Genomic DNA, 139,651 nt, shown 5'->3' with positions numbered 1-139,651 from the left:
GTAATAAAATAGGTAAAAATATAACATGCCACTAGGGAATGATTAGAACATATCTTCTGCCATATAAAACAATTAAATTGTTTAATTGTTGTGATCATATGTAATACTATAAATGAAAGCGTGATGGGTGACCAAATCTGGAAATAATATCTTATTAGAATTCGAAATCTGAAAATGACATTTGATTAGGATAATTTGTTTCCAAAATCGTGATGTACTATTTTATTGAAATAACTTTCTTTCAAAAATCAGAAAAATAACATCACTATAGTCCGTCCCATAATTCTATTAAAATGTTGTTGGGTTTTTTGTAAATAATTTCTGTTTGGTTTGATGTAAAAAAAAAAGTGTTTGGAAATAAAGAAATACAATTTGTGTGTGCAATTTACAAATCAATCGGCTCGGAAATAAATACGTGTAGTAAATGACATAGTATGAAAAAAATGCGATCCCTGTAGGACGGACTATAGATATATATTTGTTTCTCCTAAAACAAAATGAAATCTGTTTAAAATTAATAAAAAGGTTTTTTTTAAAATTGTAAGATGATGTCTGTTGTGAGAGGCACGAATCTCAAAATTATAAATTGCTATTTTTTCGATGATCATTTATTTTCATACATCTGTTCATTTAAATCTATATTCCCCGACCCATTTTTTTTCTTTATTATTTTTTTATTTATTCTGAATCGGCCCTTGTTCTCCATTAAAGGAACTGAACTAAAACACCCTTTATATTCTGTTGACTATTTCGTATCGTTAAAGTCATTTAGCATCCTCACGTTGCTCACTAAAACGTGTGTAGTGAAAGAAAGAACGAAAGAAAGGGTAAATGCTATGGGTGAATCATTATGTGCGCGACTGTAGTCCCGTGAGTCCGTAATGCGTGCGTTTGCGCAGACGATCGTTATTTGATCCTCGTGGTCCGTGAACCACACGTGTACCGATCTCCCTGCGTGTTTGCACAGGCTTGTATGTGGGGACTCGGTTTACGTCCACCATTTGGTGTGTGTGTCGTACACGCTGTTTACAAACAAGATTGGCGAGCGCCGTATAAAAACGTACAACGTCGTCCATTGTAACTATCACGTAGATATGTGTAAATACTGCTTCCCTCCGGCGTAATTGATCGCGCGCAAGAGTCGGCAGTGTGTGTTCGCGCAGGTAAAACAAATTGAACGATTTGGCTCGTATTCAACTCCATTCACAAAACGGCCATAACAGAGGAAATGGGAGGCCACTCTATTTTGTGAAAGAGCTATGTGAGTTTGGTGAAAGAGAGAGCGAGAGAAAGAAAAAAAAAGAAAAATTAAAATGGAACCTAGTTACTCGCACCAAAAAAAACAAGAAGAAAAACAAAAAAGCTGAACATGATTGCATTCCCAGATTCGTACTGACATTGTAACCAAAACCAAGTTATGTTTCTTCTTCGATTTTTTTTTCTTCTGTTTCATTGATGTAAAAAAGAAAAGAAAAGAAAAAAAGCGCGACTTAATAATAACCGATAACATTACTTTGGCAGAAATAGTTAACTGTCCTCGGTTATCTGGGCGTTGTCAAGAGGAAGTAATTAAAGAAACTTTGATAAGATTTACGAGTCTGGGGCGAGGGAACATTTTCAACTATATACCAAAAAATGACATTCAAGCTTTTTCATAACCGGCAATAAAATATAAAACTGGATTATTTGAAACTGCAATAGCCTGCCATTTTTAAGAAAAAAAACGTTTCCTCCCTAAATGTTTATTATTCCCATAAATATTATTAAAGTGTTTATTATTAATAGCAGATTCTGTTTAGGATAATATTTCCGACTTCAGTCTGTTAGTTAAAAAAAATGAAATAAGCTAACATATATTAATATACTTTGTTAATTTGAAGCAGAAAATCTCTTCGTTTATTTGGTTAAAATTCCTGATAGAGATACAAGACTTTGTTTAGTTATAAATAAACAAAATATAATTAGTGTGTGGTATGGTGTAGTGTAGTGTAGTGTAGTGCAGTGCAGTGTAGTGCAGTCTAGTCTAGTCTAGTCTATAACCCTGCCAATTAAGAAATATGGAAAAATAGTCTCCACGGCATTTACGACGGCAGTTTTGCGATTACGGTGTAAGAGACAAGTTTATTTGTTCAGTATTATAAAAATAAATAATTAACTAAGAAAAGTGATATAGGAAACACAAAGTTCTACGGTAAAATAAATGCCGCGGAAAAATGAAAACACCTCGGTAATTTCCACAGCATTGTCGATTGCCGTGGTTATTTTGTCAGGGTTGAGTTTATTAACTACAATCTAGATGAGCGCACTTTACGCTAAATTCGTTTCACGCCAATACTATATCCCCCCCCCCCCAAAAAAAAAAAAAAAAAAAAAAACGTTTGTTGTTTAACGAAACCACTAGAGCACATTCATTTATTAATCTATTAATCATCGGCTATTGGATGTCAAACATTTGGTAATTTTGACATATAATCTTAGAGAGGAATTTTCCATTAGTAGCAAGGGATCTTTTATATGCACCATCCCACAGACATGATAGCACATACCACAGTCTTTGATATACCAGTCGTGGTGCACTGGCTGGAACGAGAAATAGCCCAAAGTGTGCACCGACAGGGATCGATCCCAAACCGACCGCGCATCAAGCGAGTATAACAAACAAAGCACGCGAATAACGTTCGTGTTAGGCCTGTGTTTCATGTCATTCACTTTCCTCAGTTTGTTACAAGTCATTTACATATGGTTTAGTTCTTAATTAGGAAACCCGACAAAATGGCTTTACATTCTTTCAGAAGGAGCTGTGGTCAAATGTCACCCGATAACAATGCCGTGTCTAGTCTGAGTGTGTTTGCGCAAGCTCTCGACTCGGACTGTATAGAAACACTCGAAAATGACAAATAGAGAGAGGACACTCTAGTAATAGTAGTTTATTTTCCTGTCGCTGTATACTCTTTGAAAGGAAACGACTGTCTTTAACAGACCTCGACGAGTTTTAAACTGCGGCTACTTGTGTTATTTTGAGATGGGTGAATGTGAAAAGAGAGAGAGAGAGAGAGAGAGAGAGAGAGAGAGAGAGAGAGAGAGAGAGAGAGAGAGAGAGAGAGAGAGAGAGAAGGAAAGAGAGATAGAGAAGGAAAGAGAGAGGGAGAGAAGGAAAGAGAGAGGGAGAAAAATGGATTTATAGAGAGAGCGAGAGAAAGAGAGAGGGAGGGAGAGAGTGCGACAGAGACAGAATTCAGATAGACAGAACTCTATGTAATAGCATCTTTTATTGTCTTTTTTGTTTTATTTTGTTGTTTGTTTGTTTTCAGTTTGTTTGCAATAATCATGTTAGTTACCAAAAGGCAGTAGGTGTTTTTTTTTTGGGGGGGGGGGTGGTATTTGGGGGGGGGGGTGTTCGTTATTAAACAAGCATTTCTTCCCTTTTTCCAATGGTAAATTAAAGGTTTTGGTGTTATATCTGTGAAAAAGAGGTTTTGAAAGACCTTGCTAATAAACAAAAAGAGTATTCTGTGGCCAAAGCGGGTTTCTTATGTTCCTCTATACCACGTGTTATAATTTTCATTTGTTAGCCACCTAGAAATAATCACTGATTAAACAATGTGTTGGTGCCCTTCTGCCCTAAACAAAACTCCTGTCCATTGCCACAAGCCGGGCCCGAGGGTCGGAGACATCCCGAACTTTAACAGATATGTGCATGATGAACTTGTAAGTCTGGAATGGGAAATGGAATGTATTGGTTCTGCCCCGGATACAGTCACTAGCGATGTCAATTAAAGTTTGTTTTGTTTAACGACACCACTAAAGCACATTGATTTATTAATTATCGGCTATTGGATGTCAACCATTTGGTAATTTTGACATATAGTCTTAGAGAGGAATCCCGCTACATTTTTCCATTAGCAGCAAGGGATATTTTATATGCACCATCCCACAGACAGGATAGCTATGTCAGAGGTTGTTCCAAGTGTGGACATACCTAAACCTCGATTGGATATGGGCATGGTCTGGTTTAATGTGTCGATTATCATTTTAAAAAAGTCTTCCATATTTTAATAAAACAGTGAAGGCTGCATGGTAGCGCCTTGCCACACTCACTGTTTCTAACCGTCACTGTAACGCTAAATATAAAGCGTAGCCTGCTATTTTTCTTTCCTGTATTCACGTCACTGATATTGGGACACGCTACAGTTCACCATATTCGCTGTCATTACTGGGGCTTTAGCGCCATCTCCTCGTGTATTATAAAAACCTTATTTAAACCAACAAAGAAGGAGCAAAGTTAATGTAGTAGAAGCTAGTTGCTTTTAAAAAATGAACTCGCTATAATTGTCGTTTCCCGCGCGAGGACAAAGCAGTGAGCGCGAGAACTCTCCGCGCTATTCACGCACGTCCTTCTGTATCAAATTGTGGTAATTGGTTAACACCGAAAACGGGAGGAACTCGAGTGGGATCTGACAAAAATTTACATATATAAAAAAATAATAATAACAATAACTCGCTCACTTGCTTATTTCTAAATAGAAATAATGATAGTAAATCATGTATATTGTCTACGCATAAATATTAAGAAAAGTAAAGCTGTCCTTTTCCTCTCTCTCTCTCTCTCTCTCTCTCTCTCTCTCTCTCTCTCTCTCTCTCTCTCTCTCTCTCTCTCTCTCTCTCTCTCTCTCTTCTCCTTCGTTTTATATATTTCTTTGCCTAATCGACTCCCTAATTCAGTTGACTAACTTTGTTTAGGTATAATTATATTATTATTCGGCTGTTTATTTTTCTCCTATCTCAATGGACGCACTGACACTCCTTCACCATATTGTCACTATTATAATTTGTATGTACATATATTGTATATTATCCATATCTATAAGCCGTAAAGCTTACGATAATAAAGAATTGAATTCCAGGTCCATTCACTAGACCTACTTCATTTGTGGAATATCAAAAGCAATTATTTGTGCTGTGCTGTGCTGTGCTGTGCTGTGTGTAAACGTAAAAGTTAATACCCCCAAAAATCATGTTTTGTTAAATGGTGTTTAATTTTAATTTCTGTACACACTTGTTTGTAACTGATCACATTAGACGCAACACGTTCGTGTTTCAGTCACTGCATTTGTTTAACTTTTACTGAGATAAGATAATTTACTTTTCAAATATTGTAGATTAAACATTGAACAGATACGCTTAGGCTCTCTCTCTCTCTCTCTCTCTCTCTCTCTCTCTCTCTCTCTCTCTCTCTCTCTCTCTCTCTCTCTCTCTCTCTCTCTCTCTCTCTCTCTCTCTCTCTCTCTCTCTCTCCGTGCTTATATTTAGGTTTCAAGCTAGTGAGTCTATATATATATATATATATGTTATAAGTTATAGACTCGACATTTCACGGAATAATAATAATGATAAAGGGGAGACCCGCCACTTCTATCAGAATTTTTTATGCCGATAGAATACCATATGCCACGGATTTTGATCAATTGTACATTGGACTTGTTGTCGTTGTTGATCACTTATATGAATTCTAATCATTAAGCTTAGCGGGAATGAAGATAGGAACCCAGAACCTTGTACCCCTTAAACGGACGACATAACCATTGCGTCACCGAAACCGGTTGCCAGAGTATTTATTTTAAACTGGACTTTTTTTTTAAACACTACAACCCAGCCCATTAAAATGTGTTATATATTGCGTCCCACCTCGTCTATTCACACCCCGGTCCCAGGCCACTCCCCATGTCGTTTTGCACCGCCGCTGGAAGCTGTCTGTAATGACAGCCTGTCACGGTTCGAATTCCTGCTTCCCTTCAAGCGGGGCCGAGCGTATTGAATGGCGACTGGCCACCTACGGGGTGCAGGCTTCAGAGCTAAATGATCAGCAATTTTCTCAGCGGAGACGAATCTTCAAAAGAAAGCCTATCAAGTTCCCAAATCCATTCAAAGACAGTGTTTTGCTTTCGGGACTCGCAGCGTTCATTATATTTTTGAAGTCATTACATTGTTAGCGGCGTTGTATTGGGTTGGTCTCTGTGCTGTGCGGAGTTTCGGGGTTTCGAATCTATTGGAGGGACAACCTGCGCAATAATTATGCAAATGTGGCGCTAAGGCTGCCCCGCAGAAGGTAGGGGATTCCACGGAGAGTTCATACAATTTGCAGGCGATAATGACACCCTGACGGATCCCGCTTTCTGGCAGAACTGACAAATTGCCGGGTGATTATCTCTCGTGGGTTCTGGGCTGGTGAAACATAAACACAGTTGACAGTCTATCGTTCTGTCTGTACTCAGGGCTGGCTACCCCGCACTACGTGTAGTTATTAGTAGTGCACAGGACGCTGACTCGTTTAGTTGTGTTTCACTCGTCTCTTCGATTCCCTTGAAATGTCCGGTGTGCATTCGAGGTTTGTTGTTGGGGTTTTTTTGGTGATGTTGTTTTGGTGGTGGTGGTGGTGGTGGTGGTGGTGGTGGGTAATAGTTAGAAACAAACGATAATAACCATACGTAAAAAAACCCACCCAGAAACGTTCCTATGTCCATGTTTAGACTAGGTTTATTTAAGGCTAGCAGATATAGCTCTGAGTGAGCAAATTATTCGCCAAATTATCTAGTAAACTTAAAAAAATTGAAGGAAACCAGGTGCTTTTTTTTAAGGAAATACCAAATATTACATGAAACTATTTAACTTAAAGATGGTAATTGACGAATTTGGCAAGTAACCGAGTAATCGTTGGGCAGGGTGGAACTTGTTGGTGTTGCTACAGAGCTAGATCTGGCACTCGCTAATTGGCGAATTATAATTTAACATGGCAAACTAGTTCCATGTAAACATTGATATTTTCTTTGGAAGTAACTGTGGATTACTGCAATTTTTGAAGCTTAATTGTTAATAGATAATTTAGCGAAATGTCCTCATTCAGAGCCAGCCCTTCGGTAGTGTTTATTTTAAAAACATATTTCGTGTACATTTATTTGAATTTAAGTTAAATGCATTATGTTTTTGAAGGACTAGGTTCTTGGCTCACACCAACACAGTCTGGCTATTGTTTTGTCTAAATACATATTGAAAGAACTAAAATGTCATATAATATTTGTTGTTCATGATTATTCTCCAAATATATGCATGTATATATGTTTTTGTTATTTTGTTTTGTATATAGAAATGGGGCACGTATTGCAGAGTGATATGTCTTACTTCTAAGATAGGATGTCTAATGCATGGTTAATTTATTTTTCAAACTTTTATATTTGTAAGTTTTCGATAAATGAAAATTCAAATATCTTCTTTTTTTTCTTTTTTTAAATCATAACTATGTACTAATAAACATTAAAGTAAAATAAATTCATTAAAACTTATGTACGATACGTTTTGATCACACGGCTTTACGACTTTAAAATACAAAACATATTTGGCTATTTGGGTTATTTCTATTTCTGTTGTGAAGTGACGTAGAGAAAGAAACCTCTCATTGTCGACCGCAGTATTTTGTAGCAGACGACAGAACATCATTGGGCTCGCGCGCTGTCGAGTAGCCGATACGCGTTTCACACGGCGTGGAGTCAGTAGTGGCCGCTAGACTTTCCTGTCGATGGAGATGTTAAAGTTTTTAAACTCTTGGCCAACGTTATAGAGATATTTACAGCTGATTTCATGTATTCATATTTTCTTGCAGGGGACACACTTTTGGCCTTAGAAGCTTGAGCAAGCCCGACCTATGTTTAGTGAACTGAAAGACGCAACACAGAGGTTTCGGTGAAGCGGAAGAGATATAGTATATCAGTCGGCTTGGCTCGGCTGTACGGCATAGCTGAACCAACATTACTCCGGAGTACCAGAGATATTCTTCGCTCCGTTGTTTTCTGCGATTTGTTTTTTGTTTTATATTTTTTTATTAACAACATACATGAAGGATTCAGCTATGAAATGCTAGTCATGGGAGTTTATTCGTTCTGTGAGTCAGTGCACGTTCTTCCCATGGGCTGATTATTTATTATTGTTGTTATATACTGGAATGGATTCATTAATCGTTCGTACGAGCAGTCCTGTGATGGAGCCGGTGTTTCAAGGAACCGTGCACACCGCGTCGTTGGCGGTGTGTACAGTGTTGGTGCTGTTCGTCGTCATTCTTGGATCGTTCGGTAACGGAATAGTGATCCTGTCGGCTGTCAAGTGCAAGAGAATGAGATCCAACTTCGATCTGCTGATAGTGAACCTAGCCGGCACTGACTTCATCTTGTGTACCTGTCTCTCGCCCGTGTTCCTCTATTTATTGTTCACAGACCCTCCTACGCCAAAGTTATTCTGTGGAAGTTTCCTGTTCCTGGGTACGGCGTGTGGAATGCTTTCATTGCTAACCATCGTGACTATTGCCCTGCACCGCCAAGCGCGAGTTGTCGGGAAGGCTAAAGGTAGTCTTACACCTACGAAAACTGCGCTCATCCTAGCCACAATCTGGTTGATGAGTCTGGGAACAGCTTTAGGTGGGACTCTACACGTGACTTCCAACTGGGACGACTCGTTTCAGAACTGTCAAGTGATTATTAACAGTCCCAACCTAAGGACTCATAACTTCGTTTTGTTCTTCGTCTGCCCTGTCGTGACTATTGGCTGTGCTATAATAGCCGTTTCCTACACCATCATAGGAAGAGCAGTGCGAAACCAGACGAAAGCTCTTCGGGTAACCACGGTAACCACTAGTATATACAAAGGTCCGAGAACTAAAGTTCCACCGGACCAGAAACTGTTACCGGAAACAAAGCCGCGAGAGAAGATGAGGCGGATAGTGTATTCTGGACGACAGTGTCCGTGTTGCTGCGGTCAAGCTGTTCTGGACAAGGAAAATAAAGCCATAACGATGTGTCTCGTGGTTATTTTCACCATCCTCCTGTGCTGGACCCCTCTCGTTATTTCACAGTTCGTTGAACTCGTCACTGGTGAATCCATTATACTTTATCAAGTGAAATTATGTGGAATAGCCCTCGTGTTTTTAAACAGCGCTCTCGACCCGTACATCTACGGCCAGCACAACGGGCGGATAAAGAAGAAATACAGACGGCTGTTGTGGGATTTTATCCGCTGTCACTGCAAGTCGGTTACCAAGGCAAGACTCCGGCTGACCGCCACTGGCAACCAGCAAACTGCCAAGCAGAAGTCTAACTCCCAAAACGACCAAGATACTCGCACGCTCAATTTAGCTTCACCAAAGCAGGCGCAGAAATTTGTGGATAAAGGTATCGGCCCAGGCAATATTCCCACACAAAGGACGTACACATCCAATATACTTTTATATCAGAATAGCCGAGATCCTGCGGCAAAGATACCGTGTGGTGTTGGTGGTGACGGTGGCGGTGGTGCTCCTGTCAGAAAAGGAGGAAGTCAGGTGGGGGACATCCAAGCAATGATGCATGATGTGAAAAGTTTTGTCCACAAATCTTGTTGTCATACGGGTATTCCCGAGGACCAGAGTCTGATTTATTCATGACAAAGACGGTTTGTGCATCAGCACAGACTGTGAAGTGCAACAAGGTTATTATTGTCTTCAGGGCTTGTATTTATAGAACTACCAACGCTTTCATGGTATGTGTACATGTATATATTTGTCAAGGATGTGACTAGTATATGTGCGCTGTTGTTTAGTAAATCCAGGCAAGCATTTTTGTGGGGGATTTTGATATCATTTGAGACTCATAAATTAAACATCATGTCTAATTTAACTGTTTAAAAACAAAGTTGTATTAATACTATTATTGAAAGAAACATTTAAAGTGTTGTGAGAATATTTGAGACACAAGTAAGTGCATCTGTTCAACAGTACTTATCTTTTTTTTTTCTAGGTACATTCAAGTCTGTATACTAGTTATTTAAGGGATTTACAAAATAGGTGGTTTTATATAGAGAAATAATATTTGTATACAGTTCCAGAAGCAGATCCAAACTTTTTTGGCAGGGGATGTAACTCAAAAATGGCAATTGTCAGGTTGCCTATTAATTATTGGTGAAGAACTGGGGGCGTGGGGAGGGGCACCCCCACCGCCTGTGGAGAGTATGCAAACCCTTGAACACTCCTTTTGGTCCACGTCTGAATTAGGATATTATGTTTTGTACACTTCCTGAACAGGTGACAGTTAATATGTTAGTATAATCTACGTGGTTTTTGGATATAGGTCATTAATAAAGTTGAGAGATAAGTATAATCTGACACAGGTATTAGGTATGGTGCTATATATAGAGAGGAGAAAAACGCAATTGTCTTTTAATATTCATTAAAAATAAGATAATTTCGTGGAAGGGTAAAGAATAATTAAAACCCCCCAACAATTTCCTAATTATGTCTTCTAAATAAATGATTGATCAAACACTGGATTGGAAGTCCATATGTTTGAATTGTCTTCTTTCTGGAGTAGTGGATTCGGGATTGGTTAAAATGGGGTGGGGGTGGGGGTAAAATTCGATCTTAGGACACATCGCATCTCAGACGATCGCTCCTCCACTGTTTTGTTTTGAAGGACGAGCGCTTAAGATTTCTCTGTAATCGTTAGCAGAATGTTCGTCTTGTTTTTCTTTGAAACTAAGATTATGTCTTCTTGCGTTCAACATCAAACACGCTTTTTGTTGTTTGGCGAAAACCTTACTTTGGATATGTTAATATTCCCACTCTCAAACCTCCAAAGGTTTCCGCAACGCAGTTTTTCCCCAATCTTCCAAATACCCTCCATCCCCAGAAGCTTTGGTTCTTCTTACGAACCTGGATCTTGTTTCCATGGCAACCTTTAAACAATACATACTTTCTGAACCCTTTTCCAAAGAAGATGTGTCATATTTCTGTGAGATTTGCTCCATAATCTGCTTGCTAATCCTATAAACACACAGAACTCTGCCCGACAAATCTCGCACAAAGTTTAAACAGTATCGAATGTTGTTTGGCCGCCACAAAACTCGGCAGCGTGCTAGGAACTATTTAAAGATACTTCTGGTTCGTGTATGTAGTGACACGCTGGTTAATAAAAACAAGAAATATTTCGGTTTTTGTAAACACATAGCAGTACATATAACCAATAACTATTTCAGAGCTATTAAATTTATAGCATTACAATGAGGTATATTTTAAATTTAGTAAAACAAGAACTACTATTATTTATTTTAGTACTATATTATAATGTAATAACTTTTATTTTAGTTGTTTAAAAACTAGTACGGTTGTTAGAGATAATAATAACAATAAATATTAATAAATATTAATAAATAATAACTTTTATAATAAGCATAACATTAATTAATTTTAATTTGATTAAGGATAATTCCATCAAAAAATGTTTTATAACAATTTAAGCCCATAATGTTAAATTTATTTTAATTAAGATTATAGAATAACAGCTCAACTGTTAAGACATTAAACATGATGCTTCTCCATTCATTTAAACTTAAGGTGATTTATTTTTAATGGTCTACTTTTACTTTTAAAATAGCTTACAGTTTTTAATAATAATATGAAAAGTTCAAATTGTCTCCTTTTGTATGCTTTTGAAATGTTTCTGGTTATTTTTGTTCAATGTGTGTGTTTGAATTTAATAATAATGTATTAAAACATATCTAATGAACAGTGAGTGTACTGGGTTTAATTGCTAGGATGATTGGGCATTTGGAACTCTTTCGCTGATGATAAAATGCAAACGTTTGAATATTAAGCTTGTCGCACGGGAATGAGTGCCTTTAAAATTTCTCTCTTTTTTTTTTTCTTTTTTTTTTAAATAGAAGCTTCTATACATTCTTAAGTCATGTAATAGGTTATTTAATGTTTATAAAAGTGGAATTGAGTACTATGTGTAACTTCGTTAAGTGCTGCTGCTTATGGTAACATTTCAGTGCCGTGCCTAGTGAGGTTATGGGACTCTCCACCCCCCCCCCCCCCAAAAAAAAAAAAACCCAAAAAAAAAAAAAACCGAAACAGTGCCCTTTTTAGTTATACAAATGCTGGAGGAGACCGTGATTGTTTGTAATCTGTGTTAGTCGGTGGTGCCTACTTGAGATGTTAGGATGTTAGGATCGAACCTCCTCGGTGGACCCATTCTCTGATTGTTTTTTCACATCTCAACCAGTGTTCCACAACTGGTATATCAAAGGTCGTGGGAAAGTGCATGCGATATAGCCCATGCTGTTAATGAAAAAATGTGACTAGAGCTGGTCTCGATAACCGTTACTTCTCAGACGAACATGCGTTTTTAGAATTATGAAAAATGCATTTCGAGGTATTGCAAAAACCTGTATGAACAAAACCACTTCAGCTATACGAAATTAATATTCTAAATAATAAAATTTAAGTACTTCTAATTTGAATTATGAAACACGGCTTTAATCGTGAAACATATGTCCTAATATTTAAAAACTAGGGTCTGTCACTTTAATTTCTTTTGTTTAAAATAATACTCTTTTTTTTTTCTTCTCTAACCGGAGATGGAACTGGTTCTTTTTACTATATTACCCCTAATTATTTTTGGTTAGGTGCGGCCCTGAATTTATTGTAACCTGGCAACTGGTGATTAGTCAATGAAAGTGCAATTAAAACTGCTGTGTACAGTGTAAAATTACGAGATATGTTATTTGTGGCAGACATATCAGATTGTGTAAAATGACTCTAGCTTTATTAAAGTATGTTAAAGCCAACCTTGAAGGGACTACCCTGAGTTTTCTGCATTGTATGATGTTTGAGACTAATGAAATCTTTTAACGACTAAAATTACATATTAAATATATTTTTTTGTTTAGAGTATCATTGTCTACAGGTATATTCAATGTGTTTCTTATCGTCTTAATATTGGTAAATAGCTCAAACTCGATTTGTACGATCGAAAAAAAAATATATATATCAGGAAACTAAATGAAGCCTGTTGTAGTACAAACAGTAGGTCGATGAGACGCACATTTAATATACGGCTAGTGATGTTGTACAATTACAGTGAAGTCCGGATAGTCCCTTTAAAAATAATCGTTGCTGTAGCCCAAGCCACTATTTTATGGGTACACATGCACTATTAGTCCTGTTGTATTTAAAGGCACTGTCCTGCGTTTACTGCCTTTGTAATACGTTTACGACAGACAGAACATTTTTAATGACTATAATTGCATATGAAATACATTTTGTTTAGAATATCAGTGTCTGGATATACAAAACTTATCTGGTTGTCTGAATGCTTTTAGAAACCGAGACTTGATTTTACCTCTCTATAATTTCACGAGTACGTATGGAAAAAAAGAAGAAAAAAAAGAGAAGATTAGGAATTAAAATGAAGTTCGGGCTACTACAACCACTGGGGCGACCAGAAACACATTGAATATACAGACGCTGATGTTATAAACAAGAACATGTATTTGACGTGTGGTTTTAGTTGTTAAAATAGCTCCGTTAATCACAAAGTCAAACATCGTACAGTGGCAGCAAACTGAGGATCGATGATTTAAAATAAATGAACTTGTATACCAGACAGGAAGAACAGAAATGCAGTCGAAAGATGGAATGTTATCAGTCGGTCTGGCTACAGCAAATTATAATATAATTTTGTTTACGGTTGGCTTAGGACAGTTCCAAAATGTGTTACTTGGAGGTGAAGATTAATATTTTAATTATATATTTTTTTTTATATACATTATATATATTATATATATATATATATATATATATATATATATATATATATATATATATATATCCACAAAATCGAATGTACATGAACCAAGTACATATGAAGAAAAACAAGTGGCAAATCCACCAGACATAAAATAATTATTATTTCCCAACCTCCCATGTGAATTATTCTGGAACTGTCCGTGAGTATTTAGTTTTCATCAGCATTGCTTGTGTATGTGAGGTGAATGTGTGTGAAGGTGTTTAGCGTTTGTCTCTTTGTGCGTGTGTGTGTGTGTGTGTGAGAGAGAGAGAGAGAGAGAGAGAGAGAGAGAGAGAGAGAGAGAGAGAGAGAGAGAGAGAGAGAGAGAGAGAGAGAGAGAGAATTAAAGTCTGTGTTAGTCTGTTTAAGAAGATTTACGAAATGTGCTACTATAACAGTATTTTTTTGACTGTTGGTATTAAGTACGTCAGATGTATTGACGTATTAACTATATGTACATAACTGTATATTTCGAACTACTGTGATGAGAGAAAAAAAAGATAAATCTTTGCTCATGATCAGACTACTTGTTTTTTGTCTTTATTAATTTTATTACTTTTGTCAGATGTATAAGACGTAGCGGCCCAGATGTATAAGGCATACCGGCCTACTGCGCCTTACGTGTATTGTCATTATGATATATAAAGATATCAGTATGGATAGATTTGTTCCATAAGAAAAATCTAGCATAGCTATTTCAGTGATGTGGCTGGTACAAGTGACAGATTTGGGTTTAGGCAGCCGCCACAACCCTCATCTATCAGCCAATTTTCTCCACTATAAATGTCAACTATAGAAAACAGTATTTGACCGGGTCAGTATTCTAAGTGCTCCATACTTTAAATGAAGCATTGAGCCGATGGCATGCTTGCCACTGCTGATATGTGGTTTGGCTTGTGTTGTTTTATCTGCAGGATTTATTTAGGGAGGGAATTTAACATCCAAAACAAGTACACTATCATGCATTGTATAGAATATTCCTCCTGTACTTTGAAGTTCGGGGGAGGGATGCCCCCGAAACACCCTCCCCCCCCCCCCCCCCCCCCCCGGAGCCGCGCCTGATCTGATCATGTAGATTGATTGGAAGTAGTATCAGTGCACTAGGTACTACTATGGTTGAAACGTGCGGCGTGCCATTAAAAACATTATTTTTATTCAGAATAATGTTAATTCAAAATGCTTTCTGTTATTTCCAACACTATCTATGGTGTATATTTAAACACTGCTGAATTTCCCTACTAACATTTGTTCAGCAGCAAAAAGGCATGAATTACAACAAAGATGTATTAATTATGTAATGTTATCGAAACTAATTTTAAAATATTTTTTTTAATGCAGTTGTGATAAACGGCCATCTTTAAACGTTTTCAACTTGATCCTTGCATTTATTTAGTTATTTAAAAGTGAACAGTTGTATATTTCTATAAATAAACCATGAATGGAATATAAAATGATTACAACTGCAAGTGTAAGACGTGGACAAACATGAAATTATCCGATGTTCTCTCTTCCTGGTCATCGGATGCCTTTATTAAATAAGCGGGAACGTGACGCAGTCCAGTTGTATTTAGCGCTCGCTTGATGTGTGGTCCGTCTAGGATCGACCACTGTCGGTTGGACCATTGGGTTATTTCTCGTTCTAGCCAGTGCAGCACGACTGGTATGTCAAACGCCGTGGTATGTGCTATCCTGTTTGTGAGATGGTGCATATAAAAGATCCCTTGCTACTAATTGAAAAATGACCAAATGTTTGACATCCAATAGCCGATTATTAATAAATCGAATTGCTTTAGTGGTGTCGTTAAACAAGGTTTTATACTCTCCAATTGAAAAATAACTTTAACAAATTAGAAGGCTCTGTCAAAGTTACCTAATAGCAGCTTCACATCAGAATTCTTTATAAAAGTGTTCTTTTTTTGTTTAAAAAAAAAATGTAAATACTACAAATTCATTATTCCTTTTTGTTTTACATGAAACGTATAACCAATATATTATTAGAATTTTAAACAAAATGATTATGACGTCTGCAGAGGCTGACGGATAGGATAAATGCACGTGTTGTGGTACTTTTCTGCGTAATTGTTTTGCATACAATGTCCTCCCATGTTTCTTTGCGGTTGAGTCAAAATGGAAAATAATTGGAGGCCGAAGTACCTAAAAAGTGAGATTGAAAACCACTTATGGATTCAGCAAGAATACATGACAAAAACTGTTCTGTATTCTTTCTACTTTTAGCCGATAATTCTTAGTGCAGCACATTTACGATTATTATATTCTTGAGTTAATTATGTAGGGATTATGTTTGGGAGCGATTCATTTATAGATATGTATCACAAATAAACGTACAAATAGCGAAATATGGTAGTTTTAACTATGATAATGTATATTACAAAGATGGTTTTGTACTTCGATTTTTGAAACTCGCCACGATAAAAAACAAAAAACAACAACATTGGGCCGAATTTACGAAACTTGTTTTTCTTAAATGCAGGTGTTTAAGCGTTGTAAATATATGTAGTTACATAAACTCACGATTTGAATTCAAGGAGCACAAAGAAACTGAACGCAGAAGAAGAAGAAGTAATATAGACTAAACACGCTTTGTAAATTTTCCCCATTATATTTGTTCAATATTCAATTTTGGACTGTACGTATGTCATATGAGAAACAACCTTAACATCTGTACGCTTATCATTAATGTGCAAAACCTGGTTTTATAAAATGCAAACATTGATTCTTGTTGTGCTAATGTACGAACAGACAGGAGACAGTTTACTACTGCCACATGGCTCCTTACATTATCGGTGGCGGGGGAGGACATAAAATGGTCTTATAGTAAATAACGGGTGTGAGCCAGTCAAAAAGAGAAGAGAAGCATTCTTCATTAAAAGAAGTTGAGATTGTTTTTTCATTTTGCCCTGTTTCTCTGCCATTCTAAAGTTAAAGATGTGTTCATGTTTTGATGAAACAAACGTTGGGTCGTTGACACTGGCACTGACATTCAACAAAGCGGACAAGCCCGGCTCGGCTGTGTTGAACCGGCGCTTCAAAGACGTGAAAGGACGACAAACAAGGCCAATACAGACCTTTGCGTGCGTCAATATTGACAGTGGCCGCTGTAGAGACAATGGCAAACAAGCCCGTCTCATCCCTAACGTCGACAGAACGGTTCCCGCGAACTCACCTTCATTCCGACCCTCTTTGTCTATATGCATGCTAAATTCATGACTTGCACGCCAGAACACGGCCCCTGTTCAAATGACACAACGGCGTGTGGTGCAGTCGACGTTGTGCGCGATATTTTACACACCCATGGCAAGATGGCGTTTTAAAATTGTTCTGCTTCTCCATGGCACTATTCGGCCCGGGATGTTACTACAAACCACAAATAGGTTGCATTGGTGATCGGGCCTGCGATATTTCAGTGATCTGCGTGCTGGGAGCTCTGGTGCTAAAACAAACTTATGAAATCAGTGGGAACGTTGGTGTTTACCATTCACTGTGAGTCGAATCAGACAGTGGTGGCAAATTGTATGTCCTTGACTGTGATATAAGTTATTAATCAACTTAATCAAATCCTGCTTGAAATTATTTTTCCACATCACATCATCAGTACCTTCAAAGGGGCGGGATTTAGCTCAGTCGGTTGAGAGCTCGCTCAGTCGGTTGAGGTGCTTGCGCCGCAGGATCGAAACCACCTCGGTGTATCCATTCAACTGATTGGGTTCTTTCTCTTTCCAACCAGTGCACCACAACTGGTCAAAGGCCGTGGTATGTGCTTTCCTGTCTGTGGGAAGGTTCATATGAAAGATCCCTTGCTGTATTAAGAAAAATGTAACGGGTTTCCTCTTATGAGTCAGAATTAACAAATGTTTGACATCCAATAGCCGATGTGTCGATAAACCAAAAAACAAAACAAACAATACCTTCGCTGTAACATTTATGGAATCAAACATGACTACCTTACCTATTAAAATGGCTGAAAAATTGGGAGGTTTTTTCAAAGCTAAGTATAGAAATACTTTGTTTTGATGCTTCTCGAAAGACCTTAACGAACAAAAAGCAGTTGTTTTGGACTTTTAACCAAATGCTTTGAATGATCATCTAACTCTTGTAAACTGCAAACCGAATTTTCTAAATCGTCAACCTGTTTTGAATTGTTAACCAAATGTTTGGAATGGTTAACCGACTCTCTTAATAGGCGTACGGACTCTCATTCATTATGGGAAGGGGGCATTTTTGCCCGAATTAAATGAAATAATGCCCGAATTTGCTTGACAACGTCTATTCATATTTGCATTACTACCAAACAGCTATATAGTGCCGTGTTCCAAAACAACCACTAGACTGACATGGATTACAACTAATGTCGTGAGAAGATAGATGGAAAATATAATGAAAGGTTTTCAGGCCAGCTAATTTTGCTCGAATGTCTCCAAAGTGTTAGCCCGAATGCGAAGATCTGCAGTAGCATTGATAGGAGTGTAGGGGGAGGGGCAGTTAACCTTCCCGCCTCATATGCTTATAACTTGCAGTGTATATAACTATTTCGAATGGTCAGCCAATTCTCGGATGGTTAATCAACTTTTAACTAATTCACTGCCTTTTTGCATGGCCAGTCAACTCTCTTGGAATATCTGTTTCTGTATAATAAAAAATATGCATATAAAAGATACCTTGCTGCTCATCAAAAAGAGTATGCCATGATATGGTAACAGCGGGTTTCCTCTTTAGCTATCTGCGTAGTCCTTAACTATATAATATACGGGACGCCATATACCCGTAAATAAAAAATATTGTCGAGTGTGTCGTCTATTTTATTCATTTATTCGTTCATTCATTTTGTCAGTCTAGCAACACAATGACCGCAGTACTACTGATAACGAATAATATGAATTGAATATACTATCCAATATCATGTCAAAAAACGTATTTATTACTTTTCTTTGTTTGTTTCTTTATTGTTTGTTTACTTGTTTCTTGTTATTGTTATTGTTGTTGCCCTTCCAATGTTCAGTTTAATATATAGATATGAATCCGGTGTAACCGTCGAGTTGTTTGTCCGTTGCTGACAAACGTATGCTAACTTTGAACTAACGGTAAAATACTGATCCACGCATCTTTTAAAAGGTCATGGAATGTGCGCTCCTGTCTGTAAAAGAGGAAAGGAAATGAGTTTAACAACTCCTCAGCACGTTTACAAACTACTTCGGTTATTTCGTGCCTAAGTTAATTCGACACTTGGTCTAAAGTTTGAGAGAAAAAACACGCTGCCGCCACTATGATTTGTACTGAATAGCAGCAAAGGATCTTTAATATACACTTTCTTATGAACAAGACAGTACATACCACAGAATGTAACGTACCAGTCGTCAGGAACTGAAAAATATACAGTCAGTTCATTGACGGGGATTGATCCTCTGATACATAACAAGCGACCGTGTTTGACTGATGAGGCAACGCAATTTGGTGACCTTCACCCCATACTTCACCACTCTCCCCTCCCCCAACACACATACGCACGCACACACACACACACACACACACACACACACACATACACACACAGACACGCACACACACACACACAGAAACAGACACACGCATACTCAGACATATACACACAGACACGTGCACGCACGGACACACGCACACACATATATATAGACACACATACACACACAGACACACACACACATACACACACACACATCGACACACATACACGCACCTACATACACACACCTACACCCCCACACACAAACACACTTACACAGAGACATATACACACCGACACATATACACACACCTACACCCCCCCCCCCACACACATACAAATACACACACCTACACACATATAAACACACAACTACACCCATACACACACATACATACACACTTACACATATACATACACACATCTACACACACATACACACATCTACACATACATACATAGAACACACACCTACACACATACATACACACACATACACATATACCGACATACACACCTACACACACACACCTACAAAACACACACAGACATACACACACACACCTACACACACCTCACACTTACATACACAAATGCACACCTACACATACACACACACATACACACACATAAACACAAACATACACACACACCTACATACACAGAGACACGTCCACACACACATCCACACACACAACTATACACATACATACATACATACATACATACACACACATATGCACACACACACATACACACACTTACACACAGAAATACATCTAGACACACATACATACACATACACACAGACACACACACATACATACACCTACATACACACCTACACACACACCTACAAACACACACAGACACACATATACATTCCTCTATGATGGTACCCAAATTCTTCATCGCCATGATCATCTGACCTCTGTTGCTGGTCCAATAATATCGTTAGGATTTAAACCATGGTTCGCCAAATCGCTAAATCGCCAAATGCGAATAATAGTCGAATTTGGCTAATGCATTTCATTAAAGGGACATTCCTGAGTTTGCTGCAATTTTTAACATGTTATCAACTAACAGAGACTTTTTAACGATTGTAATTACATATCAAATATATTTTCCTGCATGAAATATTAATGGCTGTATATTAAACGTGTTTCTGATCGTTCTAATATTTGTAATATTTGTACTACGTTAAAGTTCATTTTATTTCCTAAAATATAATTTTTTCGTACGTACGAAATTATTTGAAGAAAAAAATCCAGTTTGGGCTTCTTACAAATAGCAAGACAATCAGAAACACATTGAATATACAGACACTGATATTCTAAAGAAGAAAATATATTTAATATGTAAGTTTAATCGTAGAAATATTTTATTAGTCGGAAACATCTTACAATGCAAAAAACTCAGGAATGTCCCATTAAGACCACAAAAAGAAAATTCAAAATCAAATACATGTAAATTCAATTCTTTAAAGAGCTTTAACAGTGTTACATATCGGTTGGTTGACTACAGTGTGAATTCGCCAAATTACTAATACCGTAAACCTTTTAAAAACCCACCTCCCCCTTACAATCTTCCGATCCTAGCTTTCATGAGATGGCCGAAAAGTGCTGTATACGAAGGGTATATTCGTTCCTCTCGGTTGTAAATCGTGTTTCTAAACATTTCAAAATGGAAGACAATTTACATTAATGTTAAATTTATTCTAGTTTCAACTTTTTCGGTTGAGCCACCTTAACATTGGCGTAGGAAGGGGAAGCAAGGGGACATTCCCCCCCCCCCCCCCCCCCCCGCCCCTGGTTAAGATATTTTGCTTTATATTTGCTTTTTTTATAGTGTAAAAGTGTGTAAATATAAAAGTGTGCCTCCTCCACTTTTTGACACCTTCCTACGCCACTGCTTAATTAGTTTTTTATGTCTACTTGGCATACCTGCTGCATATTTTTCCTATGCATTCATAGTTTTAATACCTTTTTATTTCGTGATCGGTGTAAAAGCATTGCTTCATATTCTCTCCATGTTGTTATATTCTGTGGCGAGTTGAGCAGTTTGAGCGCTCGTGAAAATATTGACTGGTACCTTCGTGTTCTATCATATCACATGCAACTAACGTTAAGCACAAAAACTAGTCTACCGACCCCTCCTGGCGTTACTAGAAGAGGAACGCAGGCCTACCCCAGGCTGAAAAATATGTCGGCTAAAATAGAAAGCTGGACTGTAGATGGAATATCAGTTGTTATGCTGACCTTGAACGTGTTTTACAGAAGGAGAGTCTCCGCGAGACCTGACTCTGTGTAAATAGTGCACTCGGCGGGCGGAGGAGTGCAGTCGAAGTTGTCGGTAAAATTCCGAACGTCCTCGTCAAAGTGTAAGCACAAATATTTAACGTTCGGTAAACATCGGATGTGTTGTTCGATATAGCGGACACTGTCGAGTGAACACATATTTAAATTAAATAGTTTTTATGTATACCTAATCGGGACTGATATTTTTAAAACCTGAAATCCATTTATAGGTTGTTATTGGTGTTGTTCTTGGGGGGGGGGGGGGGGGGGGGGGGGGGGGGGGGTAGGGGTTGGGAGGGGTGTATGGTTGGGGTTTTTTTGTTTGTTTTTTTCATGTTCGCAACAAATTAATGAAAGCATTTTTGTCCTGAATCTTGGGGGCGTAACGTAGCCCAGTGGTAAATCGTTCTTCTGATGCGCAATCTGCCTAGGATCGATCCCCGTCAGTGATCCCATCGGGCTATTTTTCGTTTCAGCCAGTGCACCACGACTGATGTATCAAAGGCCGTGGTATAATGTATTATCCTGTCTGTGGGATGGTACATATAAAAGATTCCTTGCTACTAATGGAAAAATGTAGCGGCTTCACTATTACAGCGGGGTTTCTCTCCAAGACTACACGTCAAAATTACCAAATGTTTAACATTCAATAGCCGACGACTGATAAATACATATACTCTAGTGGTGTCGTTAAACAAAACAAACTTTAACTTTATTCATCTTGCTATGTGTACTTAGGCTTGATTCCTTAATTGCATTCGATGTTTTGGTATATCTAACTTGATTTTGGGATTGTTAAATTAACCCAAACTATGTACGATGGGATAACAGCGAAAGGAAAGCAGCCATTCGTGTTTTAATATATAATTGGCACCTAAATATTATTAACATTTTCTGCCCTCTGTAGCATACACTACCAACTACATGGACAGTACGGTGAAGATATACGACAGTGAAAGAGTTAAACATTAACTATCATAACAACACACACTAATGATTTTTTTAATAATAATAGTTTTATATAACTCTATACATAATTTTCTAAAAATGCTTTTAGACAAATATGAAAGACAAAACCGTATTCCATGATCAAAATCTTATCTCTGTACAAGGCATAGTCGAAAGGATGTTTTAGGCAAAGTGTTAATTGTTTCCATGATCTACTATCAGGTATGCGTCTTTATGAGGACACGCACTTTCCAAGGAGATCCTTAACAGGATGTTCCATACCTCCTACACTCATGTAGGAGGACTGCCACTCCAAAAACTAGCTTTAACAACACAAACATGCACAGGATAGAACTAAATAGAAGATATATATCTGAGATCGTATGCACTCATGAATCACTGTAATATCCTGCCCAACGCAGTATTAGATGTGTGTCACGAACTCAGTCAGTCCTTAACACCATCTTCCATGTCTGAAGTTACATTAGCTACCATAGTGCCCATAATACATGTTCAATTATAATGGACCTTTAATGGAGGATAGTCCGATTGTTTTTAACGACAATTAAAGTACACTAATTTATTAATCATCGGCTATTGGATGTCAAACATTTGGTAATCTAAATATAGTCATTGAAAGAAAACCCGCTACTTTTCAATTAGTAGCAAGGATCTTTTATATGCACCATCCCACAGAGAGGATAGCACATACCACGACAATGGACAAATCGACTGGGATCAATCCTAAACCCACCGCGCGAGCGCTTTACCACTGGGCTACATCCAGCCTCTAATATTCAGATTGGTCATGGTTTTAGCCAAGTGATAATGTTCGCCCCCAACCCCAGGAATGTGACCTCAGGTCAGGTTATTATATACATTTTTTAAAGAATTAATTTATAGTTTTATTATTCATCACATTACATTCTAATAATACATAATAAAAGTGTCTTGTTCTGTATCTCTTGCTTGCAGTTATGTTATAAATATATGTTAAAAAGGGCATTGTTTCGCAATTTTTTTTTTTTAAACTGCGCGTTTAAGAATGAAAGTATTAAAAAAAGAAATTCTTGGGGAAAAATTCAGTAGGTTAATAGCATTATTTAAATACGAGAATCACATAAAGGGTTAATCCTACTTAGCACAACATGAACAACAGGTAACGCACGCGATTCAATAAACAAAAATTATCGCCATTTTGTAAACATTAATACTAGTAGTAGGTAGCCCCCCCCCCCCCCTTCCCCCCACTACTAATACTGTGGAAAATGTATTGTTTGAAACATTAGCCGTTGGGGTATGATTTAATAATAATAATATACTCTACCATTCGATTTATCACTAAATGACACAGAAACCGGAAGTAAAATCAGATTGGTAATCAAGGAGTCAATCTACCATTATTTGCTTTTATTGGCGAGTGCAATATAGCTCAGTCGGTACAGTGCTTCCCCGGGGTGCTTGGGTCGATTGATCGAATCTCCTTGGTGGACCCACTCTCTGATTGGGGTTTTTCCTGCCACGACCACGACTTGTGTATTAAATGTTGTGATATGTGCTGTCGTGTCTGTGGGAATACATATAAAAGATCACTTGCCGCTAACTGAAAAATCTAGCGGGTTTCTTTTGAAGACTATGTCAGAAAACCAAATATTTCACATCCAATAGCCGATGATTAATAATTTATCAATGTGCTCTAGTGGTGTCGTTAAAAGCTTTTAACTTTCAACGTATGATACTTACCTACTTACTGAGGCGTGGTCGATTTAGGATCGATTCTCGTCGGTCGACTCATTGGGCTATTTTTCGTTTCAGCCAGTGCACCACCACTGGTATATCAAAGGCCGTGGTATGTGCTATCCTGTCTGTAATATGGAGCATATAAAAGATCTCTTGCTACTAATGGAAAAATGTCTGCCAGAATTAGCAAACGTTTGGTATCCAATAGCCGATAATCAATCAAACAATGTGCTCTAGTGTTGTCGTTAAACAAAACAAACATTTCTGAAAGGCAAATAAGTATCATAAGTACGTTTGTGGATAAGTAGATATTTATACCACACACAGTTACTTCATGATAGTTTCAGCGCTCATCGTAAAATATTATACGTGGGCTTCAATTTTAGCCTGTTACGCAAATTGCAACATCAGCGAAATACAAAAAAAAAAAAGAGAGAGGAAAGGCAAGACACGTTAGCACCGACTGTGCCAATTGTTTTAGTGGTCGATGTTTGGCATGTGAGGAAATGTCATCAGCGAGGATTCCACGTGTCAACGGAAACATGTCGCACTAGTACGTTAATAAAGCAGGTCTTGTTTATATATTGATTCAGACAACCTGCTGGATGAACATAGTTGGGGCAAATACTACGCGATTAACGATTTTAGACACAATGTGGCTTTTTACTGTCACAAAGTTGAAAAAAAGAAGTTAATATGCCTACCAAGACTGTAGCGTTTTTGTGGCAAAATAGTCGCTGCATATATAAAAGTGTTTGGCTTACAATGGCCATGGCTAGTGGAATTGGTTTCGAAGCATCTCTACGATTTTTCAAATGCTATTTTGTAGCTTTATTAAATATTGTGCGAAATTCTTCTTTAAGGTTACAGGTCATATCGTCCACGATTTTTTTCGTCTCTGGTCATTTCGTCTACGGTACCGTTTCGTCCATTGGTCATTTCGTCCTCTTTTTACCGTAGACGAAATGACCAGTGGACGATATGACCAATGGACGAAATGGTACCGTGGACGAAATGACCAGTGGACGATATGACCAATGGACGAAATGGTACCGTGGACGAAATGACCTGTGGACGATATGACCAATGGACGAAATGGTACCGTAGACGAAATGACCAGTGGACGATATGACCAATGGACGAAATGGTACCGTGGACGAAATGACCTGTGGACGATATGACCAATGGACGAAATGGTACCGTAGACGAAATGACCTGTAGACGATATGATCAATGGACGAAATGGTACCGTAGACGAAATGACCAGTGGACGATATGACCAATGGACGAAATGGTACCGTAGACGAAATGACCAGTGGACGATATGACCAATGGACGAAATGGTACCGTGGACGAAATGACCAGTGGACGATATGACCTGTAACCCTTCTTTAGTTGTAGGAGTGGGATTTAGCTCAGTGGGTAGAATAATCCACTGATGTGCTTGGATTGTAGGATCGAACCTTCTCGGCGGACCCATTATGGGTTTTTTCTCATAACCAGTACCTGGTATAGTAAAGGCAGTGGTATGTGTTGTTCCGTCTATGGGAAAGTGTGTATAAAATATCTTTTGCTACTAACTGAAAACTGTAGGGTTTCCTCTGAATACTTGGCGTCAGAATTGTTACATTTTCCTATCCAATAACTGATGATTAATCAACCAATATGCTTTAGTGGCGTCGTTAAATAAATGAAACTTAGAGGTTCTTTTGGACCAAATATATTCCCATTCCAATTATGTTCACATTTACTATAAAACTGATATAAGCAGCGTATCAACACATATCAAAGACAGTGGTATGTACTGACGAGAAACCCACTAACCCAAGCCTTTTACTTCCAGTGAAAACATAACAGTAATTGTCTTTTAGATTAGATTATTTCTCCGTCTTGTTTTCATCTTATCGTCGTCTGACAACCTCACAAATTCGTCAACATCTCAAGGTTGTATCCAACGGGTGCCAGGGAGTTTGCTCCCCAGAAAATACGAAAAACGTTTTAGTTTCAGTTCTCTTTTGTTTAACTGTAAAGAAAAAAAAACCCATATTAATGTCCCCCGATTCGTTTTTTGTTTTTTCTTTAATGCCCGACCCCTAGTATTTTAGGTTCAGTACGACGCTGCTACTTTTGCCAACTCCACATGCCAGTCCTTGTCTTGTCTCGTATGGTAATTCGTGCTGTGGACAATTCGGATATTCGCTGGTATCTTGGTTTTCGTCCATAACTTACACCCCCAGTAAACGTACGGTACCTTTAGCCAAAAAAAAAGAAAAAAGAGCAGTGTTTTGGGGGGTGTCACAATGTGAACTTGTTAACAATATCAATATCATACAACGATTCTATTCAAATCTGCACTCCAAGTTTGTATACCGATGGTTGAACGAGGGCTGTATGAAGCTACGCTAGCAACGCTATCACTGTCGGCGTTTTCGGCTATTTCGCTCGTTTTATCACGAGTCTGTGTAAAACAAACCCCGAACTCTGTCACACGAGAACGTGCGCGACCCGGTACCGCCAGCCCGGAGTGTTCCTCAATGAAAAGGAACCAGTCTATTTTTTTTGCCAGTACTACCTTCTCAATGACAAATTGGGCTTTACCTCGTGGACTCGTGACAGGTGCTAACGCAGCCAGATTGTGTGACGTGCTGCTAGGCGCAAGGTTCGTTGAGATATTATGTATTAATGCTCGTCAAGATCGTCTTGTGGGGATTGTTTTCGTCCCGTGTGTGTTGTCCTTAGTCGTGTAAATTACTCATTGTTATACGGCTGTTGGCAGCTTTTTATATTATAGTTATTCTTTTTGTTATATCTTTCTTTTGAACCAGCCTAAGAAAACTGATATATCTGTATATCAGAGACAGTGGTATCTTGTGTACTACCTTGGAAAAGTACATTATAGTTACCTTGCTGCTGACCGGCAACCCGGCCTCGGTGGTTTAGTGTAAGGTTGTCCTGGACATATAAACCAGATAGCTGAGGTGTTTGCTCAGGACAGCGTGCTTGAACCGTAACTGGATATAAGCACGAAAAACTAGCAATGGTAGTTTATGTTGCAATAATGGATTTATTATTTCATCAAAGCCATGACCATGATTGTATTAGACACAAAAGACTAGGTAGCCACCATCTTTTATTAACGTCTTTTGGTATGTCTTGGTGTAAATAACTACCTCTTGATCAGAAAAAAAGAATAGCCTGCGAGGCGGAAGTGGTTTTGCTTTCCAATTTACTAGACCAAAGGTCATCATTGTACTATGTCTGGTACTGTACACGTTGTTAATTTTTAAAAACATGGAGGTGTCACATTCCTTTCATTGTACTATGTCTGGTACCTACTGTACAAATTAAATAGAGGTGTCACATTCCTTTCCTTTATTTTGACATCGGCCAGACCGAACAGAAAAATGTCCGCTAGAGTGGTTTATGCGCTTCACGGTAAACCAAATGGCAATGTCGGGAATCAATCAAATAGTTCGCGAACGTTAGCAAAACGTTTGCAGGTTGAACTTGGGGCTGAAATTGTTGACTGTGACGCAAGTCTGCACACAACACCCGTGTAGTAAGCCATGCAAAATAACAATTAAAAAACCCACCACTGGTATGCCAATGAGCGTGACAGATTCAGAATAATAACCTCGTTTAAATTTATTACAGTGTTGTTGATTAAAAAATACTCTACCAGACAGACTATCTTTATAGTGGTAAAATGTGGAACATGTGATTTTAAGACCGTTGAAATGATATCACCGACAAAAAGACATTATTTCCACGGCCATAGAGACAATGACAGGGTAATAGTAACAGTGGCGGATCCAGAGAATCCATTATGGGGGGGGGGATGCCAAGAGAAGTTTGGAGGAGGTTTGTAGGGGGTCATAAAAAAAATGAAAATTAATATATATATATATATATATATAATCAAATTATAGTTGGCGCAAAATTTAGGGTGGCCGGGGCCCTGTCCCCCCCCCCCCCCTCTCTTAGATCCGCCTCTGAGTAGGACTACAGCAAGTTGACAGATGGGCATTCAGTAAGGATGGAGAGAAATGATGGACTGAAAATCAGGAAAAATCAGGAGTTCATCGAGGATAAAGCAATTTTTATTAATATACATACAAAGAAGACAAAAAGAAAGACGACCATGGCACGTCTGTTTGATCTAAATTAAACTGTACGTTTATCACAACCGACTGAACCACGACAATATTCAGAAAAACGAAACAGATCTTATCTCTCGACGGGGTTTTGGGACCAACTGCTTCAGAAATAATTAGGGAATCTCCCTCAGAGCGGGCGAAAGTCGCCTGGCGCCACGCAGAAGCCAGATGGAACATTTAGCAATGTCGTTCACAAAGCGCCGCTCGTTCGACTGCTACAGGGAGCTTTGTTGGGAAGCCAAGCTTCGGTGATCAGCTAAAGACTTCTGACAAACCGGCAGTGTATTATTCTGTCACTGCACTCGAGATTCGTGTACAGTCTTTAAGATGACCAAACACCGTGATGAATTAACATTTTCATTTATTGTTAGACCCGGCACACACGACTGGATTAACAGACAGCGTTGTTGCCTTTTGTCCCTCCGAAGTTGTTTGGAAAGTAGTTTCTAATACACTGCACGTCTCAAGTTAGAAGTTTTAAAGTTTGTTTTGTTTAAAGAGACAGCTTGAATACTTCGTTAATAAATCATCAGTTATTGGATGTCAAACACACACTACAAATGTAGTAGTCTTTAGAGGAAACCCATTAAATTGAAAAAGTCTTGATTAACTCGTGTCTGGTTAATTTGTAGTACAAAATAAAAATGTATTTTGTGCACACGAAAACATATTTCATCAGTGACTAAATATAGTAGAGAAGTAAATTGAATGTTAATTAAAATGAACTTGAGTTACACAAACCAAACTTAAAGTTGGAAAGGAAAATTTAAATTTGTTCATTCTCGCATAATGACATTTAACCCAATATAAAAACATTTATTTATATATTAAAATATATATTTAAAATGTTGCAATTGTTTGGAGAATACGTTTATATTTAATAACACCAATAATTGCAGATTACGTTATATGCAATATAACCATTTCTGCCATTCGCCAAACTGGCAAACTAATTTTATGTAATGGATGATGTTTTGTTGGAAAACAACCGTGTTTCTGCTATTTCTGATGTTTAGTAGATAATTTAGCAAATGTTTCTGCTCATCCAGAACTATTCCAGCTTTTACAGAAGATATTTATAGTCAATGTCGCCATTCCTTTTTCAACTAACTATCACCAATTTATTTATAGAAAACGTTTATTTTTAATATAACCATTGTTAATGTTTAATATAGCTGGCTATTTTAAATATAACATTTATATTTTAAAACATCAGTTCATTTAAAGAGTGTAAAAAGTATACGGACTTAAGAAAAAAGTTTTTTAAATTATTTTATAAATATTCCCATGTACTACCTTCGATTATTTTTATGAAGCTGATGTCTTCTACAAATGAACTATTGCTGTACAATTTGTCATTGTTTTTATATCAGGTATCTGTAATAAGAAAGCTAAGTGATGATGTTTTGTAAGTTAACCACTCGCGTGCGTCAAAAAATATATATGATGGGGTTTTTTTTTTGTATTTAGGGCCTGTGGCCTTAATATTGAATAAACTTGTTCGTGTTGTTCTTGTTCATTCGTTTAGAGAATACGCTTACATTTAATATTGGCACATCTTCTAGAGAAATAGAGAATACTGAATGAGTGATACCATTTATCTGACAACAAATTGTTTTAAAACGTATTTAAAGGCATACTGTCACAGATTTAAGGACCTTATTTCTCTAAAAATGGATAATAAATAAAAATTACATTAATTGTTGGAAACCAAATCTAGCTATTGCATCACCTTAATTGAACCATGATGGAGTGAAATCCATGTCATCCCTTGTCTCTGCAACATGAATGTACTAGAAGACGAATATCACTTTGTTCTAGTTTGTCCGTTCTACTATACTATAAGAGATAAATATATTAAAACTTATTATTATTATAATAAACCATCAACTCTGAAATTAACACAACTACTGTCCACCGATAACTCAAGAGAGTTAATTAAACTGTGTAAATACTTGATAACTGCTACCACACATAGAACAGACAACCTTGATTTGTGAGTATGTTTTTATTTATGTATTTATTTCATTACTGTATTTTACTATCGACTGTGATAACTTTAAATAGGTCTATCCTGTAGACCTCACCATTCCCCGCAATGTGTACAATGTATTATTTTAGTGTAAATATGTTTGTATGCCTATAAAATGTATATTTTTGGGCAAATAATAAACTACTTTAAAACAGTATCCCTCTCAGCAATTTTAATTTTTGAATTATGGACCATTGCCATAATTCAATTATTTTTTACAAAATGTCATTAATGGTGGTTATGAAGATGGTTGAATAAAGTACATTTAGGGACAAATCAAATTATATTTGTTTAGGTAATACTTTGTTAGACAATTAAATAGGTCAGTGGTCTGTGACAATATGCCTTTAAAGGGTAAAAGCAAGATGGATACGACTTGAAACAACGAGTTGTAAGATAAATGGTATCTAATGGACATGAATGTAGTAGGCATTTATTCTATTCCTTACATATCCTTAATAACAAGGTTTTAAACGTATTTTTCAACTAAAACCTGTTTACAGCCCCTACGCATGAAGCTAACTTACGCATCACAGACTAATTAGTTTCAGGGTAACCCATACGTCACAGATCAATCAATTTCGATGTTGCTTTTTTATCATTGGATGGTATGGTTTGTTTCACAATCGGGTCATCACCTGGTAACAGCCAATCGTATGTCTTTAAATTGGAATATGTCTTTTAGTATACTAATTCTTTATATAATAAATTTGTATTTAGTATTGTACATTATTTTAAAGGGTATGTTTATATTTAATATCGCCAGTCATTTCAAAGATCTCGTATGTTTAGTATAGCAAGTCATTTTATATATCCATAAATTACGTCTTCTAAGGGAATTGTTAAAGGCCGTGGTATGTGTTTTCCTGTCTGTGGGAAAGTGCATATAAATGATCTCTTTCTGCATTAGGGAAAATGCAGCGGGTTTCCTCTGATGACTACGTGTCAAAATTACCAATAGTTTGACATCCAATAGCCCATTAATCAATGTGCTCCAGTGGTGTTGTTAAACAAAACCAAATTAAATCTAAAGGAATTGCTTCTATACAATATTGTTACATTTAATATCGACACTCATTTATAGCATACACATAATGACTCATTAAAAAATGATACATATAATATGACTATATCTAATCTTCCATTCTTGCAAAGAATACGACTTTATCATTTTTATCTTACTTCAGCCAACCGATTTGTATCAGATGTATACATAATACAATAGTACTTCAAATAATACAACCCGATATCATTGTACATTAAGGCTATGGCTGACTGGGTATTATTCAGAGTTAATCCACCTCTTGGTTTTTGATATAGGTGTATATCTTGATCGTGTGTGGTGGGTGTGCGTGACTTGTGATCGGGGCTCCACGCCGAGTGCTAAACGTCCGTTTTGGAGCACTGCGTTCCACTTTGTTGGTCGTAGGTTAACGAGCTGCAGTGACGGGGATTAGCCGACATCTCGCCATTCTGTACCCAATACTCAGGCCCTCGACACGTACACGACAACAACATTTTAATGTCTTGTGACCCCGTGCGGCGCCCGTTCTACATGTATGTGAAGTGTGGTTCACATAAAATCGGTAACAAGTCAAACGCGTATATTTGTAAAGTGTACTCAGATTTTTTGTTATAAATGTTTCTGTTTCATCAGAAGATCCCCCCCCCCCCAAAAAAAAAAAAAAAAAAAAAAAAACCCAAACAAAACAACAACAACAACAAAAACCCCAACAAACCAACAAAACAACCAAACAAACCAAACAACAAACAAACTACAACAACAACAAAATAATAATAAAATAAAACAAAAACAATAAATTAAAAGGAAATTAATAATAGATAAATAAAATCTCACAGATCATCCCAGGTCACCACAGATCGTCCGAGATCATCACAGATCGTTGCAAATTGTTAAAGATCGCTACAGATTGCCGCGGAGCATGACAGATCGTCGCAAATCGTAAAAAATCACCGCAGCTCGCTACAGATCGTCTCAGATCGCCTCAGATCGTCGTAGATTGCCGGACGTCGTCAAAGATCGCCGCAGATCATCAAAGATCGCCGCAGATATCACGTTTCCATATATTTCAATTTCCCCAACCCATCGCCGAGTTATTAGAGATCTTCTTCCACTACGTTCCTATAAATAATCAATACTGTCGTCGGTGAGTTTATGGGAATCAGGCTTCAAGTGCTCAAATCGGAAAGACAAAATATTTAGTTAAGAAAAAGTCCAAGATATTACTAGTACTAGCATTTAATATAGTCATGATGATATCCACCTATACCTGGGCAGAGGTTGTGTGTGTGTATGTGTGTGTGTGTGTGTGTGTGTGTGTGTGTGTGTGTGTGTGTGTGTGTGTGTGTGTGTGTGTGTGATATCCGAGTTTCCTCGCTCAGCCTAAAGGTTATACATAAGGATGCAGTACATCTTGGAAACTTATCTTGTGTTTAATAGTTCACAAATTATAATAAAGAAAGTAAAGAAAATGCCAAATAAAGATTGAGAAAAATACAACAATGATGGGGAGAGAGAGAGAGAGAGAGAGAGAGAGAGAGAGAGAGAGAGAGAGAGAGAGAGAGAGAGAGAGAGAGAACGTACATACACAAAAAGAGAGACAGAGAGACAAATACACACACACACACACACACACACAGAGAGACAGAGACAGAGAGAGATAGAAACAGAGAGAGAGATAGAAACAGAGAGAGAGAGAGAGAGAAAGAGAGAACGTACATACACAAAAAGAGAGACAGACAGAGAGATAGTAAAATGATCTAGTGATTAAAATATGACTCAAAGACTACTTTACATACAAGTGAAACATGTAAGAAAAAGGAGAATGAATTCAAAATTTGTTAAGACCATAAAAAAGAATAAAAGTAGCCTAATAATAATCATAGGAAAACAACAGACATTATCTTGTATATATATAGTAGTAGGCCTATCAAATACTAAAGTGGACTGATTTCTCGCTCCAGCCAGTGCACCACGACTGGATATCAAAGGCCGTGGTATGTGCTATCATGTCGATGGGATGATGCATATAAAAGATCCCTTGCTGTTAGTCGAAAAGAGTAGCCCATGAAGTGGCGACAGCGGGTTTCCTCCCTCAATATCTGCGTGGTCCTTAACCATATGTCCGACGCCATATAACCGTAAATAAATTGTGTTGAGTGCGTCGTTAAATAAAACATTTTCTTTTTAAAATGGACTGCAAGTCGCATTTTAGCAAACCCCTAAGTTCTACGATCCACTTGTTTTTAATTTATCGCGTGCACAGGTCAGAGGTCTCGCACTGGCGGAGGTTACCGGAGCCGGCGGGTTTGGTTTCGGATGGTTGGCCGCGAGGCCTTCGGAAACTCTAGACGACGTGCACGGCAAAGCAGACGTCACAGGTGGCGGAGCACGCGCATTATAAGATCCCCTTTTATGACTGTGACACGAGAAAAGAATTTATTTCGTTGAACCTCCACGGGCGATTTATAGAGTTAAATTTTATGTTTTCCGATAACGACTTTTCATAGAATGTTCATAAGTAATAAATCACTTTGTTATTTTTCCTGACCAATGAACACAAAAGCGTATGTAGGCCATCTCTCCAGTTAGCGATACCAAAAACCGTCCGGGGTAGACTAATGGAATATTTAATCGCTTCGGAAGCTCAACGTGGCTCGCTGGTTTCTTTAACCCTCTCCCCAAGTGGTCAGACCGTTTAAAAGATGACTCGTAGTTTACGTTTCGTACTAGAGACATAAAAATACAATTAAAAAAAATGATAGATACTTCGTCGTACAAATATGATAACATTTCAAAGACCGGTATCCTTCGTTGAGAGAACACTTTCAAGAAAATCGGCTACATAATAAATATTAATACCCGTTAAGGGTCGTCGATTAACGATGGAAATAAAATTTGAGGGATAAAAAAGTACATGAATTTATTACTTTATCGCATAACTTATTGACATTAAATTAGGTAGAATGTTCTGTAATGTCTTCACATGAATGAGAAATGTGACAAAACTATTTTTCATAGTTTAAATTCACTTACAGCCTCATAAAACTGTTGGACATTAAAAGTATTAAACGAGGCGCTTTACAAAAAAGCCAAGTACATGTACTTGATACTGGCTGTCTTATAACATTGCGGGCGGGATCTAGCTCAGTCGGTAGAGAGAACACCTGAAACCCAAGTATTAGCGTTATGACAATCATCTATGAAGTTCTCTATGTTGCAACAGCAAAACATCGTTCATTTGACTAGCTGTATTCCCAACCAAACTTCAAAGTTATCTACCTGTTTAATAAGTAACTATTATTCCACATTGTATTGCCAGTTGAATTCAAGGTATGAATATGGTTCACCATTTTGTTTCACATTTTGTGTTGTAAGCTGTTTCGGTTGCCCTAATGGTTATAAAAATACCAAGAAGTATCTTCAGGTGATCGTTAGGTGACCCTAATGTTTATAAAAATATCAAGAAGTATCTTCAGGTGATCGTTAGGTGATCCTAATGGATATAAAAATATCAAGAAGTATCTTAAGGTGATCGTTAGGTGACCCTAATGTTTATAAAAATACCAAGAAGTATCTGCAGGTGATCGTTAGGTGACCCTAATGTTTATAAAAATACCAAGAAGTATCTTAAGGTGATCGTTAGGTGACCCTAATGTTTATAAAAATACCAAGAAGTATCTTCAGGTGATCGTTAGGTGACCCTAATGGATATAAAAATATCAAGAAGTACCTTAAGGTGATCGTTAGGTGACCCTAATGGATATAAAAATACCAAGAAGTATCTTCAGGTGATCGTTAGGTGACCCTAATGGATATAAAATTATCAAGAAGTACCTTAAGGTGATCGTTAGGTGACCCTAATGTTTATAAAAATACCAAGCAGTATCTTCAGGTGATCGTTAGGTGACCCTAATGTTTATAAAAATACCAAGAAGTATCTTCAGGTGATCGTTAGGTGACCCTAATGGATATAAAAATATCAAGAAGTATCTTAAGATGATCGTTAGGTGACCCTAATGGATATAAAAATACCAAGAAGTATCTTAAGGTGATCGTTAGGTGACCCTAATGGATATAAAAATACCAAGAAGTATCTTCAGGTGATCGTTAGGTGACCCTAATGGATATAAAATTATCAAGAAGTATCTTAAGGTGATCGTTAGGTGACCCTAATGTTTATAAAAATATCAAGAAGTATCTTAAGATGATCGTTAGGTGACCCTAATGGATATAAAAATACCAAGAAGTATCTTAAGGTGATCGTTAGGTGACCCTAATGGATATAAAAATACCAAGAAGTATCTTCAGGTGATCGTTAGGTGACCCTAATGGATATAAAATTATCAAGAAGTATCTTAAGGTGATCGTTAGGTGACCCTAATGTTTATAAAAATATCAAGAAGTATCTTCAGGTGATCGTTAGGTGACCCTAATGTTTATAAAAAATACCACGAAGTATCTTACGGTGATCGTTAGGTGACCCTAATGTTTATAAAAATACCAAAAAGTATCTTAAGGTGATCGTTAGGTGACCCTAATGTTTATAAAAATACCAAAAAGTATCTTAAGGTGATCGTTAGGTGACATAATGTTTATAAAAATACCAAGAAGTATCTTAAGGTGATCGTTAGGTGACCCTAATGTCTCTAAAAGCTCAGGAAGTATCTTGGTTTGACCGTTTGGTTGTTCTAATGTCTAAAATCTCAAGGAGTATTTTGGTTTGGCTGTTAGGTTGTCCTAATATCTAAACTTTCAAAACGTATATAGGTGTAGCTGTTTGGTAGATCTTAGGGGGACAGGCATAGTAAACACATTGGAATGAATTTAATATCTGCGTATAACCACTTACATATTCTTCCCTCTCTTCACAACCCCAAATTTTTAAATCTTATCTGGAGATGAGTAAATGTGCATGTTCATGAGAATTGGAATTGTTCGAAATCGCCACACATCCAATAGGATGTATTTACAAAAGGGCTACAGCAAGATACTTCGTGAGATTTTATGGACATTAGGTCATCCAAACGGCCACAGCAAGATATTACTTGAGATTTACATAGATATTAGGTCATCCAAACGGCCACGCCAAAATATTTCTTGAGATTTTCATAGATATTAGGTCATCTAAACGGCACGCCAAGATACTTCTTGAGATTTTATGGACATTAGGACATCCAAACGGCCACAGCAAGATATTACTTGAGATTTACATAGACATTAGGTCATCCAAACGGCCACGCCAACATATTTCTTGAGACTGTATACATATTAGGACAACCTAACGTCCACGCCAAGATACCTCTTGAAATTTTATAGATATTAAGACAACCTAACAGCCACGCGAAGATACTTATTGAGATTTTATTGACATTAGGACAACCAAACGGCCACAGCAAGATGTGTCCTGAGCTTTAAATAGACATTAGGCCTTCCAAACGGTTATATCAAGATACTTCTTGAGAGTTTATAGACTTAGGACAACCAAACGGTTATATCAAGATACTTCTTGAGATTTTATAGACATTAGGCCTTCCAAACGGTTATATCAAGATACTTCTTGAGATTTTATAGACTTAGGACAACCAAACGGTTATATCAAGATACTTCTCGAGATTTTATAGACATTACGCCTTCCAAACGGTTATATCAAGATACTTCTTGAGATTTTATAGACTTAGGACAACCAAACGGTTATATCAAGATACTTCTCGAGATTTTATAGACATTACGCCTTCCAAACGGTTATATCAAGATACTTCTTGAGATTTTATAGACTTAGGACAACCAAACGGGCACGCCAAGGAATTTCTTGTGATTTTATAACATTATAATAATCAAACAGCTAGATACGTCTTTAAATTTAAATAGATATTAGGAAAACCAATAACACATCTACAAGAGTATAAGCAGTAGTAGTAGTAGTGGTAGTAGTAGTAGTAGTAGTAGTAGTAGTAGTAGGAGTAGTAGTAGTAGATGTTGTTGTTGTTGTTGTCTTTAGATTTAAATAGATATTAGGAAAACCAATAACACATCTACAAGAGTATAAGCAGCAGCAGCAGCAGCAGTAGTAGTAATAGTAGGAGTAGTAGTAGTAGTGGTGGTAGTAGTAGTAGTAGTAGTAGTAGTAGTAGTAGTAGTAGTAGTAGTAGTAGTAGTATATGTTGTTGTTGGTTGTTGTGGTGGTGGTGGTATTACAAATACAGTGGCTTTGGTTAAAAAACAACGTAGTGTACTAAAAATAGTGTGTTTTACGCAAGGACCCCTTTCTTTAATAATAACACGTGTTCAAGCAATATTTTACGTTCATATACGCATATGAACCGCATTGTTACGAACACAATATGAAGGGTAAAATGCAATTTTACCATATTTCTGAACATAACAAAGAAAGGGAAATCCCAACTGGTATGACGTATATTCTCTGAAAGCGGAAAACGGCTCTTGCTTACATCAAGGGATGTATGCATAATACTCGTGCATAGAATGTCGTCTATTGTTTCAAAGGAAATTCACCGTGGGTTACACGCCACCAAGAGGCACCATGACTTTTAACACAGCATCGGGTATCGTCCGCCAATGATCTCTGTAGCCGTCTGTCTGCGCGTGTGATGCGAGCGCCCCCTAGGGACCACGGAGGAACAAAACTAATGGAAGTCATATTGCATCACGATGCGCCTTGAGGGGCACGGTTCCTTCAGCGGTATTCATTTCACGCCCGCGGTGTAGATTTAACAAGAACCAGTTAGGCGCGCGGCTTCGTGTGTGTGTGCGTATTTGTTTGTTGTGCATGCACACACACACACACACACACACACACACACACACATAACGAGAGAGAGAGAGAGAGAGAGAGAGAGAGAGAGAGAGAGGGGGGGGGGGGCAGACAGGCAGACTGACAGACATGCAAACAGGAAGACTGACATATACATACATACATACATACCAAGGCCGTAGCTGGGGGGGGGGGGGGGGGGGGGCAGTTTTAGATTATTAACTACTCAGTTGCCCCCCCCCCCAACAAAAAATCCTAGCTACGGCCCTGCATACATACATACATACATACATAAATACATACAACATACATATACATAAATACATACATGCGCACACCATGTACGTATGCGCGTACCATAACAATACATAATATTATTCTCTATACTCAAATAAATTATCAAATAAATTATTAATATACCACAAATATGTAGGCTATTCCTTAATACATATTATAACAAGGCAGCTCTGGTTCACCAATGCAAACCTTGAAACAAAATCTAAGCATTGGTTTTTTTACGCTTTAATATAAAAGCTAAAAGGGTGCACACACAACCTTGCCTACACCAACACGCAACACATATTAGTAACGCGGTTTTGCAACCATTGACATTTAAATTGATGCTATTGTCTATGTTAGACCTGTGACTTCAAACATTGAAGTGTTTTATTATGCGAAGATATTAATGTGCGTTTTACTAACTATTGAAACCGTTTTAATAATCTAATTTAAAACATTATAATCACTTGATAATATCGGCATTTCGTTAGTAAAATACTAGCATCTTCAGAAGAAGAAAAACAAACGGTATAAATGTAAGCTTTCAAAGTATAATTATAAAAAGTTGTTTTTAAAAATGTTTTATTATGTTTTCAGGCAATATTCCATTGGTCCATTTAAAATGTCAGTTGCTGAGTGACCTTTGTTAAAAATGGCAGCTAGTTTTATTTTGTCTGTATCTGGCGCCATTATATCAGATAGTTTACTCACAACAAAGTGTAGCAAAATAAAATGGAGACTGCTGAATCTTTAAAGCAAATAACAATGTTTTCAGAAATGTGAATTTCCGTTTAGTGTATTTCTCTTTTGCCACCTTTTGTGTTTCTTTGATGGTACAGATTAGAATGTTTGTTTTTCTCGCTGTCATCACACATTAGGAAAACAAAATGTCGGGGTCTGGGAATGTGCCGTCTGACCACGGCATCGGTCACGTGACTGGACTGAGGGACGATGCTTTTGACATGGATATCAATGTTATGAAGTTCCTACCAAAACAAGAATGGTGTACGGTATAGCATCAAGTACTACTGAATACAAGGATATAATATTATTTGAAAGAAAGGTTTTGCTAGAAAATACAAGTTGCATTTTATTATGTTTGTAATGTTACAGTTTGTTTTGTTTAACGACATCACTAGAGCACATTTTGTAATTTTGACACGTAGTCTTCACAGGAAATCCGTTTCGATTTTTTTATAAGTAACAAGGGACATTTTATATGGACTCTACAACAGATAGAACAGATAATACCACGGCCTTTGAAATACAATCTCTGTGTGTGTGTGTGTGTGTGTGTGCGCGCGCGCGTGCGCGTAGTATATACATACCTGTGGCACACATTCTCTGATTTCACACACACACACACACACACACACACACACACACACACACACACACACACACACACACACACACCGTCCGATCCAGTACCTGAGACTGGGATATTAAAGGCTGCGAGGTGTGCTGTCCTGTCTGTGGTAAAGTGCATTAAAAGATGTCTTGCTGCTGATGTAACATAGCGGCTTTCCTCTGAAAATCATCATCATTTGTTTTTCATTGAAGGATGATTAATTAATCAATTTCCATCCGTGGTGTCATTAAACAAACCAAACTTAAACTGGCTCTTAAAGAAAAAAATATTGCTCTTGGTATGTTTTGTTGGGGTATTTTGTGAGGCTTTTTTTCTTTCCTTTTTTTGTTGTTGTTTCTTTGTTGTTGTTTTTAACAACCATCAGAACAATCTAGTTTGATGCCTATCAGTACTGAGAATAATAATAAAAAAGAGTAAACTAACGCGCGGGTACACAGCAGGCCGAAACCCCAGACACCCAGAAAGAGGAGAGAGCTGAAAGAAAAAGTGAGAGTGTTAGAGGAACCAAGATGGTTATCAGCGCCGTGCCGCGCTTCTTACCACTGCGAACCTTTGTTCCCAACACAGCTGCTGTAGCAATAACGAACAGCGGGAAACACTAAAAACCTCTTTTATTGCCAGGAATCGGCAATTGAAAAGAACTCTGACCTTTGTTCGTTTGTTTGTCTTGTAGTTTGTTTTCGAGGAAATTGCAGCGCTACAACGTAATGGTGGGGTTATTTTTAAATGGGAAAAGTTACGTTATTCATTTCGCTTGCTATCTTTGATGTTGATTTTTTGTGTTTGCCAAAATGTACAAGTTTGTGTTGAAATGCATGCGCTGGTGTCTTCTCATGTAAAATGACAACAGGCTAAGCTAAACAAAAGGAAGTCGCATCCTGTTACACGTGCAAGATAGAAATCATAATAAACTTTCGTCAAATGCATTTGTCTATTTAAAAAAAAAAAATTCAAACATATTTACACACACGCACGCACGCACGCACACACAGAGAGAGAGAGAGAGAGAGAGAGAGAGAGAGAGAGAGAGAGAGAGAGAGAGAGAGAGACGCATACACAAAAAACACACGCGCACGCTCTCTCTCTCTCTCTCTCTCTCTCTCTCTCTCTCTCTCTCTCTCTCTCTGTCACACACACACACACACACACACACACACACACACATGCGCGCCACATATACCATATACACATACAGTGTAGTGCAGTGCAGTACGTTGCAAGGAAGAGCAGGGCTGGGCAGGGCAAGGAAGCGCAGAGCAGGGCAGGGCAGGGCAGGGCAGGGCAGGGAGAACATAATAGAATATTATGGATTTGATTTAATTTCATTTTATGTACGGGAAATTTTGAAACTTATTGTAAATAATTACCTCTGATTGATGAATTTTATCTTTCCAACCAGCGTTTGCTTCGGTTACCTATATGACAGCAGATGTATACTGCGTTCTTACGAAACTTTATTCCAAATGTCTACCCGTTTCAAACATCCTTCCCTTCTGTCCTGGACACAGTCACTATCAAAGTCAATGGTTTGTGTTCAGAATGCACGTGCTTGAACCTTAGTTGCACATTAATAGAGTACCTTGACCCCTGATCTAAACTGTAACGCATCCGGAGTAACTGTTTTTGACGAAAGGTCATTCGGATATGAACTCGTGTTGACCGATGTCAGATCTACTGACGGACTTCAAGGAATAGCGTTCAGATCTGATTGCAATTAGTTTGAAAGATAATATTGCAAAGCGAACGTGGGTCTGTAGGTCCATGCGTCCACTTTCCATAGTTGAATTTCATAGGTTTAAAGGCATGGTTTTACAGTAGGAAACAGACTTAGTGCCGAGTCATAGGGATTACATAAATGACATGCATTGTAAGTTTCTATTTAGCTAGCGCTCGCTGCCATAATATGTTTTGCAAACATTTTACTTATCTAGCGTTAACTAAAACTAAACTAAGTTATATTTTCATATTTATGGCTTCGCGGCCATAATGCAGTTACATACCAATATCAAGTGGGATACGATCGTTATGTAGCTGGTTGAATAAATTATATTTCGAGACAAATTAATGAGTATATTTTCAGGTAATATTTTGTTGAAAGATTTTTTTAATATAAGGATATCCTTTTTGTCTTGTGTAATTTAGTAATTAATTCTAGGCCCAGTGCTATAAATATACAATTTTTTGCCTTTTCACTTTTCACACGCTTTTGCTTTAAACAGTCTTCCAAACAGAACAACAAGGAGATCATTATAAGAAAATTGCTCTGAACTATTCAATAGATAAATAGCCATACGATCCTATCTTTAACATTTTAACTTTATTAACTTTAACTTATTACTGTACTTGACACTCCGAGTTTATAAGATGGGGTTACTTGAGTTCTTGTTTCCTAAAATCTGTGTTAGAGGTTTCGGTAATGCAGTAAAAAGTATGCAATGAGAGAAAATAAAAACGTAGTTTCATTTCGGCAGCCAGAAATAGGTTAGAATAAATTACAAGAGAGCGGCCTGCTCGTGGCAATTCTTGACGAGTGATGAACAGACATCGTGTGATTTAAACCCGGCTCCGGCTTTGAAGAACGTTCGTAATGGGTCTCTCCTGACACTTCTCGTTTTTCTGGGCAAATAAATGTTTTTAGCATGTAAAAGAATCTCGCGATCGCAAATTAGCAATTTCTCTTAAAGTCATTTCGTGCAAGTCCAGTTATGCGCCAACTTCTTTTCAGACTTTGTAACAAATTACTGTATGTCGGAATTACCAAATGTTTGGCATCCAACAGCCGATGATTAATAAATCAAGGTGCTCTAGTGGTGTCATTAGCAAAAACTAACTTTGTAACAAATTATTTGTTTGGAGCTTTATTCTATTACAACTAACGTTTTGGAAATTTTCTCAAAATATAATTGATTAGTGTTTCTGAATTCTTACAATTTTGGTCCAAGTCCAATTAACCATCAGAATGCAGACTTTGTAACAAATTATTTGTTTAGAACGATGTAGGTTCTACTATAACAGTTGATATTTTGGAAATTTGCTCAAAATGTAGTTGATAGTGTGGGGGGGGGGGGGGGGGGGGGGGGGGGGGGTTGGTGGGGGGGGGGGGGGGGGGGGGGGAGGGTCGAAATCTTTATGCGCCATGTTACAGACTATAGCAATTTATTTGTTCAGAACGATGTCGTTCTACTGCAATAAGTGATATTTTGGACTTTTGCTCAAAAATAGTTGACAGTATTTCCGAATCTTTAACAGTTTTTGAAGTCTAGTGATAGCCTTCGCCCTATTTTTAACAAATTACTAAGTTTTGCCAAAATTAATTCCACAATAACTGATACGTTGACCGTTTGCTGAAATTGTAGTTTTCTTCTGAAAGTCATTTCTGTCCAAGCCCATTCACAGTTATACATCTTACAAAGTCTAACAACGTATTGGTTTATAACTGACGTCTACAGCAATTGTTATTTTTAATTGTGTTGAAACTGTAGTCTGCGTTATGCCGGAAAGTTATTTTCTTCTAAGCTGTTATAGTTTATTAATTTACAGTTTGTGTCTACTACAACTGAAATTTTGGAATTTTGCTGAAATAGTAATCCATAATATTTTTGAAACAGTTGAAAATATTTTGTTCCATGTCTAGCCATACGTTATCATTAGTTTTTACATTAAGTTAGGTTTGTTATCATTAGTTTTCACAATAAGTTAGGTTGAACAGCAGTTGTTATTTTTATAATTTTTCTGAGGATGTCGTTGAAAATATTTCTGAAGGTTATAAAAAGTTTTGTCCACGCCCGGTCATGGGCCTCCGTCATCTTGCAAACTCTGTAACAGAACATTATTAATTTATAACCGTTTAGGTCTACAACAATTAATATGTTGTAGTATTATGGGAAATATACTCAACAATATTTCAAAAGTTATTTTATCAAGTCATACACCATCTTGGCTTTTATTACAACTGAAAGCCTGTTTTCTTTAACGACACCACTAGAGCACATTGATTTATTAATAATCGGTTATTGGATGTCAAACATTTGGTAATTTTGACATATAGTCTTAGAGATGAAACCCGCTACATTTTTCCATTAGTAGCAAGGGATATTTTATATGCACCATCCCACAGACAGGACAGCACATACCACGGCCTCTTATATACCAGCCGTGGTGCATTGGATGGAACGACAGATAGCCCAATAGGCCCACAGACGGGGATCGATCCTAGACCGACCGCCCACCAAGCGAGTGCTTTACCACTGGGCTACGTTCCGCCCTTAATATGTTAAAATATTATGGAAAATATACTCAACAATATTTTTATATTTTGTCAAAACCAAGTCATACGCCGTCTTGGCTTTTATCACAACTGAGCTTCTACAACATTTAATAGTTTGGAGTTTTGTTGAAAAATATGATCCAAACAAAAAAAAAACCAAAAAAAAACCCTGTTTTATGTTCTCTGAAATTTCCCATCTGTATTGTGTGACAACTGGAAACACGCGGACTGTAAATTGAACGAGTGTTGACGTACCTTCTCGTAGTAATTGAAATGCATTCCAACATCGGCTTGTTCACACGGAAAAGCAATCAACGGGCAGCGCGAGTGACGGGGTAGTTAGTCGTGCTGCTGTATCCAATACAGGGCCGTCAATATATTGTCAGAATCGTCATATATTATACAGTTGTCAGAATCCAGTGAAAAACAAAACAGAAAAAGGTGCATGTGTTTTAGTGGGTTTTTTAAATTGTGTCATGGTTAGGTTAGTCACATCGACTAAAGTTATACGTTCAACACATTTGTTTTTAGGAACATGTTCAGAGTGTGTTATGTATCTATGCATGGCACTGTGAGTATGCACACACATAATATGCACAGAAAGAAAGAGAGAGATAGAGACAGGGAGATGGGGGGAGTGGGGGGGGGGGGGGGGGGAGAGAGAGAGAGAGAGAGAGAGAGAGAGAGAGAGAGAGATGTGTGCACGCGCGCGCGAGTGTATGTAGTTGATAGGCCGTGTTCATAATTATATCTTACAGTGAGTTGTTTCGGTTTAAACACATTTCTTACATATCCTGGAGAACGTATTTTCGAACTACAAATATTTTACGATGCAATCAAACTGTTACATATAACTTGCACGTCACAGAGTAATCAGGTTCGGTAGTGTTCATTTCATTAGATGATGTGGCTTTGGCGTCTAGGTTATCAACGTGAAGCAGCCAATCAGCTACCTTTAACATGTGTGATATCGCTGTGTGATATCAATAATCAAACAAATTGTTCTCTCCAAACGGTGTGTTATGAAGGAATGTTATAAAAACCACCCAAGCACGAACAATACTATGGGCAACATATATCAGCTATTGGGTGTCAAACAAAGGCAAATATATGAAAGGATAGATGAATGACTGACATCGATATTTAAAAGGTTCTACATTTACAAGGAGGCAGTGTAGAGAGGTTAAGGGTGTGATCAAAACGATTCCATCACATTTCCACTACCAAACTGTCCTGATCTCAATGCACCAAAAGATCACGCACTGTCAGTGTAAACTGGTAGTGCTCACACACTGGATCGTTCTTTAAAATAAAAGAATGCGTTACATATCATGGGTCTCAATACATGTAAAACACACACAAATTAACATAATTAAAGTTTATTGATGAAACATTTTACACTAACTTCAAGTTCTAGTTATTTTTAAATTAAAGGGGTTTTTTTTAGTTTTTGTTTAATGAAACCACTAGACCACACCGCTTTATTAATTATCGGCTATTGGATTTCCAACGTTTGGTAATTCTGACAGTCTTAGAGAGGAAACCCGCTACATTTTTTCATTAGTAGCAAGGAATTTTATATATGCACAAGTAGGACAGCACACACCACGACCTTTTAAGTACCAGTCGTGGTGCACTGGCTATAAAAGAAAATAGCCCAATGGGCCCGCCGACGGTGATCGATCAAGCGCTTTACCACTGGGCTACTTCCCGCTCCAGTCTTTTTAAAAATGTAATATGATCTTCTAAGAGGTCCCTCCTTTCTCTATCGTATGTATTTTATGGCCCCCCCCCCCCCCCCCCCCCCCCCCCCCCCCCCCCCCCCCAGTTTGTAAATACACATGTATTATCAAAACTATAAAAAAAACTGAGAATTCTGCATCATTTAACTGTGAGCAGCTCCAGTGCATCAATATGGCCATCGTTTCACTTGCAAACGATTCCAGCGATACTAAAGTTCATATGTAGCAGATGCACTTGACTTTTGAAAACGGGCAAAAGGTGAACAGCGGTAACATTATTATTTGTTGTCTTACATTTATAGTGGGCAGGTAACACCAGTGTTGACTTAAGTGTTTTAGATCTTCATGTACAACAAACGCCTGTTACAGCCCATGACAAAAACCTTTACAAGCTAACTATAATTAATACTGTTGGGAAAAATAAGGGAAAATATGAAACTGTAGACCAAATTTATTTTACTACTACCGTGAGATTGATTGTCAGGAGTGTCGAATCGACTGCCAGTAAGTTAAAGTGTGTTTTGTTTAACGACACCACTAGAACACATTGATTACTTAATCATTATCTATTGGGTGTCAAATATTTCATAATTCGGACTCGCAGTCATCAGAGGAAACCCGCTACATTTTTTCATTAGTAGCAAGGGATCTTTTATATGCACTTTTCCAGACAGAGATCGAACCATCTCGGTGGTTCCATTCAGCTGATTGTTTTTTCCTCGTTCCAATTAGTGCACCAGAACTGGTCACGGCTGTGGTATGTGCTGTCCTGTCTGTGGAAAGGTGCATATAAAAGATCCCTTGCTGCATTAGGAAACATGTAGCGGGTTTCCTCTGATGACTACGTGTCAGAATTACCAAATGTTTCACACCCAATAGCCGATGATTCAGTAATCAATGTGCTCCAGTGGTATCGTTAAATAAAACAAACTTCTTCTGATTTCAAAATGGTTTGTTTTGCTATTACATGTTGATAGCTATTTCGATATGGGCCGTAACCACGTCACTATCTGTAGGCGTTTTTAGAATTAGTGATGGCCGAGGTGCATATTTCTTCCAAATACTTCTTATAAATGTTAATAATACTGTCTAAAATTGGTAATTGGAGCTAATATGTTATAGCTTCCACTTTCAAATCTGATACAAACAGTGTCAAATAGTTAACTGGCGGCCATTTTGAATTGCGACGTCACCTGACGAATAGGGGGCACTACCAGGTTTGTCCTCTATCAAGTTTTACTGCACACATGATGGCCTAACTACATGCAAAGTGGCATCTTAGTATCACATTTTGCACTATTATACCATAACTCTACTACAGTAATTGAACTAGTTTTAACCAGGTTTGTCAAAAAAACAAAAAAACAATTAGGGGTTTAACTGGTATGCTTCTGGTCGAAAAGTCACTCTCATTTCTTTACAATCTAAAACAAAATTATAACGATAAAACGTATAAAGGTGGGCGATTTTTTTAATCAATGCATGAATCCAAAACCTCGTGTGTGTGTGTGTGTGTGGGGGGGGGGGGGGGGTGTAACCTAGTAGTAAAGCGCACGCCTGATGCGCTGTTGGTCTGGGATCGGTGGGCCATCGGACTATTTTTCGTTCCAAACAGTGCACCACAACTGGTATACAAAATGCCGTGGTATGTGCTATCCTACTACTAAGATCTCATTACTAATGGGAAAATGTTGCGGGTTTCCTCGAAGAATGTTGATAAGGTGTAATCAATGGGCCTGGGTTAGTCAAAAATACATGAATACACATTTATCTTGGACATTTTGTTTTATTGTTCGAATGTTCCATAAGGGGCTGGGTATGTTCTTCAGACGCGGATCATTAGAGTGCTGCTAGTGGCAGAGGCGGGTCCAAAGGAAGGGACCAGGGGGACGCGCCCCCCCCCCCCAAAAAAAAAAATTAAAATAAAAATTGTTTCAAATGCTCTTTTTGTTTGTATAAAACATGTTTTGCACGTAAGCATTTTTAGCTGCATGAAGTTAAGTAGTGCGTGTATGCGTAAGCTTGCAGATGTGTCTGTATTACCGAGTCTCTATGGGGTTCTAACGCGAGTAATGAGCGCATTAAAGTTGCATACTGATAGCCTAATAGTTTTTACTTTGAAATTGTATAGATTTTCAAAATTACTAATGAACAATAGGCTCTGTCATTTTTATGCATATCTGCCCTACAGCGGTCTCTAGAATAGTACTATAATTTACAAATGCCCCTTTGTATTTTTTTTTTTTTTTTTTTTTTTTTTTTTAAATGTATAACTGCTCTACCTAGACAGAGCCGTCCCTAGAATAGTTCCAGTTAAAGTTATAATTTACAAATACCCCTTTGTATCGGTTTTTTTAAATGTATAACTGCTCTACCTAGACAGAGCCGTCCCACTTTAAAAAAATGCTCCGACGGGCCGTAAAGCTAATATATTACTGTTTATTAATGCAGCTGGCGCTACGAAAAAGCACAGCTAGTCATTTAATGTACACTTCCGTTCGTACACTGTGATATATACACAAACACATTCATAATAACTGAAACTATTAAAACTTTTAATATTATACCCCCCCCCCCCCCCCCCCCCCCATGTCCCAATCAGTGCCCCACAACTGGTACACCAAAGGCTGTGGTGTGTACATGTCCCAACAAAAAGTGCACATAAAAGACCCCTTCCTGCTATATCGGTAGTTGTCTGTGTAGCGTCAGCCGGTTTCCTCTCTTTATATCTGGGGCGGGATGTAGCCCAGTGGTACAGCGCTCACTCGATGCGCGGTCGGTGTGGGATCGAACCCCGTCAGTGGGCCTATTCGGCTATTTCTCGTTCCAGCAAGTGCACCACGACTGGTATATCAAAGGCCGTGGTATGCACTACCTTGTTTGTGGGTTGGTGCATATAAAAGATCCCTTGCTGCTAATCGAAAAGAGTAGCACATGAAGTGGCGACAGCAGGTTTTCTCTAACAATATCTGTGTGGTCCTTAACCATGTCTGACGCCATATAACCGTAAATAAAATGTGTCGAGTGCGTCGTAAAATATACCGTTTCTTTCTTTCTTTTCTCTCTCTACTAATCAAGTGTTAAATAACTGTTTAATATGCAATCAAATGTAGTTATACAGAAATTCCTTTCGTTTTGAAATACCGTAAGTGCCTTTTTTTTTAACATTCCAGCATCTTGGACACATCGACAGGGAAACCTCGGAGAATGTGCCCCAAGACAGTCGTGCCTGATCCTTTAGTGGATGCAAGCACCAGTCAAATGGTTGATTGACTAATAACATACGAGCCCCTCTCTAAAACAACATGCAGCCGCCCCTGGCTTTTAATAAAATAAATTAAAGGCCTTCAAAGGCACAGGTGGCAATGTCCAGCTAAAAATGTTTTGCAGTTTTGCAATACACCGGAATGCCACACCAGTACCGACCAGCCAATAGTCACTAAACCAAGAGGACGGTCTTTGAGAAACTGCGTGGTAGTTACAAGTGGAGACTCAGTCTTTTTATGTTATTTGTAAGATCACTATCTATTACATGTACTTCGTACAATCATGTTTAATGCAGAAGTATGGTCAGGCACTTGACAAAACGATGTTCTGTACCTAAGATAGGGGATGAGGGATGTTGGGGGGAGGTTGAAGAGTAAAATACGAGGGGGTTGTGTCCTTTGTCATGCAGACTATCATAAACAAAATATTGCTTACTGTTTTTATTTTACTTCTGCAACTTTGGCATTTATTTCAAAATGGCATTATTAAGGAGTTGATATTTTACCATTATTAAAATTGTTCTTTGAGACATGTGACTCTTTAAGTATCACATTATAAAAAAAATTCTTTATACTGTTAAAAGTTTGTTTTGTATAATTTTATAGGCACCATTCCAGACAGGATAGCACATACCAAGGCCTTTGATATTCCAATCTTTATACAGACAAAAAAGAAAATCATACATTTTCAGCCCCCATCCCAACCCTGGTTCGCATGTGTCTGAAAATGCAAATTTGAGGTAAATGCAAAAGTTGATGATGTAATGGCCATAAGACAAAAATAACAATATCTTCTCAAAGAAATATGTTTTATAAGAATACAAATGTTGTTGAGTTACACTCACAACTTCACTAACTTTACACACCACTTCTTAATATATAAAAGCTAAGTAACCGATCTTTCTAACGCTAGACAAACTTGGTGGCTAATGACAGAATTTTTATAAAATCTCCTTTCTTCTCCCTCAACAAGGACGGAACGGGAACGGTGATCCTCGTCCCTGTGGGCATCCCATTGTCCTCAATCAGCACGATGTTGTTACTGTCAAAGCGCGGAACATTGGCCGCCTGTTTCTGCTTCACTCCGACGATGTAGGCTCGTTTCTTTTGACCCTTTATCGCTACCAGCACCTTGTCTCCGATCGTCCCAACACCTTTCTTGTTATACACGTGGAGGACGCGCGCCGGTTTCCCAGCAGCCACTGCGGCACGTCCCAAGCCGCTGTTGTCAACAACGCGCATTCGCGCAAGTTTTCGAATCTCGTGTAAACATGATGTGGTGCTGAAAAATTATAGTTAGAAGCCATTTTTAAAAGATCTACAATGCAGGGCTTCTAGATTATGGTAGCCCCACTCCCATGGCTAGTGATATTCAATGTTGGGCTAGTAAATAACTACTAGTACTATTACCATGCCCGATGGCTAGGGAAATTTATTTTGTCAAATGTTCCAGTTAAGTCTATTTTGTAAATATGAATATCCTGCCCCATCCCCCCCCCCCCCCCCCCCCCCCCAATGTTAGTGTTATTAAGCTCCATCTCCTTCTTTAGGTAACATATCTTATTATTACGGTTATTTAATAAAATTGTATTAACTTAAAGTAAAGTAGGGCTAGTGAAGTTTTAATCGTGGCTAGTAAATTGTTTAAATCACTGATCCCATGGCTAGTGGATTTTATAAAAATTGTAGAAGCCCTGTATAATGGAATGTTTCCTGACATCTCCTGAAACTCCTGAAACTACAGCCTCATGTATTTGCAGTCTAATCAGGCATGGAGGAGGAATCAAGGGCAGGGTGCTAGGGGTGTGCACTATTCTCTTCAAATTCAAAAACAGTGTTCAGTGCATGAATTCAATACATATTTATTGCCTTTTAGTGGAAAACATGTAATATCTCTACAATGCAATGGATTTTGTCACATATGTGACCATGTTTTTTATTTGGCAACTAAAACATTTCATACCAACTACATGTATATACATCTGGCTCCTAGATGGAAAGGTTAACGTACAGGGCTGAAGACAATACATGTTGTGTGGTTTTGAATATTGTAGATGCCTTTTTAAAACGTTGTACTTCTCCCTAGAAAAATCTTACATCCACCCCTACTAGCACATGGTTACTATGACACTTGTTCAAGAGTACAAGACAAAATTCACTGCCACCACAAAGGTTACCTCTACCAATCAGCAGCAAGAGACCTTTTAATTTATACACGTTTCCACATACAAGAAATTGTTTTGTTTAATGACAACACTAGAGCATATTGATTTATTACTTGTCGGCTATGTCAAACATTTGGTAATTTTCAGTCTTAAGACAGAAAAACCACAACATTTTCCATTAGTAGCAACGGATCTTTTATATGCACCATCCCACAGACAGGATAGCACATACCATCGCATGGGTTCAATCATATGACTCACTGCACCTGATAACTTTTTCTACTAGCACCATCCTGCCATTAATACAAGTATAACTTATTTAACAGCACAACTAGAAGCAACAAGTTGACATTCACCAATGGATATTAAAAATATATATTATATATCAGTATTTAGAAATTAAAGGGACATTCCTGAGTTAGCTGCAATTTTTAAGATGTTATCGACTAATAGAGACTTTTTTTAACGATTGTATTTACATATCAAATGTATTTTTTTCACAAATATTAGTGGCTGTATATTAAACGCGTTTCTGATCGTTCCAATATTTGTACTAGGTTAAATTTCATTTTATTTCCTAAAATATTTTTTTTTGTCTGTACAAAATTGTTTGAAGACAAAATCCAGTTAGGGCTTCTTACAAATATTAAGATGACCAGAAATATATTGAATATACAGACACTAATATTCTAAACAAGAAAATATATTTAAGTTTAATCGTAGAAATATTTTATTAGTCGGAAACATCTTACAATGTAGCAAACTCAGGAATGTCCCTTGAAAGTATCTCAAGTTTTGTAATTATACATATGTAAAACATTCAGGGCTAACTAAGGTGTTGATCAGTGATGTTCTTTCAACTAGTTTCCATCACTACTATATATATATCATGTATTGAATACACACCTAAACGGACACTGGGGTGATTGCCGACACACCTGGGTAGCAAGAAGTCTTCCTACAGACTGAACAAACTGTGTCATCTCTGCATAGGATCCGTCTGCAACATCTACATGAAGATCTGTAAAACATTTATTTTTAATTTATTGATCCAGATAATCTCACATAATAATACATGGATGGGTTTTAAAATCCTTGTGAAGACTAAGACAGGTCTTAACATTAGCAGTGTTAGAGGCTACATCAAGGATGCATAAGTGCATCATGCACAATGATTAATTTGCAGGTATTTATAACAAATAAATGTAGCATAAACATAATGAAACTTGAGACTTGCAACTGTAATAAATGTTAAAAGTTTGTTAAATTATTTAAAGACACCACTAGAGCACACCGATTTATTAATCGGCAATTGGATGTCAAATATTTAGTAATTTTGACATAGTCTTAGATAGAAAACCTGTTATGTTAAATATTTTATGCCATTAGACATTGTTATTATGCTTTAGATATATATGATTATGAATATTGTCTGATGTTCATCTTGTTTAGGAGAGCACTTATATAGGCTCTGCCTGTTGTGCAATCCTTTTGATTCTTTTTTTGATCAATAAAATATCTCAAAATAAAATAGAAACCTTTCACCTTATTTCATTGTCATGTCATGTCATAGGGTTTTACATGCACATTCAGAGCAAGCTGTTGTAGCGCACGCCTGTCATGGGCGCAAGAGCCGGCCTTGGCCGGCTCTTCCGTCCATGACAGGAAAGGTGGGGGGAGGGGAAGGAGGGACTGCCTGCACTGGCAGGTGCAAGGGAGCACCAGCAGCCCGATTGAATCGGTAGCAGGCGGGTGGGGGTGGGGGTGGTGGTGGTGCTATGGAATTTGAATGGAGCCGTTAATGCCAAAGAGAAAGTGGTGCGCAATTTTGTTGAGGAAATTTTGGGTTAATTTTGAATGGTCGGTCAAAAGGTAAATGGCCGAGCTAATATAGATTTTGATATTAGTGAATCGAGAGTAGCTCGTTTATTATTTCATTAGTAGAAAGGGATCTTTTATATGCACCATCACACAGACAGGATAGTACTGTTCAACATACCATGGCAGTTTCTGTCAGAAAGAAATTTTGGTATAATTTTCACCCGCACCCCCCTAACAATATTCGTTAGAATTAGTGTAAGTTTTGGGTTAGGGTTGGAAAATGGGTTAATTTTAGGGTTAGGGTAAAGAAAATCATACAGTATTGTAATAATAAGTTATTAATTTTGTCAAAAGGTTGAGTTCTTAAAAAAATAAAATCGGTAAAAAAAAATCGGTATGGCGCAATATTCGTTTTACCCTTTGGCAGATCCCTGCACGGCATTTGATATACCAATCGTGGTGCACTGGATAGAATTAGAAATGCATCAATGATAATGCACCTTTAACTGTGTCATTGTAAAAAAAAGAAGTTTTCCCGTCTTTTCCAAAACGTAATACTATTTCAGCTAATTGTATGCACACAACTACTGCTAGCATATAATGAAAATTATTACCGTGGTTAATATTAAATTGAAAACGTGTTGTGCTGATACTTCTCTTGCCACTACAAAGTCAGTAGAATCACATTGTACATTTTGCGTTAGAGTTATCTCCCATATTGTAATTTAACTGACTGGTTGCACTATACAAATAAATGTGCATAACTGACAGCGGCATTACCGGCGCGTGTGCAGGGATTTTAGCCGGGAGAAGGGGACTAGACTGTAACGAGCGAAGTTTATAGTTTACGCCCTGCACATGTACCTGTAAACATTTTAATTTAAAAACTGGTTTCGTATAAATATGTGAACCTATATGCGAATGCTGGTCAACTCGCCCCAGTGTTTGCACCCCAAACGTTTCTGTTTGTAAATAATTATGACAAAATAAAAAATGGACGTCTACAACTTTGGTGTCATTTTATTTATTAATATTACAGGGAAACTCCACTATTACGACCACTTATTAAATTGTTTTTGTATTGGGGAGATCCTAATATCAGATAAATAATAATCTATTACAATGAACTGTCAGGCCTATTTTAATGACGTTTGTGAGTTTGTCCCTTATTTCCTTAAAGGAATCATCAGGCAAGGCTTTTGGACTTAGACTGGTGTGTATATTCAACAATATTTAGTGCACATTATTGCTTAAAATACTGGTATGTTAACTAATAAAATGGTAATGATATGTGTTGACTAAACAGTGTGGAGTGAGTTGACCAGCTCCCTTTATGAACTATAAATGACATTTATTGTTCATCATCAATAAATGTGAGAATTTTTTTTTTTTTATATAAATCTAATTAAAATTAGCTCCACTGGTTAATTACTATTACCTGTGGATCTAACAGCACCCCGTAGGAGCTCATGTCCAGTTGACCTTTCATTCAACCAATCAAAACCTCACTTGCAATTAAAATCATGCCAGTGTATTAAATTTTTTTTGAAAACATTCGGGATTATGCCGAGGGTATACGAAATGATTCGGGTGCCGGAAACTAATTTCAATATAAAATTTTATATAAAATTCGTTTCAAGACGAAAAAAAACCGTGATGGTATAGCCATAAAATCTGTTTATACTAGTATACAATCCAAAGTTTAATATTGCACTTTTCCCCCTGTTTTTAATGTTGAAATAGACCAACAAGTTCGCCTATTGCATAAATAGTCTCGCCCGATATTTTTAGAATTTGTATGCTCCCGAATAACGCTATAAAAGGCGAAGTGTAATTGGTCGATATTTAAATTGTTATTTATAGATGAAATGTCACATAGACATGGGAGTCCACGCAATGCTGTTAGATCTACTGGAAGACCAGTAAAGCTAATTTTAATCAGACTGCTACTTTATTTGCACATGTGTTGGAAGCGAAGTACAACACTGCACCACTTCACCTCCGACCCTTTTAAGATAATATTAGGCCTACACTGGGCCCCTTGGTGGAAGGCAAATTAATATATTATTATTTCGTCCCTTAAAATGATCCATTTATAATCAGAAATGGGCATCAAGTAACTTTAACATGTGGAGGTGGGATTTAGCTCAGTCTTCACCTGAGTGTTCACCTGATGTGCTTGCTTTGCAGGATCGAATCACTTCAACTGATTGGGTTTTAATCTCATTTCAACAGTACACCACAACTGGTCAACGGTCGTGGTATGTACTTTCCTGTCTGCGTAAAAAATGCATATTATAAAAGATCCCTTTCTGTTAATGGGAACATATAGCAGTTTTCCTCTGACGAGTCAGAATTACCAAATGTTTGACATCCAGTAGCCAATGATTAATTAATCAGTGCTTTAGTGGCGTTGTTAAACAAAACAAACTTGATGCTTATTTACCTGGCATTGCACCTTAAGACTTTTATCTACTTATAAACCAAGTTATAAGGAAGATAATCAAGTTCCTGTATTACCTGTTATTGAAGACGTTTGGGCTCCTAAAATTAAAATCAAACTACACAGTGTATGAACGGAACTGTATAGTTTTTGACAATTTCCGGAAGCTGTGACTATGTTAAGCGACGATCACATACTTTCGGTTTAGTTGGACGTTTTAGTGCCAGTAACTTTGACCATATTTATCTTCTTATTAGGTGTAAACATAAAATATAAATTATTGTTCTTGCAAAAATATCCATCCCAAATTAGCACAACCATATTTTATACATATAAATAAAAAAGAACAGACGTATTCAAACATTTAATTCATCACTACCAGGTATAAATACTTTTAAAAATACATTTTGACTCCTTTTGAAAGCAGATTTTGTACGCAGTTTCGAAATATTTTTGTTGTATTGAAGATGTATGGATGACATTAATCAAACTGAAGTTGAGAAACATGTTTTAAAATAATATACTTGCAAAAGACAAGACTTTTACCAGTTTTTCTTCAAATCTGACTTGTATAGTCACTTGCTGGTATTCATAAAAACAACTGTATAGTTAATTGTGATCTGTTTGCTTACTTTTGTTCTGTATAAACGTTGTTAAGCCTTAGTTTTTGGTCATCTAAACGAAGTTGAAAGGTGATATATAGGTATCGCTGTCTATGTTAAAGGAACTAATCTGAGTTTATAGCCATTTTAATGTTTCCGGCAAATATAACCTATTCAAAATTATTAAAATTATAATTTATTTACATTTTCTTCATTTGAATATGGATATCTGTTACATTTTTGGTCATAGGATGAATGGAGAAAAATGTGAATGGCCATTTGATACCATTCGTATATCTTACGAGCTGTTTAACGATATGAATATTATTTCAAAGACACCAGTATTCTATTTTATAGACATCTTTGAAAAAGGTCTTTCTCTGAGAAATGTGACACAAGGAATTGCCTGTATGCAAACTGGCAACGCTTCCGTGTGACCAGTTTCATTTAGCATCGCCCTCGTTCTGGTGTGTCAAAATTAGCATCATGTCGTGAATACCGTATCTTGTACACATGCCATTACGTCATCGCACTGTCAATGTCTTACGGACTAACTGAAGTTGCATCAGGTACACAGGTCTCTGACCAGACAAGCCGGGATAGTCTACGAGTCAACATTTTGTCTCGCAAGCAATTAGACCACGTCTTCTCCCAGCATTCGGACAGCACGTCAACACTGGCGTAGACGTCACACACGCCAAACCCTCGCTTAATAGCAGAAGACGTCACACACGCTAAACACTTGATGAATAGAGGAGAGTACTATTCACAAACGAGTGTAGGTGTGTTCTGCACTTCAGCTACATCAGAATCCGTTTCTATCGTCCAGGTGCGAGATTTGTAGATGTCAAGGTCAAACAAGGTCAAATATGGCAGAATAATATTAATTATTGATGACATGCGATGGAATTTCTGTATTGTACATTGCCCATGGAAACCTGACGAAAAGTATAAATATAGAGACGATACTTTTTAGCCTTTAGTTCTTCCGTCACATTGCCAAATTGACCTTAGTGTTTATTTTGCACGACAATGCCAGACCCCATCATGCCAAGGTTGTAACATATACTAAAAGGCAAAAGTTATTGTGTCACACAAAACACAAAAATAACTGATACGTTTTTACTGCCAAACGTTATAATATGGAAAGAGAAATGTTCGAAGGTATGGAAACGAGCAATGAGTCCATGAAAAATGCGCACCTGCCATATGCAAATGAGCCACATCACTAGAGGGGGTCCAGAGCGAAGTTCACACAGTCAGTAGCGAGTGTGTCCACCTTGAGCATTGATACAAGCCTGGCACCGTCGTCTCATTGAGGCCACTAAACGCTGAATAAAGTTTCTGGGAATGACTGTTTCGCAGATGCGTGGTTAGGATCCATGTCTTGTCGAGGGGTTGTCACGGGTGGTCGGCCGCTACGGGGACGGTCCCTGGCCTGGTTGTTTTGTTGATATCGTTGCCATAAGTGCCATATGATGTTTCTGTGGACGTTGAATTGACGTGCGACGTCACGCTGCGAAGTCCCTATGACTCGCCATCTGTCATTTTCACTGAGGCGTGGCATGACGAAATTGCATCAAACAGTTCACTAATGGTGTTTTTCTGACTTCTGGATTTTTGAAGGCTGCACAGAGTGGCAATGATTTGAGACTAAATGTCTGGCCTTTTATGGTGAACACTGGACAGGATTTCTCCCGAATATTCCATGTTTCTTGCACAAAGCATGCAATCGCTGCAACAACTGCTTGGTTGCATTTCTTCGAGCTGTTTCACGCACATTTTCTTTGGTTTACATCCATAAATCCATTCACAAATTTATTACTCCAAACAATCCATGTCACAATTTTTGCCTTTTAGTATATTTCCTGTTACAAAATGGTATCCTGCGTATGAATTGGACGACATCATCACCAGATGTGTCACCTATTAAACATGTCTGGGACGAGTTGGGCACAGGATTGAGAGACAGATGTTCCAGAATTGGGACAATTCTACTAGGCAGAGAGGTAGGCTACACTATAGGAGTTCGCTATTGAAATAGTGGCGTTTTGTGGAACGTTGTTGGGTTTTTTTTTTACCCCAGGCTATTCACAATGGGTCTAACATTTTCCTCACCTATCTCCAGTGCTGATTTGCATGCAGAACTGATCAAACGTTAACCTATGAACTTTTTACTATGGTAATATTTAAAAGCACAAAGTGTCATTTGGCAGATTTCGAACCTACTGCACCGATTCGAATGGCATTTGGCAGTCCAGTGTCCTATCCACTCTGCCAGTGACTTCTAAAAACATGCAAGCACTTCAACCGGTAGTTAAGACAGTGTACTGTCAAATATTACTAGTGTAACAATTTTGTATGTATATACAGCACTTTTATAAAATACAACAAGACCAATGGCGCACTCGGGGACTAAGTCCACCAGCAGAAACGTCGACCCAGTAAATATGACTTTTAAAAAACAAACAAGGTTTCTGCTAGAGGATATTACGGGTAAAAGTACGTACCCTAATCTTGGAAATTAATGGATAGGGCCTACCGTTTTCTAATTTTTAAAAAGATAATAGTATGTAAAGTGCTGATTAAAAGTTATCAAAGAAAATGAAATGAAGTATCCATTTTGGAAAGAGTTCAAATTTAGTATCTGTTTTGTTTTTATTACGTATCCTCAAATTATTTTCTGGCACAAAGCCAAAGTATCAATTGGCAGGTTTCGAACCTACTGCACAGACATTACTTTTATGCTTTATAATGCTACGATCGACAGTATCAGTAAAAGTGTGATATTGAATATCAAAATAAACTAGCAGGCAAAAGAAACGTATCACTTTTAAAATAAGTTTATCTGAATGAAAGATACTGCAATAAGTTTGAAAGTAATGAGAAAACATTCGCCAAAACACACCGTGTTTCCGAAAAGTTACCGTTTCCAGATTTAATGAATTTCGTGCAGTCATGAAAAATGTGAAAAACAGCATAATTTGAATTTGTTAAAAATGCTCGTGCATGATTGTTGCATAAATACCGGTGTGGGACAAAGCAAGGAAGCAGTATCAAAAAGAACATCAGAGAGATGCCAAGACGTATCCAAGCAGAACGCATCAGAGCTATCGGTATGGCCGATATGGGGGCCTCTCAACGGCAGATAGCAAGAACCTTCAACTGCAGTCAAGCCGCCATCAGCAGCTTGTTGAGCCGTTATCAGCAGACAGGCCAGGCACAAGACCGTGCAAGATCGGGAAGACCAAGGGTCACAACGCCAACTGAAGACCGCTGCATCCGGACAATCCACCTGCGGCACCGATTCGTGACGGCGATGTCAACGGCGGCGACGGCACTGGGACACCCCATCAGCAGACGAACAGTCTTACGACGACTCCGCAGGTATAGTATCAGAGCTTTCCGCCCCTTCCGTGGAATGGCCTTGACCCGTCTACACCGTCAACGCAGATTACAATGCGCACGAACTGTACGTCGGTGGCAGCGGCGTGATTGGGAAAGGGTGCTGTTCACGGATAAAAATCGCTTCAACATGTTCCGAAATGATGGCCGAGTTCGTGTTTATCGACGTAGGGGAGAGCGACTGGCGCCGAACTGCATCCAAGATGTGCACCCTTTTGGTGGAGGCGGCGTCATGGTATGGGGCGGTATTTGCGGTCAACGGACAAGGCTTCTCATCATCCGTGGAAATCTGACTGATCAAAGATACAGGGATGAAGTGTTGCGACCTGTTGTAGTGCCATTCTTGCGTCTAGGGGTACCCTTTTGCAGCATGCCAATGCACGACCTCATACAGCCAGACTTGTTCAGGATTATCTCAACAACGTTAACGTCAACGTATTGCCTTGGCCATCATGTTCTCCAGACATGAATCCCATAGAGCATCTCTGGGATTATCTTGATCGACAGTTGAGACAACGCGTACCTCCCCCAGCAAAGCGACAGCAGCTTGAACAGGTTTTGTTGGATGTTTGGCGCAGAATTCCTGCTGACGACATCCATGAGGAGACGTGTTTTGGCGTGTATTGATGCAAGGGGTGGTCACACACGCTACTGAGGACATGTCTTGTCCCATGATTTGACTTTCGAAGCACCTTTTGAAGGGACTCTGATTGTGTAAATTTTTAATTTTGACCCCATGTCTTTTTCACTCGGTCTTACGACAAGTGCACTATCGATATGGCAATGCTTTTTTGTAAAGACATTGGAAAATGATTCCTTTCAGTAAAATAATCATCATATAGATCACATCTGTCTTGGTTTTTCTTTATGGACCTACTGAACAAGGTGATAAGTTTCTATTGCCTGTTAGTTTAGTAGCACAAGAATTCTTATTTACGTTCCAAAATGTAAATATTCTGAAAATAAATTAAACATTGTTTTTCATGAATTGTTTAATTACATTTAGTAGCTAAACTATGTCATTCACTTGACAAAGCAAAAGCAAAATCTACCAAATGACTATACAGATAAACTTTTACAGATATCAAGTGACTAAACAGTCATCTTGCAAGCAACTATACAGTGAAGATGAAATGGGTAAGGATGGAAAAAGCTTATGTACATCTAATTCTTGGTTGTTATTTTTTTTATATTTGGACGTTAAATAATTATAAGTTATACATTAATAAATATAAACGTAATGGATATTAGAACATATTTTGTGAATATTGTTATGATTTTATCGCGGTTGAATTTAAAGTTTTGCCGTTTTCCATACTTATCAGGATACAAAACTGACCCCCCAAAAAGTGTGAACAATTATTTTCAAGCCCTAATGGTATATCGTTACAATAACAAACCATTTACATCATTGATCTCTTTGCTATAGCTCATAAAATAAATATAATTTTAAATATTACTTAACCGATGAAACATTTTAACAACAGCAAGTAATCGATCGTCACTATACATACATACATAAAACTTCCACAAACTATTCAGTTACGTTCCTACTCTGGGAACTAAGCAGCACTGGGTTGAAATGCACAAGATGATGATGTTGACAAATTTGATATGGCTGAAGTAACTATGCATGCAGGCTGTAGACGCCACTTTTTGAATGCTATTTTAGTTTGTATTCAGGCTCAACTAATATATAGTGTGTGTGTATATATATATATATATATATATATATATATATATCAATCAATGCTGGCATGTTTATAAACAATGTTTTGTCTGCAATCAACTGTTTATCTTGAGGCGGGATCTGGCTCAGTGGGTAGAGCACTCGTTTGAGGTGCTGTGACTGGTGGATAAATATTCATCGGTGGATCCATTCTACAATTAGGGTTTATATATTGTCCCAGTCCCAGTCAGTGCCCCATGAATTATCAAAGGTCGTGGTATGAGTACTGTTCTGTCTATGGGAAAGTGCATATATCTTTTGCTGATAATGGCAAAATGTACAAGGTTTTGTTCATGTCTGAATGATCAAATGCTTGACATCCAATAGCCAATTATGAATAAAGCAATGTGCTCCAGTGGTGTCGATAAAAAAATGGTTTCTATTTATTTTATACTACAAATATTGCAGACATGTATGGTCTATTGTTATTTCTTACAACACTCCTACGACTTTCGCCAGACATGTTGCTTCAAGTTCACTGCATCATAGCAATACAAGAGATTATATCTGTCTAGCACTCTAAAGACAAACAAAGTCATGTTGTTATTAATGTTTATTTAAAAACAATTACTCATATGTGTACATGCTTTAAAGTTAGCCAGTACGGCAACCAATACATGTTAATAATCTGGTGAATCCTGTTTAATAAATTAATGATAAATTATTTGCTTTCTTAGCAAAACAAATAGTGACATAATATGGTTTAAGAATAGGGAACGCCAAGAAAGCTATTTATAACCTGTGACGTCATTGGTCACTTAAGACAAATAAATAGAAAATACCACACGAGTGGCCGTTAGATACTATTTATCTGACAAGTTGTTTTAAAACATATTCAACAAGCAGAAAAGTTTTAAAACAAAATATATGGTATCTAAGGGACTCAAATGTAGTATTCTATTTCTTACACATCTTCAAAAATAAATTTAAATGTCTTTTCCAAGTAAAACCTATTAACAGACATAGCACTTATAGTTGACTTACGTGTCACAGTGTAATCAGTTTCAGGTTAACTTTTAATCAATTTCAATTATGACAGTAGCAACCTGGTCATCACCTAGGAGCAGCCAGTCCTATCTCTTTAAATTGTTATCACACATATGTTCTCACCAATGTGTAAGAATACGAGAGAAAAATATGGAAACACTGTACATGGAGTACATATAACAATGAATTGTTATTCCGATGTTTGAAAAAGTATTATATCCCGAGTGAGTGCACTGCCAGACTTGACAGGAAGAACTCAACTACATCCAGTATTCCAGGGGCCACAGACAGGGGGGAGGGGGGATAGGCAGGGTGGGCTGGCGCTGCTGGATCTATAGCCCCCACTAGGAAATGCAATATTTAAACACTTGAAATTCAAAATTTTCTCAGGAGAGCCATTTTCATAAATCAAGGCTAATATTCGTTCCTCGTATTCAGCCTTGATACATGTAGTCAAGATTACTGATATCCACTACTAGCGCCCTCTGTTGGAAGAAAATTTGTAACACCGATTATGTCCCTTACACGATGACATCGCTGACCAATCACAGCATCGGTAACATGTGACAATCTTGAAAGCAATATCAAAAATTAACCGCCGGACACTGACGATGACATCTTTGTTTACAATAACAAGGGAATCTATGAGGAGCGTTGCGATTCGTTGCAATCGGATCTCATCGCATCCAATGAAATTTAAGCATTTTGTGGCACGATTTCTTGACGACATGTATCAAGGCTGAATACGAGGAACAAATATTAGCCTTGATTTATGAAGATGCAGGAGAGCATGACCTGAACCTTCTTTTGCAGATTCGGGCACTTTTGCCTTACCCCCCCCCCCCCGACCTTTGTTTACTAGTAAACCGCACCTTTTCAAGACACCCCACAGGGCCGCCCTGCTATTCCATAACTGATGTATCTCAAGCTATGGTACATGCTAGTGAAATAATAATTCTGTCTAGTTAAAGGGAAAATAAAATATCTCTTGATTAATTCTAACATCTTGTTTTAGGAAATCGGTTCAGATTTTCACCTAGAAAAACATGCTAAAACATGAAAAATATGACACCACCATCATCAATTATTTAATATTAACATTTGCCATGTTGAAAAAAACATCTACTAAAAATTCTGAAGTGAGTTACATATTCTGGAAGCACATAATTGAGCAGATGTTGTTGGGTCTTTTATTTTTTAAATATATATGTACACATTCATTTCATATCTGCACACTACATACTAAATTGACTAAGACTAAAGCCAACCCTCGAGTGACATTATGGATAATACTACTGGACAAATCTAATGGATTACACTAACACTATGATCATACCATACCAAAACTAAATAAATACTGGCTAACCATCTATTAAAAAGCTTGTAAACTTGTAAGTATTAAATTTCCTCATATCCGAAACATAATTTATACAAATGCATTTAATTAGCACTTGCTTTTCTTTTTCTTTTAATTTCAACCTTACACTGATAGTTCCTATACTGCACACAAATCTTATAAAACCTTATAGAATGATACATGTTTTTTATTGGCTGGAGTGAAAGTAGATTGATTTTTACCGAATTCGATCAGAGAATCTTTAAAAACCAATGATTAAAACTACCATCTGGGGTTTCTTAAGAGACCGCTCACAATTATAAACATTTTTATGCTGGGGTGATGGGTGAGAGATGGGGTTAATGACATCATATGGTTTTAAAACAAACCTCCAAAAAGGTGAATAAAAATATCCATTTAAATCTTTATATTTAATGTATACTTAGGGGTGGGAGGAGGATACAGGTGGGTAGCAAAATACAGTTCTCTTTTTATTCCTGAGAAAATATTCACAACTGTGACTGCCACTAAATAATGTTACGATTGTTATGAAAATCTATTTTTAACCATATAATCAGCATTATAGGTTGATTTCTTGTCCATGGACATATACATATGTATATGAAAACACACTGAAGTAATATCCCTGATTAGTGGTATCAGTTCCACTTCTTAATAATTAACTCAAACTACTTAAATGTAGCTGACACACACTGATAGACATCTGTTGCAGTTTTTTCTCCGATGTCACAAGTGAATGTAACGTTTCATTTCATTCACTAGTCGCAGGCAGTAATCACAACCCGATGTCACAGTTGCCAGGTGTTTCCTCATCTCATCAGCCCTGAGAAATGAAAACGAACATCATATTAAATGTAATACAAACAAAATGCACACAAAATGAAATCATGAAAGAATAATTTCCATATTTAATGGTTTCAACACAGATTGATCATGTAGCAAAGGTCTTTGCAAATTGAAAATGTTTCAATTTGCATAATCTTAAAAAGGGGTTATGCCAAATCAATTTGCATAACCTATTTTTGTTTGTATAATCTTTTCTTTCTTTTTTTGTAAATAGGAAAACAGAAAATAAAATAGAAAATACATTGCTAGGACTAATACCGGGGTAAGACAATAAATGAATGAAATGATCGTCAGTGCATCTCTACTATGAAGCTACTTTTGACACCTTCATCATGTATAGATGCTATTAGAAATGTGGTAAATAAAGTGAATCAAGATCTTGATAATGTAGAAGAATAATCACTTTTCTGAAACATAATAGACAGTTATAGACTACGTTCATCTACAGGAGCCCACAATGGGTCATAGATAGAAAAAGCAATTCTGTACTAAAGAAAATAAGCCTAATTAACTAAAAATGTTTGATATTTACTCTCAGTCTACTACCAATATCAATAATCATATGTTAAAGTATCTGAAAGTCAACTCACATATTTCCTATGTGAACTACTGTCATACTCTGATATCTTTTTATTAACTTTCAAATCTACTACCAATAGCAGTTCAGAAATTGACAAGTCAACTCACGTGATATTTCCGATGTGAACTACTATGTCATACTCTGATATCTCCAGAGGATAACCCGACGGTCTCAGTGTGAAGGAAAGTGAAACTTTCCTAATCTTGGCAATGTTTCGAACTGAAACGGTTATGCTGTAATCAAAATAATAATTATCTTTAATTTTTTCAAACAAGGTACAGGTACATGTATTAATAATTAAACACAGACCTCATTATTTTGACCTTTGATATGAATATGTCAGTTGATCAAGTACATTTCACGAAATCTTTTGCCAAGCAAAATATTAAAACATTCTTCAAAGAAATCTAATTGGTCAACTGACATATTTATCCTAGAAAGTAAAAGAGAAGCATAAAATGCTCCAAATGGCAAAAATGCTCCTCGTAAAAAAAAAAATTCAAGGTGGTCTGAATGAAATGTTAAAGTTTGATTTGTTTAACGACACCACTAGAGCACATTAATTTATTAATCATTGGCTATTTCATATATTTTGACATATAGTTTTAAGAGGAAGCCTGCTACATTTTTCCATTAGTAGCAAGGGATCTTTTATATGCACCATCCCACACAGGATAACACATACCACGGCTGAATGAAATGTGTGTCAGTAGATGTGCAGACAAGGTAAACTGAACCTGCCAATCTACAAGTGACTGTACAGGATTTTCAAATTAGCTTTTTGGTCAATTAATAAGAAAATATATAATACCAAATTCAAATTTAATTTGCAAATGTACATTTTTGATGAGAGGCTGCTCAAATTACTACAGGTTAATATATATAAAATTTTTGCAATAGTTTTATGATTATTGTTTTGCATAACAGATTGAATAGTAACAAGGAAAAGAAAAACAGCTAATCTTTGCTAATATCTCCAAATGTATGATCAAAATAAGTGATCCATTAACAAAAAATCGCATGCTTAGACTTTTAACAAATACATGGACTGTATATTAATGATCAATATCAAGTATAAAGACATGTAATACCAGAAACCTACATATTCTCCTTAATGTCAACAGTATTCCGCAGAGAAACGTGATCAATTTCATCTACGGCAGTGTGTACCCTGCCCACAATGTAAGAAACTTCATGCAGAAGCTGCAAAGATGGAAAAAACATAAAAATAAACATAAATAATGACATTCAGCTTTTTAAAAATTGTTATTCACAGACAATCTGCTAAATATCTTAATGGCACTGACAACTGATGCAGATTGATGAAAAAAATAGTGAGAAATGTTTTATTTAATGATGCACACAGCACATTTTAATAACAGTTAACATGGCATCAGACATACAGTTAAGCACCACACAAATGAGAGAGGAAGCCAACTGCTGCTGCACCAGAGGTTAATAACAAGTTATTTTTATATGCACCATCCCATGAACAGGATAGTACATACATGTACCTTTGTTATGTCAGATGTAGAGCACTGTCTGAACACTGTCTGAACAAGATATAGCCTAATGGGCCAACCAGTGTCCGACAAATGTATGAGAAAGTCATTAGTCCTCACAGAAGCTTTGGCTAATGCCCTATACATTATAGTAATAGTTGATCATTTGGGGCGGGACGTAGCCCAGTGGTAAAATGTTCACTTGATGCGAGGTCGGTCTGGGATCGATCCCCGTCGGTGGGCCCATTGGGCTATTTCTCAATACAGCCAGTGCACCACGACTGGTACATCAAAGGTCATGGTATGTGTTATCCTGTCTGTGGGATGGTGCATATCAAAGATCCCTTGCTGCTAATCTAAAAGAGTAGTCCATACAGTGGCGATAGCGGGTTTTCTCCCTCAATATCTGAGTAGTCCTTAACCATATGACCGTAAATAAAAAAATGTGTCGAGTACATCGTCAAATAAAACATATCCTTTTTTCAGTTGATCGTTTGTACTAACCCAGACTAGAAATTCACTAGCTAAGAGCTAGTGGGTTTGTCAAACCCTGGGGCCAACATATGGGCATCGATCCCAGACCAATTACTTTACCACTCCGCTACATCCCACCCCATTGTTGAAAAGGTAAATGTACAATTTTATTATTATTAATGTGGTAGTGGTTTTAGTCTTTTATATTTATAAAATACACAATGGTGACCTACTTTATGCATTATTCAACCATTTTTAAACAGATGAGCAAATAAAACCCCTTGGTATCCATACAATCTTTAAATAACATTATGACTTAATAAGATCCCATACATCAGCACATTCAGTCTTAAAATCATATGAATCACACTTATAGTGACGTAGCGTGGGTGGGGCCACCGAGGCGGTTGCCCTGGGCGCAAAATTCTGGACAGGTGGAAGGAACTTGGGGGTGCTAACGGTCCAGTGGTTAGGGGGCACAATACTTGCTTTGTCCCGGGTGCTGGCGACCCATGCTACACCACTGCACACGTAACCCCACATTTCAACATATTTAATTTTATCAGCACATAAGCTAGCATTGTTCCTCCATGTTAACACATTCACAAAGAACCTTACCCGAGGTAGTCGGTCTTTTGTACTGTAGCGTTCCTTCAGCTTCGTGGTGTCAGTAGCATCAAGAATAAGATGGACAGCCAGTTTGACCAAAAGTGAGGATTCGTCTAGATATGAAAACATACACATCTCTATAAACCAGGCCCCCATATTTTCAAAGCTACCCTATCGTAAATTAGTTGGAGGCTATGACATAATTGTGACACACATCATAGTCCCTGATGGGTTTACAAAATCGTAACGCTAAAATAGTTTTGAAAATATGAGTCCAGGACATTTTCTCAATCTTATGTACTGCTGAGATCAAATATTCTTTATTAATAGTTCTACTCAATTAAAAAATTAATTCTATCAAGGGTTACACAATTTTACAATTTGATTAAATGAAGTCCATTCCTGTTAATTACTCAATTCTAACATCTATCTCACAATGTTTTAATTTAAATACCGTTATACTTATCAATACAGTATTAAATTGATCCTGAATCTATACTAAAATCCAGTGGCTTCCTCTCACCTGATAAATGTGAAACCAGTGATATGCAGTTGATGGTGTCCATCTGTCCCGGCTCAAACAAAACGGTCAGCTCCAGAGACCCGTAAAAGAATAGAAAAACAAAGTAGGCGGGGCTTTGTTCCTTTAACTCCCATCTATGGATGCTGTAAAAGAATGTTTTAAGAGTTTCTTGATTATTGCTCAAAATTAAGATAAAAATCGCCAACAATTTTGCTTCCTACTTAAAGTAAAAAATTAAACAATAATGATTAGCATTTATCTTTGACCACCAGATATATAGGGATTCTGGGTACTTGTGTGGTATTAAAAGAGTTCAAGGTCCCTTACTCGGAGTTCTGGATACCAGACACACACCGGGAGTTCTGACTCTGAAAAACATCTTAGGTAGTACAAAATTCTCCAGGCATATTAGGAGTTCCGATTCTCACACATACTGGGAGTTGTAACTACCAAAATACCTACTGACACCCCATACATCCTGGAAGTTTCAAGTCATCAAGGCAAACAGGGAATTCTATGCCCACCAGACATAAATGGAAGGCCATTTTGACATTCCTTAGATGGCTGTTTAAAACTGTATATAATTATATCAGACTATTCTAATTTACTTTACTTTACATCAATATTAACATGCTAGACAAGTGGCGCAGTGATTGATACCTCTTTAATGTTTGTAGTTTCCAGTTTAGTGTCTCGCTAGCTTCTTCTTGTTGAGTGGTCTTCGAGTCGCATGACTCGATCAGTGCGTCAATCAACTGGCTGTGTTCTTTGTCAAGTGTCCACGTCTTCTCACCAGCCAGCTTCTGTTCTCTGAGAGAGAGACAAGCACCAATTAAAAAAACTTTAATATATAAAATATATTAGTCTATAATCATTTAGAGATGTTCAAATGATTTATTGTTACAACGAACAGATCAACCAGATGGGCTTTAGTAATTTGATAATTGATTGTCAAACCCTGTAATTAAGAAAATCTCCACAGTAAAATACATGCCAATGAAAAAAAAAACCTGAATAGTCCAAGGCCAAAAAGTGCTTTGGAGAAGTAAAACCTCCATGGCAATCCCCACAGCTTTGCCAATTGCCGTGCACAACTGCAGGGGTTGGTTGACCAGTCCATAACTGATTTGGAGAGGACAGGCCGATAATGAATACAGGATAAAACTTTGAATGATCATAAATATCAAAATTTAAATGACAAGAAGAAATCAAGCTTTAACCATTATTCATTCAGTCATTCAAACAAATGAATGGTGATCACAATTGATAAAGCTTTGAAAGAATTGTTCTTTTGTATCTAAAGTAAAATAGGGTTTCCAGCAACATAATGTGTTGTTTGATGTAGAAATGCATTTTTATAGAAAAAAGAATCATGGAATGACATAATTGTATAAACTTCTGTTTTAAAACTAAAGTATAAATCAGGTCATGATATAGCCACCTTCATTACCCTCTGAGTAAACCATGCACTGCCTACCTACGAATATACTGCTTTTAGTAATTACTACCTCAATAATGTAAATCTACTTACCTCAAAATGTCTTCATTCTGCTTTAAACATCTTTTGAGCTCTAAATTGAAAACCAAACGCATTCAAATGAGGGTAGTTTTGGGGTGGGTCTTTTTGGTGGGACGGGAATTATAATAAAATCAAGGCTCACAGGTTTCGCATGTATGGTTGCTTATGGTAACCAAATTAAAAAGTTGGGGTCCAGATTTTCTTTTTACATAAGGGCCCAGATATGGATAATGAGTCTTATTTCAAATGACAGAATTCTATTCAAGTGTTTAATTAAAAAACCTCACAAAATACAGAAGACAATAATAATTTAAAGCAATATAGTACAGTGCAAAATCTGCTTATTTTTTGTTGTGGCTTAATTGTTAAATTCTAAAAATATAAATGTCTGTATTCTGCTATGTTAGTGCATCCCAATTTCAACTGACACTATATAACTGTAAATAAAATGTGTTGAGTGCGTCGTTAAATAAAACATTTCCTTCCTTCCCAATTTCAAATATTATATTTAAAAATACAAGCTAGAAGAAAAAAGATAGCTGAAATTCAGCCTAATAATCTCTTAAATTCTCAGATCCGCCAATGAAATGTTCTTTACCTATGTTTGTTTTCAAGGATAATTGTTATAAACCAAATAGGTGTAGTTTAAAATGTGCTAAGTGTTGTTAAAAACAAATATATACAGTGAAACCTGTCCAAACCAGATCACACCAGCAATGTAATATTTATCTGATTTAGACAGAATCCGGTGTTTAGAGGGCCGTGTTTTAGAATTCAAAAACAATCTGGGACCATGAAACTTGACCAGTTTTGAAAGGATTTTGGTTTTTTCAGGGTCTGGTTAGGCAGGTTTCACTGTATTTCCTTTAGTAACTTATACCGTGTTCCTTCTCCACCAGCAGGTGATGTTCAGCAAATTCAGCACCATCTGCACATCCACTGGTTTGCACGTCGCCTGTCTCACCTTTCAGGTCAGCCGATACTGGAAATAATAAAAACAGGTTTTTTTTTACGAAGCAAACTTCAATACTTGAATAAAAAATAAAATTTAAACATCTTGTTTGAAAGAAAATCAGCTGATGTGTCAACATCTACATACATTCTTAAATAGAAATCGATGATATGAAATCAAATATATATTCTATTTAACAAACAATAAGACAATATTTGATATAAAAATTGACACCGTTATAAAATAAACATCTTTACTTGCAAAAACATAATTGTTATTCTATGCAAATAGTATATATATATTCTATTTAATAAACAATAAGACGATATTTAATATAAAAACAGACCCTGTTATAAAATAAACAACTTTACTTGCAAAAAAATAATTGTTATTCTATGCAAATAGTATATTTATATATTCTATTTAATAAACAATAAGATGATATTTGATATAAAAATTTACACTGTTATAAAATAAACATCTTTACTTGCAAAAAATAATTGTTATTCTATGCAAATAGTAAAGAAAAGAACAAAAAAGCCTAGATGCAACTTACACTCTTCAAGTTGAGTTATGACATTCTGTACAGTTTCTGTTTGGGTTATAATGTCATCCAGTGCATTGTGAAGTACTGAACGCTGCTCCTGCAAGGGACAAGAAACATAAACTAGTACTAAATGTTGTTTGTGCAGCATCGGAATGTCGAGAATACTCTGAACAAAATTCTGGATCAAACATTTCATTTACAATTGCCTACTTTCTTCAAAATCACACTGCATACTAATATAATTTTATATTTGTTTGAGATCACACTATTCAATTCTAACATCAGTGTTTCGTTTTCATATGAATACATTCTCACACACCATGTTGAGCATATAGAAACATACTGTCACCATACAGACTATACTTGGCATCTAGCAACAAGATTAAACATTTTTAAAAGGAATTTTCAATGAAATTGTAATTATCCATCACCAATGTCATCATAATTATATATTTGTGTGTCAATCGAAGTTAGTTTACCACTGACCTAATACTGCATGCTTACATTCTGAAGCAATGTCCACTTTTTAGATAGATATAAAATAAACATAATGCAAACATAGAGAGAGCTGAATAGAAAGTTTGTTTTGTTTACCACCACCACCACTAGAGCACCTTCATTTATGAATCATAGGCTATTGGATGTCAAACATTTCGTAATTTTGACATATAGTCTTAGTGAGTAAACCCGGTACATTTTTCCATTAGTAGCAAGGGATCTTTTATGTGTGGGCTAGTAAATAACTAATATTGCCATGCCTGATGGCTAGTGAAAAACAAATGGTCAAATGTTGGAGTTAAGTTATTTTGTAAATATGAATATCCTGCCCCCACTCCAACATTAGTGTTTTAAGCTCTATCTCCCTCTTTAGGTAACATATCGGATTATTACTATTATTTAGTAAAACTGTATTGACTTAAAGTAAAGTAGGGCTAGTGAAGTTTTAATCGTGGCTAGTAAATTGTTTAAATCTGATCCGATGGCTAGTGGATTTTATAAAAATTCTACAAGCCCTGAAAGAAGGAAATGGTTTATTTAACAATGCACTCAACACATTTTATTTTATGGTTATATTGCGTCAGACATATGGTTAAGGACTACACAGATATTGAGAGAGGAAACCTGCTGTCACCACTTTATGGGCTACTCTTTTCGATTAGCAGAAAGGGATCTTTTATATGCACAATCCCACACAGGGTAGTACATACCACAGCCTTTGATATACCAGTAGTGGTGCACTAGCTGGAACAACAAATAGCGCAATGGGCCTACCGACGGGGATCGATCTCAGACCGACCATGCATTGAGTGGGCGCTTTACCACTGGACTAAGTCCCAGCCCCTGAGCTGAATAGATGCCAAAGTGGCTCATCTTATACCTGCATGGCCTTAATGTAGTCCAAGTTCCTGTGTATTTGCTTTCTCTTCCACATTGGTTTGGCTTTTTTCCAGCAAATACATTTGCAAGAGTTGACTTTCTCCTTCAATTCTTCAAGCTAGAAGAAAACAAAATCTGTATAAACCACAACAACCCTAAATCATTCCTAAATAAAATCATTAAACCACATTTACACAGCCACTGCAGTGGAAAATAACTCAATGGGATTGATTATATCACCCATCGAATCACTTGTAATCACTTCCCCACTGAATTACATGGCATCAAAGGCAAATGTTAGTCTTGTGTATGAAAGCAGAATGTAAATACAAATAATCAACAAACATCTGTACACACATCAGTAGCATAGTGATTAAGTCATTGGCCATAAGGCTGGTAGGTACTGGGTTCGCATCCCATAATCTGCTCCCAACTAGAATGAGTTTCAATGTTTCCATGGTAAGTGTAAAACAACTTTTCTCTCACTGACAGCCCACACCGCCAAGGTGTCCTATATCCAGGACAATGTGCTGGACTTGTGATGGGATTATAAGCACAAAAATAAAATTAAATGGAAATAAAACGAACCTCTGTCTGATCTGCATTTTCAATAACATCAAAGATGTGTGGCTGAGATTCATCCATAGCAATCTTAATGTTGTCAATCTCCAGTTCCATACTTAACAAGAACAAAATCACAATACAAGTATACATGTTATATTTTGTCAATGTAGTCACCGTTTTAAAAATGACAAAATCACAATACATGTATTCAGGTTATCTTTTGTCAATGTCCAGCTAGCCTTAAAATAACAAATCACAATAGAAATATACGTATTTTATCTTTTGTCAATAACCAATTATAGCCTTAAAAATAACTAAATCACAATAGATGTACAGACATCATCTGTTGTCAATGTACAGGTAGAGTGTTACAAGTTCTTGGTATATGTGGTTTATTGTGCATTCTGGTCGACATAATTGTTGCAAGTAATAATCCTTACTTCTCGTTCTCCTGCATCAAGGAACTCAGTAGGGTTTCATTGACGTCATACTTGCAAACCTTCAGTGTCTGAATTTTCAAAATGTCCTGCAGGGTATCTGCTTCTAATTCCTGTAACATGGAATGAATGAATGATTTAATAATACTCATATAGACATGAATGCATGAAATGAATGAATGAACTAATGAATGAATTATACTCAAGCATAGACATGAATGCATGAAAAACATTCCAGCATAAAAAATATTGTCTTTTGCATGAATGAATCAATGAATGAAAGAAAAATTTAATAACATTCCAGCATGAACATGAATGCTTGAATGTATGAAAACACTCCAGCACAAAAACACTGGCTATTGAATGAATGAATGAATTGATGAATGAACAAACGACGAACAGAAGATTTAATAACATTCCAGCACGAACAGGAATGCATGAAAAAACACTCCAGCACAAAAATTAGCTATTGCATGCATGAATGAATGAATGAAAGATTTATTAACACTCCAGCACAAACATAAAAATCTTGACTTTTACCGTCAAGAAAAAACCTTAAACAAGACACAAAACAGTTGCTGTGACCTATCAATTCCAGCTAAATATGTCTTGGTACATTATGATATTTTCTTCTGAACAATACACTTTATCAGTGGCTAAACATTTCTTAAGTTTTTAAATAAATGTTTAAGAAGCTATACCTGCATAAATTGGCTTGTTCGTATTTTCAACCAGTCTTTATGTGCAATATCCATCTTCTTGCAAAACTGAAATATGCATTAAAAACACTATATTATATAACATCCATAAAATTTTACAAAGGACCAGCCTGTCAAAATAGTAAAAATTAAATTTACTTGGGGTTTCATTAAATATTTCTTCTTCTTCTTCTTTTCGTTTGCTTGTTGACTACACGTCGAGGCCAGCAGTGACTATGAATGATACTGTTCTCTGTAGATCACTTCTTGTGCCGTACAGCTTCTTCTGGAGAGTTGTTGTAGTTGTCCAGGTAGTCTTCCTCAGCTGTTGTACCAGCCTCGGTGGCATCGTGGTTAGGCCATCGGTCTGTAGGCTGGTAGGTACTGGGTTCGGATCCCAGTCGAGGCATGGGATTTTTAATCCAGATACCGACTCCAAACCCTGAGTGAGTGCTCCGCAAGGCTCAATGGGTAGGTGTAAACCACTTGCACCGACCAGTGATCCATAACTGGTTCAACAAATTCCATGGTTTGTGCTATCCTGCCTGTGGGAAGCGCAAATAAAAGATCCCTTGCTGCCTGTCGTAAAAGAGTAGCCTATGTGACGACAGCGGGTTTCCTCTAAAAAAAACCAGTGTCAGAATGGCCATATGTTTGACGTCCAATAGCCGATGATAAGATAAAAAATCAATGTGCTCTAGTGACGTCATTAAATAAAACAAACTTTACTTTTTTTCCTGAGCTGTTGTATGTTTATGAAGTCTTAGATGATATGCTCGGTCGATATTTATTATTTACCTGAATGTTATTTGTTTAATTTGGCCTTTAGAACCCAACAAACATATGATGATCAATGTTAAAAAAGTATGAATGCCAATGATGAGCAATCTTGTTGATTTAAAATATCAGAGAAACTAATCATACTTACAAATCAATGGGTACTTGAGAATTTTTTAAGGTTTTCTATAAGTTATCAAGGAGTTTGAACTTTGTGAAATGAACATGGAAAAGCACCATCTTGTAGTTTACCGTTAATTTGATGTGATCTCTCCTGTTTACCATTATCATTAAACAGATATTTTCTAGTCTGTCACTTAAGTCACACATTTAGTTACAAGTTTAACCTAGTAAACATGTTTTCACATGATGGTTCAACAGCTAATGTGCAAAACGAAAGGCCCATCTAAACAAGGTTATTTTTTAACCTGGGTTAAGCATTTACAGTGAAAAATACAGAGCCAAATTGCAAAGCTAAAATTTAACCCGGGTTAGTTTAACTCCAGAATTGGTCTGGGGCCAGACACAGGTTATACTGTAATGTCTCGACTGCTATAGAGATCACAGTAGTTCTGCTTCGGATAACATTAAAATCTTATGGAAACTAAAAATCTGAACAATGAACAAAAGCAAAAATACCATTATAAAGGAAGTAATCAAACAGGACCATATATGTATATGAATGTAAAGAGTTTTTTTCAATCTGGTTTTCTTCTATTTCAGAAATACAGTGCCGCTATTATGACATTGAGCATTTCAAAATAAGCCAGAGACATTAACCCAAGTTTTTTTTATATGTTGTTATAAGCAACACAGATTTAACTTAGGAATTTTTTTAACCTGGGTTAGAAAACTCCCGTTATTGTCATGGACTTACGTTTTTGTGGTTTTGCAAAAACGCACATTCACTTAGGCACACTGTAAAGTTAGTAACATAAATTTGCATTATATGTCGACATGTACTCTATTTTCATTATGTTCTTAAAATGTTTTCATTGTACTAGACCACGAATGACACAAAAATTAGACCACCATGAGCGAAAGTGATTTCATAGTATATGTTTTACGTTCTTACCTTTTCATGTATAGGACATGATGACGATGTCCTGGAGAGATTAAGCTGACTCTGGTTCATGGATGACTGGTTTGGATTCGCTGATACCTGACTCTGGTTCATGGATGACTGGTTTGGATTCACTGATGCCCGACTCTGGTTCATCGATGTCTGAGACATATAATTCAACGTTCTCTCTTCACTGCTTGTAGAGTTCATCGACAGAACAAGGTCACTGGGAATGGGAAGGTCATTCAGAACGGCAAGTTCACTTGAGATCATCTGTTCACTAATACCTGACTCAATTTCTGCTAAAACAAAATCACTTAAAATTAAACATTTATACCTTGTCAAGCCTGCTAATTAAGTTGATCATAAAAAATCAATAGTGTTATTTAATTAGAATTAAACTTCCGTTACATTCATTACAATAAAACATCATCCCATTGGTCCAGCCGCAGCAATGGCAGTTTGTTCATTTCCAGATGAATGTAAAACAAATAAAATGTTTTTACGCCTATAATTTGTTATTTTCTTTTTTAATATAATAGAAAAAATGCCCATAAAACTCTGATTAATGAAACCTCTACTAGAAGAATAGGTCATGTTATAGGAAAGCAACAATTATTTAAGGATGATGCTATTATTTTGAAAATGTCAACAAAAATACTTCACCTTTTGACGATGACGAAGTACTGATGCCCTGAACTACTGCCAGCTTTGCGTCATCAGACTCTGGTGGACTCTTCCGAGAACAGTCGGAACGTTCACCTGCTGTGTACGCGTCGTAGGATGTCATCTTTGTCAGTGTCCTGTCAACTTGTTGTTTTAATCGCAACGTCAAATCAGACAAGGTGTTTTCAGAGTTAACCTTCGGTACTTCATCAGAACTGGCTGTATGTGGAGTAGACTTCGACTGAAACGTGTACCCAGACTGTTTAGACTCTTCTTGAGCCTGTGTCTTATTTGACTGTGTTATGTCACAGGACTTATCCATCTTACCAACCACAGGCAACAGATGGGATGTCGTCATTATGGGTACAGCAGCAACATCACTGTTTTCCGTATCAGTTGCTTCTGAAACTGCGAATTCAGAAGTTTTTTCCACTTTCGTAGCTGTGGTACTCAAATCATGACGACCATTAATTACTGAATCAGCTGAGGTGATATCTTTACGTGCATACTGGACATCTGCTGAACCAGTGTTTAATAACTTGATGCTTTTGGCTTTGGCCCCGGCCATCACCATATCAAATGCATACAGTTTATGTTTCAAGGTATTACTCAATGCCAGTGGGTCAGGAATCGACCGAGGTGGATTGCTCATGGAACGTCTGCAAAAAGTAGCAGCAGCTTGGTCTCCATTTGTACCATCAGCCCGTCTGCTTTTATCGAAATCAACATTTATGGATTTATCCTTAAAGTCCAAGATGCTCTGGCAGGTCATTTCCATTGCAGCAACACTGTCATTGTTTGCAAACATCCTTGTACAATCTCGGTCAACAGCTGAAGGTTGGGGCTTAAAATCAGATCCAATCATGCATGCCATTTCCATTGCAGATGTCACTTCTGTATCTCCAGTAACTCTTGTACAGTCATTAATGATAGTTCCAGATGGTTTTTGAATTTCTGAAATTTTACTACATGTCATTTCCATCACAGCACAGCTGTCTTCCCCTCCGAATATTCTGGTACTGTCACTGCCATGTGACTGGATATCTTTTACAGCTGTAGTACCAGGATATGACGTTTCCCTTGCGGCAGTGTCTATAGCATCTTCCAATGTTCTTGTACAATCTCTGCCAGTAATGCTTGCTTTTAAGAGAGAGATTTTTCCCCAAGCAATAGTCAAGGTGTGATCTGCTTCTGGACTTTGGTTTATTATTGAATGATCCATAGCTGACTTATCTCTGTCATCACTTGGTTTTCTTTTTTCATTTGTACGTGGATGGTTTTCATTCAAATCTGCATCTTTTCCATCTGGATCATTTTGGCTCACTACAACCACCTCAGTCTTCATAAATGTTTTGGTGTGGTTTGTCTCAAAAAGTGACGATTTATCTTTAATGTCTGGAAAAGTGTTTTCACAAGTAACAGTATCCAGATCATTTTCCAGTACGACACGACTTCTGCCAGTTGCAGTTGGATGTACTTCTGGCAAACTGTTGCAGGTCAGTTCCATTGCAGCAGTATTTTCAGTTGTCCCAAATATCCTGGTGCGATTTGCTTCTGCAATGGTAGATTTATCCCCAACACCGTGAATAATTTCACATGTCATTTCCATAGCAGCCACATCATTCCCTTTTCCAAATACAACAGTATGTCCACTGTCAGCAACTGTTGAGGTAGAATTTAAATTTGAAACTGTAGCACACGTCATCTCCATAACAGCATTATCTTCAGATGTTCCAAATATTTTGGTGCAGTTTGCCTCAACATTGGTAGATTTATCACCAACAGGAGGAATAATTTCACAAGTCATTTCCATAGCTGCTGTATTATTCTCTTTTCCAAATACAATGGTATGACCACTTTCAGCAACTACTGATGTAGTATTTGAGCTTGGAAATGTAGCACATGTTATTTCCATGGCAGCTGTATTTTCAGATGTTCCAAATATTTTAGTTTGGTTTGCCTCAGCAATGTTAGATTCAAATCCTCTAGTGTGGTTTGCCTCAATGGTAGATGCATTCCTAATTTCACAAGTCATTTCCATAGCCGCTGCATTGTTGCTTTTTCCAAATACAATAGTATGGCCAGTTTCAGTGACTGTTGATGTAGCATTTGAATTGGGAGCAGAAGCACAAGTCATGTTCATTGCAGCAGTATCTTCCGAAGTTCCAAATATTCTAGTATGGTTTGCCTCAATAGTAGATTTATTCCTAATTTCACAAGTCATTTCCATAGCAGCTGCATCATTCTCTTTTCCAAATACAATAGTATGGCCAGTTTCAGTGACTGTTGAAGTAGCATTTAATTTTAAATCTATAGCACAGGTCATTTCCATTGCAGCAGGATTTTCAGAAATATCAAATATTCTAGTGTGGTTTGCCTCAACATTGGTAGATTTATCTCCAAGACCGGGAACAATTTCACACGTCATTTCCATAGCATCTGCATGATTCCCCTTTCCAAAGATTGTGGTAAGGCCACTTTCAGGAACTGTAGACTTCACAATTACAACCGGAGCATTAGGTAAGGTTATTTTATTTACTGCAACATCCTCAGACTTCTCCACAATTTGAGTGTGACTCACATCAGTAATATTAGTTTCATTACTGTTACTCGACATCAATTCACAAGTCATGTCCATTGCTCCCATGTCTTTTCCTTTTCCAAATATTATGGTATGACCAGACTCTACAGCAGCAGACTGAGTATTTACATCTTGAAGATTCTGGCACGTCATCTCCATGAGAGCAGTATCATCAGAAGTCCGGAATATTCTGGTACTATCGGTTTCAACATGTGAATATATTTCTTTGAAAACCACATCGTGACTGGCATTAGAAACTATTCGGTTCTGACCAGCATCAGATTTGTTTTTCATGTCTGGGATATTCTGACATGTCAAATCCATAGTAGCATCATTATCACCATCATCATTATCAGTAAGTTTGTACGTCTTTGTCCAGTCAGGGACAACTGACGCAGATTTAGTTTTAATGTCTGCCGCAGAAGCTGTAGGTAACCCAGTTCTGTTGGAAGTCTTCTTGTAAATCATTTCTGGAAGAGTATTCTCTCTAATACTCAATGGTAATTTCCTTTGACCGGCAACAGAGATGCCACCATTGTCAACAACAGATCTTGGAAACTGGACACTGTTATTCATAACAGCAGATTTATTTGTCATATCTAGTATGTTAGAACATGTCATGTCCATAGTATCATCGTCAAATATTCTGGTGTTATCACTGTCAACAAGAACAGATTTGTCAGTCAAGTCAATATTTTGGCAAGTCATATGCATACTGGCATCCATATTAAAAACGTTAGAGTTCTGGTTTGCAGGTTCAAGACTTGCGAAAAGATCCTTTGAACTTCTCGTGTCCGCTTTCACCCCAGTCAAGCTTTTGTTGAGTTTACTTCTTTCCCCAAAAAGGTCTGCGTTCATCATACTGTCTTGCACTGAAGGTGTAGCTCCTGTAAAATATTAAAATGCTAATTAGTCATTTCATTTCAACTTTATTTTTATGCTGTTATCCAATCAAATACGTTCTCCCAGGCACACAGCTCAGCTATCTGGATTGTCTGTCCAGGACAGTTGGTTAATGGTTAGTTGTGAGTGAGAGAGAAATCGGTGTAGAGGCCTTACACCTACCCACTGAAACATCAGAACTCACTCTGGGTGAGAGCCTGTACCAAGACGTGAACCCAGTACCCACAGAGGCGGGACGAAGCCCAGTGGTTAAGCGCTCGCTTGATGTGCGGTTGGTCTAGGATTGAAATTGGGCTATTTCTTGTTCCAGCCAGTGCTCCACAGCTGGTGTAACAAAGGCTGTGGTATGTACTATCTTGTCTGTGGGATGGTGCATATAAAAGATCCCTTGCTGCTAATCGAAAAGAGTAGCCCATGGAGTGGCGACAGCGGGTTTCCTCTCTCTATATCTGTGTGGTCCTTAACCATATGTCTGACGCCACATAAGCGTAAATAACATGTGTTGAGTGCATTGTTAAATAACATTTCCTTCCAGTACCCACAAGCGTTACATCCAATGAGTAAACCATTAAACCATTGATGCAGGTAAAGTAGTAACGTTTCTTTTTAAGTAAATCTGGCCATATAAAACGCCTTTTTAGTTTGTAACACTATAAATGTAAAAGAAATAACACTATTCATCACAAGCAATAAAGGGAAAGGAACAGAATATTAGTTCAATGCCACCCCAGCATAATAATCAAGGGTCAAAAAACCCATATGTTGGATAATACATAAGCTCAGTTATTGACCTGCAAACATTTGATGACAAAAACTTTGTTAAAAGGGTGTTTGTTCACACCATTCAAAAAACAAAAAACAAACAAAAAAACAGTATGTGACAGCCACAGGGATTTTTCAACCGTAGCTAAATTAAATTCTCCATTAAAAAAACACCCAAATTATAATAATTTAAAGAATAATTTTTAATCTGTTTTGTGGTAATTGCTTGATAGCATTATTACCTGTGGCACGAGTTGGTAACTTCATGGCACTTTGTACTGCTGCTCCAGGGACCTTCGTCACAAAACCTTTCAGCTTCTCTAGAAACGATTTAGAATCGACTTTATTGTGTGAACCATCAGAGATCTTAGAGTCCAGCAAAGTGTCAGAATCGGGCTGTCCAAGAACGCTTGATATCAAACGTTTTGACGTTGAGAACTGCGACAAGAATGATCTAGAGTCAATTTTCTGCTCCAGCTCAGGTTCTTGGTTTAGGAATTCAGCACTGGTTTTACAGCTCAATAATTCTTCCTTATTGCCACTTCAGAAAGAAAAAAAATAAGGAAAAAAGAAAGATTGGAATTACACACACACACACACACACACACACACACAGATATATATATATATCACACAGACTACACCTACCAAACAACAAGGCATCTTTTACATGCACTTCTTACAGATGAGACCAAGGAACATTTGGTTTTTAACTTTTGTTTATTAACAACATCTGCTAATCAATTTCAAATTTATAGCAGAGCAAACTCAAAACGTAGCAGTTGGCAGGTCTGGACAAAACGTAATATAACATGTTGCCAACTCGTGATCAAAACCCAACTTCACCTGCCCTTTTCACTCCAATTTTCTAACTAATAACCTCTAATGGCAACTCCACCTAGCATTATACTGTATTGCATAATATTGTTACTAAAAGACAATTATTGGTCAAATAATTAAAACTGATTGTTAATTCTGCACCCATCCACTAAAGTAGCAATATGTGCAATGTCATATACATGTCAATACCCCCATACGATTATGTCTAAAATTGATTATTACCTTTCAAATTGAGGCAGTGAGTTACGTAGCAAGTGAAGTCTGTTTGGCACACCTATCTAAAACGAAACAAATATTAATAAACTTATAACTTTTTTTTTTTACATAAATGTGTAATACATGTGATTATTAGGCAAATATTGCTATAATTTTTCAAGATAAAGAAAAACGTAAATGTGAATCTTCTATGAAATATATTCTTTTATATGCAGATATCATTAAAAATAGTTTTTTTTAACAATTACATATAACCAGTGAGGTACATGATATGCCTGTCAGGAGTTTGATGGAAAACCATATGATGTTCAGAATATAGACAAATTATTTGGTTTATTTGTGTCACAGAGACCTAGTAATTGTATGCGACACACCACCATCCCAAGTTGTTCCTATATGTGAGGTTTAATGGTCCTGTATGCATCTGTATGCAAGATATGATTCGGACAAGGATTTAATGTTATGTTCAGTAGACCGTCAAAAGTAGGTCACAGTGACCTAGTAATAGTACGTAACATACCGCCATCCCAAGTTGTTCCTACATGTGAGGTTTGATGGTCCTGTATGCATCTGTATGTAAGATATGGTCTGGACAAGAAAAAGTTAACAGACAGACGGACGGATGGACAATGCCATACCATAATATGACCCATCATAGACGAGCGTATAAAAATCAATAGAAAGGATCTCACAAAAAAAATACATTACTGTATGTAAGACATCTAACTGATAACATAATTATTTATAATCGTTATAAAGGTATCCAAACAAACCCCATTTGAGCCCTCTCCATTCTGAGATTGTATGTTTCCAGTAGCTGGCTTGTCAAATCCTGGGAAAATGGAAGATAAAGAAGGACTTTATAATCTATCCAAAATTAAAAACTATCATAAACATAATAAATGAGTATATCATATGTATAAACTATGACTACTTTTTTCTTCTTCTTTTTTGTACCAAACTAAAGTATTGTATTACAAATAATTAAAACTCAAATTTTAAATTGGCCAACCTGAAAATACTAAACAAATGAAACCCAACATCCAAAGAATTGTTTAACTACTGTAAATCAGAAAATGTTAGGAAACACAAAATTTTTTGCAAATTGAGCTAGGCCATACTAAACACTAATATTTTATTACCCTAAATTTAAAAACAACAGACTGTTTCGATAAACTTTTATCCAATGTTTATTTTGTCTTTATTAACATGCCTATATTAACATGCCTATATTAACATGTCTTTATTAACATGCCTATATTAACACGCCTATATTAACATGCCTATATTAACATGCCTATTTGCTTCAAATTGGCTGATATCCATTACTTTGTTTATAAATCAAATATTTGTAATATTGTAAACCGGAAACAGCATAAACAGTTTGATTTGTAGCAGTCTGTGTTTTGGTACATTACCAAGAATTACTACTTTTTGAATGCTATTATTAACTTTGGAAGTCATAAAGTAAAGTTTATTTTGTTTAATAACACCACTAGAGTACATTGATTAATTAATCGGCTATTGGATGTCAAACATTTGGTACTTCTGACTTGTAGTCATTAGAGAAAACCTGCTATATTTTTCCATTAGCAGCAAGGGATCTTTTATAAGCACTTTCCCAGAGACAGGAATGCACACACCACAGCCGTTGACCAGTTGTGGTGCACTGGTTGGAACGAGAAAAAACTCAATCAGTTGAATGAATCTACCAAGGTGGTTCAATCTTATGATGCAAGCACCTCAGACAAGCACTCAACTAAATCCTGCTCCCAGTCATAAAGTGGCACTGTCATTATTAGCATAGATAAGTCTGACATCTCGAGGTTCTCAAACCCAACCAAGCTAGAGAGGTCTCCACTGTTCTGACAGTCACATTATTAGTTTACTACCTCTAACCTTTCAGTTTCTCTAAAAACGACTTGGAATCAACTTTGCTGTGTGAACAATCAGAAACCCTAGAGTCCAGCAAAGTATCAGAATCGGGCTGTCCAAGAATGCTCGATGTCAAATGTTTTGACGTTGAGAACTGCGACAAGAATGATCTGGAGTCAATTTTCTGCTCCAGCTCAGGTTCTTGATTCGGGAAAACAACTTTGTTAAAGCTGAGGAACACATCCTTATCATCACTTCAAAAAAATTTGAAAACACAGTCATTAGTTTAGGTGCTGGGGTTATCACAGAAAAACACACACAAAAAAACAACATTAAAAAAACAAAACAACAATGGATCTATTAAGAGGTACCAAAATTTAACATTCCACTGTACCTCAGACGAATGCTCTACCACTGGGCAACATACAGGCCTCTGAAAATTGCAAGTTTCGTTCGAGTGTCCCTTGCATAAGTATAGTTCGCTTAACCCATTTTTCGTTCACACATTGAATTTATGACATCATTTACATGCACCTAAAATTTAATTGGGTTACTTGAATTATTTTTACAGAACCGATAAATGGTTTACACAAATTGTTTAACTCTCAGAGGCCTGTACCCCCCCCCCCCCCCCCCACCCCCCCCCCCCCCCCCCCCCCCCCCCCCCCCCATATCCCCCCCCCCCCCCCCCCCCCCCCTCTGCATAATGAGGCAGCCACAGACAAACATAACAGAAACATCCATCAACTGCACTAGACAGGAATGAAAATACTGGACTAAAAGTTTTTAAAAGCTGCAGGGTTAAAAAGCAAAGGGTTACTGTGATATTTTCATCAACGACCAAGGACAGGAACCATTTTGGAGTAATGATAAAGTCCAGAGTTAAAAAACAAATCCTGAGGTTTGTCATCTTCAACCTTTCTCAACACTCTCATAATTGTTTTTATTTTACCCATATAGAGAGTAACCCGACTTATCAAGGTACTGTATCCCAAGATATACTTAGATATTGTTTAGTTTCTGAAAGACGTGTAGTCGAATAATAATAAAAAAGGTAGTTACTTTGGTAACAACATTCACAACAGAGGCTAATGTTACCAATGACAGGCGTTGTTGCGACATCATACCTTACGATATCGTAGCACTAAGATAGCTTCAAAAATCTTTTGCCTCAATCAGGGCTTCTAGAATTTTTATAAAATCCACTAGCCATGGGATTAGTGATTTAAAAAATGTACTAGTCACAATTAAAAATTCACTAGCCCTATTTTAGTTCAACTTAAAACAATTTTACTAAATAATAGTACTAATCATATATGTTACCTAAAGAGGGAGATAGAGCTTAAAACCACTAAGATTAGGGGTTGGGGTTGGGACAGGATATTCATATTTACAAAATAGACTAACTCCAACATTTGACAAAGAAAAATTCACTAGCCGCCTGGCATAGCATTAGTAGTTATTTACTAGCCTGACATTGAATATCACTAACCATGGGAGTGGGGCTACCATAATCTAGAAACCCTGCCTCAATCTTACTTTTCAAAATCTTGTAAAGAAGTTTGAAGCAAATGAAGTCCATCTTGTTCATCCTCTGGCTGACTTTCAGTTCCATAGACATTCTAAAATAAACGATTAGAGCTCACTTTGGAAAATATGAAAAGCAATTTGTAATATTATATTTTAAATGAAATTACAGACACAACAAATGAGGAAGAAAACATTAAGTTATTGAAATAAGTTTACTTAGTTGACAGACCTACACTCAGGTTTCTTTCAGTGAAATATTTATTACACTTAACAGTTTACCTGTGAATCAACTATTTTGAAACATAACTACAATGTGACTACTAGTAATAATACTTTTCAGACAAACAAAAAGTGACACCACTAGAGCACATTGATTTATTAATCATGGCTATTGGATGTTTAAACATTTGATAATTTTGTACATCCTGCCCTTTTCAGACACAATTTACAGTATTTAAGACAGAACTATTATTAATAATTATCACAAGGATATCAAAACAAACCTCATCTGAACAGTCTCTGTTCTGAGACTGTATAGTTCCTGTGAGAAGCTTGTCAAAACCTGTAGAAAATAAAAGATAAACAAGGACTTTAAAACACACACAAAATTGCAAACTGTCGCACAGACAAAGAGAACAAATGGAAATTCATATTTTCATCTCTAAACTGTTATTTCAGAAACACGTGTTCCAATACAAAGTATGTGTTGTGTACATAAAAAGACTTGAAGTTTCACCAGTCAAACTTTAATCCATAATGTTTTCTGTATCTTCATTGAACCAAAATATTTATTCTCATGTTATCATATTGTGTAACATAACCAATAGATCATGTTACAACAACCCAATATTCTTATAGGCTGGACTAAGTGTTATATATTACAGAAGAAAATGATGTACAAACCTGTGATATTCGGAACTGCAGGCTCATCTTCAGTGCTGCAATATAAAGCTGAAAATTTATTTTACAGCCATCATTTATTTATTTTTTAACATTATGCATGCGAAACATGTCTGCGATAAATCCAGCATTCAAAACAACTAACCTAAATGAAATTGTTCAGTATATAGTTTTATCTCAAGCACTTGTTAATGATTTTATAAGTTAAAACTTCCCACTCAATTCATTTACTTATGCAATAATGTACTAGGGTGCAATACTGTTAGTGAAACACTTGTCTATGTGAGTGTAATTCTGTTGTGGAGATTTAAATTTGCAAAACAATCAGAATCAAGCTGTAAAAATAACACATTTTAGTTTACTGTATTAGTCAGATGACACATATATTGACAATCTAAAGTGTAAACATACACTTCTGTGTTTCGCACTGTGTTTGCGAATCATGACATATAGCCAAAGTCAGTCGAAGTATTCCAATATCACACTCGGAGCTCTTAGGACGATTTGACGATCGAGGTGTTCCGAATGCTTTATTAACCACAATTGGAAAGCCTCGAGACACATCAGGGTTTTCCAATTGTAAATGAGCTCTCACAATCGCTTCATAGCCAGTTTATTTGCGCCTAACGTTAAGCTAAATGTTACATGGCAGGAATATGTTAAATAAATGAAAAGCCCTTTTACTGTATTGTTGGTAACAATAGCATACCGTCAACAAAAATAAATACGTCCTAGTTTCGGTAAATGTAGCCATCAATACATGCGTAACCCAATTAAAAAACGGTTTACAAAGGAAAGTAGAACAAAAGTACTGGTAATAAGTACTAATCCATACTAATACATGTACTTGATATGTTGCCTGGTGAGTAATAATCTTGAGTTGGCTAGTGGGTTTTTTTCACTCACTAGCCAGTTGGCAAGTAAATATAAAGCGCTGCTTTGCACCCTATGTGTACCCAAACCAGTTTGGCACCAACACATGTTCCACTCACACTTTAATAATCATGAACAAAGTGTCATGCACTTATTCTTGTACAAATGTTATATACCGGCAGACAATGTACATGTACACTAGGTGTCTACATTTTGCCATTATTAGGGAGCTTACCAACGGCTGATGTGTGAAAAGCATGGCTATACTAAACAGAACGTAGTTATCTTAAATGGTGGTTGGCAGCTCAGTCAGCAGCAACAATGTTTGTCATGTATTTAAAGTGCCGGCCGAGTCTGGCCAGTGCCTTTCACTATCGGGCAAAACACTAGTTATTGTATGCATTTCAAGAGAACAAATCACTAACCTGATGACATCACTGGTGATATTATCTGTAAATGGTAATAAAAAAAATAATATATTAATAATCTGTAAGTATTCACCTTTGTTTAGTCAACCTGCAGCTATTGCTCATACAAAACCAATGCATCCTCGTTTTAAATAAAACAGCAGCTCTTAATTCTGTTTATGATTTCATAGGTAGCATTACAGCATTTTCACAGTATAGCATCATAGCCATTAATTACAATGGAGTACCAAAAGAAAAAATACAAGAAATTCATTTAATTATTGCTTAGATGTCAGTGTAATATTTTATTATGTAAATCTTATATTCCAAATGAAGGAAGAAAGAAAAACAATAGTGATTAGCAAGCATTCTGAGAGTACTGTTAATTAAAACAAATTTTAATATCTCCTAAGTTCAAAGGCCATAACTGTGTCAAAAATGGGTAAATTGCTATGAAAATCAAACATGATCTGTAACAGTACATGATAAAGCCATATCTTGAGGCATTGCAAAAAGGAAGGCTGGAAAACAAAGTTTTATATTTCCTAAGTTCAAGGGACATAACTCTGTAAAACAATGTATATACAGGTATCACCATAAAAATCAAACTTGATATGTAAAGCTATACACAAAATTCCAGCACAATATCTCGATGCATTGTGAAATAAACGTTTGGAAAACTACATGTAGACAGAAGCACAAAGTCGAAACCAGACAGACAAACAATATAGTCCCCTCCAGTTGGACCGATAGGGCACTAAAAATACACGAGTCAGGGTCATTTTAAAGAGTTTTGTGGTTTACAGAAAATAATAAACTGTGTAATAGTGGTTTGAAATATCCTATAATAGATTTGATTACTTCAGAAAACATATCCATTTGATTACTTCTGACTGTGAAGTTCTACTTACCACTTTCATGTTTAGGGCTGTCAGGTTCAAGGTTCCATCTCTGTGGAGACTCGGATAAAAACTCTCTGTAATGAACAATGGTGTCAAGCAAAGTTTTTTTTTTTTTTTAAATAATAAAATAAATTAATTTAGTTGTAGAATCCTAAAGCTGGTTATGCACTTCTTATGACATTTAAAAAACACAAAAAAACTAAACAAATTTAACTTTGTATTTCAATGAATTTATATGAATTAAGATATCAACAGCCTTTTTCTTTTTAAAATATTTATATTTATTATGACTGAAATACATACTTCACAACATATGTTTCAGCAAAGCTGACTCTTCTTGAAATCCGACGAGTAACCTGAGCTTCAATCTGGAATACAAATATTAATAGAAAGTTACACCAGTGTTACCTTACACCAGTGTTACATTACACCAGTATTACATTACACCAGTGTTATACCAGTGTTACATTACACCAGTGTTATACCAGTGTTACATTACACCAGTGTTATACCAGTGTTACATTACACCAGTGTTACATTACACCAGTGTTATACCAGTGTTACATTACACCAGTGTTACATTACACCAGTGTTATACCAGTGTTACATTACACCAGTGTTATACCAGTGTTACATTACACCAGTGTTACATTACACCAGTGTTACATTACACCAGTGTTATACCAGTGTTACATTACACCAGTGTTATACCAGTGTTACATTACACCAGTGTTACATTACACCAGTGTTATACCAGTGTTACATTACACCAGTGTTACATTACACCAGTGTTATACCAGTGTTACATTACACCAGTGTTACATTACACCAGTATTACATTACACCAGTGTTATACCAGTGTTACATTACACCAGTGTTACATTACACCAGTGTTATACCAGTGTTACATTACACCAGTGTTACATTACACCAGTGTTATACCAGTGTTACATTACACCAGTGTTACATTACACCAGTATTACATTACACCAGTGTTATACCAGTGTTACATTACACCAGTGTTACATTACACCAATGTTATACCAGTGTTACATTACACCAGTATTACATTACACCAGTGTTATACCAGTGTTACATTACATCCTTACTGTCAAGATTGCAATTACACACACATGCACACTGCTGAGTGGATACAAATTTCACACATATATATGAATTGTTATTTCTTGGTTTGCATTCAGTTTCGCATTAAATCATATTCAGATACATAATTGATCAAATTCCCACACAAAATATTACAAACAGAATAGAAGCAAAAGACTAAATTACCCTGAAATTACCCTGAAAACATGTCTCTGAGCACCTAAATTAAAAACATTTCTGAGGGAGCATATCCCCGGATCCCCATAAGATCTCACTCCCTTCTGGACAACAACTATTTGCCTTCGGCAAACTCAAAGTTGCCATTTTTACAATTTTAGGACATGTCCTGTACACAATCCTGGATCTGCCCCAATTTAGTTTCAAACTGAGACTTTAGGCCTTACCACTCTCAATTTGCTTCCACCGAACCAGAAATATAATTGTAAATTAAAATGTCTATAACTCTATAGTAATTCAGGTGTTTTCCCTGGTCATCAGTAAATACACACACACACGACGTGTCTTGAAATGTATAAAAATACTCACCTTTGTGTTCAAATCCAGTTCAGATAAACGGTTGCTCTTCAAGATCTGAAATGATTAAAGATGGTTTTCCTTAAAATTAGTGTAATATGAATACACTTTATAGATACCTCTACTGTTTGTTTTGTTTAACACCACTAGAGCACATTGATTTATTCATCATAGGCTACTGGATGGCAAACATTTGGTAATTTTGACATAGTCTTAGAGAGGAAACCCGCTACATTTTTCCATTAAGAGCAAGGGATCTTTTATATGCACCATCCTAGACAGGGTAGCACCTACTATCTACTATCACTAGAAGTGGTTTATCACTGAACTACATCCCACCCCTACAAAGAGAAAATTAGGATGACTGAGAATCATCCAGGTGTGCAACCCAGAAGGTGAATGAAGAAAATGGGATATATAACAATTGACTGAAATAACACAAATGCAAACAGTTATGGAGGATCTTATCATATATATAAAACAATTTTTTTTAAAGTCAATTCATAAATATTTAAGAGAATGTTCTAATTTTTTGGTAAGTAACCATCAACAAAAATACATTCCAGGTTGAGTCACAAAAATACTATATACATGTACTTCAACTGTAGGACTTGAACATAACAATTTTTCATCCACAGCAATTAAAAAATAAACAGAAGCATTTTGCCATCATTGAGCAGTTTTACAGAGAGCAATAACTTTTATCCAGTGGCAAAAAAGTGCAGTCAGTGATGCTCCCAACCTACGGCAATTTATATCTCAAAGCCGGCAATTGCCATCGGTACCTTCGTTAAGTTTGAGTCCTGCTATTGGGTCATGAAAATGCCTTTCTTGGTTATAAACACTTGACAATTTTTCTAACAAAATTCTTGTAGCATTTTCGTAGCTTACTAAAAGTAAAAAACAGCTTTAGAGTACATACCGAAGATCTTCGGTTATCAGCTTTCTTTTGTCTGCAAAACAATATATACGTTACAGATAAACTGAAAGAAAATTAATTATTAATCAAAAGTTAAAAACAACAACAGTATTTGCTTAAGCAATGGTTGTTAGTTTAAGATGAAAAAGAACATAATCGTTTATTTTAACATAACATACTCAAAACAATTTGTTCCCATAAAATAAAAATAAAATAAAAACAATACTTATATATATAACAGATTTTATCCTGCAACCAGTTTCTATTGACAGATTATGATGACTGATTAAAGGAAAGTCATAAATGTATACTAGCAGATTATGACTTTTGACGTCACTTATATGACGACACATCAGTGTTCGAGATTAAATTTTTTGGCCAGTATCCCAATTGGATACTAACATTTCAAAATCTGGTATCCCACCTAAGAATTTAGTGTTATATGGCATCCAGGTGGAATACTGGGTTCTTGAAGTCTGGTATCCAAAATTAAATTCTGGTATCCCTGGGATATCCGGATACCGTTAATCTCGAACACTGCACATGCATAGCTACATTACAAAATTGCTCATTTGACCTCTAGGTCATCATACAATGTGGCAGAAATAACAGAAATAATAACTTTTCCCCTTAATTTTTATGGTCTGCAGGATAAAAATAATAAGTTACTGACATTGGATATCTGCTTTATCCTGTTCAGGCCGAATGAGACATTTCCCATTCTTACCGTCACAGGATACAGCAGATATCCGATGTCATTAATTAGTTATTCTCTATATAACCTTTGAGGCATCAAAATAAGCATAGTGCCCAATAACCCTCATACAGGTTACCATAAATTATGGGCCTGATAACCTACAGGTAACGACACATTTATAAAGTTAACATTTCCCATTATCATCAATTCTCAAATATACTGATACTTTGTTATTTAATAATATCAGTTCTCATGGTACTGATACTTCAGTAATTTATATTTAAAAGCACACTTGATCATAATTTAGGTGGTGGTGTGTTTGGTTAATCACATGTGGCAACCTCATGGTAACCTAAACAACCATTCTCGACTATGTCGATACCTGCTTTTGAAGAAAGGCTGTATTTATCAGTGATTTATCTAGGCGTTTTATGGATCAGAACATAGGCCTCCTCTTCCTAAAAGAAAGTGTTACTGAAAATTCCCAATTTCTATGCTAAAAATTCTCAATATATTAGTACAGCGAAACCTCTCAAGACCAGAATTACATCAAAACCACACATTTTACAGAAAAAAAATGTTTTATTTAACAACGCACTCAACACATTAGATTTACGGTTATATGGCGTCAGACATATGGTCAAGGACCACACAGATTTTGAGAGGAAACCCGCTGTCGCCACTTCATGGGCTACTCTTTCCAATTAGCAGCAAGGGATCTTTTATTTGTACTTCCCACAGGCAGGATAGCACAAACCATGGCCTTTGTTGAACCAGTTATGGATCACTGGTCGGTGTAAGTGGTTTACACCTACCCATTGAGCCTTGCGGAGCACTCACTCAGGGTTTAGAGTCGGTATCTGGATTAAAAATCCCATGCCTCGACTGGGATCCGAACCAGTACCTACCAGCCTGTAGACCGATGGCCTAACCACGACGCCACAGAGGCCGGTCGTCCCTAAATTAATGCGAGTGACGGTGGGCAGACTAAAATGTGACATGAAATTAATGCGAGTAGCCTCCCCTTGAAATATTACTTTCCTAGCAACACACATCTGTGTACTTTTTGGTTCAATCCAAGTTACAGTTGTCTTCAGTTAGATAATCTAACATATCTGTGTACACATCAATTAACCTGCTTAGTCCCAAGTGTTTTTGGTGAGATCAACTCAAAGCATATTTTTGCAGCATTAAATTAAGTAACGTATATGGTTACATAAATCTAATTAAACATTAGCATATTATGTACCATTACAACTGTATCTTCCTAAGAATGTAGACATATTTCAAAGTCATAACAAAAGAACCATTCACCTAACTAGCGTGCTAAAACCCATTAACGTACAATGAATCGTGTTGGGCCAAAGACCCTGCATTCGTCACACGTGGCTGGCATCTCGCTGGATTATTGCACAATTAGTCTGTCTCGTATAAAATGAATTGTGCTCCAGTTGTGTTATAAATGTATTAGAATTTTAATCTTTGTTTTAAAAGAGTGTGACACATAGCTTGCTGGACTAGTCAACAATGAATTGTTTTCCAGTTGTGTTATGTATTCGAATTTTAATCTTTGTTTTGTTTTAATAACGTGGGGACACATAGACAACACATAGAAGTAAATGCGTCATATTATTAACACGAATAACACGAGCTCGCATTTTTCGCATTAATATTATGATCGCATTAATTTCAGGATCTACAGTATATGTACATGTATATAATTAAAATATTCTCACCTGGTAACAAGCTGGTTTTCTTTATCTTCAGCAGGGTTATCCATCGTCACTCAGTTTTTAATCATCACTGCAAAAGTATTTTAAAAATTGGTTGAGGCTAGTATTTGAACCAATACATTGTCACTGATAACTGTTTTTTAAAATTAACCTAGAACTAGTTATGTCTGCATAGGGCTTGAAATTTAGGAAATTACAATATGGCCTGAGCACTGTTTTTTTTTTTAAATAGCGGTCAAAAGAAATATGTTCTAGTGAGAAAAAAAGAAAAAGATATGGCCTGCTGAAAATAAAGTCTGTATGGTCTGGGATAATGTGTAAAAAATTCCAACCTTTATGAGCATTATAAAATTAAAATACATGTATATAACAGAATCACAAGCTAAATAGCAGATGCTATATATTATTATTATCATACAGTTACACATGTATGTACATTTGTTTCTTGAAAAAATTTGGGATAGTTTCAGCAGGTGAATTACTATTTCATCTGCTAGATTAAAAAACAAAATGACTCCTTTTGGCAGAACAAATCTGCTCGTTTGGCAATTTAAATATCCAGGATCCAGCAGTTCAAATTGACCCTGCGTTAGTCTAATATTTTCCTTTTAATTATTTTTACACTAATACAAAATAAATTTTAGATTTGATTATGCATCACTGTATGGATATCTTTGGTCAAGTTTCAACATTGCTTTCTGTTATTATTTGTATTGATTCAGTCCGTGGTTTTGAACATTTTTCTTAACCTCTGGTTAAGCTAATTAACACTTGAATTACTAGCCCCAGAAGTTTTAAATTAAAATGCTTGAAGGTACTGTATTTCAAACCAAAGCAAAACGATAGACGGTGAAAACTTGAATTTGCCTATATTTTACTTAGGTAAGAGATTTCAGAGAAATCGAAACAAGTGATATGGTTACAATCTATTACATGTACATGTAAATGGAATCTGGGTCATTGTAATGGTTTTTTCACGTCCTGTGTCTGGACAAAGTGTAGGGGACAATCTAATGGTATTTAAAGATAGGAGAGTACTTTATCATAGTTATTAACCATGTGGTTTGGACTTTAATCACGATCCTTCTTTTTTGGTGGGAAAACAACACACAACACACCTCCCTCTCCTGCCCATTCTTCAACAGTCTGTTATGTTTAATGACACCACTTGAGTACATTGATTTATTAATGATCATATATTGGATGTCAAACATTTGGTAATTTTTACATATAGTCTTATAAAGGAAACCTACTATATCTTTCCATTAGTAGTAAGGGACCTTTTACATGCACCATCCAACAGACAGGATAGCACATACCAGCCGTTGATATACTAGTCGTACTGCACAAGCTACTAGTAATAGCTTAATGAGCTTACTGACAGGGATTGATCCTAGACAGGGTTACTAAGCTAACTCATTTATACTGTTCATATAGTTATGGGGAAAAAAAAGGAAAAATAGTTGCTTCTGTAGCAAATTAACTTATGGAAATCAGCAGTCTGTAAAATTGTCTTAATTAAAGTTAAAGTTTGCTTTGTTTAACGACACCACTGGAGCACATCGATTAACAGGGTTAAAAATTAGCAGTCGCCTGGTCGCGACCTTTATTGGCTAAGGGCAACTAAGAATTTTACAAAGGTAGTCCATTGGGCGACCATTGATTTTAGTTTGACGAGTATGGTACTACCAGTTAAAAAAGAAATGCACTGGAACTGAATAACCAATGTGACAAAACACACTGTGTCCTTGCTGGCGCGAACAAATCTGACAGGAAATGATATTGTAGAACATGTTCTATATTTTGACAGTGCCGGACTAACAAGACTGGGGCTGTAAACAAATATAGCTCAAAACCTTAGTGGTATAGGAGCATGTTAAAAACAATATGTCAAAACGTATTGCAAACACTTGAATTGTTTGTTTTTTTAAAGTTGTCGGCTTATTGTAATGGACTGGATATGCCATAATTATCTAGTAGACCAACTTTTTGATATTATTAAATGTTATTGTACAAATTAATCCTATTTAATTAACTTACTAGTATTTTATTCTGGGACACAATCTAAATTTTTGTAGTTTTAACTCACACTAACAATGAAATTGTCCATTACTACAGGGATTATTCCAAAAGTCAATTAATTGGCATGTAAATATAAAATTCATATAAAAACATTAATTTATTAAATTGTAAACCCATGCCATCTGAAATAACCTTTTTTTTTCAGTATAAATATTTTTTTTATTTTTTTTTATGTACATATAAAACTGCATAGGTTAATTCTTTTCTGATACAGGTTTCTAAGGCAAATGATTGAAAATCCAAGATAATCTGAACGACAAAACCATAATACGAGATCTGCACGGCTGGATCTTTGCACAATGCAGAGTCGAATTGGTATTTGGCGAAATAGTGGATGATTCCATTAATCTTTATCTAGTGCCTTGTCTATAGGACAGCTACTCCCAAGGAAATCCTTTACTGGAGAGTTCATCCCTCTTGCATCGCCACAAAGAGGACTGCCACTCCCAGACTAATTTACTGAAACACGCACAGTTCAAACTTTTAAGGCTTTAGTCTCTTTGTACTGCATTATCGATTACTAGTACTTCAGAGACAATGCAAGTGAAGCTGCATAAATTGGCTGTTCTAGCATTTTTCTTTACAGCTGTATTAAAATTATATTTAATCTGTATCATTTAATGGTAATTTGCAAAGATTTTTTTTTTATAATGGATTTCTTTTTTTCTCAAAAATGTTATTTGGATTGGTATGGGTTTAAAACTTTTAAAATTTAATATTAATTTTATTCATTATGAGGTTACATGTCAATTCATCATTTTCCTTTTGATGTAAACAAACTATATACATGGTTATTATTATACATGGTTGTTATTCAACAAAGAACATTCTAGTTTTGATTTTTGCTGTGCAGTTAAATAGGAGGGCTAGTTGAATTTGAGAAGGGCCAGTAAGATTTAACTTCAACTGGCCCTGCTGGCAACCATGGTTTTCATGTTAATTTTCAACCCTGAATTAATTAATCATCGCTATTGGATGTCAAACATTTGGTAATTCTGACTCGTAGTCATCAGAGGAAACCTGCTACATTTTTTCTAATGTAGCAAGGGATCTTTTATATGCACTTTCCCAAAGACAGGAAAACACATACCACGGCCTTTGTCCAGTTGTGGTGCACTGGTTGGAACGAGAGAAAAAACAACCAGCTGAATGGATCCACCGAGATGATTCGATCCTGTGACACAAGCGAGTACTCAACCGACTGAGCTAAATCCCACCCATGTAAAATTGTCTTGATTAGTTCATAACTATTAGCCTACAAAGCTTACGTGAGGTCCCGAAAATGGCAAGCATGTAACTTTCTACTTTTTTAAAACAAGAAATGAAATTTAGACAAAGACAATTCGAAAATAGACAGAATAATAAAAAGAAGGAAAAGGTATGTAGGAATAGGCCCAGGTCTCGTTTACAACAACAACAAAAAAGTAGGTTTTTTTAATGTCTCTTGTTTTTCATTTTTAATGTTTAATACAAATCAAATAAAACTTCATTTAAATATCTGTACTTCAGCAAGATGTTAATGAATGTACATCTGTTATTTAAATATGTATAAAATATAGTAACAGTAATCTGTGATCATAGTCGGCTATTTAATTTGTGTTTGTTTCAAAACATTTGTTTAAAAATCACAGACCATGTGACTGGAACACGAAATGATGTGCAGTACTGGCATATTGATCAATCGGAGCTATCAGGGTCGGATTATTTTTTAGTCTTGGAAGTGGCTGCATGCAGATGCTGGTCTATTTGACAACTTGTTTCACATTTATTAATATATTATATTGTCTAAAATTAAGGTTTTTTTTTTAAGATTATCTTTATTATGGCATCCCACATTTGGAATAACATCCTTTTAAATGACAGATTTTGTTGGAGTTTGTATATTTGTATTAACAACATTGGGACCGTTCTAGATAAATAACGTAACTAACATAACGCTGACTTGACACAGATGTCAGAGCTGTTCGTAACTGGTTGTGGTAGGTCAAATGACATGTTACAAAATGTTGGGCAGCGAGTAAGAGACTGGTTGTGTAATTGTTGAATTAAAAATGCCATGTGAAGGTCAATGCCCCAATGAACATTATCAATTTGAATTAATTGTAGGCCTACGTTTAACAAATTATTTATAATAATAATAATAATATGAGAAATCTAATTAAGTCGGTAGTGCACACCTGAGATGCTTGGGTTGAAGTTCTAATTGAACCACCTCCTCAGAACCAGTGGGTTTTTCCCATCTCAACTATCCTAATCAATCTCATTGTACATAATAATGAAAGTCAAGACAAGTTGATTCCTGCATATGTTTAGCTGCACGTTCATCTAACACTGAACAGGTATCTATAATTGTGTGCATCAAATTATCTGTAATTAAAAAAATTCAAATCGTCTGCATAAGTGTATGTCAAAATTATATTTCTATAGCACTGTTCCTGAAATTTTTAACAACTTCATTCCTGAAAGGGAAAATAAGTCGGACTGCATTAATAAACCAAACATAAAATTAGAAGAAAACAACATTGGTTTATAGGTTAATTTTTGCAACATGTCTCTACATTTACATGCACATACCAATTACTTCATAAATTAATAATGCTTGGTTTTCACTCGCCTAAGCCTTTTGAGGTGTGCTATTTTTCAGTCATCAAGGTTTTTCAAAAGCCAAGGACTGTAGCAGTCCTTCACCAAATGCAATCTAAAGCTGAAATTGGCAAATATGTCATTGCCAATTGACCAATAAGCTAATTCGAAAACTGTGTGTCATTTGTATGTGTATAGCTATTTTTATATATATATAAAAAACTTCTGCTTAGCTAAATGCTACTTTAATTAGGCTACAAATTTCCTAATAAAATTTCTATAATTTTTTTTATGTCCAGCTTTATTTTAAACCCTATAATAGGGGTACTTACATTCTGTTTTGTTCTATTGCTTAACCTCAAATTATTTTCTGGCTTTTTAGACTGCTAGACCAAGTGCAATTTATCACTTGGTTACATCCTACCCCAGCCCATTCATTAGTCCTATATGTGCCAACAAATGAGTCCGACTTATGCTAGGATCAGAGGGGTCAGATTACCAAATGCCAGCCGAAATTGACCAAACTTGACTGTTGCGTTGTAATTTCCCCAATTCCTGATGGTCTGGTGCTCTGATTTAACTAATGGGTTATACTACGAGAATCGAGTTGTAAGGGCACTCAAACAAGCAACTGGACAGTCTAGTTCACCAAGGTAAACATCTAGTCTGTTTTTTTAACATTTTGATATTTATTGGACCTTATGGCACAGCAATAAACAGATAAAGGCAAGACTTCCGAACGTTCATAAACGCTTAAAGGTTTAGGATTAAGGCTAGTGATAGTATTAGCATGCATGCTGGAATGTTCAGAAGTCTTTTCCAGATAAACATCACAATACTAAATATCGTGCCGGAGTCGTTTACCGTGATGAACTACTGGTCAGTCGTATAACAGAGCTTGAACTTAAGAATTTGTCTCCCATGGCAATTCTTTTTTAAAATTACCATGGGCAAAATAACCCATAAATGGTAATTTTGACCCTGCCAACAGCAATTGTTTTAAAAACTGACTTACAGCTTGCTGCAAATAAACATGACTGAAATGTAAATTTTCTGTACGTAGACATATTTCAAATGTACAAAACTTATACATTCAATATAACATTGGCAGATAATGTACATCAGGTGTATATAGACCGGGAGCCAAGTGAGATTTAATTGTTGCGAGAGTTCCAAAAGGTTTGAGGTGGTTGAGGTGTAGAGGGACCCCACCCCAACTGACTACAGAAACCCAATTCTTAAGTAAATATGGTGCGGGAGTAAATAGGGGGTGCTACTGAAATTACCCCCAAAATGGGATTTAATTGTTTAGGATTAAGGTTAGTGATAGTATTAGCATGCATGCTGGAATGTTCAGAAGTCTTTTCCAGATAAACATCACAATACTAAATATCGTGCCGGAGACGTTTACCTTGATGAACTACTGGACAGTCGTATAACAGAGCTTGAACTTAAGAATTTGTCTCCCATGGCAATTCTTTTTTTAAATTACCATGGGCAATATAACCCATAAATGGTAATGTTGACCCTGCCAATGGCAATTGTTTTAAAAACTGACTTACAGCTTGCTGCAAATAAACATGACTGAAATGTAAATTTTCTGTACGTAGACATATTTCAAATGTACAAAAGTTGTGAAAGTTCCATCCAAAATTCCTTTGCTACTTATTAGAGGACATCTCACTGAGCCCAAACTTAAGAAACAATATTTTGCGGGAAAGGCTACTTAAGAAAGACTCTAATTAGTGCTAATTAGGGATTTAATTGTTGTGAAAGTTCCATCCTTGGAACCAAATGTAAAATGTAGAGTATGCTCACCCGATTCAGAATTACCAATTTAAGAAAAAAATATTGCGGAAAAGTGCACTTAAGAAGAGGTCAAATGCTAATTAGTGCTAATTAGGGATTTAATTGTTGTGAAAGTTCCATCCGAAATTCCTTTGCTATTTGGTAGAGGACATGTCACTGAGCCCAAATCCACTGCTTAAAGGAGACCGAACACCAAAAGACATGTAGTGTGTAATTCATTAAGCTAGCGTCAAAGACCGCATTGCTCTAACGCCCGGCTCGCTGCGAGGCACCGGTCAGCTGCGCATCTTAGGTTTGGGATAAAAACAAAAGTGGGCGGGATTATGCATAGATCTGAACGAAAGCGAGGCAATACGTCATCGGTGAGAGTTACCAAGCAATACCGGTACACGTGCCGATTCTTTGGTTGTGCCTTTTAGTAGTCTTTGTTTTTTTTTGTCTCCAGGTTTATCGGAAATTTAATTTACAAGATAATTAGTGTTATTATATACTGTCGACGTAATTATATGATGGTTAACTGCGCAGTGTTTAGCTGCAACAGTAACAGGAATGCATCCCAAGAAACGGCCAACATCATGGTTTTGATTTCCAAAAGAACGAAAGTTGTTTTAAAACATGGACGCATTATTGTCGTCGAACGGGCTTTACACCAACTAAATACAGCAGGTTATGGTACATTTACAATGTGAAAATTAAAACAAGTGTGTACTTAAGATATACATTAAATAAAGGTATTGCAATTTGTTCACATACAAATATTTAAACTTCACATTTATTTACCTATAATTACCAAATTAATTTTCACCGACAGCCCATAACGACTCCATACTAACATCTCTTTATCTAGTTGGTTTGTTAACCTTATAACAAAACACCTTCAAAAGTTTAAACGTGAATTATTACATTAGTTAACAATGTTTAGTCAGTTCAGTATGTTGTCATTAAAATTAAAATGCTAACACTTTGGCAGAAACAACATATGTACTGTGGCCAGAAGGAATGATGGTTAATTAGTTTTAAAGCTAATGTCGATTATTAAAGCATAATAAAATTGTACTGTTCAATGCTTTCTGTATATAATATTAAAAATACTCTACACCAAATAATTATTTTAATATCTACCCTCCGGGCGGCACTGACGAACCGGGTATAAACTCTACATCAGATTTTGGTTACAATGGCAAATATTAATGTGATAAAGAAAAGCTCACAAGTGGGGGGCTGTTTTATTACGTACCCTCAAATTATTTTCTGGCAAAAAACCTGGTACCTTTGGCAGAGGTTGAAACAATTGGTCGTCTAATTTTCTACTGTTACCATAAAATAATATAATTAATCACTTTTGGCATCTAGCAATTTAAAGCAAAATTAACAATAGTTACCACATGGAATAAGCATCATATATTATTTTGTTTTACCTGTAATATATTTTCATCAGAACTTCCTTCTTCCTCCATGAATGATTAAAGAAAATAACACTGGATATATTGTAATTATTTTTATTTTATTCCAATATATAACAAATGTGTTTTATGTCAGTATGTGGAGCAAACTACCTGAAACAGTTGGTTTGAAATCATGATTACAAAATCCTAAAGATAAAAGGAACTGGTTCCTAACCTCACCCTCTACGTATTATCTACATTTGTATAGGCCTGTAGGAACGATATTTGAAGTGTGTGTGTGTGTGTGTGTGGGGGGGGGGGGGGGGGTGGGGGGGGGGGGGGGGGGGGGGTGGGGGGGGGTGGGGGGGGGGGGTGGGGGGGGGGGGGGGGGGGGGGGGGGGAGGGGAGAGAAATACAGTCTCTAGTGAGGGATACAAACTAGATTTTTATCTTTATATCATCTTTATTTATGCAAAGTAGTGAAAACTTAAAACATACATTTTCATCCTAGAGTGTGTGATGGAGAACAAGCCCCTAGGCACGCCCCTCCCCAGTTCCTACGGGTCTGTTGTATTTTATATTAATTAATGCAAAGACTACATAATAATATTGTCGATAAGATATATTAGTTGTAAAGTGATTGTCAGTATGTGGCAACAGTATAATATTTTCCAACATTTCTGTTTCTGTACCCAGCTGTGGACAGTTTCGGCAGACTGCTAACACATTTTCTTAATAATTAAAAATACACGGTTTAACCAAACACATTAAAACTTGGAGGGTAACTAGTTAAGAGAAATCTTTTTTTGTTAAATTATTATATCTTGCTTTGGTGAGGAGGGGACGCTTTTTGCAAATTTGTGAAATCGGCCTATGGAATATCCACTGACGTGTCATATTTACATCTATACTGAACAAGATTTATGATGAAATATTATTAAATTTTGTGTGCTTTTCTTCTAATTAGGTCCATTTGCTTCAGTTTACATTAAAAATGTCATAAAAAATTATGTTTTAAAAAATGCTTGTATGCTAGTCTATGACCATGTGGCTTCCTTGTCTTCGTCGGCAGTTGATTCATCCGAATTTTCGTCTAAGACAACATTTCCAGGATTAGGGACAAAGTCTCTGATAAGTGGTTCAAACTGATACGGTTTGATGCCATTAGCACAAGCTAGACACAATTCTTCGTCACTCGAATCGCTAAGTTCGTCAATGCTGCTTGGTAGTTTCTTCAGTTTTCCTCTCATCGATGACGTCACGGGTCTAGCTCATCAATTGTCGACAGTTTCCGGCAAACATCGGAGATCGGCGAAAAAAACCCCCAACAAAAACTGGCACGCTTAACTTAGTCAATAAGGGGAGCGTGGTAGTTACGTGTTGTGGTTTATGACGGCAAACAATTCATTACGCCGTATATATGGTTTGGTGTCCGGACTCCTTTAAGAAAAAATATTTTGTGGGAAAGGCTACTTAAGAAAGACTCTAATTAGTGCTAATTAGGGATTTAATTGTTGTGAAAGTTCCATCCTTGGAACCAAATGTAAAATGTAGAATATGCTCACCCGATTCAGGATTACCAATTTAAGAAAAAATAATGTGGGAAAATGCACTTAAGAAGAGGTCAAATGCTAATTAGTGCTAATTAGGGATTTAATTGTTGTGAAAGTTCCATCCCTGAAACCAAATGTAAAATGTAAAGTATGCTCACCTGATTCAGAATTACCAATTTAAGAAAAAAAATATTGTGGGAAAGTGCACTTAAGAAGAGATCAAATGCTAATTAGTGCTAATTATGGATTTTTTTTTTTTTATTATTTATTGTCCCAGCAAAAACAATTTGGCAATGTCAGGGATGGGGCCCTGAAACATTACCGTACACACATGTATAGACATAACTGCACAAAATAAAAAAAGAGAAAAAATTATACCAAAGCAACAACACACCCACACAAACTAACTCTCTCATGTACACAGATACACAGATACACACACACACATACAGACGATTGATGTAGAAAAAGAACAACAGATTTTAGACAAGTCCCGAGTTATATATGTCTATCATACGTAACAAACTGTATTACCAACCTTACATTTCTCTGCTCTTTTCGCAATATGTTCCTATTAATTGTTACTTGTTTCTAAAACACTGAACCAAGGTGACCAATACTCATCAATACCAATACTTTTATAAAATCTAAAATTTTCAACATTCAACTTTTCATATATAATATTTTTAATGGCATCTTTGTTCAATTTGGCTTTTCTTATTTTCATAATATAAATATATTTTATATTGACAATTAACCATTTTAAAAATTTGGTGTTTTTTTGTTTATAATTCCAAACAGTACCACATATTTATCAAATTTTGTATGTTCACCTTTGTTCAGTGTCCACTGTTCCACTGCATTCCATAACACAGCAACTTTAGGACATTCATAGAATAAATGTTCCAGGGTCTCTGGTTGAAGTTGACAAAAATTACAAATAGTAGAATCAACATATTTGATTTTGTATAAAAATGTGTTTGTTGCTATTATTCTATGTAAGATTCTATACTGAAGCCATATAAGAATAGGATCTTTTAAGTTTGAAAAAGGTATACTGTAATATTTTTTCCATTCATCTAGGGAAAATGTACACCCTTTTTCCATATATTCTGCTTGTGAAATTGGGCAGATACTAGAAAAATTTAATATTTTATACATTACCCGACTACCCTTTGAAAACTCCTTTAAAAAAATATGTAATTTATAAGGTAATATTGGGTTATTCATTACAGGATTTATTTGGTTTACTTTTATTTTTACAGTGCTAATTATGGATTTAATTGTTGTGAAAAGTTCCATTCGAAATTCCTTTGCTGTTTGGTAGAGGACATCTCACTGAGCCCAAATCCACTACTCATGAAAAAATATTTAGTGGGAAAAGCTACTCAAGAAAGACTCTAATTAGTGCCTTGGAACCAAATGTGAAATGCTCACCTGATTCAGACAAGATAATGACTTATAGCATCAATGTGAAAGGTGTGTGTTTTTCTTTAGAACTTGGAGATGTAGTATATCAATGGATAGCTTTTGGTGAGTATTGTACAGATAAGTCAATATTATGTATGAATATGGTATACAGAGTCATAAAAAATTTTAATAGCCATTTTTAATTAAACACAGTTTTAAAAAGTCTCTATTTTTCCTTCTAAAAATCTATGTGGATTTAGTTTATATTACCCGGTATACAATTTATATATGCCTAAATTATTTCTATTTCTTAGGTAAATTAAGAGAATAGACGACATTTTGTATTATAGTGAGCATACTATATTACCTGCCCTTAAATATTATATGTGCATTTCAACTAAAAGGTTTCACTCATTATTAACATCATCATCCAGTTCATCATCATCAAGGACAAACATGTGTCTTTGATGATAGAAACATTGGAGATTTATTCGGTGATTGTTGTGGCAGCCATTTTCAAAATGGTCATTTTGGCTGCCATGGAAGCCAGTGTAGGTGTCAGAATTTAACATACGTGTATTTATTGCTATATACACACTTAATAACACAGATTTACATATATAAGTCCGTTACACATCTTGTAGTTTACTGCTTAATGACAATTTCATGTTATTTTTTCTTTAAATAGCTAACATAGTTTATACTAGACTAGTATTTCAAAGGCAGCATCAGAATTAATGCCACTAAAAACTATTTATTGGAGAACACCTCTTGGTCAATACTGATGCACTTTAGAAACAATCTATGTGAACTGATCAACACCACACAATTCATCGGGAACATACAAATCCTGATCTAAATTAAGAGCCATAACCAACAGTGTTTGAATGCAGAAGAAGAAGAAGAGAAGGGTTATGTCCACCATATCTCTCTGGGGAAAGTGACGTACATATTTAATTATGTTGCGAACATCGCAGGATTTATATTACACCGGTTAGAACATATGTCCAATGCACATATTGCAGGCATGAACATCGTAGGTCATATGAGTCAATGTACCAGGAATAATTTTTGAATGGTATGGTTTTGACGAAAATGATATTATTTCGTGGCTATATTCCACGATAACCATCAGCCAGGGAGTACCACCCTTGAGAGGAATGTGCCTATTATTTCTCTTGTAGTCCTGTTTTTGTAACGCTGCCTATTCATCACTCAATGTGTGTAGTGAAAACGGAAGTTCGCATTCTGAATCCCAACCAAATATTCATAATTATCCTGGATAACCCTTTGTATGCCAATGACAAACGTATTGAATGTATATGTCTATTAAGTCATAGTGAATATCACTTAATTGTGTTTCTCAGATGCCTTCATATGAAGATGACAGCATTCAAAGTGGTAGCAGATCTATATTCTTGATGGTAGTGAATTAGTGGATGTCCTAGTATATATAGGTTGGAGTTGCCTCTTCAGGATCGACAGACTCCTTTCCCAAAAGTCACTAATGTGACGCATCCACACCCTCCTACAGTAGAAGACATGTATGATTTATACTTCATCAGTCAAAGACTGATGCAATCATAGAGCTGAATCATGAACACTGTTCCAATTTTGTTTTTCAGTTCTGCAGTTGGAAATAAAAATAATGCTCTTTCTTTGTGGAGAGAGTAATGATCAAATATACAAAAGGTGTACATGGAGCAGGGGTGATAAAAAAAAATCCCCGATTTTGAAAACCCCCCACTTTATTGATGGTCTCCAGTTAGCAGTCTGAAAAACCCATTTTACAGTGACAAGATGGCGCACATCTCTCAGCAAAAAAATGGCTATTAACATGTTTTATGACTCTGTATACCATATTCATACATAATATTGACTTATCTGTACAATACTCACCAAAAGCTATCCATTGATATACTACATGTCCATGTTCTAAAGAAAAAAACCCCACCTTTCACATTGATGCTATAAGTCATTATCTTGTCTGAATCGGTTGAGCATTTCACATTTGGTTCCAAGGACGGAACTTTCACAACCATTAAATCCCTAATTAGCACTAATTCGAGTCTTTCTTAAGTAGCTTTTCCCACTAAATATTTTTTCATGAGTAGTGGATTTGGGCTCAGTGAGATGTCCTCTACCAAACAGCAAAGGAATTTCGAATGGAACTTTCACAACAATTAAATCCATAATTAGCACTAATTAGCATTTGACCTCTTCTTAAGTGCTTTCCCGCAATATTTTTTTCTTAAATTGGTAATTCTGAATCGGGTGAGCATACTCTACATTTTACATTTGGTTCCAAGGATGGAACTTTCACAACAATTAAATCCCTAATTAGCACTAATTCGAGTCTTTCTTAAGTAGCCTTTCCCGCAAAATATTTTTTCTTAAAGTGCTGTGCCAGATGTATGATGTATTGAGCTATTATTATCAAGATATTATTTAATATGATTAGAAAATTTTAAAAAAAAATGTAAAAAAATTATATACCGGTATATTTTCCATTAAAAAATATTCCCCTGAAAAACAGAACCAGCTGAATTCGTTTCGGGAATTTCCGTAAGATTTTATCTGTGACGTCACGAAGGGAACTCCTTTCGATAGTCAGTGCCATTGTTCATTGCTTCTTTTGTGTTTATTATGGTTAAACAGCATGTTGTTGGCGGCTGTAGCAATACAAAAGCCGATAAATTTAGTCTTCACGCATTTCCTAGTAATATTGCTGTGAGAAAGCTGTGTGTGAATTTGATTGAAACAACGTGGAAATACTGGACAGGAAGAAAATGCCGGAGACCGTTGCGACAGTAGACACTTTCGTTTCGATTCGTCCAAACTGGCTTGTCGGCTTTAGCGAGATATGGGAATACCATGTGTTATGGCTTTTAAAAAAGATGTTGTACCAACAATTTTTCTGCGACACAAAACAAATGACAACAAGCCGACCGCCATCCACACCGAAACGACCTTGGGGTGCATATCGTCAATGTCCCAAATTGCGTTATGCTTTCAACTCCGGTCAGTTTGTTTTCTCATGCACGGTTCGTGCAATCATCGAGATCCGATTTGTTGTCGTTTGCATCTCGTTCATTTGTGAGATTTTTCTTTATAGTTCGAGAACATTAAAACAATAAAGTACAGACAAGTAAGTATCTATAGCCTAGTCCGTCCCATCCTACAAAAATGTAGGGTTTTTTTGTTAAAAAAAAAGAAGCTAATTTTGTATGCATCTTAGAAAACAATTGGCTCAGAAATAAATGACTTGTAAATTCCATAGTATGAAAAAAGGCGTTCCCTGTAAAACAGACTATAAATACATTATATTAATTTTACTATACCTCCCACAGAGAAAACCTTTTTTCATACTATGGAATGTGCTATAAGTTATTTATTTCTGAGCAGACTATTTTCACAACTGCACACAAAAAAATAGTATTGTTTTATTTCCAAAACACTTACTTTTTTTTTTTAACGTCAAACTAAACTGAAATTATTCACACATAAAAACATCTTCCTAGATGGATGGGACGGACTAAGTCGTTTTTGTTTATTTTTTAAAATTAAAATAAGTTATTTATTTCTGAGCAGACTGTTTTCACAACTGCACACAAAAAAATAGTATTGTTTTGTTATTTCCAAAACACTTTTACTTCGTTTTTTTTTTTACGTCAAACTAAACTGAAATTATTCACACAAAAAACACATCTTCATGGATGGGACGGACTAAAAGTCGTTTTTGTTTATTTCTTAAAATTACCGATATCAGGTCCACTTGACTCGTAGAATTCAAGTTATTTATCGTCTTTTCTACTACATCACAAGTATTAGAACATACAGTGTAGCAAAATAATTCGCATGAAAAGCTAAAAAACAAAACAAGAATAAAAGTTGTAAATTAGTGGTAAGCTGTCTCCACGACCATTTTCATCGTCATCTGTCAGGCCGGTGGTTCGTTGGAAGATGTTCCAGGTTCAAACTGATAAGGCATTATTTGTTGTGTTGCACAAATATTAGTCCAGTTGTCATTACTACACTATTCATCATCGAAAGAAGAATCACATGATCAAGCTTGGCAGTCGCTGTCAGTCCCACTTTCACTTGCGCTGAAAGTCATCTCGTGGTAGGTTTCTGTGAAGCACGTTCCCTTCGTGACGTCACGGCTATTTACAGGCAAATGTTTTTACCGAGAATTTTACTCGGTAGTTTCCGGCAGTGTTCTACGGGAGTGATGTTTTAATACTTTTATGGGGCATTTTCGTAATTATTGACTTACATATCGGTGTAAAATATTATTGCAATGAATTAAGAAAGCATTTAATTGTGGAATTTGAAATTTTAGTGTATGGTCTGGCACAGCACTTTAAGTTGTGGATTTGGGCTCAGTGAGATGTCCTCTAATAAGTAGCAAAGGAATTTTGCCATCGGTGCTGTCGTTAAATTCAAGCCCTGGTAGGCTGGTATAAGTTGGCCAATGTTCTGCTGGCAGTTGGTAGTTTGACCTTGCAGTTGATAGCAGATGTATCAGACTGTCTATTTTTGAGATTTGTATAAAAATAATTAATTGTACTAATAAAATCAGTAGGAAGGTGCCAAAAAGTGGGGGACACACTTTTACACTATTATAAAGCAAAATATCTGAAAAGTGGGGGGCACATGCCGCCCCCCCCCCACCACCAGTTTCCTACGCCAGTGCAACTCATTCAGTCAGTCACTCGAGTCTTCGACTCATTGTCGTTGATAGTTCATAAAAATAAACTCGAATGTAAATGGCATAATGATAATGCCATAAATCGTAAATGCACAGTAATGTGCATTTAGTATGATTTACATTCGAGGTTATTTTTATGAACTATCGTTACTATTGCCGTCTTTCTCACTCAAACTTAGAATAGAGATTCAATAGTAAGGCTGTATAAATGATATAAAATACACCTCGAGCCTGTTTGCATATATTTTCGCTATTTTTTACCGTTTGCACAAACATCAAGTTGAAAAGGCCGTTTGAAGATTCCGCCATAAACTGCAAACAATGGATTACGTCCCTTGACAAGCACTTTGCTGATTACGGATTAGGCCGAGGATTTCCGAGTGATGAGTCGGTACTTTCATTATGAATCGGTGAATGTTGTTTTGTAAATTAATAAAATACACCAAATCAGTTCCCATCGGTAATAAACTAAACTGCCGTTTGCAGAAAAATTGCTTTTAAATTATTTTGTTTGCAACAAAACAGGTCAATACAGGTCAGGTCAGGTCAGATCTCGGGTGTTCAATGTGCACATTCAGAACAAGCTCTTGTAGCGCACGCCTGTCCTGGGCACAAGTGCCGGCTCCTCTGTCCAGGACAGGAAAGGGGTGGGGTGGGGGACCGCCTGCACTGGCAGGTGCAAGGGAGCACCAGCAGTCCGACCGGGGCCGGTAACAGGTGGTGTGGTGCTATGGAATTTGAAAAGTCCCGTAGAATTAGCCTAATCCAAAGGGGAATGAGTGCGTATTTTTTAGAAGGAAATTAGGCGCAATTTTGAACGGTCCGCCAAAAATCAAGTATAGGGAGCTACATATATAGTTTTGGAAGATTAGTATACCGAGAGTAGCTCGTTAAGTGGACTGGTCCATACAGGTACTTAGCCTAAAATAAATAGGCGTTGGGGATCCCTCAAACATTAACAAAAAGTTTTATTGGGGGGGGGGTGCGATTTCCCCCAATTCTCGCTAAGTACTCCATTCAAGATGACACCGATATATTCTCAATACCAGTATTTCAGGATTAAAAATATTTCGGATTTCGTTTACAGAAAATAACAATAAAGTCAAGTGTCCCCTAAATCTTTTCAAGAGTATACCTTCTAGAAATTGGCTCAAGTCCAACAAAGCACCCCCCCCCCCCCCCCCTCAGTTGTATGTAAATTGAGAATGCTGAAAGTGGGTTATTCCACTGTTTTCAAGCGTGGACGTTTGTGCAGTTTATCTAGCCGGTGTTTGTCAACAACGTCAGTTTTGAGCATGCCTATTAAGGTATAAAATATTAATATTATAAACTATATGACTTTATGTTAAACTTGATATTTTGCAATATTAATATTTATTATATGAGTTTGAACTGTATCCTTTCAAACTTGTGTAGTCACGCACCACACTGATTTACGTAACTTAATGATCACCATAGAACCAGTGTTGGGCAACCACCAGTGATTGTGTTGATACCATAATGATTGGTAATGGCAGACGGCTTCTTATTGTAGGACAGTTCGTAACTTATATATTGTAGCCTATATCAGGGTCTGAGAAGTGTATTTAAATGTAACCAGGGGTTGTTTTATATAATTTACAATAATAATAATCATTGTATATTGTAGTACAATTGCACTATTAGTATTATGAATGCACCATATTAAAGTCTGTATATTAAAGCGACATACCCAAGTTTTTAAACACTAAGGCATATTTCTCACCTAGACCCTAGTTTCAACCAATAAAAATGGACACTAAGTTTGATTAATTTATAAACCTGTAACAAATTTGAATGCAACAGAGTGAAACAAGAGTCTGTGATGTTGAAATACCATTAAAAATAGACTAAAACGCAACTCCATAATTGTTACTTCACAGACACACATGCGTTTTAAAAAATATGAAAAATGCATTTTGTTACATTAAAAACACCAGTTTGACCAGAAACACTTCGGTTGTAAGGAATTGGATAATCTAAACAATAAAATATAAGTAATATTTGATTTCAATGATCATAAACTGCTTTAATAGTGAGAAATATGCTTAGTGATTAAAAACTAGGGCCTGTTCCTTTAATAAACATACATTTTACTTTATTACAGGTTTTACACTTTAATTATTAATTAAGTGTTACGACTGCATCGTATTCTTAATGGTCTGGTCAGTTTATGGATTGGTCAGCAGTGTTACTATTTTGGGAAGTTGGGTGTTGTCAGTCAGAAGTGAAGTTAATGACAGGTTACCCTTGACTGAAGACACATGACAGGTAGAACTGCATGCTGGTAAAAATGTTCTGATGTTCTGATTTTTTCCTGAAGGCAACAGAATAAAGTGTAGGACCCACATAGAAGTGTTGGCTTTTTATGCAACTTCCACCAAGTGAGGGTTACATAAAATTGGGAGGGGTGCTATCACTTCAATAGCATGGGTGGTGGGGTAATCACATTTTTAGTGCTGATTAGGCTTAACCCTGTTACATGGTGGCTTTGGGTTATGCTCTCCACTGGAAATTTTGAATTCAAAATTTCGATAACAGGTCGTTTCGACCTCATTACTGGTTCACCCCGAGTCATTTTGAACAGGGTCGATTCGTACCTCTAACCGAGTCGTTTAACTCTAATTTTTATTTTGTCAATAAAGTACATTTATTCATTGATTTTTCCTATATCTATTGATTTTTCCTATATCCATTGATTTTTAGATTTCACACATTGCGATCTATATTGTGTGTTTATATTTACAAATAAAAATAATGTTGTAATTTTGTTTATTACCAATATCGTTTACTCAAGCCATATACACGAAATACGTACAGGCCTTAGATAATATATTCATAACAGTACTAATTTAATGTATGAACAGTCACACTGCATACTGATGTCCTGTGGTTTCTTATTATATATACTACATACCCAGCTGAGGTCCAAACGCCAAGTTCAGTATGTTGATTTCCCCCAACAGTTTCAGCTGAGAGAAAGTAAACCGGTGATAAGGCAAAGACAGAAAATGAACTAATATTTGATAATGAATAACAAATAAACATAAGAAAAAAGACTTCAAAACTAAAATAAATAGATCTATTTGAGTGTGTTTGTGCGAAACGACTTGGTATGAATATGACTAAGGGCAAAACAGTGCAGGGTTTGAAATGGTTAGGGTGAAACGACCCGGAATCCAAATTTCAGGTTTTAGATATGGCATTTTCAGTCTTTCTGAGGACACTTTACCGCAGACAGGACAGCACATACCATGGCATTTCATAAACCATTCATGGTTGGGATGAGAAAACCCCCCAAAATGGATCCACATAGATGGTTCAATCCTTCATCCCAAGCACCTAAGGAGAAAACTCCACTGACAGAGCTGTGCTCCTTTAAGACATACATGTGACCACGTAACAGAGGGAAGAAAAGAAGGAATGCCTTATTTAGCAACACACCTAAGAGCAGCTAGTCGTATGGTCTTTAAATTATCAGATGTGTGCTATTAGTATGTGTTATCATAATTAATGAATGGTGTTCTCACCAAGGGGTGTGTTAAAAAATACTAGTACATTAACATTTGACTTGGCTAAACCAGATTCACTTGGGACCAATGAAATATGCAGCATTGCTGGTTAGATAGAGTGTCGGAGTGGACAGATTTCATCCAGTTACAAGGAAAAAGAAAAGAAAAAAGTGTTTTATTTAACGACGCACTCAACACATTTTATTTATGGTTATATGGCATCAGATATATGGTTAAGGACCACACAGATTTTTTTAGAGGAAACCCGCTGTCACCACATAGGCTACTCTTTTACGACAGGCAGAAAGGGATCTTTTATTTGCGCTTCCCATAGGCAGGATAGCACAAACCATGGCCTTTGTTGAACTAGTTATGGATCACTGGTCGGTGCAAGTGGCTTACACCTACCCATTGAGCCTTGCGGAGCACTCACTCAGGGTTTGGAGTCGGTATCTGGATTAAAAATTCCATGCCTCGACTGGGATCCGAACCCAGTACCTACCAGCCTGTAGACCGATGGCCTGCCACGACGCCACCGAGGCCGGTCTCATCCAGTTACAGTGCTTGTGATGTAGTGATCAGAAAATACCAACATAAATAAAATGTCACATTCACCAAACATATACATGATGGACTATACATGTTTAAGACATCTGTGAAAGCAAGGCTAAGCAATGCTCATTTTAGTGGTTGGTATAAACCTGAAACTTAGTGAAAGATATTTGCGTTTTTAAGAAACCAATGAAAATCAAGATAAATAAAATATAACAGATCATCAATATGAACACATACTAATAATAATCTGATTGATCATTGCTACCTACACCTGTTACAATGGGTGTGGATCATTGGTTATTAATCCTTCGAAGAGGTGCAATTATTTCATAACACTTAGGTTTCCTAATTACTGAGGAACTACCATCATTGTTTAAAAGGTGACTTCAGGTAGACAGTAGGGATACGGTTGCGTGCCGGTGTAAACAGAGTTAGTTAGTACATAAACCATTCTTTTGTTCTTGAATTTGCATCCGAAATCAGGAATAGACAGCATCCAGTTTAGGCAGTGTTTTATTATTAATAAATTAACAATAGCTGGACGGGACTTTAAAACTGGGCCGATGTCGGTTTGGACAGTCCACTGTTTTTTACTAGATTAGCATAGACTTGCATTGGAAGGCTGGCATGTATATTGTAATGGTAAGAAAATGTTCATAGATTTATTCTAAGTAGTTATGTAACAAAAATATATTTGAATAAATATGCAGTTTCAATTATTATTTTCATATTGTTCACAATGATAGACCATGTATCTTGTACAGGAATTTGTCTAGGATATGTCTGATGGGATTGGGTTTTCAGGCCACAGAATGATGAAGTACACAACTGAAAGTAATTTATTAGAACAAACCTAATGAAAAATATATATACCAGGGCTCGAAACTCACCAAAACATAAGGTGGCCCAAAAAATAATAATAGATGTTGGCAAATTATGGTAAGAGAACCACGAGTAAGATTTGATTGTAGAATACAAATATTAATAGGGGCTCATATGTTATACATGTAGCTCTAAAGAAGATCACCCACAATATTTGGGCGACTAATGCCATTATTAAAAAAAAATATAAAGTCACCAACACGGGACATTGGTTGCATTTGGCGACCTGGCCATGGGCCATTTCGAGGCCTGTATGCACTTGTGTTGGAATTTTTTTTTAGAACAGATTGAAATTGGGAATTTTCAGTGCCACTTTCTTTTGGGAAGGGGCTTATGTTTTGGGCCCACAAAACTCCTGGATAAATACCTGTCTTTTACATTACGCAATATAATTAGGCCTATATTATTACATCTTAGTCTGGTTTATTTTCTGTTATTGAGGTAGGGGAGGGAACCCATCCACATAGCTATACAAAAAAACATGTGGAAAGACATGGATTATGAAGGAGATATTAATATTGTAGGTGGGAGAAAAGCTGCCAAGCGTTGTCCTGTATGAAGGTAACCCAGAGAACAAAGTGAACACATCAGACCTGTTCTCCAAAGGAAAATGCATCATCTTTGGTATCCCTGGAGCATTTACCCCCACTTGCACAAAGGTAAGTCTCAGTGTAAAGTACCATCCAATGCCTCGATCCTCCCTACAAAAAAAATAAATAATAAAAAATTTAAATTCCAACTTCAATTAAACCATAAAATAAAATAATTTCCAAAACATCTGAAATGTCCTGCTATTCCAAAGGCACACTACAAAGCTGTCTGTACTGTACAAAATAAATGTAATTTTGTGGTAATTGTCCAGTTACTATTATTTATTTTTTGTTATGTTTCTAAAGCATGATAGATATTGTTTTAAAAGAAAGGAAAGGAATATTGTTTTAAAAGAAAGGAAAGGAATATTGAATGACATCTGAAGCACATTTTAAACCATAGCAATTTGGTGTCTAACAAATGGTTCTTTTGATGTTTGGTCAATAGAGACAAAGAGAAAACCCCCACCGTATACAGTTAGTTTATAAATTATTAATATTATAAATACAATGTAAACAAAACTATATATATATGGTTTTCTGATTTCTGTATTCCACAGTGGAATACAGAAATCAGAAAACCACATATATGTAGTTTTGTATTTATTTTGTTTCCAAATAATAGTTAAAAAATTGTAACACTGCTATGTAATGACAGAGATTTCTAAATTTACAAAACTAGGTCAGCTGTGTTACTACGCGGACCGATGAACCACCAGTTATTACACATAGGAATATAGTTCTATTTAAACAATAAACAGAAATAAGAAAGAATGAGTGAAAAGTTACCTATAATTTTAATGATATTGTTTGAAATGTCTTTTAAAGACAATGTAATAGCTAAAATTCACAAACAATATAATATTTAATTTGCTTGTAATACGTCACAAAACCTTCAGCGTGCCAGTTTTATCAACAACAAAAAATGTCAAAAATTGTTCACTCAATGTCTGTGTCATCATCGGTGTTATTCATGGAATTATTCATTGCTAAAAAGTTTTAAGTTTATGTTGAATGTGCCTCCATAAATCATCGCTCCACTGAATAATCCGGTTGTCAGTTCATCCAAGTTTTCTACGTGAGGAGACAGTGCATGCAACGTCATTGTTGCTAAAGGCGACGACAGTCACTTTTCGCACCCTTGTTTTGGCTTCGTACGCAATAAATATAGCATATCCTACCGTAATTTCACTAGAAATCCATATTTCGTAAAAGGTAAAAAAAAATAATCACAAGATTTTGTTCAAACACATTCAGGTGCATTAGTAATGTTAAAAAAAGTCAATAGCAATTTTACATTGGAATTTTTCCAAAAAGGAAACATCATGTACCCAGTTTATGGTTATTGTAAGGAGATGCAAAGTGACGTCATTTAAATTCAAAATTAGCTGTATTATTACAATGCTTCGCCACATTAAAATAATAACTAGTCTACTAACCTTGACCCCTGTCAAATTCCTATAACAAGTAGACAACGCTGTTTATAAGTGTATTTAAAAAAATTAAAAATAATTTGGGACAAAATATACTCTTCAAAAAAAGAAACGCAAAAGGGTACAAATGGGTTATAACTCCGATTTTATGTTTCCTACCGGTTCATGCTTTGTGAATATAAGGTCATTGCATGTCCCAAACACATTCCCACGGTTACATTCGATAAAACGCAGCTACTGTACAATAAAGTTCCAAAATGTGAATATTCGCAAAAACGCAGGCACGTGCAAACCATGTCACCACTGCACGTGCGTTGTCTGCACGTGCAACATGAACACCGACAGTATAAAAGTGCAGGGTGTTCGCTTGCCTGGCCTCTGTATCTGGCCGACAGTTGACAATCCAGCACATGCCACGTCTCAGTGAACCGCAGAGAAACAATGCCGTCGGCCGACTAGACGCAGGCGAATCCAGAACGGCCGTTGCCAGGGCATTCCATGTGTCCCCAAGCACCATCTCCAGACTGTGGGACCATTACCAGCAACATGGATCAACACGTGACCTCCCTAGATCCGGTCGACCACGGGTCACTACCCCCGGGCAGGACCGCTACATCCGGGTATGCCACCTTCGGGAACGATTGACTACTGCCACCTCCACAGCCGCAGCAATACCAGGTTTGCGCAGGATATCCGACCAGACCGTACGGAACCGCCTACGTGAGGTAGGAATTCGTGCCAGATGTCCAGTTCGAGGTGTCATCTTAACACCACAACACCGTCGACTCCGACTGCAGTGGTGCCAGATTCATCGACAATGGCCTCATCTGCGATGGAGACAGGTGTGGTTCAGTGACGAGTCCCGATTTCTGCTCCGACGTCATGATGGAAGATGTCGCGTGTATAGGCGTCGTGGTGAACGTTATGCGGCAAACTGCGTGCAGGAAGTGGACAGATTCGGCGGGGGTAGTGTCATGGTGTGGGCAGCCATCTCACACACTGGCAGAACTGACCTGGTCCACGTGCAGGGCAACCTGAATGCACAGGGCTACATTGACCAGATCCTCCGGCCACACATCGTTCCAGTTATGGCCAACGCCAACGCAGTGTTCCAACATGACAACGCCAGGCCTCACACAGCACGTCTCACAACGGCTTTCCTACAGAACAACAACATTAATGTCCTTCCTTGGCCATCGACATCTCCGGATTTGAACCCAATTGAGCATCTATGGGACGAGTTGGACCGACGCCTCCGACAGCGACAACCACAGCCCCAGACCCTGCCCGAGCTGGCAGCAGCCTTGCAGGCCGAGTGGGCCACCATCCCCCGGGACGTCATCCGTACTCTGGTTGCTTCAATGGGCAGGCGGTGCCAGGCAGTTGTCAACACACGCGGAGGCCACACCCGGTATTGACTCCAGATGACCTTGACCTTGGTGGTGTGTCCTATCACTTACTCACAATGGACTAGAGTGAATTGTGAACAATCCTGCAACATTTGGTAATTATGGGACTCACCATTCAATAATTAAATCAATTCTCCAAATGTTACGACAATGTGGTTTTGCGTTTCTTCTTTTGAAGAGTATATTAATTTGAAGTTTTAAAAGATGAAAGAAATAAAAAGTACCTTTTTTCAAATATATCATATTACAAAATTACGGTTGGATATGTTTTATTTATTTATTATTATCTAAAAGTGAATGTCGTCAACCTTAACTATCGTGGATTAAAAGCTTGTTGGTTAGTAGTGTTCCCGTCTCAACTTTTAGTATTGCGCTTATTAAATTATAAATATTTGTCACCGTTTTCGTCTGTTTTCAGTTCAAATTTTCCACAAAATAGCATTTTAAACATGCATAACAGTTAACTGCTTTACTAGGCAATTCAAACCAATCACCAACTTTGTTTACATATCACGAAGGGCATTCCTGGTAACCATGTGCTATAAATAGTAGCGTTGAATATGGTATAGTTCCGGCAGTTGAGTTGAATACGGAAAAGTATATTTCATTTTTGTATTCAGGACTGTATTTATATAGTAAGATTTAATGGGTATGTAATAAATGTATGTACATATGAAATTTGTTAATATGTTTCACAGATTACACCAGATTTAATAACGGCACTTGACCAAATACACAATATTAATTATGTTTTCTTACAGCCATTGATCCTTGTTATTAGGAAGTGATAAATATGCCTGGCTGTTACAGGTTTTTTGCTGTTAATTTACTGCTTACAGCTTCTTGCTAAACAGGTTTGTCAATTAAATTTATTTCTGGTAATCCTATTCTTATAATTATTGCTCAAGATGTATTTTATGTGAAACAGACAAGGTACATATCTTAGGTTATACATGGTCAGTAACTCCAATGGTTACAGACAATCAGTATATAGTATATAGACATACATGTATTTTGTATGCATGTACACCACAAAACACATTGTTCTGTTTCTTTGTAGAGTCATGCTCCAGGGTTTATTGAAAATTCTGATGAATTGAAAGCGAAAGGAATCACTACCATCGCATGTGTCTCTGTGAATGACCCCTTTGTGATGGATGCATGGGGGAAGTCTCTCTCTGCAGAGGGAAAGGTATGTACTGATATTGCAGAATGTGTGGTGGATTGAACAGGCACATGTGCAGGATATTATACAGGGGTCTAGGATGGCGAGCAATTTTTTTTAGGGATTGGTGGGTTCGAGTCATACAGCCTCAGAAAATCTAATTTAAAAAAAGAAAATTTGCTTTGAATAGTAGGGGTTGATCCCCAAACTCACCCAACTTGCATAGGTACCTGTTAGAAAATCATGTGTAAAACACATAATGTTTCACTTGTGGCAAAAAGGCATGGACATTTTAGTGTTGAGCACTGGCTCCACAGATGAGTCACTCCTACAACAATTCCACTATTTAAAACATTTGTGTTGTGATATGAATTTGTGATTTGTTAAGAAGAAAGCTTTGTCCTAACTGGATGCCTGCGACGCAGTAATATTTATATCTTAACTAGATGCGACCATAACGACCATCTCCAATTTTGAAATTGTCTTAGACTGTTGAAATCACCAAGTATCTTAAACTATTGAATTCTATCCCATATAATATGAGTGCTTGCCTGAGGTGCTCACGTCGTAGGATCAAAACACCTCAGTGGATCCATTTAACTGATTGGGTTTTTTCTCGTTCCAACCAGTGCACCACAACTGGTCAAAGGCTGTGGTATGTGCTTTCCTGTCTGTTGAAAAGTGCATATAAAAGATCCTTGCTGCAGTAGGAAAATTATAGTGAGTTTTGTCTGACTACAAGTCGGAATTACCAAATGTTTTTGATATCCAATAGTCGATGATTACTTAAAGGGACATTCCTGATTTTGCTGCAATTTTTAAGATGTTATCGACTAACAGGGACTTTTTGACGATTGCAATTACATATTTTTCTGTATAAAATATTAGTAGCTGTATATTAAACATGTTTCTGATCATTCTAATATTTGTACAAGGTTCAATTTCATTTTATTTCCTAAAAAAGATTTGTTCATATGTACAAAATTATTTGAAGACAAAATCCAGTTTGGACTTGAGAATGTCCCTTTAATTAATGTGCTCCAGTGGTGTCATTAAACAAAAATCTTCAATAAAAAAACAAATATATTCATTGTATTCATCCGTTTCACTATCTCTCAAAACTGGACTCTTATCAGAATATAACCACTTTATACTGGATTCCCTTTAAACTAAACGTTTTACTTGGTGCTGTGGGTGTGACATTGATGGGTTTAACTGCACTTGATATTCAGGGGAATTCAGCGATGGGGAGGTGTTTACCCCAGCACCTTCCCCAGATACTGTACCTAACCGAAATTTTCACTTGGTCAGTATTACTTGTGATGGCAAATGTTCTGTAGACTGAATATCCATGACAACATGAAGTTCGGTTCTGTGATAAATTGATACATGTATACCAAGTTTTAGATGATTATTTTATTTGTTTTATTTCAGGTCAGAATGTTAGCAGACACAAATGGGGAATTTACGAAAGTGAGTATTGAAATTGACTACTATAATCATTGTAGGACTCAAACTTAGGAATGTGTTTTCATCAGCAATTTTGAAAATGCTCTCTTAATGCAATCAATATTGAGCCTTCCTACAGCATTTTTAAACAAGTAACTTTTGCAACAAATAAAAGTATATTTTGGTATATTTGTTACGTGGGAAAATAGTGGCCAAGAACTGTTAAAAATGTACACATAAAATTGGCAATTATGTTTATGTATAATTTACAAGAACAAAAAAAAAATCTTTAAAAAAAAAAAGCAGAAAAAGAGTATTGTCAGTCTTAAAGAACTAGTTTTTTGCTGTTAACTCACTGAGAAAAATAACCCAACCATTTCTTTTTTTCAGCCATAAATACACACACACACCATACACTGTACATGTTAATGCATTTTAAACTTAAAATTAAAAAATAATGCATTACCAGCTCATTTCTATAATTGTGGGTTGGATTATGTGTGGTAAATAAACAGTTTCACAAGGATGGCTAAGATACACGAACCCCAGGTTTAGTGTAAAGTTTGTCTCAGTCTTTGCTGACATTTCAACAGGACATGCCACAACACAGTAATTTAAGGCTTTATATGTAAATACTTCAGGGGATTGGTTATCGGTCATATCCTCCTAACAACTGACTGTGTTTCTCTTTCACTTCCTTAGATCACAGTAGTTTTTATTTGACTTACCTTTACGTAAAAGGGTGAGTTATTGGTATAACTTTTCCAGCAGCAGTGACAGTGTTAACTTTTGCATTTAGTTCAGTGTTAAAGTTTTACATTTAGCTCCATTTCTCACAAATTATAAGTCCTACCTCTATTACACTTGGTTTATAGTTCAATGTATGAAGAAGAAAAAAATTAAATTAAAATTTTAATTTAGATTTATTAATTGTTTTTTATGGTTTAATTTTAATTTAAAAAAGAGTTAAATATGCATTGAGATTAACATATGAAGAGTTCAGGTGCAAAATGCGATATAAACTATTATTTTTTTATTTTTATTATTAAAGCCATTACTGTCTGTCAGTAAGGGCTAATCGTAGGCCCGCTGATTTGCCGCAAAACGCGATTGATCCTTATGAAATTGTATTGGGTAAATCCCGTTTTTTAAAAATCAAAACACGATATACGCCAATTAATTTTTTTTTACTTTTACTGAAAATTAAAAAAATTGATATATTGCGTTTTGCGCCTAAACTCTTCATATGCTTGTGTATCTGTCAGCAATATTGAATAAGTTTATGGCAAGCAAAACATTGAATTCCAGTCCAATAAAAAGTTGACATTTAAAAAAAACCTTAGTCTATAATTAAGTATAATTATAAATTAAGATACTGAAAAAAAAGACAATATTTAGTTTACAATTTGAAATTTTTAAAAGAGGTCACTATCTTTGATACATGTACATTAAATTTCTAAACTAGTAATCACCAACTACTGTGACACACACACACACACACACACACACACACACACACACACACACACACACACACACACACACACACACACACACACACACACACACACATACACATGCACACATCAGCAAAAACAGACACACACACATACACACAGACACATGCACACACAGCAAAAAAACACACACACACAGACACAGACACACACACAAACACAGACACACACACACACAGAGACAGACACAGACACACACACATCAACAAAAACACACACACAAACACAGACACACACATCAACAAAAACACACACACACACAGATACACAGACACACACGTCAACAGACACACACAGACACACACGCACACATCAACAAAAACACACACACACAGACACACACACAAACACAGACACACACACACAGAGACAGACACAGACACACACACATCAACAAAAACACACACACACACACAGACACACACACATCAACAAAAACACACACACACAGATACACAGACACACACGCACACATCAACAAAAACACACAGACACACACACACACAAGCCTTGAAATAAAAATATTTGGTGTACCTGACACAATGTCCTGCACCAATTAATTTGTGCCTGACATAAAAGAAACTGTACCTGTCACAAAACATTGTAAATAAAAATGAAATAAATTATGTTTTATGTTGTTTAATAATTGATGTATTTAATTACTAAATAACCAATGCAGCAATTAAGGCAATAGTCACCAAATGATGACATTTATTATTGTTATGTACTTACTAGTCTATGATGCATTAATATATGTCCTCTGGTAAAGCTGTATCCTAACCGGCCGCGAGCGATGTGAGCTGTAATTTTAGAAATCATGGATTTCAATTGTCGTATCCTAACCGCACGCGTGTCATCAGTGTCTTGTTTGTGGTAATATTCTAGTGATTGTTAGCATTTGATACACGCAGATTTGTGGACCCTTTGATCCACGCGTCCGAAAAATTGTGATTATACTGCATTTCTTTTTTTAATTTTTTGCAGAGCGAGCACGTCATAAGTATAACCTCGCCTTCAAACTGTAGCCACAAAGAGGCATTTGTTTTAACTAAATCCTCCTTTTGCCATTTTAATTCAGTGCTGGATTTTGAGATACTACTCTGCGGGATATTCATTTGGGAATTTTTGGGGCAGGATTTAATCGGCGGCTTCCCGCAGCGGATACCGGGAACAGGGACAATTGATTTGTCATTATCGGTACCTGTCTGTTCTTTTACAGCAAAGACTGAAATTATTTTGTTCAACATCCTTTAATTGTTAACCACGAGGCAATTTGAATTGCAAACTTTAAACGAAAACGCCACAGGAAGTATACGCTAAGTACGAAAGGTCAATTACTAATATGCGTGACATCACTTTTTACAATGTAAGTTCCCACAAAATCGAGACTATGAAAAATCCTACTAAACAGGTACTCGGACTGTAGATGAACTTCGTGTTGGACTGTCAAGTGCCCCGCGAACCGGTTCGAATCCCACTGGTACACATTTGTGTTTTTTCATTCGTAATCAATATTTTTTTTTTAATCGGTGCATTAAGTGTATTCGATTCCAAAACAGCCGGCTTTTACTACAACGCGAGCTTCGGACATGATGACCGGCGCAATCGACATTGTTACTGACAAGTTACAAATTTGTACCAGACAATGACCGTGACCGGCCGCTTATTTCAAGGCTTGCACACAGATACACAGACACACAGACACACACGCACACACACACAGACACACGCATCAACAAAAACACACATACACACACACGCACACATCAACAAAAACACACACAGACACACACGCACACATCAACAAAAACACACACACAGACACATACACACACATATGCACACGTCAACAAACACACACATATACAGACACACACACACAGACACACACACACACACATATATCAACAAAAAACACTCACACATACACACAGACACTCACAGACACACGCACACACACACACACACACACGTGTACACACGCATGCATGCAGACACATATGCACGCACACAGACACATGCACAGACATACACACACACACACATGCACAGACATGCACACACACACATGTATACATACATGTATACACACAAAGCGACACACACACATGGTGATAAACACATACATACAGTGACACACACACACACATGCATACACACACAAGCTGACTCATGTTGTGACAGTTGTCGGTGACATTTGCTGAACCGATGAAAGTTTTAATATTATTTTAATAAAGATTTCAAGTTATATGTAAAACAATAAAGATATTTGTAAAGTGATCCCCTAATATGTGATAAAAAAAAAATCCTGTTCATTTTATTTCCATCTTTATCTAATGAATCGATCGCTTTGATATTGCCAGTTGATAAAAAGTTTTGTTTTTGGAAAGGCTGTGTATATATTATTTGGCACCCAAGATAAATTGTTTTAATGGTAAACATTCCATTGTTTTTGTAAATGGTGATATCCCCCCAAAATGAAAAGTTTATAATATTTTATAAAGAATTGCTGAATAAACAGAATGACAGAAATGAAAGAAAGTAAAATTCAGTAGTTACAACCAATAAAATCTGCAATTTAGGACAAAATATCAGACGATAGTTAGTGGAAACAAAAGACAGAATGACTTATTTGGTGCCAAATAAGTGGGTGTTTTTCAGTCAGAGATTGCCAAGTTATTAACAAATCAAATGTTTTCATTGGTCAAATAAAATATAACTTTTATTTCATGTTACAAACATACAAATGGATACAGGTATGGGACAACATAGTCTTAAAAATACTGTTAAATTACATTACGGTAACTGTCGTAAGCTACTGAAGTTTTTTTGTCATTTGCTTTTTTGTACACACAACGTGGCTCGTTTCCTTTCATGTCAAGTGTCCAGAAAATAAGAAGTCGGCAGGTCGCGAAAAGAGGACATCAAAATGCATATGGAGCAGCGAGAACATTGATGCATACATACATGTATACACATACACACACACACACACACACACAGTGACACACATGCATACACACACAATGGCACACACAGTGATACATACATACATAAATACAGGTTCGAGTCCCAGCAACGACATGGGACAATCTTTGAGGCCAGAAAGGATTTAATTATCCCCAGTGCCAGTGCATTAATATCTATGTATGTAATAGTCAACCTCGACATACATACAATATATAGATATTCATACATCAATACATACATCAGTGCCAGGTGTGCCCAATGTTTCATGCTCGTAAGCAGGATCGACCCCATAGATTGTAGGCCCCATGCATGTGGTTGAGTTAAAGAACATCCTTTTTATGGATGCTTCGATAGCTCAGAGCGCATCGTGGTTAGTCTTGCAATTTGTGCATGTGATTCAGTGCCACAGGTTCGAATCCCAGCAACAGCATGGGACAATTTTTGAGGCCAGAAAGGATTTAATTATCCCCTGCGACAGTGCGTTAATATCTATGTATGTAATAGTCAACCTGGACATACATACAATATATAGATATTCATACATCAATACATACGTACGTACATACATACACACACATGGTGACACACACACACACATATACACACAGTGACATACACATATACACATACAAGCATGCATGCACACACACATACAGTCACCAACACATACATTCACACACACATACAGTGGCATGCACACACACAGATACACATAAATACACACAAACTCATTCCCAGTCTGGAGCTCCACGAGGTAAGACGTGTTTGTTTCGCGTGTGCACACTGCACGTGCTTTCGTGTGCTCGACTTGGGGGTCCTTCATTTCGTTGTTTTTGTCAGCGAAATGAAGTTTTGTACTGGGATGTATGCGGCCATTGGAACTGATTGAATGCTGGAACGCTTCTCATTTCGACAGCCTGCACCACCAGGTTGGATTCTTTTTTAGCGAGATTCCTTGCCTCCACGTCATTTCTCCGTCTGACTGTTGACTTGGGTTTTTTTCGTGACTCGTATGACGGCCATTCTGCAGAACGCCACGGTTGTTCGCGTTTAGTCTCTACATGTCCGAGCCTGTCCTAGCAGCACTGGAAGATTGACCGCCCCACTCTAAGAAGAAATAGGAAGCGGGGTCGGCCCCTACTACTCTTTTTCTAGACTTTACCTTGCTTTATAGTGATACCATCTCGTATCCTCCGGAGTCGGGCCCGTCCGCACCACTATACCAAACCATGATGACTGGACTATACCTTAGTCTGATACTCTCTCTCGTTCAGACGGATCCGGCTTCTCAAGATCTGTATTTCAGCACAGCACTTCACCTTCAATGTCTAATGACTGTCAATCTAGGGGTTTTCTTGACGGGATGCAACCCATCTCGTCCCTTTAAGCTGTGCACCCAAACGGCCTTAACGAGGCCACTCACGTGTACATATTGATCGGACTTTAAACTTTTAGATCTGCGTTCAAAATTTTATGTCGAAATTACTTCTTTATTTTTAAATATTATTAAATAGTCCGATCCTCTCTTCTTTCTCTTATTTAATTTTGGACTGTCCTTCTTAAAATTCTCCAAATTATATAAATATTCGGCTGAGCAGTCAATTTTTAAAACATTTTTGGCTTGTAACCTTTATTTTTTTATTCTATTAACTTTTTTACTAATTGCTGTTTTCAAAATTCTGCCCATTTTCAACACACACACACACACACACACACCCACACCCCCCCCCTCCATCCCGAGTCAGGCCACCAATCTTATCGGAGGTCGGACTCGGGATGGGCGTGTTCGAAACCCTAGTGGTATATGGGCACGTTAAACTAGTTATCATCATCATCAAACTCATGGATGCATCTTGCTGAGCACACTTTAGATGATATAGCTTTTTGAAGATTTTTGAGTACCTGTATTTTTTGCAGCTTCGTGCAGTTGTGGTTGTTTTGATGTTTATGAATTCTTTTCTTTTTTTGTAGAAAATTGATATGGAGCTTGATTTGACAGGACCACTAGGTGGTATTCGATCAAGACGGTGAGTGAATGTTAGGTTATCACTTAGCATGATGCTGTCTTGTTTTAACTGTCATGTTAAACATTTAATTACTTAACAAATTGTCTTGTTTTAACTGCTGATTAAACATTTAATTACTTTACAAATTGTCTTGTTTTAACTGCTGATTAAACATTTAATTACTTTACAAATTGTCTTGTTTTAACTGCAGATTAAACATTTAATTACTTTACAAATTGTCTTGTTTTAACTGCTGATTAAACATTTAATTACTTTACAAATTGTCTTGTTTTAACTGCTGATTAAACATTTAATTACTTTACAAATTGTCTTGTTTTAACTGCTGATTAAACATTTAATTATTTAAAGTGACAGACCCTAGCTTTTAAACACTGACATATATTTCACTATTAATGCCATTTTTGATCATTTAAATTAGAAGTACTTACATTTCAATATTTAAAATATTAATTTTCATACACCTGAAGTGGTTCTGGTCATCTAGAGTTGTAATAATCCAAAATGCATTTTTTATAATTCTAAAAATGCACATTCATCGGAGAAGTAATGGTTATTAAGACGAGCTCTAGTCTATTTCTGAATAGTATTTCCCCGGTTAAACATCACAGACTTTAGCTTCACTATAACTTTTAAATCCAAATGTGTTGCAGGTTTGTAGTTTAACTAAACTTCGTGTCCGTTTTCACGGGCTGAAACTAGGGTCTGCCCCTTTAACACATTGTCTTGTTTTAACTGTCAGATTCAGCATTTAATTACTGAACACATTGTCTTGTTTTAACTGTCAGATTCAGCATTTAATTACTTGACACATTGTCTTGTTTTATTTGTTAGATTAAACATTTAATTACCGAACACATTGTCTTGTTTTAACTGTCAGTTTCAGCATTTAATTACTTGACACATTGTCTTGTTTTATCTGTCAGATTAAACATTTAATTACTGAACACATTGTTTTGTTTCAACTGTCAGATTAATTTGTTTGTTTGGGAGATGTTTTTTTGGGGTGTGTGGTTTTTTTATGTTGTCTTTTCTTTTCTTTTTTTCCTTGGTGTACCTTATCTTCCTAAACCTAAAAACCCCCACATAGTAATAAAGCGACGCTTGCAATATCATGGATGCCATTTTGGTTTTATGGACTGGTATAGTCTTGCTTTAATGAGATAACTGATTATTTTCTTGTTGTTCCCTCTATAGTGAAATTGATCAAATAGAGTTATCTCGTATCAAAATTAGGCCACAGACCACAATTAATTATGCTATATGTTTCTATATAGGGTTAGTGGCTATAACATTTTTATTAATATCAGCAGGCCCATGGAGTTTGGTATGTATCTTTGCCTGCCTGGGGAAAACATACCCTGAAAATTACAGCCCCTGTTGTCCAGCTCTTTCTCCCAGGATATTGGTTTGAACAAACACACCGACTAAACCTGGCCGGAGTACACCCATTTTACTCAAAAGCACTACTTTTGCATGGGCCGGAATTACCACAATCAAGTCTTGAATGTCAACAAATTACATGCTCTCCCCTGTCAACTTCAGTCAAATAGTTGCCACTTCATAGCTGTCTGCCATGAAATAATCACAGTCAAAGAGCAGACTACATGCACAGACAAATTTCTGGATTTTGGACAACCAAATGGGAAGATAACTGTGATCTCTGGCCATTACACCAGTACATAAAACCAAAATTGCATCTATAACACTGCAAGCTTTGGGTTTTTTACTATGGTATGTATTACAGTTTTATTTATTTGTAAACCAAATATTTTTTTAATTACACACAAAAATTGTAGTTTTTTGTTATTTCCAAAAACACTTACTTTTCTTCTAAAATTATTTACAAAACATTTTTATAAAAGGATGGGATGGATTATAGATTCAGAACACCTTGGTTGATTACGGTTTCTCAGTTTGATTCGATTTAAAAAAAAAAAAGGTTACTACCTGCCATATTTTTTTCCAAGGATGAAACCTGAAGTACACATATTATATTTTGTAGGCCTAAAGTATAGTCAAACCTGTCCTAGAGCCACCTGTACTCAGCGGTCACCTGCCTTAAGCGGCCACTTTTTTCCCTTCCCAAACGATTTATAATGTAAATGCACCTGTAATAAGCGGTTACCTGTCTAACGTGGTACACAGCCACCTACATGTAAATCGGATCCCAAATCGCTAAAATACCTGTATTAAGCTGTCACAGTAAAGTTTTACTATTATATAAAAGGGATATTTTAACAATAGCGATAAGGTGCAGCAAATAACCGATCTTCACACCTTCAGGAATACTAATACCGATTCAGTCCCGACATTAAGAAAGTATGATTCTGGAATGCATCTAATTGTCTCTGGGCCAGCTACGCTTGACATTTGTAGATTAACGTACTATGACAATACACTTGTTGAGAACAGTTAATTTAATACATTCCATTTGCATTATTTCTGAAGGATACAACATGTCAAAAGTTGATTTATAGTCACCTGTGTAGCACACATCCGTTGATTAGCAGTACAGATGGTAAAACAAGAAACAACAACAAATGTTTTAAAGACTATATGTGTGGCAACCTGTACTCAGCGGCCACCTGTCTTAAGCGGCCACTTTTATCTACTCCCTTGAGTGACCGTTTAAGACAGGTTTGGCAGTACATGTATGTTGTCAGTTCTAGATCAAAATTTTATTTCTTCCTTTTCCTCTTCCTCAAGCATGAACCCAAAGTACTAATACTGAACATGTCACTGAACCTTGAACGGGCTGTGTGTCGTTTGTTGCAGCTATGCAATGATAGTAAAGGATGGAGTTGTTGAAGCGATGAACGCCGAACCTGGAGGCAGGGGCTTCTCATGCAGCGCGGCGGAGGAAGTCATCAAACTCCTGTAGATTAGATGATGTACCCATTTCTTTCTGCTGTTTTACCCAGTCCAGACCCCCTCGACCTCCCCCTGGATCTGCACCTGCGAACTCTGTCCAAACCGGAAGCTGTGTAATCCAGCATGATCGCTGTTCAGTGAAAATACTTGAGTTAAATCTGTCTAATTCAACACTCTGTATATCAGTTATTTGTGTCAATCCACCATATTTTTTAATTACTTTATTATTTATTTATTGTTTAAATATTACAAAATTATTATAAAGAGAGTGGAAAAAGTCATGTTTTAAGGGTATCTGATTTTGAGAGATTCTGTACTGATATTTAAAAAGAGCTCATGAAAAATGAGGCAATTCTGGTTTACTAAGGGTTCAGTTTTGAGTGTTGACTATTAGTCCATGATGTCATTCCAGCACAGTTACGAAAAAGTTAAAAGTAAACCTTTGATTTGTTGTTTTAAGTCTGTTAAAATACTATATTGTAATACAATGCAATGCAATACAAGACATTAGCATGTTGTGATACAACATGTTACGTTGTGATTCAATGTTATTATAACATTGTAATACAAGACATCGATTAAATGATAATTTATATGTATATTATGATTGGTGTCTTGTTTGTTTACATAAAATTTACATATACATCTGACGACCTTATTAAAAAAAGGTATAATTGATTTGTCAATTCATTCCATTCAGTCCATATTTATAGGTTCAGTTAGCCTTTTAGAAACACCCAGAAAATAATGGCCGGTATACAAAATATTTAAGTATAGGGGAAAATGTAATAAAAATAAAGTTGCTAGCATATAAGCAATGGACATTTTATCTTCTATAATTTCATTTTTAAAAAGTAAAAAAGTAAACAAAATTGACTGATCTTGTTGTGTTGTTTTTCTGATAGATCTCCATTTCATATTCTGTTTGTTTTATAATGGTGAACAAATTTAATCAGTGTTATTAAATATTACTATTATTTTCAGGTTTTCCTTGGTTGTTAACGATGGAGTGGTCACCTCGGTGAATGTGGAACCAGATGGTACTGGGTTGACCTGCAGTGCAGCACATGAAGTGCTTAAACTGGTGATGGCCATTCACACCATGAGTTAATTAACCAAAGATCAAATTTAACAATGTGTATTGAGAAGTATTGCCAGAAAAGAAACAATTTCCAAGGTTATTCTTAGAAAAAAATATTGTTTTTATGAAACAAAATCAATTTGAAAGAAAAGACCTTTGTTTTCAATGATGAATCAAAATGTCTTCCGTTTTTGACAGCATAATACTGTAGATCCTGAAATTAATGCGATTATAATATTAATGTGAAAAATGCGTGCTCGTGTTATTTGCATTAATAATATAATGCATTTACTTCTATGTTTTGTCTATGTATCCCATGTTATTAAAACAAAACAAAACAAAGATTAAAATTGTAACATATAACACAACTGGAAAACAATTCATTGTAGGCATGTCTGACTAATTGTTGACTAGTCCAGTAAGCTATGTGTCACATTCTTTTAAAACAAAGATTAAAATTCTAATACATTTATAACACAACTGGAGCACAATTCATTGTAGATGAGACAGACTAATTGTGAAATACTCCAGCAAGATGCCAGCCACGCGAAACGATTACAGGGTCTTTGGCCACCATATCAAAAGCCGACACGATTCATCGCGCGTTAATGGGTTTTAGCACACTAATCCTGAGGTCGACCGTTTCATTGATTTCACTGTTCAAGTTCACTGCAACTTAGTTGGGTGAATTGTTCTTTTGTTATGACTTTGAAATATGTCTACATTCTTAGGAGGATACAATGGTACATATACATGTATGCTATTGTTTACCAAAATTTATGTTACAACCATATACGTTACATACTTTTGTAATTTAATGCTGCAAAAATATGCTTTGAGTTGATCTCACCAAACACACTTGGGACTAAACAGGTTAACTGATGTGTAGCCAACACAGATATGTTAGTAAGTTGATCACATTGACATTGAAGATAACTGTAACTTGGATTGAACCAAAAAGTACACAGACGTGTGTTGCTAGGAAAGTATTATTTCACATTAATTTCATGTCGCATTTTTGTCTGCCCACCGTCACTTGCATTAATTTAGGGACGTGTTAATTTCATGATCTACAGTATTAAAAATTTAATTAAATTAAAATACCAACCAACACACTACCATAACAGGGTTCTTTGTGTCCTGGAAATCCTGGAATGTCCTTGAATTTTGTGATTTTAAAATCTAGGCCTGGAATGTCCTGAAAAAAGCATTAAATTTTATTGTGTCCTGGGGCCTTATTCACAAAGGTCTCTTAGGCTCTGCTAGACAACAAAGCGTCCTCTTTGCAAGGCTTTTAGCATTGCACTGCAAGATCACAAAGTTGCGAGAGTTTAGTGAATTAGGCCCCAGGAAATTTAGGCCAAAAATTTGAATGTTTATTTTTTCTGCATCTTTACTTTTGTTGTCCTCATAACCTGTCTAAATTCAGACAACAATTTGTTATAAAAACATTCATTGATTGAACATTTCATGTCCTGGAATTTTTTGGGGTCTTTTAAGGTCATGGAAAAGTCCTGGATTTTTTTTTTTTTTTTTTTTTAATTGTAAGAACCCTGTATAATGGAAGGTGAGATATTAAAAATGTTCAGAGTTTTCTCCCTTGGGTTTTATCTAAAAATTATGTAAAATGTTTTAGAAAATTAATCAGATTTGTAACATCTAATACATTATTTACTACCTATCTGGTATTAAAATAAATGGAAATAATTATCATTTTATTTTGTAATGTGGCAGCTGTAAAATTAAAATTCTGATATTTAGTGGTTTAAATAGTTGATTCGCCATTCACAGTATATTTTGGCAGAACAACATATTCAGCAAGGTCTATTTTAATCTTTATTTTGTTTTCAAGTTCAGTACTTCCCAGTGGACATTGTTAAATTACTAATTGACAAAATATATGTTTGGTTGAAGCTTTAAATAGTAAGTTATTCATGTTTGATACACAAATTTACCGCAGTTTAGTTCAAAATTGTATTTGTATTGAGAATTTTATTCAATGTTTGTACATTTATTTTTCATGACTGAAAAATAATTCTACAACTGGTTAGTAGTTATGTAAAGTTGCAAATGTTATGTTGTTTTTTCTCAATGGTTTTCCACATGTTATAGCACAGGGCTTCTAGAATTTTTATAAAATCAACTAGCCGTGGGATCAGTGATTTTTAAGATTTACTAGCCACAATTAAAAATTCACTAGCCCTACTGTACTTTTAAGTTAATACAATTTTACTAAATAATAGTAATAAACAGATATGTCACCTAAATAGGAAGATAGAGCTTAAAAATACTAACATGGGGGGGGGGGGGGAATAGGATATTTATATTTACAAAATAGACTTAACTGCAACATTTGACAAATGTTTTTCACTAGCATGGCAATAGTAGTTATTTACTAGCCCAACATTGAATATCACTAGCCATGGGAGTGAGGCTACCATAATCTAGAAGCTCTGTAGCAACTTAATTTCCATACTGGTGAAAAGCGCACAAATGTATTTTCATGGTGGTATCAGGTTTTCACAAGTAAAAAATCAGCTTGTGAAAAATATCAACGGCTTCCTATATATATATGCAAACCAAATATACTTATTTTTGGGCAATACTTTTATTACATTGATTTCTATTGAATCATAGTGAAATGATTAGCACTACCCAAAGCAGGTTTGGATTTAGATGTTAATAAATGAGTTCATATTATTTTTGGTGGTGGTTCTTTATTTCTGGTCCAATTATTAATGTTGTTAATATCAACGGTGCTGTCATGTCAAAAGTTAACAAAATAAATTTTGGACCAGTAGATCTTTTTTGCTTTTTTGATTTAGATTTGGTTTGTAAAAAAAATACAGTATCTTCGACGTGGCATGTTCTTAATTAAACTTAATGATTTAAGAACAATTTAGAGCAAACAAAATTGCAAGTAATTAGCAACCATCAAGCTAAGGGCTGCAACTCTAAACATGTTTTATCATTGTGGAAAAAATGTGACCCCGAATACCTACATGTATGATCATGGTGTCACCATGTCAAACTTTGAGGCAGAATAGTTGACTTTGGTATGATGAATCACAGGAGTTGTCTTCTTTGGTTGGCTGTTTGTTTTTAGTCCCCTACTGGTCCAACTGGAGGGTACTATAGGTTTCATCTCCGTTCTTCTGTCAGTCTGTCTCACATATATTGTATAGTGTTCCGAATGTTTTTTTCAGAACGCCTTAAGAAATTGAGTTGAAATTTTGTGTATAGCTTTATTATGTACTGTTACAGATTGAGTTTCATGGCAGTTTACCCATTTTTGACGGAGTTCTGGACCTTGAACTTAGGAGATATGAAACATTGTTGGGCCTGGTAGGGGACATTTATTGCTTTAGCAGTATTCTCTTAATGCTTCCAGGGCTTACACTACAAAAACAAAATTGTTTTGCCAATTTTCAGATTTATAGAGTATTTCCTTGAAAACAGTTAAAATGTGGTTAATTCAAGGAATATTATTTTAGCCAAAGACAAAATATATCTGCAATGTATACAAATTAGCAATTGGCTCATTTGGCAATGGACAGGGTGAGCCATGTCTGGCATTGTCGGAGGAGATATCATGTGTGGGGGGGACATGCCTGAACCTTGACTGGATATAGTCATGATAAAATTATTTCTCGCTCCAGCCAGTGCACCACGACTGGTACATCAAAGGCCATGGTATGTGCTATCCTGTCTATGGGATGGTGCATATAAAAGATCCCTTGCTGCTAATCGAAAAGAGTAGCCCGTGAAGTGGCGACAGCAGGTTTCCTCCCTCAATATCTGTATGGTCCATAACCATATGTCTGACGTCATATAACCGTAAATAAAATGTGTTGAGTACGTCGTTAAATAAAACATTCCTTCCTTCTTTCATGGTAAAATTGTTTTGTCTCGTAACTATATCATAGACTGCAGGATGGGCTGTTGTATTTGCTGAAAAGAACATGTAAGACATCTCTTGCAGTTTGTATTTTGGTAGGAGTAGCATGTATGGTGTCAGCATGTTTCCTCTCGCAATAACAACAAACATTGATTTATTAATAATCGGATATTGGTTGTAAAACATTTGGTAACTGATAGTCTTAGAGAGGAAACCGACTACATTTTTCCATTAGTAGCAAGGGATCTTTTATTTGCATGTTCCCAAATAGGACAGCTGCTCATATCAAGGCCTTTAATATACCAGTAGTGATGCACTGGTTGGGATGAGAAAACAATACCAGAGAATGGGACCACGGTAATCTGATCCTACGATGGAAGTATCTCAGGTGAGCACTCTACCAACTGGGCTAGATCCTGCCCACACAAGATGCTGACACCAAATGGCCTTCGTTAAAAATATGTTGATAAGTTGTTTCTAAAATGCTCGCCTGATGCACTGTCTGTCTGGGATCAATCCCCGTCAGTGGACCGATTGGGCTATTTTGTATTCCAGCCTGTGTTCCACAACTTGTATATCAAAGGCTGTGGTATGTGCAGTCCTGTCTGGGATGGGGCATCTAAAAGATTTCTTGCTACTAATGGGGAAAAAATGTGGCAGGTTTCCTTTCTCCAAGACTCACAATTACCAAATGTTTGACATCCAATGGCATATATATGATTAATAAATCGATATGCTCTAGTGGTGTCATTAAACAAAACAAAAAGTAATTTTATTTGAGGGCTGAATTAAATCGGTGGTTCGGACCGACAAGAATGACAAAAGGGGGACTGGCTAACACATTAAAAAAAAAAAAAAATCTGTTTCGGAGATCAAGAATCGGTCCCAGACCAAGAAAAAAAAGGACTTTTCCCCACCCCTCTTAGAGAGCCTGTCTGAGATATGATAAGTCATAGGATGAACCACTCTCAGTGGACTTGTTTCTCCCATTTCAGTGAATACCTCGTGACTGGTGTATTACAGATCATAGTTTGTACTCCCCTGTCAGGAGAAAAGTCCTTATAAAATATCCATCTCTGCTTTTGCAATCATGCGGTGTAGCCCGTGTGGTGTCAGGTTTCTTCATTTATTCTTGCATTTACTGTAGGTTGACACCCAATAACCGATGTACTTTTGTACTGGGGTGTCGTTAAACAGTCGTTCATTCATTCACTCTTGACTAAGTTGTGAAGTAGCCATATTGTTACGTTAGACTCCGACACCATTAAGGGCGAGACATAGCCCAGTGGTAAAGTGCTTGCTTGATATGCGGTCGGTTTGGGATTGATCCCCATCGGTGGGCCCATTGGGCTATTTCTCGCTCCAGCCTGTGCACCATGACTGGTACATCAAGGCCATGGTATGTGCTATTTTGTCTATGGGATGGTGCATATAAACGATCCCTTGCTGCTAATTGAAAAGAGTAGCCCATGAAGTGGTGATAGCGGGTTTCCTCTCTCAATATCTGTGTGGTCCTTAACCATATGACTGATGCCATATAACCGTAAATAAAATGTGTTGAGTGCGTCGTTAAGTAAACCATTTCCTTCCTTCCGACACCACTAGAGCACATTGATTTATTAATCATTGGCTGTTTGATGTCAAATTGTTTATTTTGACACATAGTTTTAGAGAGAGGGAACCTGCTACATTTTTCCATTAGAAGCAAGGGATCTTTTATATTCACCATCCCAGATAGAATAGCACATACCACAGCCATTGATATACCAGTCTTAGTGCTCTGGCTGGAATGAGAAATAGTCCAATGGGTCCACTGACCGGGGTTGATCCTAGATTGATCGAGCATTAAGCAAGCACTTAATTATACTGGACTACGTCCTGTGCCTTGGTTAGACGCCAAGTGATCAAAGTTTAAAATCTGGTGAGGTGTTGCAAAACAAATATTCCTTTGTTTTCCTTTCTTTTGATCATCAGTCAATTTTGTCAACTCCAGTGACGCATTATACAAAAGTCTTCATTATTTTTAAATGAAATACACAGCTACATAGGGATTTGTTTTTAAAGATTTTCTCAAAACAGGTACATCAAGGGTATGTACTGTCATGTATTGAAAATGGAAATATAACAGATCCCTTTCTTTTTGCAGTAAAGTAGCTTATGTGGCATGGCAGTTGGATTCCTCTTCTAATTCATGATGAAGTGTCAAAATAACCACATATTAATCACCAGATAGCCTATGTGTATGGGGTTATCTCGGTCATCTACTGGAGCATTATAACCAGTTATTTCAAGATGGACTAGTGACCTTGATTTCCGTAAAAAGATATCTTCCTTGCCAGAATGGGAACATGGTTGTTTGTGTCGATGAAATCCACCCAACAGATCTTGATTTATTGCAAACAGGTCATGTTTACTTAACAAGTCCGGTTCAGAATATAATTACCTACAAATATAATTTCACAATGGTAGATGACTAATTTCGGACAAATTTTTTAAACTGCTGTAGGATCTTGGGGAAAATCGGGAATACAGTGAGCTTCTCGTAGGACAGGAAGAGTTTTTCAGGTGCACTAAAATCCAAAATGATCACTGGTTTGTTTTGTTTAATGACACCACTAGAGCACATTGTCCAGAAGTATCATGTTACACACCCATCAGTATCCAAACAGTGCTGAGGTCTTCCTGAATAAAGATTTCTTTGACAAAATTACTAAATTTGAAGGAAGAATGGAATGTTTTTATTTAACAATGCACTCGACACATTTTAATTATGGTTATATGGTTAAGAGCCACATGGTAAAGAGGAAATCCACTGCTACCACACAATGGGATACTCTTTTTTTTTTTTTTAATTAGCAACAAGGGATCTTTTATAAAGTTTTTGTTTAACGACACCACTATAGTGCATATTTATTTATTAATCATCGGCTGTTGGATGTCATCATCGGCTATTGGATGTCAAATATATGGTCATCTGACACAGTCATAGAGAGGAAACCTCCTACATTTTTTCATTAGTAGCAAGGGATCTTTTATATGCACCATCCCACAGACAGTATAGCATATACCACAGCCTTTGATATACCAGACATGGTGCACAGACTGGAACGAGAAATAGCTTAATGGGCCCACCAATGGGGATCGATCCCACACCAGGGATCTTTTATATGCATCATCCCACAGACCACATGCCACTGCCTTTGTTATACCAGTTGTGGAGCACTGGCTGGAACAGGAAATAGTCCACCGAGTCCACCAATGGGGATTATACTACATTTGAATATAAATTATACCCAAATTTTATATATTCCATGTTTTTCCTACAAACATTTTCATATATTTTTATCGAGTTTTCATTGAGAACAATTCTATAGGAGATATTTACTTGAAATGTGTGAGGTAGCACATGCTGCATTGTTCATATACTTCACATTAAAACTACATGCCCTGGAATATTTTTATTATTTACGCATATAGAACAGAAAATCCAATTACATTTGGTGCATATATGACGCCGCACTCCGCATTGGTTTCACTACGCTGGCTTATCCAAGTCAAAAACAAAGCCGTGATTTTGAAAGTGGAACACTTGACGGGCTCGTACCGATCTCGGTTTTCATTGGCTTATCACAAGTATAGAATTCCCCAACGAGATCACGTGAGATTTCACAATTTTTGATCAAATTTAACTGTCTTGAGTGAGGAGTTATTTCATAGAGGTTTGGTACAACTTCTTTCCAGGGGTCGGTGAGTGGGGGATTTGCCGTAAAAATTTGACAGTGGCCAGCTGTTGGCATACGCGTTACATGTAAGGGGGTGTTACTAATTACGTAACGCTCTAGGGTTAGAGGAAGAGGGTACTGTGTTCGATTTACATAACATTTTTCAAGACTATATGTTATTTTTATTCATTACTTAGACCTAAAAAGGTGTTTTTTGGAAAAGCGCGGTCAGTCTAGGATCGATCCCCATCGGCGGGTAAACAAAAAGACCATGGTATGTGATATCCTGTCTGTGGGATGGTATATATAAACAATCCCTTGCTAAAAAAAAAAATGTAGCAGGTTTCCAAAGTGCGTGTGCGGGGATTTCAGCAGGGTTGGGGTTATAGACTGTGTTAAGCGAAATTTATATGGGGCCATGCTCCCCCAAAAATACATTTCAATTTTTTTTAAGCTTGGGCAAGTAAGGGTTTCAACCTCCAATACCCTCTCCCTGCACATGCACCCGATTCCTCTCTAAGATTATATGTCAAAATTACCAAATGTTAGACATCCAACAGCAGATGGAAGGAAGGATAGGATATGTTTTATTTAACGATGCACTCAACACATTTTATTTACAGTTGTATGGGGTCGGATGATTATTAAATCAATATGCTTTATCTTTGATGTCGTTAAACAACCCCCTCCCCCCAACTTTACCCTTTCCAAATGAAATAATATTTATTTGAATTTGTCGATTTTAACACGTAAAATTAAGAAGTGAAAACGTTCATCGTCTACTTTAGTATTTTTTATTTAAAAAATATATACATGATTAATGTGTTACTAGTATACAAACTAAACTTTGAAAGTTCTACTAACACTTTATAAAATATCAGTTCTGAAATAGGAAGGTACGACTGTCGATAATACATTGTCAAGATCAAACCGGTTTTAACTAAAGACTAGTACTGTATCCTCAACCGAACGTTCTTTGTACAGCGCAAGATTTCTCTTAATTTTTTGAGACAAACCCTACAATTTGAAATCGGCAAATGCACATGTTAACTGAAACTGACAACAGGCCGTCGTTTGTGCTTTGCCAAGCTATATATGTTTGACGATATCCGTTCATAGCGAACACACACGACTTTTTAAAAAGTGCATTTGAGCTTATATTTCACATTTGTACATGATGTTATAATATGGTAACCAGAGAATGTAACTTCAATGCCAAGGTGATATGGATGTGTGAACACTTGAAGAACTTGAGGTCAGAATGCCATTATAGTCCTTGAACACAGGTATAATTGAAAATCAATGGCTTTGCCAATCTGTGCCTTAATATAATTATCATACCCGATACAATTGATAACACTACAAACGTTGAAAATAAGTTATGTGAAATATAATGTAAAACTAATATCACGTAACATTGTATAAAATAAAAATGAAGATAAGTGTCACTGTGGTGTGGTGTGTATTTCAATCACACCCTAGCTTTGACATTATTCATCAAATGTGCCCTATTGTTCCTATACTTGACACTAATATCAAGGTGATATGGAAATAAGAACACTTG

At 36.6% G+C, this 139,651-nt stretch overlaps 4 protein-coding genes across 6 annotated transcripts; 2 read left to right on the top strand and 2 right to left on the bottom strand.

Moving 5' to 3' along the window:
• Positions 1 to 5,851: 5,851 nt before the first annotated feature.
• Positions 5,852 to 11,178, top strand: LOC121372725 (probable G-protein coupled receptor 75). The gene is made up of 2 exons (XM_041499204.1): positions 5,852 to 6,385; positions 7,655 to 11,178. Exon 2 carries the CDS (start codon positions 7,994 to 7,996, stop codon positions 9,461 to 9,463), a length of 1,470 nt encoding a protein of 489 aa, XP_041355138.1. The 5' UTR covers positions 5,852 to 6,385; positions 7,655 to 7,993; the 3' UTR covers positions 9,464 to 11,178.
• Positions 11,179 to 49,831: 38,653 nt separating this feature from the next.
• Positions 49,832 to 53,732, bottom strand: LOC121371966 (39S ribosomal protein L14, mitochondrial-like). The gene is made up of 3 exons (XM_041498195.1): positions 53,637 to 53,732; positions 52,108 to 52,222; positions 49,832 to 50,318 (listed from the first exon to the last, which is right to left on the bottom strand). The coding sequence occupies exons 2-3, from the start codon at positions 52,182 to 52,184 to the stop codon at positions 49,946 to 49,948; spliced, it is 450 nt and encodes a 149-aa protein (XP_041354129.1). The 5' UTR covers positions 52,185 to 52,222; positions 53,637 to 53,732; the 3' UTR covers positions 49,832 to 49,945.
• A 10,532-nt stretch (positions 53,733 to 64,264) lies between these two features.
• Positions 64,265 to 109,304, bottom strand: LOC121369697. Its single transcript, XM_041494748.1, has 27 exons — positions 109,250 to 109,304; positions 93,459 to 93,525; positions 91,029 to 91,059; positions 90,119 to 90,163; positions 88,772 to 88,836; positions 88,478 to 88,542; positions 85,890 to 85,948; positions 85,396 to 85,478; positions 83,881 to 84,110; positions 82,755 to 82,813; positions 81,988 to 82,043; positions 81,168 to 81,466; positions 76,680 to 80,147; positions 76,026 to 76,315; positions 74,177 to 74,242; positions 73,479 to 73,588; positions 73,063 to 73,153; positions 72,476 to 72,592; positions 71,107 to 71,194; positions 70,479 to 70,580; positions 69,611 to 69,650; positions 68,740 to 68,889; positions 68,080 to 68,222; positions 67,566 to 67,669; positions 66,074 to 66,174; positions 65,079 to 65,204; positions 64,265 to 64,368 (listed from the first exon to the last, which is right to left on the bottom strand). The coding sequence occupies exons 2-27, from the start codon at positions 93,500 to 93,502 to the stop codon at positions 64,272 to 64,274; spliced, it is 6,129 nt and encodes a 2,042-aa protein (XP_041350682.1). The 5' UTR covers positions 93,503 to 93,525; positions 109,250 to 109,304; the 3' UTR covers positions 64,265 to 64,271.
• Positions 109,305 to 110,177: 873 nt separating this feature from the next.
• On the top strand, positions 110,178 to 130,944 carry LOC121372676 (peroxiredoxin-5, mitochondrial-like). Of its 3 annotated transcripts, XM_041499124.1 has the most exons (7): positions 110,178 to 110,295; positions 114,480 to 114,614; positions 118,448 to 118,579; positions 119,987 to 120,025; positions 126,460 to 126,515; positions 129,291 to 129,406; positions 130,371 to 130,509. In XM_041499124.1, exons 1-6 carry the CDS (start codon positions 110,194 to 110,196, stop codon positions 129,394 to 129,396), a joined length of 570 nt encoding a protein of 189 aa, XP_041355058.1. In that variant the 5' UTR covers positions 110,178 to 110,193; the 3' UTR covers positions 129,397 to 129,406; positions 130,371 to 130,509. The 3 variants fall into 3 exon arrangements, with proteins under 3 accessions (XP_041355058.1, XP_041355055.1, XP_041355056.1); XM_041499121.1 differs by lacking the exon at positions 129,291 to 129,406 and having other exon boundaries at positions 130,371 to 130,944; XM_041499122.1 differs by having other exon boundaries at positions 129,291 to 130,944.
• Positions 130,945 to 139,651: the final 8,707 nt, after the last annotated feature.

This window comes from Gigantopelta aegis, chromosome 4, assembly GCF_016097555.1.
Source record: "Gigantopelta aegis isolate Gae_Host chromosome 4, Gae_host_genome, whole genome shotgun sequence".
NCBI classification, from domain to species: Eukaryota; Metazoa; Mollusca; class Gastropoda; order Neomphalida; family Peltospiridae; genus Gigantopelta; species Gigantopelta aegis.
This window is presented reverse-complemented; position numbering and strand designations above follow the sequence as displayed.

Coding starts and splice junctions, on each gene's coding strand:
- LOC121372725 (XM_041499204.1), top strand. CDS start 7,994: ATGGATTCATTAATCGTTCGTACGAGCAGTCCTGTGATGGAGCCGGTG.
- LOC121371966 (XM_041498195.1), bottom strand. CDS start 52,184: ATGACACAGTTTGTTCAGTCTGTAGGAAGACTTCTTGCTACCCAGGTG. Junction 50,319..52,107: donor TCACCCCAGTGTCCGTTTAG/GTGTGTATTCAA, acceptor ATAATTTTTCAG/CACCACATCATGTTTACACG.
- LOC121369697 (XM_041494748.1), bottom strand. CDS start 93,502: ATGGATAACCCTGCTGAAGATAAAGAAAACCAGCTTGTTACCAG. Junction 84,111..85,395: donor TCTTTACAAGATTTTGAAAA/GTAAGATTGAGG, acceptor ATTTTTTTGAAG/TGATGATAAGGATGTGTTCC. Junction 71,195..72,475: donor ACTACATTAAGGCCATGCAG/GTATAAGATGAG, acceptor TGTCCCTTGCAG/GAGCAGCGTTCAGTACTTCA.
- LOC121372676 (XM_041499121.1), top strand. CDS start 110,194: ATGCTGAAAGTGGGTTATTCCACTGTTTTCAAGCGTGGACGTTTGTGC. Junction 110,296..114,479: donor TTTTGAGCATGCCTATTAAG/GTATAAAATATT, acceptor TTAATATTGTAG/GTGGGAGAAAAGCTGCCAAG. Junction 120,026..126,459: donor CAAATGGGGAATTTACGAAA/GTGAGTATTGAA, acceptor CTTTTTTTGTAG/AAAATTGATATGGAGCTTGA.